The sequence below is a fragment of the Nerophis lumbriciformis genome, linkage group LG02 (genome assembly GCF_033978685.3).
Source record: "Nerophis lumbriciformis linkage group LG02, RoL_Nlum_v2.1, whole genome shotgun sequence".
In the NCBI taxonomy this organism is placed as follows: Eukaryota; Metazoa; Chordata; class Actinopteri; order Syngnathiformes; family Syngnathidae; genus Nerophis; species Nerophis lumbriciformis.
Window position 1 is genome coordinate 32,586,202 of NC_084549.2, and position 144,179 is coordinate 32,730,380.

Consider the following 144,179-nt stretch of genomic DNA (forward strand, 5'->3'; position numbering starts at 1 on the left):
CCTAGAAGTGCAAAACGTGTGTGACGTCACAGAGGCAACGAAAACTACATGCAAGCTCAAACCAAAATGCATGAACCTTATGATTTGACGCTTTGGCATTGTTTAACAAGAGTATGCAACATTCGTAAAGCAGAAAAGACCAAATTTAGCATAGGTCTCCTATAAAGTCTGATCTAGTTCAAAGAATAATGCTCTGACTGTGACAATTATAGCTGAGCATTAATACAAAAGCAGAAGTTTTGATACAGCTAGGTTGTCCTGGTTTTAACAAAAGGTCTCGATGTGTCTAATGAGGTAGTCTATTTTAAACCAGGGGGATATTCAGCATACAAAGTGGCAGAAACAATTCTCTATCATTATTGATTGATTGAGTGAAACTTTTATTAGTAGATTGCACAGTGAAGTACATATTCCGTACAATTGACCACTAAATGGTAACACCCGAATAAGTTTTTCAACTTGTTTAAGTCGGGGTCCACATAAATTGATTCATGATACAGATACATACTATCTTCATAATACAGTCATCACACAAGATAATCATCAGAGTATATACATTGAATTATTTACATTATTTACAATCCGGGGTGTGGGATATGGAGGGGGGTTAGGTTTGGTTGGTATCAACACTTCAGTCATCAACAATTACATCATCAGAGAAATGGACATTGGAACAGTGTAGGACTGACTTGGTGGGATATGTACAGCAAGTAGTGGACATAGAGAGAGAGATCAGAAAGTATAAGAAAAAGTGTCTACATTTGATTACCGTATATTACCAAATAGTAGCCCGGGCGTTTATTTCACAAAATCGATTTTGGAGACAGGCGTTTAAAAGAAGAAGGCGGTTATTTGCACAATGCTTTTATTTATTTTTGCACCAGCCTGCACCAGGCCATTATTTGGTTACAATGGTTACTGTTCAGTATTTTTTTTTTCGTACAAAAAACTTTAAATGTAAAAGCTATCGTAAACATACAAAACAAAAAAACAAGAGATCAACATGATGTAGGCTATCAAAAGACAAGATATCAACAATGTCTCAACATGGCAGTAGTGCAACAATTGTCAAATAGAATACCAATACTAAAAATAAATATACTTTTTAAATAAAGCAACCTACCGGGAAAAATAAATTATGGTACCAAACCCACCATCAAAACAGAACAATAATACTGTCACTTAAATAAAACAGCATACAGGAAAAATACAATTATGGTACCAAGTACTCTATAAAACCATCAAAACAATAATACTGCAGCAAACACAACCCCAGTAGCATTTTAATCTAAATTATGCAAATAACAGCCCATGGGCGGCTATTTGGACATAGGCGGTTATTAGGAAGAGGCGGTTAATTCACAAAATGGGTCAGACCCCGGGCGGCTATTAGGACATGGGCGGTTATTTGCCCAAGGGCGTTTATTTGGTAATATACGGTATTTACATTTGATTATTTACAATCCGAAGACGTATGATGTGGAAGGGAGGGTGTTAGTTTAGGGTTGAAGTTGCCTGGAGGTGTTCTTTTAGTGCGGTTTTGAAGGAGGATAGAAATGCCCTTTCTTTTACACCTGTTGGGAGTGCATTCCATATTGATGTGGCATAGAAAGAGAATGAGTTAAGACCTTTGTTAGATCGGAATCTGGGTTTAACGTGGTTAGTGGAGCTCTCTCTGGTGTTGTGGTTATGGCGTTGCCTCTGACAATCTTACATTTTCTGTTTTGGAAATGACATGAATGTTTTGTTTGTGCCACTGCTTAATAACTGTTTGATAAATACAGTTTTGGTAAATTGACTTAGTTGTGATTTCTCGCAGATTACGAATTTCAAGGCAACTATTCTCTTGAACGTGCCGTGATGGTACAGCATTTAGCGGCCACTACAACCAGCGTGCCGGACCAGCCACACGTTATATGGGGCTTCTGCTTGCTCACATAAGTGACAGCAATGCATACTTGGTCAACAACCACACAGGTTACACTTGACGGGGGCGGTATAAAAAACTTTAACACTCTTACTAATAATGCGCCACACTGTGAACCCACACTAAACAAGAATGACAAACACATTTTGGGAGAACATCTGCACCGTAACACAACATAAACACAACAGAACAAATACCCAGAATCCCATGCAGCCCTAACTCTTCCGGGCTACATTATACAGCCCCGCTACCAAACCCCGCCCACCTCAACCGACGCACAGGGGGGGGAGGGGGTTGATGTGTGAGGGATCAGGGTTGGGGTGGGGGCGGGGTTTGGTAGCAAAGGTGTATAATGTAGCCCGGAAGAGTCAGGGCTGCATGGGATTCTGGGTATTTGTTCTGTTGTGTTTATGTTGTGTTAAGGTGCAGATGTTCTCCCGAAATGTGTTTGTTAATCTTGTTTGGTTTTGGTTCAAAGTGTGGCGCATTATTAGTAAGAGTGTTAAAGTTGTTTTATATGGCCACCGTCAGTGTAACCTGTGTGGCTGTTGAGCAAGGATGCCTTGCTGTCACTAAGTGTGCAAGCAGAAGATGCATATAACAAGGGGCTGGGCTGGCACGCTGTTAATACAGAATGTAGAGGGCGCTAAATGCTGTACCATCATGGCACGCCCTTATAATTATTGTTAGGGTGAAAATCGGAGAATACTAATCCCGGAAGTTTTCTGCGAGAGGCACTGAAATCCGGAAGTCTCCCGGGAAAATCGGGGGGGTCGGCAAGTATGCTCCAAAGCCACGGGTTGCCGACCCCTGGTCTAGACCGTAGACTACCTTAGAAACTAGTGTTCTTCTTTCGAGCGCAATTTGACAATTATTCAAATGCTTGACTAAGTTCATGCTGCTGTGAGACATTTTTGTTATGAATAAATGCTATAGGTGTATTCACAGTGTGACTGTAGCTTTCTTTGTCATTTTTAAATGCGGTCTTCCACTCCCACTGTGCATTCTTTCATCTTAATGTGAAAGTGAAACTGAAATTTGTCTCTCACGTCACATGGTGTAATATTAGAACTTCAGGGTTGAGTTCCGAGGGTCCGTTGTACAGTATTTAAATGTTATAAAATGTGCATTTTCCCACTAGCAATCTCCTTTAATGACAATAAATTCTGAGGTGATGGCAATAGTGGATTTAGTGTCACTCAGGGATGCAATGTTTTGATGAACTGATTAAACTGCCCATTCTCCAAAGGCTTTTTGTTACCGGGAACTATTCTCTGCACTGCTCACTGGAATACATAGTAATGAAGTCTGTTGAGCCACTTAAATGGACTCAATGACACAAAGCAGGAAATACCCTTTCAATAAAACAAAGTTTTTTTTTATGTCGCTGTGAATCTCAGTCTGGCCAGTAGTGCCATATAGATAAACAACACTAAGCAAACTGGTGTGTTCAACTAGGCTCAGTATAACACAGTGATTTGTTTACTGCCTCATTAGATTTGGTGTCATTGATTAATTTTCTGTTTACGCAGGCCTCTGTGTGTTCGTCCGAGCTTGACTTGATCGAACGCAACGCAATGATGATGTGGCCATTTGCCAGTTTAAACGCATTTCAACGCTCTCTTGGGGTTTCTCATGTAAATACACTGCATTAATCAGACTGTCCGCAACCTAAATTAGAATTTACTTAAAAGATGTACCGTGAAAGAGACCCCAGCTGCACATTTGTCTCCTGTGTTGAAAGCTACCTTGCGTAGTTTGTTTGCTGGTTAAACTTCACTTTCTTTTTGGGCGAGAAAACCTAGGCTGTCTGATCTGTCTTTCCTACCAAATCAACAGTCAACACTACACGTCCATGATCAGTGTATCGTCCTGATAGAAATCCGAGTTATTTTCCCCTAATGGAACTGCTTGACACTCGCCTTGCTTATTTGGGAGCAAAGAACATTAGCAGCATGTGCCATCACGAGAGACAGCGCTCTGCAAATAGCTGCACTAATGTTGCGCCGTGACTGACAGTAGCTATTAATCACTCAATGTGTGCACGATGGGTTGTTTGATACTCATTGAAGCTTTCACATATATAATTCTAAAATCCATACTCTGTTAAAATGACCTGAATTGGATGAGGAAGGTTGGCGGGGTTGTGATCAAGAACGTTATTTTAATGAAATACGAGTGGACAAATTTAGCATGGCTTAATGTTAGATACTAGGGTTGTACGGTATACCGATACTACTATAGTATCGCGGTACTAATGGATCAAAAACTGTACTATACTGTGTTTGAAAAGTACCGCATAAAGAGCGGATGCATTTCGGCCTAAACACTAAAGATAAAGGTGAAGCTATAACACTGAAACGTCCTCAGGTGAAGCTATAACACTGAAACGTCCTCAGGAAGAAGTGCTTTAAGACATGGCTATCTAGCTAGCAGCTAACATCCATTCGCAGTCAGCAGATGGAGGATACAATAGCCCAGTGGTTCTCAACCTTTTTTCAGTGATGTACCCCCTGTGAATTTTTTTTAATTCAAGTACCCCCTAATCAGAGCAAAGCATTTTTGGTTGAAAAAAAGAGATAAAGAAGTAAAATACAGCACTATGTCATCAGTTTCTGATTTATTAAATTGTATAACAGTGCAAAATATTGCTCATTTGTAGTGGTTTTTCTTGAACTATTTGGAAAAAAGATAGCTTTTTATTTATATTTATAAAGGATTTTTGAATTGTTGCTATTTTTAGAATATTAAAAAAAAAAATAACACGTACCCCTTGGCATACCTTCAAGTACCCCCAGGGGTACGCGTACCCACATTTGAGAACCACTGCAATAGCCCATCAGCGTCACCGCTAACAAAAGATAGCGCTCCTGAATGTAAACAAAGGCCATGGGTGGATATACACCTAACATCCACTGTAATGATACCAAGTACAATAGTGTATCTAGTCGATACTACTATGATTACATCTATATTTTTTATCGTCACAAAATCTTTTTACCTTTTTTAAAAATGTATATTATGTTTATAAACTCAGGAAATAAGTCCCTGGACACACTTTGAATATGACCAATGTATGATCCTGTAACTACTTAGTATTGGATCGATTCCTAAATTTCTGGTATCATTCAAAACTAATGTAAAGCATCCAAACAACAGAAGAATACGTGATTATTAAATTTTAACAGAAGTGTAGATAGAACATGTTGAAACGGAAAATAACCAAATGTTAACAGTAAATGAACAAGTGGATTAATAATCCATTTTTACAGCTTGTCCCTCATAATGTTGACAAAATAATACAATGAGAAATGACACAATATGTTACTGCATTCGTCAGCAGACAAATTAGGAGCCTTTGTTTGCTTACTTACAACTAAAAGACAAGTTGTGTAGTATGTTCACTAATTTATTTAAGGACAAAATTGTTCTTCGATTGCAGTAAGAAACATATGTTTAATGTACCATAAGATTTTTTTTGTTAAAATAAAGTCAATAATGCAATTTTTTGTGGTTCCCTTTGTTTAGAAAAGTATCGAAATACATTTTGGTACCGGTACCAAAATATTGGTATCGGGAAAACCCTATTAAATATATTATAATATTTCATTAACATTTCAGTAAATATGAGAATTAGCTCAGCTGTAGTAGAAGCAGAACACATAATACAAAATTATATGCTAATTTTTTAATAGGCTTTTTAGACACATGAGCCAAGAGCATGGGAATGAGTTATAACATTGGGGTAGAGATACTGTATGTGGAGAAATATGTAATAAATTAAATACAGTGGAACCTCGATTAACCCTTCATTGTATGAACATTTCGATTTACGAACCACAGACCGAATGGAAATATGCTTTTGATGTACAAACCTAGTCTTCACGTACTAACGTCTCATCCACCCGTTGTGTGCCTGCAGCGCAGACATTTTGTGCACCACAGCCACGGTTATGGTGGTGTTAGTTTATTTTGACCATGCATACAATTACAATATGACACATTACATATTTCCAGTTTCTCATTTCAGCATGTCCAAAAAAGAAGTAGGAGGAAGCAGAGTTTAATTATATCATAGGAGTTTTTAACACGTGTTGGTACTCAATTTGTAACACAACAGTGAATAAATACATAAATGAGTAAATGAATAGATAAATAGACAAATGAGTAAGTATATAATCATAAAATACATAAATGAACAATAAATAAAGTTCTCATGAATAAATAGCTAGGTTATTTATGGTCTACATTATGACATAAATGAGATTATCTGTTTTTTAATAAGGTTCATGGTGTACCTTCAATACTGCCTCCTTCATCCAATCTAAATGGGTCTAACCTGATGGGTAACAGGTTGATTGTCTGAAACTATGGTAGGTTATTGGCAAAAAATATATAATAAAATAAAAATGTAAAGTAGACTTTTACCTACACTACAGTTTTGGTGCGCCAACATTATTTTTTATAGAAAAATGCTACAACTGTGCTATCCTACATCATTAAGAAGGAGAATAGCAAGCTATACTCGGGGCAGGTGGCAGAGGTTAGTACTTTAATATCCCAATAGGAACACAGATCTGTATTTAAAAAAATTAAATTATTTAGGGTGAAATCAAAAAAACTGAGGGACCTGGCTGAGTGCTCACAATGCATGAATAGTTATTTACACTGATCAATGTCAACAGTATTCAGAACACTACTCAGGTCAATCATATGTGACAAAAACAGTTGCATGATGCATGACTGACCACCTGTATCAATCTCACTTGTATCCTGTCAGAGAGGTCTGGTGAGAGAAATGAAAATAACAAGTTGGAAGTGTGATTACAATATATATCCAGTGGCTTCATCACTAATAATACTAATACATGTGTGCCTGAAGCTATTTTGGTTCTGGGAGAGAAGCTCCTGAGCTTCAGCATGAGGTTTGCATTGCTGCTTCACAAACGGGGCATGCACAAGAGAAGTATGTTACCAGGGCATTGTTTCAACACCTCCTTTATGCCTTGCGCAAACGGCGAGTTGTTTGCAAAGGAGGATTGCCCCACATTTTTGCTTTTCTAATGCTGAAAATGATGAAGAAAACACCATGCGTTCTGGATATAAAACATTTCCCTTCCTCATGAACCCTCTGAATGCTAGAAAAAACTTCCTTTCGTTTCAAAAGTGCATTCTGAGATATCCGACTTTGCCTCAGACAGTTTTTCATGGCGGTATTTCCAGAAATACTTAAGAGGCGTCCTCAATACAAGTTTCCCCAGGACACTGTTCCACTCACTGACCCTTATGGAGCTTTGTGTTGAATCAACTGGCTTCAAGGAGAGAAAAAAACGCTCTCTCTCAGCCTTGCAGTGAAGAAGGAAGCTATTTGGCGGAGCAAAAAGTCCAAACAGAAAGCTCCATTCTCTGCCGTTATCTAAGCTCTCTGAGTGGTGTATGTTTATGGCAGTCGACAGAACAAAACCACTGCTCTTGTTGTCTCATCTTCATATTATATATTGATAATATTTTAACCTTTCCTTTCAACAATTTTGCATGCTTATAATACAGCTAAAATAATTTCTTGAGTAGGTTTTACCAAAGGAAAGCAGCATCTCTTTGTGACTTGGAAAGATAAGCTGATTAAAACCTTTGAGGCTGTACCTTCAGAAAGGTTTCAATACTGCTCGATCTCTCTTGGGTTATCACCAATAAAAGTGGTGCATGTACTGGAATAACATTTTAACTCACACAATGACTTATGAATTTGAATGTATGATTGTTTCTTTTACCGACCTGTCATAACCAACTGCATTTTGGATTCATCCTAAACAGTTACGCGAAAGATGTGAGAACTTATCAAGAGGCACACATTTTTAAGTCCGGGGTACTTTTTCATCATACAAGAGCAATCATATCTTGCCCTGGTTAAACTGCACATTGCCTTTAATTAATTGGAATAATTGAGCAACACATTTGCATGCAGTGCCATAGGTGCTGCCTACACTCACTGACAATCAACGTGGTTTAAAGGGGAACTGTACTATTTTTTAAATGTTGCCTTTCATTCACAATACTTATATAAGACAACCACACATAATGTTTTTTTAAGCATTTTAAATAGTAAATCCATGCGATCAGAAGTCAGCTTACAGTGGAGCCTGTAGGAGTTGCAGCTGCCTAGAAATCTTTTTTTTTTTTAAACATCAAAAAACCTCCATTAGATTTTATGTACACACTGTAAGTATATATGTAATGTAGTAACAGGCACAATTATATTAATATTTTATATCTACGTATTATTAAGCATACGCAACGCATTCATTTCACAAACGCATCACAGCGTTTGCTTTTTTTCTTCAACATCACTGATTACCAGTGTTCGTAATAAGAGCATTAGTAAAGCTGTTACTTTTTCTAGTAACGAGTAATCTTATTAATTACTTTTAGGTCCGTTACAACGCCGTTAGCGATAGCTTGATGTAACGTGGCATGCTACTTTTGATGTGGTTTTATGTCAACAACTAGACATGATCATAAGTACAGCCAGTTCAATGCAGGGAATATCTTTTTACCAGTTAAAGCAACAACACCACATTAAAATGAACTTGAACTGCAACAAATTGTCATTATTGGCTTTATTTTAACAGAAAATGTTATGATTCAATAAAAATGTGTTTTCTATTGCAATAAAAAAAAAGGGGGGCATAAAATAAGATGGTGAACATTCTAGACAACTTCTCTTATAGCAGCAAGTAAGCAAACAGATTACAAAGGCTCTTAATTTGGCTGCTGGATCTCGTTACGTTCTGTTTTAAAATGTTTACACTTCTGGTAAAATGTAATGAGCACTTTTAATTCAGTTATTTGGCTACTTTACATTGGTTTTAGATGATACTACACATTTTGGTATCAATCTACTACCAAGTACTTACAGGGTCATACATTAGTCATATTTAAAGTCCTATTGTGTCCAGGAACGTATATACTGTGTTTATAAACAATAAAGTATTGACAAAAGATTTTGTGATATTAACAATATCAGCCTTTTGAGACACTTGTGATTAAGTGCTATATAAATAAACATTGATTGATTGATATCATTATAATCATTGTAGTATCGACTATATGCGGCTCTTGTACTTGATATCGTTACAATCGATTTCTGTGTAGATCCACTTCTGGCATTTGTTTACATTTTGGAGTGCCAGCTTGCTGCTAGCAGTTAGCTTTTGTATTCTCGTACAGTGAGTAGTGAAGCATGTTTAGCTATTCCTCATCCTGCAGGTATAATACTTGTAGTAAACATAGTTTATTTGTTGCCATAGATGCAATAATTTGTGATTTAGAAGTAGCTAGAACACTGCCAACAACAGATTGGCATTAGTTGCTAGCTAGCTATGTTTTAAAGCACCGCTTGCAGAACAGCGCCTCAATTTTTATAGCTTTTTAAGCGAAAATATGTTCATTCCACTTCTTCTGTAGCCACAATGTGTCTGCTTGTATGTGTCTGCTTGCAAGTGCTCTGTGCGTGTGCTTTGACTACCATGGGACTTTGCTCGTATTACAAGCAATGTAACAACGTGACGACGCTGCACCGTCATGTCTGAAAAATGACCGGTATTTTTTAGAGGTATAGTACCTAATTTGATTCATTAGTACCACTGTATTTTTTTAGTACCGGTACACCGATCAACCCCAGTGAGAGGCATTATTTATGATCGATAATACATTTCCACGAGTTCCGACGAAAAGAAAGCAGCTCACCAGCCGATGACGTCAACAGAGCCACACAAGCTAGTGATTACGGCGCTGCTATAAATACAGTAGTTTGTCTGCATTAGCACTTATAATAACAATATTGATTGATTAATATTCACGTCGCGAAATGTAAATGGAGTACAGTTGGCAGTTTTTGCATGGTTAGTAATTGGGTTTTATGGGCATAATAAAGGACTTCCCATTGGCTTCATTATAAGCAGACTCTTATTTACATTTATTTACAAGTTAGAATGCATTAATAAAAAATACATCCGTTTTGCCTGTCATAATGATTGTAATCGATAGGCACAATTCCAACACCAACCACCACGCTTCTGTTGAATGAAAGGATGTACTAGTGTAGTTCCGGCACATGCAAAGCTGATCTACTAAATGTGTGCACAGAAGATTGTCTCTTTAGTGAGTAAAATAAGGAGCGCAATACATTTAGCGTGTGTGTCATGAATATGCAGAATATATGCTGATCATCAGAGCTTCCACAATATTTGATTTAGCAAGAATAACATTCAACTGAGAGCACTATTTAGCGTCTTTTCATTTTGCACGTCTGATATGTGTGTGCAAACTGACACAGTTACACATACAGCTGTGAGAAAGAAGGCGATTGCGGAGCAGCTTCATCCTACATATGCTTGTCAACATATATGGATTGTCAAAAATAAAAATATCGGACGTTGTTCAACCACCAATATTATTTTATTATGACCTGAGGGGCTGATTAAAACTGATTTAATCAATTGTGTCTGCTGTTTTTTTAATGACATTAGTTTTTTCACATAGAAGATATATTATTGACATACCTACTGAGTGAAAAAAAACTTGCAATATGCAGTTCCTTGCATATGCTTCATATTTGCAGCAGTGTTAATCATGACAGCAGTTTTTAATTAAGTCATAGTCTTTCGACGAAAATATTTTTAATTCTATGTATGTATGTATATATGTATTTTTAGTCAAATTTTTGTAATTTAAATTAATTTAGTTTTAGTCTACGAAATTACACAGTTAGCTAAGATTACAGTAAATTTAGTCAACTAAAATATTAAGTTTAAAGGTTAGGGCCTCTTTAAAGTTTATTTGAAAGCACCTTGAGCTTTTCATTTGGAACCGCTGCGTCTACTTCCTCTTTTTGCTGCGCGTGTGACGTTAGCGCATTGGACCACGTTAAAAGTGGTCATGCTTTTTACCATTAAATAAACCATTTAACCATTGTTTTATAAAGAAGTAATAGGTACAATTACCTTTAAAGGGGAACTGCAGTTTTTTGGGAATGTTGCCTATCGTTCCCAATCACTATGAAAGACAAGACAACATTTTATTTTTTTGCTTTCTAACATAAAAATTGTCTGTTTGGTTCACCTGGCCGAGGACGTTTTTTTCCAGTTGATGTGGGTTAAGCACTCCATTTCTGTTGGCATAACTTGGCTCCAAGCTCTACGTTTACCCTCAAGTCACGACGGTCCGGACTCTCTCGGCCTCCGTCTGCTCCAACGTTTCACCCTATATCTTTGTGATTACTAAGCTTATATTACTAACAGTTCATCCTCCGTATATCCAGGTTCAAAAAGATATTTAGTCCAAAAATATTCATCTTCGTCATCTTTTATAAGGTCTACCATGATTAGAAAACACATGCATTTGTTTCCGGGATTAGAAACACACATTTGTTACAGGAAGTAGGAAGTGGGTTGCTATAGGCACGGGAATAAATGCACCAAGTAAATACGTTTCTGTAATGCTTAAAATGACCAAAATATGGTAAATATTGTATACATTACATACTGTTATGAACGTGCCTGTTACTCCATTATATATATACTTGCAGTGTGTATATAAAACGTTGATGGAGGGATTTTAAGTTATTTTAGAGGGCTTTGAAGGCTACAAAGGTGACTCCCATTAGCCACATCTTGCAAACATTTTTTTGTCTTCAGCGTCTTAAAAAATAAAAAGGCTCATAAGGATTGTGGATGATAGGTGATAGATAAAATGGCTAAATTCCTACAAAAAAGTGCACTTACCCTTTAATATCCAATTTTTGTAGATGTAAAGGTGACTCGCGTGCTGATGGCATCATGGCGTCAAAAATGAAATGTGTCTTCTTCACTTTTTCCCAGATGTACACATATTACGATGTGGAACATGTTAAATCCATACATTTTTGTTTTGGTGATTGGATATCAAACTTTTACCTCACAAGGAAAGGCATCTGATTGGCTCTCCTGCTTAGGTAACTCCCGGCTGCTCTTTCATATGTACGCTACTAAAGAGCTGTGATTTAATATATTCCCAACCTGTCCCACCCATCAACAAAACAAAATAAAATATGATTGTATTTCGTTTCTATCGACATTTTGGTTTCATTTTTATTCTTTGACTTGTCAGTTTTTTCATAGTTTGACTGTAATGGAGGCCAGCCAGTGTGGCTGGGCCATGTGTAAGTTAGTAAACCTCACTCCCTGACAATCTCAAGAGCAGTACCGGCTATCAGGTTTATAGCTTGTCTAATGTTCTCATCTCAGTGTGGGAACTGGAGACTAAACATCACGCTACACTCTATCCATAATGAACACATGAGCCGTCGCTGTGGAGTCGGGAACTTTACTGGGTTCATTCACCATGGCACAGAGTGAAAACTGTCAAAAAAGACAGAAAAAATAAAGAATAAAGTGCCTGTTGGCTTTTTAACATGACAATGCATGACTTAATGCAGTCTGAATTAGCATAACCTGCGATTAGCCTAGCGTTTTCTTAACATCGTTTTTCAACATAAATTATAAAGTATTTGCATGAAATAATGACTGATATCTGTACACAAAGAACTGATCAATGCACCACCACTACTTACGACATTGATTTGTCAGTCCTGTGTTGAGGATGCGAACAGATTGCTGCTGCTGCTGCTGCTCAAACCTGATTGCTTCCCTCTCTGTCTTTGCTTTGATGAAAACAGGAAGTGATGTAACTGTGCATCTAACTAAATTGTCCCACCAGAAACAAACTAAAATGACATGGCCTGACAATGTAAGATAGTTAACATTTAAGAAATATTTTTATAAACATCACATTAATACTTGGTTGATATTCAAATCACAAAATGTAAATGGAGTATTGTTAGCGGTTTTTAAATAGTTATTTATTGGATTGTATGAGTGAAGTAGTGCATCTCCCATTGGCTCCACTGTAAGCAGACTTTTATTTACGTTTATTTACTGTTTAGAATGCTTTTTTTTTTAAATCCATCCATCATCATGTCTTTCATAATGATTGAAAGCAACAGGCAAAAGTCCAAAATAAAGTGCAGTTCCCCTTTAAGGAACAGCCAGGCAGGACATTGAGTTATCTAGTAATAGTTGGATGAAAACAACTGTTTAAATTCAATACAAAACGCTAACAAACAATGTATTCTAAACCCTATTTTTGTAATTACATGTTCCAGTGTCCTACTTGCTACATGCTAGTCAATGTTCAGGAGGATGTTACAAGGTAATGTATCATTAGCATTGTGTCACAATGCCAATCTGCTGTTATTGGACTTACTGTTTCATTGTATCCGCCGTTGCCATACATTGTAGGAACTGTCACCGCTGTTAGTAATTGTTGTGTAACTACATTACCCACAAGGTTTAGCGTGAGAGCAGACCGTAAGCCAGGGTTACAAGCTAGTAGAGGTGTTTGTGTGCTCAGTGAGTAATAAACAGTTGCTGTGTTGCTGAAATATGTTTCAGTCTCCTTGTAACAAACAAGAAACATAACAATGTGTCGGAAGACGGATAATCGCCACAAAAAAAAACAAAGTTCCACATGCCGTAAATATTAGCATCTGAGGCCAACAAGGGAAACACGTGGATCTCATCAAAGAAAAATAAAGGGACGAGTAACAAACATGTATAAGATAAGTCCACCAACACCTATGCGTTAACGGGAAACCTGGCTAATAACTGGAAAAGGTTTAAGCAGAGATTCAACATGGCTGTGGCAGTGTTTGCTCTTAACAGAACGATAAGGTAAACACGTCACTTTTCCCACACGTCTTAGGTGAGGATGCCCTGGCTATACAAAGCAGTTTCCAAGTTGATGAAGATGCAACGTTGGAAGTGGTAATGGAAAGGTTTGAGGACTGTTTTGTGCCAAGACAAAACATTACATATGAGGGATACAGTTTTTTCTCACATGATTAAAACTAAGGAGAATTTTTTGATCAGTATTTAGCTGAGCTGCACACACTGAGCAATACGTGTGACTTTGGAACTTTGAGAGGCTTGCTAATCAGAGACAAAATTGTCTATGGTATACCTAATAATAACTGGACAAAGACTAGTGAGAGGGCAATACCTGACATTTCACCAAACTGAACATGTATAGAGCAGCAGAAACACCCCATACTCAAGCCAAGTGGCTGCGCAAAGAGGAGACAGCAGTGCATGCCATAAAGACAGAAAACAGCACTTTAAACACCCAAATAAACACAAGTAAAAAAAGAGGGGGCCAAAACAGAGTTTAAACTGCCCAAAGATAGGTGTGCCAAGCTTTTGGCATCGTATTCAAAGACTAGAGACTGTAATTGCTGCCAAAAGGTGCATCAACCAATTAATGAGCAAAAGCTGTGAATACTCAGGTACATTGGATCACTTAAATGTTTTGTTTTTAATACATTTGCTAATTAAAAAAAAAAAAAAAGTTCACATTATGAGTTACTGTCTGTAGAATTTTAGGGAAAAACCTTATTTTTTTCCATTTTGAAATTAGGCTGTAACATTACAGAGTGTGGAAAAAGTGTAGCACTTTGAGTATTTCCAGATGCACTGGATTCCTGGTTAACACAACCAATAACAGAGCATTTTAGCTAATGGGCTTTACAGACTCATACAAAGATACAAGGAAAACATTACCATGTATGGAGCTATCTACTGACTAACTTAACTACAGTATGTCACGACTAATGGCCAATTTTAAACTGCTCATTTGGAAAAAGGCAATTTTTTTATATTAACATTTCCACAATGCCTCCATGGTTTAAATTCAAATTTGCTGCACTTATGAGACGCACCTAGGGATAGGTTGATTGTCAATACTAAATTGGCTCTAGTGTGTGAATGTGAGTGTGAATGTTGTCTGTCTATCTGTGCTGGCCCTGCGATGAGGTGGCGACTTGTCCAGGTTGTACCCCGCCTTCCGCCCGAATGCAACTAGGATATGCTCCAGCACCCCCGCGACCCCAAAAGGGACAAGCGGTAGAAAATAGATGGATGGATGGATGGATTCGGAAAAAGGCAATTTTTTTATATTACTATTTCTACTATGCCTCCATGGTTTAAATTCAAATTTGCTGCACTTATGAGACGCACCTAGGGATAGGATGATTGGCAACACTAAATTGGCCCTAGTGTGTGAATATTGTCTGTCTATCTCTGTTGGCCCTGCGATGAGGTGGCGACTTGTTCAGGTTGTACCCCGCCTTCCGCCCGAATGCAGCTGGGATATGCTCCAGCACCCCTGCGACCCCGAGAGGGACAAGCGGTAGAAAATGCGTAAATGGATGGATGGATTATGAGGACAAAAAATACACAAAAACCAAGAAAAGAGGGTCTTAATTAGGATGACCCCTTTCAAGTACCAGTAGAGTGGAAAAACAGGTTGAATTGATATGCTTAATTGTGTTTCATTGTATCCATTTAACGATATCCAATTGTATTTACAATCCGCAAAGTATGTGTAAATACCGTTTAAACATCACAAAATGCCACAAAATATAGTCAGCCATTTTGAATATTCCTCTCTGAATATTTATTATTTCCGGAGATTGACATCACAGTAGTAACACTTCTGCACTCTGACCATGTTATCAGATCAGTCATACTGGAAATTCGCAAACATTTGAAAGAGATGTGGTGTTAATCATTCACATTCCTTAGGTAAGACATGAACACATATGTTTTTCTTTTTTTTATGCATTCCAAGTTGTAAATAGATTAATTAATAAAAAGTCAGCTGACAATGGAGCCTATAGGGCAGGGGTCGGCAACCCGCGGCTCTTTGATCACTCTGATGCGGCACAGCTGCATACTTGCCGACCCCTCCGATTTTTCCGGGAGGTTTCCGGATTTCAGTGCCTCTCCCGGAAATCTCCCGGGGTAAACATTCTATGATTTTCACCCGGACAACAATATTGAGGGTGTGCCGTGATGGCGCTGCCTTCATCATCCTCTACTACCTGTCATCGCGTCCGCATTTACACCATGCTATCTGCGTGCCGGCCCGGTTACATGTAGTATGCAGCTTCTGCTTACAAACGTAAGTGACTGCAAGGCAGACTTGGTTAACAGCCGTACAGGTTACACTGAGGATTGTGATATAAACAACTTCAACACTCTTACTAATATGCGCCACACTGTGAACCCACACCAAACAAGAATGACAAACACATTTCGGGAAAAGATCCGCACTGTAACACAACAGAACAAATACCCAGAATCCCATGCATCCCAAACTCTTCTGGGCTACATTATACACCCCCGCTACCACCAAACCCCGCCCCCCCAACCCCACCCACCTCAACCGACGCACGGAGGTTTATGATGCACTGGACTCAAGGAAAGACTTAAATGAAGCTGAAGATAGCAGTAATGCAACATATATTTCTGTAAAAAAGAAAAGGACGATTGTGCACCACTGGCCGGCAGTATATTGAGCCGGTGTGCTGCTTCTGCTACCACTGCATCACGTTCGGCTCGTCAAAGTTATTCTAGATTATAAATCATTACCCTCATCTGGGTAATAGGAGAATTTAGCCATGAATCTAAAAGCTGTTCATCTGTGACATTCAGTTGATACGTGAAAATGGAGACAAACACACACAACCAAAGACAGTGTGACTGTTAGCAGCAACTCTTTTACCCAACTCAGGGCATTCAATCGATTGCAACTGGACTGCTTGGTTTGTCTTGGAAGACGTTTTGCCGCTCATCCGAGTAGGCTTCTTCATTTCTTGCTCATAGACTTAGATTGATCAGATTTACTTTTTCGCCTTCATTCTACAAAGAAAGGCCACAGGACAGACAATCTTGTTGAAAGCGCAAAAACAACTTTTGAATGAGAGAATAAGACAAGTAAATTTTACAGTTGAAAGTCTCAGAGTAAAATATGATGAATTACTCCTCAAATTGCAAAATATCTTGCCTGAAGAGGTCTGGGAAAAGGTGACACATTTTTCAATGGAACCCCAATTTGGACAACACAACAGAAACAAAGCAAGACAAAACAAGTAAGTTTCAAAACTTACAACTTAGTAAGAACATCTCCACACGGCAAGCACTCATTTGGAGGCAAAGAACTGGGAACTCAACTCATAATGAATCACACAATAGATGGGTAAAGAATTGGTCTAGAAAAAATCTTACCCAACCAGAAAAAAATGTATTGGTGAAAGTGTTGAACTTTGCCATGACTCCACATCAGATTCCTACAGTTGATTTTATCATAGTGACAGAATCAGCCACTAGGAAAAACAGCCTAACAGAAACCGAAGGGGACCAAATACGGCTGAAAGTGACAGCAGCTGTTTCTAATGCCAAGCTCCCACCCTCAAACCTCTCCTTGGAGGAGAGGAAGGCAGTAACATCACTGAGCAAGGATGAAAACATTACAATGCTGCCAGCTGAAAAGGGGAGATGCAGAGTCATTCTCAACACAACTGTCTACAAAACCAGTTGCCTACACTCCTCAAATACACATGAAATACCCAAAAGGGAGCCCACAAGTGGGTACAAGGAAAACCATTGAGTGCTTACCAACTCTAGAAAAGTCAGAAGCCATCAACCGGGCATTGTATTACCGCGTATACCCACAAGAAATCATTCCTGGTATTTATGGCCTTCCAAAAATACACAAGGATGTGGCACCCCTCAGTCCCATTGTCAGCAGCTTTACCTGTGACATACAAAAGTACAATATTGCAAAGTATGTGGCCAACATCTTAGCACCTTTGGTTGTCAAAACCCCACATAATGTCCAAAACTCAATTGACTTTGTAGCGAAGATCAGAGATCTAAAACTGGACAAAAATGAAATTATAGTTTCATCCGACGTCACTTCACTGTCCACCTGTATTCCAACCCAGGATTCAGTAGAGACAGTGAGGTAACGTCTACTAGGTGATCACACCCTACAGGATAGATACACACTAAACCCAGAACAAATTTGTCTTTTGCTGGAACTTTGCCTTAACACTACATACTTTCAATTTGTGGGAACGTTTTACCGACAAAAACATGGTTGTGCCATGCACCTGTATCCCCAATAGTAGCAAACCTTATCCCCAATAGTAGCAAACCTTTACATGGAGGACATGGAAAAGAGAGCTTTAAACTATTTTAAAGTAATAGTACCAAGTCATTGTTACAGATATGTGGATGACACGTGGGTGAAAATCTGAAAACAAAAAGTGCAAGCCTTCAATGAAATTTTCTTCTGGACTAGATCTGACCAATCTAAGTCTATGAGCACTAACTGATGAAGCATACTCGGATGAGCAGCGAAAAGTTTTCTAAGACAAACCAAACAGTCCAGTTGCGATCGATTGAATGCACTGAGATGACAATGACTTGTATGAATGAGAACCTTCCTCGATAACTTTTTTAACCCTTCCTCTGTATTAAAATGAATTCTTCATCTGAACGGGAATATACGGACATCCTATCAGCCGTCATCGAGGTAAGAGCAGACATTGTACAGTAAGCTATTATTTCGATATGTTTGTAGTTTGTACTTTTTGGTTAGCACTTAGCAATACTGCTACATAATACTTAGTGTTTCAATAAAGCTGCATCTGTTTAGAACACAGCTTCTAAAACTTGTAGCTCCCCCCTTCTTATATTCAGGATCAAAATTATAAGGTTCTGCATCATCATTTGTCCCAAAGTCGTCGCTATTGGCTCCCACAAAGTCTGCTTAATTTGCATTGTTGTTGGTAGGGAAGGGATCTGCGGTTCCTACCTCTACGTCATGCGATCAAGTGTCTGGCAAACTCATCATCTCTCAAAATGGCTCGAGAATCTTCGTGAGATTGATACTATTTTGATCATATTCATTTACTCGCAAACTTTGTAAGTCTTTCGATCTCATACATCAGTATACAGGTATATGATAATAGCTTCAATACAGAGGCAACTTGTTTTTCCACTCTACTGGTAGTTTGAACATTTTATAATTACTCGTTACTTTCCCAAAAAAGTGATTGCATTAATCCTTTATAGATGTAATTAGTTACCATGGAAAGTAATGAACATGCTACCTTTTTGAAAAACCTTCAAAAAAGTGCATTTACTGTACAGTATTTCCATCCTGAAAATTACTACTGACAGTTTTAACTGGATGTCTGTGAATTCATCTTGCATTAGTGATGCTGGTGGGGAATGAGGAAAGTGTGTAAGTTGGATAAATACAGCACTGATGTTGAGGTTTTAAGTTCAGAATTAAGTTTTAAAAAATATATATCCATAATGAAACCAGTGCAAAGTTCCACCATAGTAATCACACTGAAAAAAGAGGAAGCTTTCAGTGCCTTATTTCATTGCTAAATAAATGCAGACTCAGCCATATCTGCAACAAATGCTTGGTAATGATATAGTACATGTAATGTCTTTGAAGTAATGTAGTGTCCCGACAGAGTCCCAAAGAGTCTGATGCTCTTTTTTTGTCGACCTGAACACAATGAAACAGCAGCCCTAATAACTAGGTAGCCAGTTGCTACAACAACACAGTGACATGTCTTCCTCAAAATATGTTTACGGTGAGAGACCTCGCATTCACGAACCCCCGGAATTATGAGTATGAGTCATATTTTCATGTTCTTTATCTCTGAAATAATAATGACAATTTGTTGTGGATTCTAGTTCTTTTTTTTTTTTTAAGTATAACTTAGTTAATAATTGTATTTAATTAATTAGGTTACTAGTTACTATCACCCGATCTCTGTCTCTCCACCCCTCCCGCATGCTAAGCTAACGAAGCTAGCGCGGAGAAAGGCGTCGCCGGGCGCCGGTCAGAAGGAGTCTACTCCTGCACACCGTGACCAGGACTTCTCGGAAGACAGCAGGAACTTCACTCGGTGACAGAAAACACCGTGAGTATGGCTTCCTGCGCGTCTTGCACCTTACTCACGGAGAGGCTGGCTCTGCTAGAGGGCCGTGTCCGCCAGTTAGAGCAGAGTAATCTCGTAACTTTAGATGTTGCGGACACATCTGCTAGCGTTAGCTGTAGCGAGCTAACTAGCCCAGCCTGTAGCAGTCCTAAGCGGCCTACAAGCTACGGTGTACCGGTTGAGACGCATAATAGATTTAGCTCTTTAGCTAGTCCTACACCCCAGTCTACCGGGCACCACACCTTAGTCATAGGGGACTCCATCACCCGAAACATAAAGCTTAGCAAACCAGCCACAATTAAGTGCATCCCGGGGGCCCGAGCACCTGACATTGAGGCTAATCTTAGGGAGCTAACTCGCAACAGGCCTAGTAAACACGTACGACAGGCTAATCGCACCACTAGTTATGCGAATATAGTTGTACACGTTGGCTCCAATGACACTAGAATGAGACAGTCAGAGATTACAAAGAGAAACATAGCCAGGACTTGTGATCTCGCTAGAAAGATGTCCAGGCATCGAGTAATTGTCTCTGGCCCCCTGCCTGCGAGAGGCAATGATGAGAGATATAGCAGATTAGTCTCGCTTAACAAGTGGCTGGCTAGCTTCTGTAGACAACAGGGACTAACGTTTATTGATAATTGGCCCTCTTTCTGGGGCAAACCAGGCTTGCTGATGAGGGACGGCCTTCACCCTAACCAGGAAGGCGCCATCATCCTGTCTAAGAATATAGACTACTGTTTAAGTCACATTTGACTAACTACACTAGAGCAAGCCCGGTCACAGGCAATTACAGAGCCTGCTAGTCCGGGTGAGGAGTCAGTTAAACTAGAACTAGCCAGCGCCAGGCTGGATAATTCCTGTACGCATAGCAATTTTCTTAGAATAACACACAACTCACATAATGTGTTTTCTGTTGTGAATGTGTCCGGGGTAGATATGCATTCTACTGAGGTGGCAAATCATGATGCGTTCAGTCGATCGCAGCATCAAGCAAACAATCTGAAAATTCCCGTCGTATCAATTCCTAGATATGGTCGAAACTATTTAAAGTGCACTACGTATAATAAACGCAACATTATTAATATTTCTACTACGGATAATTTAAACAAAAACTCGTCAAAACAGCCCAATACTTATAATATGGGCTTTTTAAACATAAGATCATTGTCTCCCAAAACGTTATTAGTTAATGAGGTCATTAGAGACAACAATCTTAACGTCATTGGTCTTAGCGAAACCTGGCTCAAACCAGACGAATTTTTTGCGCTAAATGAGGCATCTCCTCCTAACTATACGAATGCGCATATTGCCCGTCCCCTTAAAAGGGGTGGGGGGGTCGCACTAATATACAATGAAAACTTTAACCTTACCCCTAACCTAAATAATAAATACAAATCGTTTGAGGTGCTTACTATGAGGTCTGTCGCACCGCTGCCTCTCGATATGGCTGTTATCTACCGCCCCCCAGGGCCCTACTCGGACTTTATTAATGAATTCTCAGAGTTCGTTGCTGATCTAGTGACGTACGCAGACAATATAATCATAATGGGGGACTTTAATATCCATATGAATACCCCATCGGACCCTCAGTGCGTGGCGCTCCAGACTATAATTGATAGCTGTGGTCTTACACAAATAATAAATGAACCTACGCATCGCAACGGCAATACGATAGATCTAGTGCTGGTCAGGGGTGTCACCACCTCCAAAGTTATGGTACTCCCGTATACTAAAGTAATGTCCGATCATTACCTTATAAAATTCGAAGTTCTGACTCATTGTCAACAAACTAATAATAATAATAACTGCTATAGCAGCCGCAACATTAATGCCGCCACAACGATGACTCTTGCTGACCTACTGCCTTCGGTAATGGCACCATTCCCAAATTATGTCGGCTCTATTGATAACCTCACTAACAACTTTGACAATGCCCTGCGCAAAACCATTGATAGTATAGCACCGCTAAAACAAAAAAGGGCCCCTAAAAGGCGCACCCCATGGTTTACAGAGGAAACCAGAGCTCATAAATTATCATGTAGAAAGTTGGAACGCAAATGGCGCGCGACCAAGCTTGAGGTTTTCCATCAAGCATGGAGTGATAGTTTAATATCGTATAAACGCATGCTTACCTTAGCTAAAGCTAAATATTACTCAAATCTCATCCGCCTCAACAAAAACGACCCTAAATTTTTGTTTAGTACAGTAGCATCGCTAACCCAACAAGGGACTCCTCCCAATAGCTCCACCCACTCGGCAGATGACTTTATGAATTTCTTTAATAAGAAAATTGAACTCATTAGAAAGGAGATTAAAGACAACGCATCCCAGCTACAACTGGGTTCTATGAACACAGATACAACTGTATCTACGACGGATACTGCAATACAAAATAGTCTCTCTCTTTTTGATGAAATAACATTAGAGGAACTATTACAGCGTGTAAGTGGGATAAAACAAACAACATGTTTACTTGACCCACTTCCTGGGAAACTTATCAAGGAGCTTTTTGTATTATTAGGTCCATCAGTGCTAAATATTATAAACTTATCACTTTCCTCTGGCACTGTTCCCCTAGCATTCAAGAAAGCGGTTATTCATCCTCTGCTCAAAAGACCTAACCTTGATCCTGACCTCATGGTAAACTACCGACCGGTGTCCCACCTTCCCTTTATTTCGAAAATCCTCGAAAAAATTGTCGCACAGCAGCTAAATGAACACTTAGTGTCTAACAATCTCTGTGAACCTTTTCAATCCGGTTTCAGGGCAAATCACTCTACGGAGACAGCCCTCGCAAAAATGACTAATGATCTACTGCTAACGATGGATTCTGATGCGTCATCTATGTTGCTGCTTCTTGATCTTAGCGCTGCTTTCGATACCGTCGATCATAATATTTTATTAGAGCGTATCAAAACACGTATTGGTATGTCAGACTTAGCTTTGTCGTGGTTTAACTCTTATCTTACTGACAGGATGCAATGCGTCTCCCATAATAATGTGACCTCGGACTATGTTAAGGTAACGTGCGGAGTTCCTCAGGGTTCGGTTCTTGGCCCTGCACTCTTTAGTATTTACATGCTGCCGCTAGGCGACATCATACGCAAATACGGTGTTAGCTTTCATTGTTATGCTGATGACACCCAACTCTACATGCCCCTAAAGCTGACCAACACGCCGGATTGTAGTCAGCTGGAGGCGTGTCTTAATGAAATTAAACAATGGATGTCCGCTAACTTCTTGCAACTCAACGCCAAGAAAACGGAAATGCTGATTATCGGTCCTGCTAAACACCGACATTTATTTAATAATACCACCTTAACATTTGACAACCAAACAATTACACAAGGCGAATCAGTAAAGAATCTGGGTATTATCTTCGACCCAACTCTCTCGTTTGAGTCACACATTAAGAGTGTTACTAAAACGGCCTTCTTTCATCTCCGTAATATCGCTAAAATTTGTTCTATTTTATCCACTAGCGACGCTGAGATCATTATTCATGCGTTCGTTACGTCTCGTCTCGACTATTGTAACGTATTATTTTCGGGGCTCCCTATGTCTAGCATTAAAAAATTACAGTTGGTACAAAATGCGGCTGCTAGACTTTTGACAAGAACAAGAAAGTTTGATCATATTACGCCTATACTGGCTCACCTGCACTGGCTTCCTGTGCACTTAAGATGTGACTTTAAGGTTTTACTACTTACGTATAAAATACTGCACGGTCTAGCTCCGTCCTATCTTGTCGATTGCATTGTACCATATGTCCCGGCAAGAAATCTGCGTTCAAAGAACTCCGGCTTATTAGTGATTCCCAGAGCCCAAAAAAAGTCTGCGGGCTATAGAGCGTTTTCTATTCGGGCTCCAGTACTATGGAATGCCCTCCCGGTAACAATTAGAGATGCTACCTCAGTAGAAGCATTTAAGTCCCATCTTAAAACTCATTTGTATACTCTAGCCTTTAAATAGCCCCCCTGTTAGACCAGTTGATCTGCCGTTTCTTTTCTTTTCTCCTCTGCTCCCCTTTTCCTTGAGGGGCGGGGGTGCACAGGTCCGGTGGCCATGGATGAAGTGCTGGCTGTCCAGAGTCGGGACCCGGGGTGGACCGCTCGCCTGTGCATCGGCAGGGAACATCTCTGCGCTGCTGACCCGTCTCCGCTCGGGATGGTGTCCTGCTGGCCCCACTATGGACTGGACTCTTACTATTATGTTGGATCCACTATGGACTGGACTCTCACAATATTATGTCAGACCCACTCGACATCCATTGCTTTCGGTCTCCCCTAGAGGGGGGGGGTTACCCACATATGCGGTCCTCTCCAAGGTTTCTCATAGTCATTCACATCGACGTCCCACTGGGGTGAGTTTTTCCTTGCCCGTATGTGGGCTTTGTACCGAGGATGTCGTTGTGGCTTGTGCAGCCCTTTGAGACACTTGTGATTTAGGGCTATATAAATAAAGATTGATTGATTGATTGATTGATTGATTGATAGTCTGTTCAACTTGACTGTCACAAAATTCAATAACATTAAAAAGTAAAAATTGCATGTTTAAAAATGTTTAAGTATCGGTTCGGGCACTGTTTAAGTACTGGCAAAACATCTCTAGGAAAGAAGCTTAGTATATAACAATGTGCTCTGGATGTTAGACTCTCATTAGATTATGAATATTTTGATGAATGTCATGACTTGGACTATGGCTTGGTTTGTTCTCCCGAGGTGCAAGTGAATTGGACTGGTCATGGCGTGAAGGTAAATACATGATTTATTTAACACTATAACTACAAAGAAAAGGATCTGAACAAAAGGCGCGCACAGGGGCGGAGGTACAAACTATGAAACCAAAAGACTTGCACGTGGGCAGAAACTATGAACAATTAAACAAAACACTAACTGTGGCATGAATCGAAACAAAACTTACTTGACATGGCATGAAGTGCGCAGAGGTACATAGAGTGTGACAGGGGTAAGAATGCGGGGATGTCGTCAGGACGAACAACAGAAAATGAAAAGCTTAAATAACACAGACATGATTAACAAAAACAGGTGCGTGACTCAAAACGTGAAACAGGTGCGTGACGTGACAGGTGAAAACTTATGGTTGCTATGGTGACAAACAAGAGTGCACAATGAGTCCAAACGTGGAACAAGTGAAACTAATGGGTAATCATGCAAACAAGACAAGGGAGTGAAAAGCCAGAAACTAAACAAAACATGACTTAAAACAAAACATGATTACACAGACATGACAATGAAGCTTCTTCATTAGAGCTGAAAGTCTACAATTCAATATTTATCTATTGAATATATTTAAAGTTCAAAGTGCAAAAACGTGTCGCCAATACTTTTGGACCTATGTTAACATTTATTGGCAAATATATATATATTTTTTAAGTTCCTGATAATGCCCTGGAAAGTTTGTGGCTGCATGGGTACAATCTCTAATTGAATTTAGAAAGGTGAACAGTTTATCGCGCATGTTTGACTCACGCATAAGCAATGAGGTGAAAACCTAATTACTCAAACATCAGCAGGAGGTTATACTCAAGAGTAATTAATCAAGTCATTCTGACTCACAAGAGTTCCATTTTGAGTTATAGATTATACGTATTCTATAACTAAATCTCCAAGGAGAAACACTGAGAAGGCTTTCAGTCTGAAAGCACAATTTATGTTCGTCCCCGCTTACTCTTTGACTGCAGCTCTCTTTTTTTGCACCAACATGTCAGACAGCGCTGAATCAATTTCTCCATTGGTGGCTCAGGTCCGTTTGCATTTTTCAATTCATTTATACTCATCACCTGGAAATAGCCAGAGGCAGAAGCAATCTGAGCATCTGTATTATGAAGATCCTCAAAATCATTTCTTGTCACACTGTTTTGGTTCTGAAAGGACGTTGTCGGCAATGAGGAGAAGGGTGCTCTTTGCTTACAAGCAAACATGGAATAATGGCTTGTCAGGAATAATACTCCTGTATGATTCTTTATTTCACCAAATTCAAACACTTTATTTTGAAGGTTGCAAATATTGTACATATAAGATCATTTTTTGCCTTTGAGTGGGGTCAAAACCTTTATTAATCCATTCATTAGAGGGCAGCCTGGAGTCTTTGCCGGCTGATTTTGGGCAAAATGTGGGTTACACCCTGGACTGGTCGCCGGTCAGTCTGGGGGCTCATATAAACAACCAACAATTTGCATTCATACCTATGGACAATTTAGAGTCTCCCAGTAATAACATGCATGTTTCTGGAATGTAAGACAAAGTACAATCTGACAAAAATCCATGCAAGCATGATTAAAATAGAGCAGCATATAGTAATCCTAGAAATAATACGAATACGTACGCTCAAGACAGACAGAGAGCAATCTGATTGTATGTTGGCTTGCTATGGTAACGGTTACATGCCTTCAAAATAAGATGCAGATACAACATTAAAAACGAATATAAAGAACATGAGAATTTCAACTCACCGTAACGCTGTAGATTTGTCAACCTGGAGTGCGTACCACGGTGATTTATCAATCCTCTAACAATTGTGTCTCAATGTCTTCGGCTATTTCCTCAATGCGCTGAGTCACGGTGCTAGCCTACAGAGGCACCTGTGATATCTTTTTAACAGCAGCCTCTCCTAGAAGTTGACGGCAAATGTCTTTAGCGGCAGGAAGGATCAATTCTTCACCAATAGTGAATGGCTTTTTAGCCTTAGCAATACGATCAGCCACTACGATGCTCCCAGTGCATTCTCATTTACTGATGTGGTGTCCCTCAGTAGTAATTTCTTCTGTTTTTTATGTTTATGTTTTTTTCTTTCAAAATACTCCGGGTGCGTGTCTTTTAATCCAAGGTGCTTGGTCTCTAAGTGGCGAAGCAGTTTTGTAGGCTTCATTTCCTCAATAGAGAGCTGGCCGCCACATATTATGCAAAACGGGCTCGGTGCGTGGGAAACACCTGTTGCGATAAATCCATATTTCAAGTAGGACTCCTGGTATTGTCTGTTAAAAGCTTTCTTTTTGTTGGAAGTCGTAGGCTGTTCTTCTCTTTCTTCCCGGTGCCGTTTACCCTTCACAAATAAACTTTCCAAAGACGTCTGTTTTTTACTCATTTTCCTAGCTGGGTTAAATTTTGCTGCTCAAGTGACCGATATATAACTGAGAGAATCCGGTCATTTTTCAAAATAAAATGCTAAAAAAAAAAAAAAAAAATGGTGGTTGGGGACAACTGCTCTACACAACACCCCCAGCACAAACCCACTAACACACTGATCTGATCTGATCTGTTAAAGTTTTCTTGTGTAATAGCGACAGCCAGGTACAAATAGATACTGTGTAGGACTCAGTGTGGGAAAGTTGATTGGTTCCTTGATCCCGGTTTACAGTCTTAGGGGCCCGCTTCCTGATATTAGCCGCCTCTTTGATCCACCGGTGGAACGTGTTGCTTTCTGTTCTGAGAAAGTTGGCTGCATCCCAGTCTATAAGGTGGTTCTCTCTTTCTTGCAGTGGTTGTATTGGTGAGCGTTCCAGCTGTTGCCTTTTCACATTCTTTCTGGTGGTCCTTTTGTCGTGTGATGAACTGTCTCTCCTATGTATGTTTTATTGCAGGTTAGTCAAGGAATCTCATACATCACATCACACTTTTTGCCAGGGAGAACTGATCCTTAGAGTGTACTAGGATTTGGTGAAGCTTGATGTGCGCGCCGATGTGGTGTTTTCTAGAGAACCTTTTTTATTTTTCTCCTCCTTGTTGTTCTTTAGGACCTCTCTCCTGCCTTTGTTTATTGCCCAGTTGGGGTAGTTGCAGGCTTGAGCACCTGCCTTACCTAGTTCTCTTCCTCCTCTTGACCCTGTTTTCTGTGATGACTTTGGCGCGGTCATACACGTTATGGACTACTGATTGCTTGTGTGCTGTGTGGTGCTGTGATGTCCATAGTAAGTATCAGTCTGTGTGTTGGCATTCGGTATATTTTGATATTGATGCTACCATTCTTAATGTGGTAACATTAAAGGGGAACATTATCGCCAGACCTATGTAAGCGTCAATAGATACCTTGATGTTGCAGAAAAAAGACCATATATTTTTTTAACCGATTTCCGAACTCTAAATGGGTGAATTTTGGCGAATTAAACGCCTTTCTATTATTCGATCTCGGAGCGATGACGTCACAATGTGACGTCACATCAGGAAGCAATCCGCCATTTTCTCACTTTCGTCGGTGTGTTGTCGGAGGGTGTAACAACACGAACAGGGACGGATTCAAGTTGCACCAGTGGCCCAAAGATGCGAAAGTGGCAAGAAATTGTACGAAATTTGTTCAAAATACGAGGGTGTGGGGAAAGCCGACGAAATGGTCAGTCGTTTGTTCCGCACACTTTACCGACGAAAGCTATGCTACGACAGAGATGGCAAGAATGTGTGGATATCCTGCGACACTCAAGGCAGATGCATTTCCAACGATAAAGTCAAAGAAATCTGCCGCCAGACCCCCATTGAATCTGCCGGAGTGTGTGAGCTATTCAGGGACAAAGGACCTCGGTAGCACGGCAAGCAATGGCGATAGTTTGTTCCCGCAGACGAGCGAGCTAAACCCCTGGATGTCTTGGCTCACACCGCTTCTGCCGTCCCTTATGCCACCGAAGATGATCAAGAGAAGAATATCGACCCTAGCTTCCCTGGCCTGCTGACATCAACTCCAAAACTGGACAGATCAGCTTTCAGGAAAAGAGAGCGGATGAGGGTATTTCTACAGAATATATTAATTGATGAAAACTTTATTCATTACTTGCGGTTTTACGTAAATTATTATACATAAACTGTGTTTACCAATAATTTAGCTTAAAAACATTTATTTTTTTCAATCATTCGAGTACATTCGGGTAGTCTTGTGTAATGCAGTATTTTGTGTCTATTTAGGTATGGTTAACCTGAGTGAAGTCTCCCCATTATTTTGTTACAGGTGTTACAGGTTGTTAGTTGTTAGTTTCCTTTAATGCCAAACAAACACATACCAATCGTTGGTTAGAAGGCGATCACCGAATTCGTCCTCGCTTTCTCCCGTGTCGCTGGCTTTCATGTCGTTTTCGTCGGTTTCGCTTGCATACGGTTCAAACCGATATGGCTCAATAGCTTCAGTTTCTTCTTTAATTTCGTTTTCGCTACCTGCCTCCACACTACAACCATCCGTTTCAATACATGCGTAATCTGTTGAATCGCTTAAGCCGCTGAAATCCGAGTCTGAATCCGAGCTAATGTCGCTATCCCTTGCTGTTCTATCCGCCATGTTTGTTTGTATTGGCATCACTATGTGACGTCACAGGAAAATGGACGGGTGTATATAACGATGGTTAAAACCAGGCACTTTGAAGCTTTTTTTAGGGATATTGCGTGATGGGTAAAATTTTGAAAAAAACTTCGAAAAATAAAATAAGCCACTGGGAACTGATTTTTAATGGTTTTTACCCCTTCTGAGATTGTGATAATGTTCCCCTTTAAGATGTAGTCTATATAACATTTCTAGAGAGACAGCCTACATTCCTTTAGAGTGGTGGCAATGGCTTTGGCCTTCAAGTCTTCTATGAAGAAACCACTCATGATGGCTGAGAGGGTCACCCATGGCAAATTCCTCATTTTGTCTGTAAACAAAACAAAAAAATATGTGGACTTCGCTACAAACTTTGGCAACTGGACTGTGTCCTCAACTCTCAAAACCTCTTTTTTTGTTGACAGAGTGTTAGGTCTGCTTGCAGGCAGTTCTGTACTATGCTTATTGTGACATCCACTGGTGTTTTAGTGAACAGAGCAACTAGATCATGTGATATGAGTATCTCATCTGAGTCCAGCCCAGGAAAGGTTTAATTATCTCAACCCGGGCTTTCGAAAGGTTGTATGTGACTGATCCTTTGCTGTCAACAATAGGGCAGAGTGGAACAGGTTTTTTGTGGTTTTGGGGTTCCCATATATTCTGGCTGTTGATGCTAAATAGTTGTAATTGTCCTCAGTTTTTTCTTTTTCTCCTCTGTAGGGCTTTTTTAATACCTCATATGTGTCTTTATCCTCCAGCAGGGCTATCATTTGTTTTTCCTATTGCTTTGTGTCCATGATGACTGTAGTCCTACCTCTGTCTTTCTTTCACACTAATTCATCCACAACTTCTACATTATATAGTGAAGCGGTTCATTTGGTCTACTGATAATACATTTATATAAACAAGGTTTGTCTATAAAAGCCTTTGTAATAAAACTGTTTGTAGCTGACAAGTTTCAGCGACCTTGCCTCTGCAGCCTTCATCAAATGTGTCACGTGATGAGTTGTAGAACCGGGATAAAGGAGCCTACCAAATTTCCCACACCTGGGACACAGTCCCGCTGTCTGACTAACGATTAGACCGCATAGGGCGGCCAATGCTGAGGGACACCGCCATCCCACTACCTCAGGTGGGATGGTACGACCCATGTAACATTACAGACGACGTCACAACAACATCATGTGACATTCTGATAAAGGCTGCATAAGCAAGGTAGCCGAAACTTGTTAGGTACAAACTATTTTATTATTCAAGCTTTTGTAGACAAACTTCCATCCATTTTCTACCATTTGTCTCTTTCGGGGTCGTGGGGGGTGCTGGAGCCTATCTCAGCTGCATTCGGGTGGAAGGCGGGGTGGACAAGTCACCACCTCATCGCAGGACCAACACAGATAGACAGACAACATTCACACTCACATTCACACACTAGGGCCAATTTTAGTGTTGCCAATCAACCTATCCCCAGGTGCATGTCTTTGGAGGTGGGAGGAAGCCGGAGTACCCAAAGGGAATCCACGCAGTCACAGGGAGAACATGCAAACTCCACACAGAAAGATCCCGAGCCCGGGATTGAATTGATTTTTTTTGTATTGTGAGGCACTGTCCCACCGTGCTGCCCAAGGTTTGTAGACAAACCTTGTTTATATATACTTAATGCTTATAATTAGATGCGTCAAATTATCACATTATAGTGATTGTAATTACAGTCATATTTAGCACCTTATATATTTGTAATCACGTTTATCAAATGTTTTCTCTCTAACGTCACTGTTTCCGCTTACGAGTTGCATCATCTTATGCTTGACTAGCAGTATGTGGCACGAAGATAGTATTGAACCACTGTGAAAAATAGGTCTCACTCTGTCTGAATGACCCCTGTAGAGCCCATCAAGATCCAGGGCCGGGAGGTGGCAGTAGTGGGGCAGTACAAGTACCTGGGAGTCCACTTGAACAGCAGACTGGACTGGTAGGACAACTGCAAAGCTGTTTACAAGAAGGGCATGAGCAGACTCTTTTTCCTGAGGAAGCTTAGGTCCTTTAATGTGTGCAGCAAGCTGCTGGAGATCTTTTATCAGTCTGTTGTGGCCAGTGCCCTGTACTTTGCAGTGGTTTGTTGGGGGAGCAGCACCAGCAAAATGGACTCAAACCGAATTGACAAACTGATCCGGAAAGCCGGCCAAACCATTGGCACACAGTTTGAGGTGTTTGTGTCAGTGAGGGACAAACTGCTGGCCATCATGGACAATCCTGACCACCCACTCCACCAGACAATTGAGGGACAGCGGAGTTCATTCTCCAACAGGCTCCTTCAGCTTTGTTCCCACAGTGTTCGATTCAAGAACTCCTTCATTCCGCACTCCATCCAGCTGTATAATCACTCGCCATACAGCAATAGATGATATCTGTCTATTACCTGACACCTTCTATGCAGAGGTGGGTAGAGTAGCCAGAAATTGTACTCAAGTAAGAGTACTGTTACTTTAGAGATGTATTACTCAAGTAAAAGTAAGGAGTAGTCACCCAAATATTTACTTGAGTAAAAGTAAAAAGTATGTTGTGAAAAAAACTACTCAAGTACTGAGTAACTGATGAGTAACCTGTTCGTTTAATGATGACGGGCACAAATAATGCACAAAAACATAAAAATAGCAATGAACAAATTCAGAGCCAGGAATATCTACACTGTAAAAACTCTTTCAGTGGTATTGTCCATTCTACTTTATTTTTAAAAGTATATTTATTCCAATAAATCAATTTATTTTTATTTTTAGAGTTTTTGAGTTATCTATAAGTAAAAAGTGTGAATATTTTCGTAACTTACTTTTTTATGTGATAAAATTAATTTTATTGGACTTCCAACATAAATTGATTTAGCAGAACTCAGTTCAAAGGTTTATATCAGACCTAAAACGTCAGGACCCGCCCACCTGCATGCTGCTGTGGAAGAACAAGCCCAGACACGTTTCTTCACGGAGCCCAAGGAAAACACTTTACCGAACTCATGTAAGTAACAATTTATATTGTTAAAAGTCAGTATTTGCCAGGATTTAAATGTATACATTTTCAAAAGCATGGTTCAATGTTATATTTAGTTTACTACTTTTCCCGCCGACCGCCATTTCGAATGTGCTCTTACCTCCAACAGCTCATTAACTTCAACCAAACATTGTTTATAGCTGTGAAGTTTATAATTAGCGTTTACTTTGCGTGGTAGTTTAATATTTTATTCTTCAGTTTATAAGCAGCCACATTAAAGCTGCTTAACTAGCTTGCATTAAAAGTTTCTAGCAGCTAGCTAGGTAAACTTGACAGAGCTATCTGAAGCCCCCTCAGACCTGCTGCCCATGCACACTCCTAGGCAAAACGCTACTCTTGTAAGAATAACACTCATTGTGTAAGTCTCAATCTCAACATTCCCCCCCCCCCCCCCCAAAAAAATCTCACCAGTAGTCACCATTTAAAGGGTAAATTTTTAAATTTTTCTTCCGTGGGGGCATGCTCCCGGACCCCCCTACTGTTATAGGTTACCAACTTAGACCACCGTGGCTACAAAAAAATCTAGAGGAAATACTGCAAAAGAGTATATTAGGGTGTAAAAAAACCAGATATAAAGGGCTCTCATCAGGCTTATACATCCAAGAGGTTAGACATGAACCATAACTTGTCTTTTTTGTTATCTCTCTCCAATGACAGATGGGATGGCCCTGTAAGTTGTGCAGCACTGTTGTACCAACCAAGAGTGACATTTTAAAGCATTACAGACTGCACCATGGGACCTTTGGACACAGCCATTCCTTGCCTTGCATTCATGTAGGTTGCCCATGCTCTTATACATCCCTTTGCTCTCATCTGTCAAGATGCTAGACTTCTCCTCTCTGACACCACCGCCAGAGAGTCGAGCTCCACTCCCACCACGTTACTGGCCTTCTCTACCAACTTGTCCAGTCTGTTTGCGTCCCTCGCTCTCAGCCCGCTGCCCCAGCAGGCCACGGCGTACAAGAAGGCGCCTGCCACCACCAACTCGTAGAATATCTTCTCTTCTATTCTATTCTATTATCATTCTATTTTTCCTGACCAAGTTTCCATTGTGACTTGGACATGACATACTAGACTCACATTTTGCCTGAAAATGTATACTAATACCCTTAATATCAGTAACGGTCAACATTTGCTGTCTTACAGATTAATGAAGCGTTCCGAAGGTGCACTGCTGTTCCACTGGAATCAACATTTATGTCCCAACTGGACAGGTACACTCCAAAACTCCTGGAGCTCTTCAGTGCAAAAGGAGGAGTGACTGCAGCGCATCAAGAACTTGTTGATGGAACTGACACAGGTGGGTTAAAAGTGGTTTAAAAGTTTAAACTGAATCTGTAATCATGCTCTAATAACGGTATCACAGATTTGGAGTAAAATTGCCTACAAAATTCATTTATTTATTATTCTTCTCTTAACTCTAGGACCCAAGTGCCTCTGCAGTGAAGAAGAGAGATGTGACTGTGAGATGCCTCATAGAGTACGTGGGAGATAGTGGACAGGAGCTAATCTCTGACTACTGTAAGTATTGTTTAAAAGCAGGTTTGGATCAGTCTGATGTACAAGCTTAAATTGGGTTTACTTTTATGTGAACTGACTGAACCAGCAGTTGTCAGGTGGAGGTCGAGCATGCAGCTAGTTGGCAAGAGCCCCAGGATAGCCAATTAGCACAGCACCACAGAGTGATGCCTTTCTGTCTTGTGTTTCTGTTTGCCCTAAAAAAACAATGCAAACAAAAAATACTCCCCTTAAACAAGCATTAAAACATTTACTCTCTCTCTCTCTCTCTCTCTCTCTCTCTCTCTCTCTATATATATATATATATAACATATTACTGTTTGTTTGTTTGTTTTAATTTCCGGTGGTTCTATTCAGGTTTTTTATATGCAAATTAGAAATGCCAATAAAAAACATGTGGCTGGAAATGCATCTATTATACCAAGTTTAATGTGCAAGATCTCAAATTAGAATTCAAAAGTTTTCAAAATGGTCATCACAAAAGTAATCATTATCTGAATTAAATCACACAACTTATATTACTGTAAATATAAAATTAGATGTTTGTTTTTTTAATTACTGTTTTTGTATCTCAAAGGGAACTGCAGAGACCGCTGTTCTTGAGGACCTGGAAATGAAGAATATGAGCATCTACATCTGTTGTGAGACAAATGCAGTAGGAATCATCATTGAGGGAGTACCAGTCCTTACTCATCTTGGAAACCTGGTCAAAGCATGCTGCCTACTTCTGGGGTTGACGTATGCACTTAATCTTGAGTATCCATCCAAACTTTCCAAAACATTTGAGGTGTTTCAAAGACTTTTTGTGGGACTTGACACACTGCGCCCAAAACCAACCCCCAAATTCATGACTCTCAAAAACAAGCTTCTAGCTTAGGCAGTGAGCCATGACTGTCAGCTTACACTTTTGAACAGCTATTTTCTTGTGTCTGTTCAAAATCATTATACATTGTTCATTGAGTGGAATTCTTCAGAATGTTGTAACGGTTTGTCCTGTTCAGGTTTTATACAAAGCTCCAGGTCATCGTTTCTGGTGTGTAAATTAAGTTTTTTTATGTTTTATACACACTAAATTGCCCCACTGTGAAGCTCCAGCTGGTCAGAAGGAGGGATCTGTGAGTTGTTTAAGTTAAAATGTTTCAAAATATACACACTGAAAGACACTACAGTGAAGGTGTTCTGCTTGTGAATTGTTACAGAAGTACAGATAATCTTAATGTTAAATTGTTTTAGCAAGAAACTGTACTGTGAATGTTCTAAGTAAAACTTGAGATGCTGAGGTCATGCATTATTTTACGCACTAAATACTGATGTTCTTGACTGTTAATACTGTCCAGCTTATTGACAGGTTTGGATATGGCTTGTGAAAATGTTTTAATATGTATACGGTTAAAAAAAGAAAACTACTGTGAAGGTGTTCTATACAGCACTTTAAAAAGTTGAGGTCATGCATTCTTGTATAATATGGATGTTGACTGTTCATACTGTCCAGCTCATTGCCACTGTTTTTATATGGTAATGATTTAATAAAGGTTGGAATTTGATATGTTTTGATTTTTTTATTATTCTAAGTAATTATTTTAAGCAGTTTCCATTTTCAAAACAAAGAAAGGGTAAGTTGGTCAAAATTAATAAAATTGAGTACAAAAAATATTTTTTCATTTAAATGTTACTTATTTTAATTAAGTCTTGTGTGTTTAATATGCTGATGTTTTTTTCATTGATTTTACTCAATTTCTTGGCTTTTTCTGTAAACGCAACTTAATCTTTTTGCATAAATCGAAATGCATATTATTAAGTTCTACTTACTCAAAATACCAATTAGTTGACTAAACTAACAAAAATTGCTTGGAAAATGTTGCCTTATTTTTATTGAGTTAGATCTAGGCAACAGTTTTTACAGTGTATTAAGCAACTAAAACAACAATATATATTAAATAATAATACATTAACATGAAAAAAATTAAGGCAAATTGAGCCACAATAACTTAACAGCACCATAGGCTCAGTAGGCAGAGATTACAAAGGAAAATAACAAGTTAGCCTTTACGCAAACCATAAACTGATAGGTGTGGGCTGCACCTGAGAACACACTGTGCACTTCTGATTGGTGTTTGTATGCATGCGTGAGTGTGTGTGCGACTGTGCGTGTCTATGAGGCTGCAGTGCGTTAATAAAGGTCCCCACACGATGTACATTTGACAGTGATTCATAGCAGGGAAGCCAACATCAGCCTACTGAGACAGCCAAAATATCTACTAACGTTACTTACCGCGATGTGCTTCCTCAAATTTGACGTTGAGTTCATGTAAGCTTAAGCTTGTTGTTGTTTTGCGGCTAAAACATTCATGTGACCGCCTGGCTCTGTTTGATTGGTGAAACGGAGTCAAACGTCAGCAGTGACTGCATTTGATTGATGAAACGGAGTCAAACGTCATCAGTGACTGTATTTGATTGGTGAAACGCAGGCATGCGATAGATCCTACTTTTAAGGTCTGTCTGACAAACCAAAACAAACAAAGCGTGCATTAACAGATCGATAAAAATCAGTAGTAGCGAGCTGAATGTAGATAAATGTAGCGGAGTAAAAGTAGCGTTTCTTCTCTATAAATATACTCAAGTAAAAGTAAAAGTATGTTGCATCAAAACTACTCTTAGAAGTACAATTTATCCCAAAGGTTACTCAAGTAGATGTAACAGAGTAAATGTAGCGCGTTACTACCCACCTTTGCTTCTATGTTAGCTACTTCTCTTTATTTTTAATGTCTATTTTCTATTTTCTGCTGGATTTATTCTCTATTTTATGCTGCTGCTGTCACATATACCGTATTTTTCGGACTATAAGTCGCAGTTTTTTTCATAGTTTGGCCGGGCTCCAGTGCGACTTATATATGTTTTTTTCCTTTTTTATTATGCATTTTCGGCAGGTGCGACTTAAACTCCGAAAAATACGGTACTGTAATATTGTACATGGTAATTGTTATGTATTGTATATATGATATAGACATAATATAATATATCAGTATATATAATATTCTGTGCATATATTATGTATATATTACGTATATATGTTATAATTTATATCGCTATATTTAGTCTATTTATACCTGCATTGTCCTTTCCATCCTTACACTTTCCATCGTTGTAACTGAGCTACCGTGTGGAACAATTTCCCTTGTGGATCATTAAAGTTTGTCTAAGTCTAAGTTGTCTAAATCTAAGTCACAAGACTTGGTCGGATGAAGAGTGTGATATTAGCGGCTTTGAAAAGTGGGGATAGGAAGAATTGTGTCATGATCCGTTTCCCGGGTCATGTTTTGTTTCGTTTCGTATTTCCTTAGTTGTTGGTTAGTTCCGTTTGTGCACCCTTGTTTGTTTACTTGGTTGTCATGAGTGCTGATTTTTGTCATCTGCCTCTGATAAGTGGTCGGGACGCTCACCTGCTCCTGGTCAGTAATCAGAGAGCTATTTATTTCTGCCACGCGCCAGACTCTGTGTGTTAGTCTTGATGGCTCTGGATCCTGATTTCACCACGCGTTTGTATTTTTCTCATGTAAGATTTTTTCGCTGTTCGCCCCTGGTAATTATCTTGTTTTTTTGCTCCACACTTGACAATTGTAGCCGAGTGAAAAAGTGCTTTTACAAATTAGATTTTTTTGTTTGTTTGTGTGTGAACCTTCTCAAAGCCTGCTTGTTTTGTTTTGGCGAAAAATATATATGTATATATATTTTTTGGTTTCGTCCGGTTGTTGCAAGGGGGACTTTTGATAGCAACGCACACTGGGAGGTGCGCGTGTTTGTTGGCAGAATGTGACTGCTCGTGAAGCAGGTAAGACGTGCCACAGTCTCTCTGCTTGTCACGGCGAATTGCAGCTTGCTGCAAGGTTCGTTCCCCCGGGATGCAAACGGAACACTCCGGACAGGGTTTGCAGGTAAGAACATGAGTTAATCTGGACAAAAACCAAAGCAACACCAAGGACAGAAAACAAGTCGAAAGAAAACACGTGCCAATCGTACTCGAAGCTAACTTAGCATAGGCTAGGAGACAAGCCAAATTTACGTGACGAGAGCATGAAGCAAACAAAGAAGCCAGGCTGACTGACTGGCAAAGGCAGGCTTAAATAATGCCTCTGATGAGAAACAGGTGAGCGTCCCGAACACCAGAGGCAGGTGAAATTAATAAGTAGCCATGGTAACTAAACAAACTCCCAAGGGTGCACAACAACAGGAACTCAGGGAGTCCAAAACCAGCAGAAAATAACAAAAACATGATCCGGGCTACGTATCATGACACCGCTCCTTTATTGAGCTAACTGTATTTGGAGGCTTTTAATTTCGCCTTGTACTGATGGTGAACTTATTTAGAGCTATTGTTGTGATGTGTGGGGGCTCTTTTTTTAAGTTTGGTTGGAGGGAAATTTGCCTTTGTCCCATTTTGTTAAGTTGATGTTCTCCCCCCCACATATGCGGTCCTCTCCAAGGTTTCTCATAGTTATTCACACCGACGTCCCACTGGGGTGAGTTTTCCTTGCCCTTTCCTTGTCATGTGGTTTGCTTTGTGTGTGCGTGAATTGACTGTCTTCCTTGCCACCTTTTTTCCATTCATAGGTATGGGACAAGCGGTAGAAAATGGATGGATGGATGGGTATGTTAATCAAAATAATTGTGTCATAGAATTTTTGTCTTTGACGAGGGACTGCATCATTTGTATTACTTTTACTGTGTCATGATGCACTATATAAAGCGCTTAAAGGGGAACATTATCACAATTTCAGAAGGGTTAAAACCATTAAAAATCAGTTCCCAGTGGCTTATTTTATTTTTCGAAGTTTTTTTCAAAATTTTACCCATCACGCAATATCCCTAAAAAAAGCTTCAAAGCGCCTGATTTTAACCATCGCTATATACACCCGTCCATTTTCCTTTGACGTCACATAGTGATGCCAACACAAACAAACATGGCGCATAGAACAGCAAGCTATAGCGACATTAGCTCGGATTCAGACTCGGATTCAGACTCGGATTTCAGCGGCTTAAGCGATTCAACAGATTACGCATGTATTGAAACGGATGGTTGTAGTGTGGAGGCAGGTAGCGAAAACGAAATTGAAGAAGAAACTGAAGCTATTGAGCCATATCGGTTTGAACCGTATGCAAGCAAAACCAACGAAAACGACACGACAGCCAGCGACACGGGAGAAAGCGAGGACGAATTCGGCGATCGCCTTCTAACCAACGATTGGTATGTGTTTGTTTGGCATTAAAGGAAACTAACAACTATGAACTAGGTTTACAGCATATGAAATACATTTGGCAACAACATGCACTTTGAGAGTGCAGACAGCCCAGTTTTCATCAATTAATATATTCTGTAGACATACCCTCATCCGCTATCTTTTCCTGAAAGCTGATCTGTCCAGTTTTGGAGTTGATGTCAGCAGGCCAGGGAAGCTAGGGTCGATATTATTCTCTTGATCATCTTTGGTGGCATAAGGGACGGTGTGAGCCAAGACATCCAGGGAGTTTATCTCGCTCGTCTGCGGGTACAAACTGCCGCCATTGCTTGCCGTGCTACCGAGGATTTTTGTCCCTGAATTGCTCACACACTCCGGCGGCTTCAATGGGGTCTGGCGGCAGATTTCTTTGACTTTATCGTTGGAAATGCATCTGCTTTGAGTGTCGCAGGATATCCACACATTCTTTCGTCGGTAAAGTGTGCGGAACAAACGTCCAATTTCTTGCCACTTTGGCATCTTTGGGCCACTGGTACAACTTGAATCCGTCCCTGTTCGTGTTGTTACACGCTCCGACAACACACCGACGAGGCATGATGTCTCCAAGGTACGGAAAACAGTCGAAAAAACGGAAAATAACATAGCTGATTTGACTCGGTGTTTGTGATGTGTTTGAGAAAATGGCGGATTGCTTCCCGATGTGACATCATGTTGTGACGTCATCGCTCCGAGAGCGAATAATAAAAAGGCGTTTAATTCGCCAAAATTCACCCATTTAGAGTTCGGAAATCGGTTAAAAAAATATATGGTCTTTTTTCTGCAACATCAAGGTATATATTGACGCTTACATAGGTCTGGTGATAATGTTCGCCTTTAAGAATATTTTGCCCTGTTTTGAGGTAAAATTCCCTGCAAAGCTGTTGTCATAAGGAATGTATTTCATTTTTAAGTATACATGTCATTATAGTAAAGAAAATACTAAAATGTGGATTTTTGTAAATAGGTAAGCCAACTTTTGATGTTTTGTATAAATACTTCCCCTTCATAATATTGTACTGTATGTAAAACACACATATATATATATGCATGAGGATGTGACTGCTCGTGAAGCAGAGTGGTACTGCTGCTGCTGATGTGTGTGCGTGAATTGACTGTCCTCCTTGCCACCCTTTTTCCATTAATAGGAAAAATAAATTTGCAGAACCTCAGAAGTGGAGTGTCGAAGTTTTTCGTCAAAGAGACCATTCAAAGTCTGCTACACGAGTGTCTGAGTTTGCGTACTTGTTGTCCTGCTTATTGGTATAAATCACCTCCTTACCTGCACACTGCTTCCGGACGTCCTTCTGCATCTTAGAGAAACAACCACAGCAAAACCATGCGACCCCGACGTAACAAATTATATCTAACAAATACAGTCAAATGTTCATTTACTTAAAGACCTGCCAGAAGTGTGTTTATGGTTTCTATACAATTAATTGATGTCTTGTTTTTAGCGTTGACAATGCTTCTTTTTTTTTTCTTTTTTAGAGTAACGTGAATCTATTACACGAGCTACAAAGAAATGGTGTCACTTCCAAGTGTGTTTTGATTCCTAATTACTAACGAAAGAATAAAACCATTTATTTTGTCTTATATTGTATTTTCATTACACGTCCACAAGAAAATAATCTGAACTGATTGTTTAACTTTTGAGACTCCAAGGAAAGCTGGTCATGAAGACTGTCCCACTCTGCAAACATTTAATAAAAAGATCATGTCATGTATTAGCTGTGACACTGCTCACTTAGGATGATATCATTTCAGGGGCAGCAGATGCGCTGGAAATGTGCTGAAACCGAAAAGATGTGCAAGGTTATGTGTTCACAATTAGAATAGCAATGGAACAGAAAACAAGTTAAAATGTTGCTCAAGTTGTTACTTGAAGGAAAAAGAATAGCAGATAAAAGACACGCTGGCTTTTATGATTGCTTTCCTGCTGCATGTGCCTATGCTGCCTGACGACACAGACTATGACAGCCAGATATGCCAATTATGTCAGTCTTTGGTATCCCTTAGGCTTGAGTTTTCGCATGTTTCTTCATCTGTAACCAAGACAGATCCTCTTTTCCTTTCCCTGCAGTTCTGTCTGCTGCCACAACCCTTAATATTTGTTTGCTCTTCGACGGTGCCCTGGACGCTTATTTCCCCCAGTCAACTTACTCTTCTCAACAACCTTATGCTTCAAACTTCTACAACCTACAACCTACAATCCTACAACCCAAAAACACTGCATTGAGCTTTTTGGAAATGCATTCGATGCCAGAATATATTTATTTAATTTAACACTAAAGATTAACGAATAAAGCAATCAGTTCAGATCAACTAATTAATAGTAAACTAACAAAATACTGATGCAAAATCGGTACCAGGACTATGGTGGACCTCGAGTTTGTTTACGTCATTCATTGTAAAATTAGTTATTGTGTAAAAATAAGTTAACCACTGTAAAAACAATACACATTGATAACAAGAGATGTGTATGTTGATGCAGCAATCTAACTGCTTTGTATACAGATACAAACTGTTCCAAAGTCAAAATGCTTAGTTTGCGTGTGTGCATGTGTGTTTGCATGTGCCTGTGTGTTTGTGTGCGTGTACCTGTGCATTTGAGAGACAATATGACTACAAAATATGCACAATTTACAGTCACACATTACGTTATTACATGGCTAATGTTAGCATCTGTGCAGCTAAACATTAAAAATAAAACTTACAGAGGAGTTATTGTAGCTAAAATATAAACATTTCTACTGATACAGGTGCCAGCACGATAGCTGTCTTTTTCCTAGTTTGTTTGTAAGCAAATGTTGAGGAGTTGTGCTGCCTCGACTGACGCCAAGTCACTTATTAGAGTGTTTAGTATGAGTGCGGTCCTGTGACTGCCAGGCTCCGATTGGTGAAATAGAGTCAACAGTCCTAGTGCTTATGCTGGATTGGTGAAACAGAGTAATGTGGCAGTGCCCGCCAGAAGAAGTCCCTCTAACAAGCCAAAAGTAGGTCTTGCAAGCAGTAAACAATACATTATGAATAAATATAAAGCTATAAATAAATGCAGCGATTGCAGCTGAGAAAGGCTTCCACACCCCCCGTGACACCGAAAGGGACAAGTAGTAGAAAATGGATGGATGGATGGATTGGATTAAAACTTAATGTAACAGAGACTAAGTAGTGTTCCTCTTCTCAGAAGTACTGAAGTTAAACGAGTGTTGCATTAAAACTTCTCTGACAAGTACAATTTATCCAAAAAGTTACTTAAGTTAAAGTTATGCGTTACTATGTAGGTATAAAACTAAAAGTAGGGATATTTTGACTTTGTGGTATATTGCTAGCATGCTATCAGCTCCTCTGCTAATTAGCATTTTAGCCAATTTTGTAGGTGAAAGAAATCTAAAGTCATGAGTATTGTTGCATTCAAATTATGGAAAACTTCCAACCAAGGCTGAATTGTATAATATATAACTAGAACATTTTTTGATGGGCCTGCTATCTGTGCCCTGGACCTCTGGCCGTGGGTCGCCAGAAGCCGCCGTACTTAGAAGATGGTGCCGAGTGTCTGAATCCGTGAGTATTAGGTGTAACTGTACAAAATGAGCCACACTTAGCATGTGTGCTAACGATAGCATGATAACAGTCAGCATGTTTCAAATACCAAGTTATATGACTCAAAGGTGTATGGCTGCCGAAATGGAGAAAAAAAAGTGTGAAATTAGATGAAAATGTTAGCAAGCTTAAGTTGGCTTGCTAGCATGCTATCGTGTGCAGCAGTTAACAAATGTCACATACCATGTTTTATGACTAAGGTGTATGGCTGGGGAATTAGAAGAAAGAAAGAGTACAATTAGCTAAAAAAGTTAACACTTTAATGCTAGCAGTTAACAAGTGTCAAATGCCAAGTTATATGACTCTAAGGTAAACGGTTGCAAAATTAGCTAAAAAAGCTAGCATTTTAATGTTGGCAAAAAGTGTAAAATTTGAAAAAAGTTAGCACATTAGTGTTAGCATGCTAATGTTAGCACACTAACGGTTAGCGTGTGTCACATACCAAGTTATATGACTGTAAGGTGTATGGCTGTGTGATTAGAGAAAAAAAACAAAGTTAGCTAAAAAGTTAGCACTTTAATGTTAGCGTGCTAGCATCCTAAAGTTAGCACGCCAACAGTTAACATGTGTCACATTCCAAGTTATATGACTTGAAGGTGAATGGCTGCGGAATTAGACAAAAAAGTTTAATATTAGCTGGAAATGTTGCCATGCTAACGTTAAGAAGCTAGCACATGACTGGGTAAGAAGAAATAGCAAAATAAACGTAGACTTAGACTTAGACAAACTTTAATGATTCACAAGGGAAATTGTTCAACACAGTAGCTCAGTTACAATGATGGAAAGTGTAAGGATGGAAAGGACAATGCAGGTATAAATAGACTAATATAGCGATAAAAAATCTAACATATATACGAATATATATATACATGTATAAATGCAGTATTTGTTGGTGTAGACATAGAAAGTAGCAAAAAAGCTAGCAAAAAGAAAAGCTAGCATGTTAACGTTCTCACTCGTATGCTAACTTGCTCGACACCAACCCAGATAGAAAAAAAACATAATTTTGTTGTCTGTCTATGTTGTGTGCCTATTGAACTATAAGTTACGGCCCTGTACAAACACCAGACTCAGACACCTGAGAGAAGGGGCTGTTACGTGACTTCAAAGGACTTAATTTTTTCACTTCGACTTCTAACATTGGAGTCATTGAGAGATTTAGCTGACTTTCTTGGCTTTGAGGGCCAACAGAAGCGAAATGGGACACATGACCTCCATAAAAGTGACATTTTATGAGTGAGGACATGTGTGTCAACGTTTTCACCGAAACACATGACAGTGGGGTAAAAGATGTGGCCGTGAGGACAGGTTGTTCAACAAAAAAAAGCACATTTTCAGGGCTTCCACGCTCTAGTAAATTAGAGTGAACACCATCCGCTTTAATGGAGGAAGGCCGATGGCGCTCGCCTCCTTCCGATGGCCATCCAGCCAAAACCAAACATTGGTCGTCAAAACTTTTTAGCCAGGTAGAAAGTAGACAAGTGTGTGAACAAAATGAGATGTTAAGCACCGACCTAAGTGAAAGTATGGCTGAGCTACAAGAGGAGGTAATTTGGCAGGTTGGAGCGTTTTGCTGGAATTATCGGCCATTATAAAGGTGCATACTCATTAAATAGGCCCATTTTCATGGTAACACGAAATGTTTCTAATTTAGAGTACCCTAGTCGAGCGGCACCACACCGACGGTATAACATATGTGGGGGTTCAATACGTATTAAGCGTAAGAGAAAAAATGTGGGAAATAATAAAAAGAAAAAATAATAATAAACGGTGAAGTATGAGCAATAATAATATGGGCTGCTTGCAATGCCAGCGCCCATTCACTGCTGTGTGAATGGGAAATGAATGGGCGCTGGCATTGGAGCAGGCCCATAATGAATAATGAAGTTCCAATTCAGCCCATTTATCCAGGTTAAACTAGTTCATGGATTCTTCCTTTGACCATGTGCTTCCTGGTGGAAACAGGTTTTATTTTTTAAGCACAATCCTGCTGGATGTGTCTGTGCTTCTATTCACAGTACTGTTCATTATGTCAAAGTGAGGGCTGTTTGGAAATACATTTAAAAGTTTGGATTGTATGAAATGTCACTGTTAGAATAAGTATGTATAAGTTATCACACAACTCGTATGCTTAAAGGCCGTTGCTATAGTTATTATTTATTGTGCTCAAGTTGTACTTTTCTATCTGTGTAAAGGCACACAACTTGTTATCTTCCACTGCAAGTTGCCTCGCAGCAGCAGTTTCTGTCTTCCAGCCTGCTAAACAGCCAAGGACGGACTTCAAGTACCTCAACGAAGATAAGACGACAACACGCAGACAAAGCAGAGCCAGGGCGAAACCTCGAGCTCAGCACATTTGCATTCTGAATAATCACATATTGTGTCTATTGGGGCTGCTTGTGTAATATGTGTCCCCTCCCCCTAGAAGTAGCCTCAGTGATGTTAACTAGGGAACTCCTGAATAAATAGAGGGCGGCAATGGAACTGTCCCTCAGAGCGTGGTGGGAGACTGTAACTGAGTGTGCAGCACTAAATTGTACTGTCTCTGCCTGATTCCTAGCTTCTTGTTCTGTTTAATAGATAGTTCGGTGCATAAACCTGACAGTGTCTGAGGTTGTTGTTGCCAGTCTTGTGAAAGAGATTCTTATAAAGAGCTGTCTATCGATTCATTCCATACTTGCCAACCTTAAAACCTCCGATTTCGGGAGGTGGGGGGAGGGGTGGGGTGGGCGTGGTCGGGGGTGGAGCGGGGGGCGTGGTTGGGGCGGGGGCGTGGTTAAGAGGGGAGGAGTATATTTACAGCTAGAATTCACCAAGTATTTCATATATATATATATATATATATATATATATATATATATATGAAATACTTGACTTAGTATTTTGTATTTTAGCATGGCCCAAAACCGGTCAATCTTTGCTTCCTGAGGAAGATCTTCAGTGCCAAGCACTTAGTAGTCCACTACTTCTTCCCGGAGGCTATCCAGGTCCAATCGCAGCTGCGGCTTGGAACTTACAAGCTGTTATGAGAGTAGCATATGTGTGTGTGTGGCCCTTTAATAGGTGAGCATGTGAGGTGAGTGACGTCAGTGAGTGTGTGGGCGAGAGAAGAGAGGGAGCGGTAGCGTGAGTGCGGGCGGGGACTAGTTTGTTTTGTGTTGGATTGGCTGTGTGCAAGCAATCAATAAAGCAATATTTGCAACTAATCGCCGGACTCAGGCAGGAAAGGTGCAACAAAGCGTATTTCTTCATCTTACTCGTCGTCGGCGTCGCCATGGCTGTATCTTCCTCGTTCTTCTGCTTCGTCTCCTTGTTGTGTGCGCAGTTGTGCACTGCACTCTCTAAAAGCCGTATATGTTATTGATGTTATAGATGGCAGTATTGTCCTGTTTAAGAGTGTCACAACATTGCTGTTTACGGCAGACGAACTGCTTTACGGTAGACAAAAACATGACTGCTGTTGTTGTGTGTTGTTACCGCGCTGGGAGGACGTTAATGAAACTGCCTAACAATAAACCCACATAAGAAACCAAGAACTCGCCCTCGATCATTCTAAAGTTATAATGTGTTTGGGCAGGCACACTGTTTATATGTGGGAAAGCGGACTCAGGTCCGCATGGAGCTGGAGGGGGCGTGGCCTCCAGCTCCGCCTGAATTTCGGGAGAAAATTTGTGCCGGGAGGTTTTCGGGAGAGGCGCTGAATTTCGGGAGTCTCCTGGAAAATCCAGGAGGGTTGGCAAGTATGATTCATTCTCTAAACCAGTGGTATCAAATGTATGGCCCGCGGGCTATCCGGCGCGTGAGACGAGTTTGCTAAATATAAAAATGAGCTGAAATTTTTGAATTAAATAAACTGCTGTTCTAGATGTGTCCACTGGTTGTCGCTATAGCAATTATTTGTATCCCTGCGCTAGAGCGTGCATGACTTCAGAGGGGGCGGAGCTATGTGCCGTGTAGAAGATGGAGGCAAAACTTTCGTGTTAGGACACTATGTACTTAGGCTGATTATTAGTGATAGTATACAAAATGTGAATTGTTACATTCATGTGTTGTAGTTATGACTGTGGACACATTTTTTTGGTGCACTTAAATAGGCTAAAATATTATGTATCCCCTTCTAAATTCATGTGTGATTAATGAAATGAGTCCAAACGCACAAGTTTTGTTGTAGATAATGCTACATATGTACAGAATAAACCATATGATGCTAGTATACTAGGTGAGTAAAATTAGTAAATTACATTAATAACATCCCGTAATTGGATTATAATATTCATTGCATCTTCTGACAGAATAAAAATTAACACCAATGGGAGCATTTGAAAACTATACTAGACTCAATTCCACCTATTTGACTGATACATATTATCACTTCACTTATTTACAGTTTAAATACCGACAAAAGAAAATAGAATATTATAAAGCGCAACATTAAAGTGTAAAAAAAAAAAAACATTACGACTGGTACATTAGCTGTGGTCTATTTTTAAACAAAAAAAACAATCTGAAGTTGTCTTAATTATTAAGTTACCATGCAATGATTTTATCAGTACGGCCCACTTGGGAACAGATTTTCCTCCATGTGTCCCCTAAACTAAAATGAGTTTGACACCCTTGCTCTATACTGTTAATCCTGTTGAGCCTAACAGGAGACTGGAGCCTATCCCAGATGATTTGGAGTGAAAGGCGGTTTACACACTGGATTGGTTGCCAGTCAAATGCAGAACAAACGCAATTAATTAGTTGCACAAAGATCAGTGTGATGTGAACCACTACACCACTGTTTTTCAACCACTGTGCCGCGGCACACTAGGCCGTGAGATATTGTCTGGTGTGCCGTGGGAAATTATGCAACTTCACCTAATTGGTCCAAAAAATATTTTTTGCAAATCAATAATTATAATCTGCAAATAATGTGCCGTTGCTTAGTGTCTGTGCTGTGTAAAACTCGGCAGGGTAACCACGTAATACGCCATGTCAGTAGGTGGCAGCAGGTAGTTAATTGCTTTGTAAAAGTCGGAATGTGTCGGGGTGAGTGAATGGTGTCCTGACCAGATATCTAGATCCCTGGATTAATTGATGTAAAATGTTATTTATCACATTGTGTACCTTCACGTGTCCAATAAAGATTTGATTAATTTATGATGGCTCACGTGTGATTCACTACAATAGGGCCCCACAGCACACAGGATTCCAGTTGAAATGCCACAACACTGGATATTGTTCAGATAAGTTACATTTAAGAACTTGCACACAAAGCAACACATGGAGGTGACTATGACGTGCGCATTTTCCGCGCATGCGTACTAGGTCGCGTTGCGCCAGATGGCGGGGAGGGGGTCTAAAACGAACATTGTGTGTGTGTGTGTGTGTGGACAAGGATAAGGTTAGGTGGGATTTACCCTGGATAACCTTAGCCGGTTTAGTGTAGAAGGGGTTTTAGGATTAAAGGTCTTGCAAGTATGGTGTTGGTTTGGCCTCCACTTACCAGACAGCCTCTTGACAATACACGATTATACTGATGTTATCTGTTATTTTCCTAATTACTCGTGGTCTCAATTAAATGGGTTTGCCAGATTAAATCTATCATTTGCACATTAATGTAGGTTGTTACCCACAGCCAGTCAATACTCTCTTTCAGTGATAAATGCAGTAAAAGCACCGAGCACAATATTTTTCTAACCGCCAAAGCATTTTTAGATGATTTGATGGCCCTTAATGTCTTGCAGCAGCGGGAAGGATGTGGCCCCCACAGTCAACATTGCAATCACATGCATTTGTTACCCTAGCAACACACTCTCTACTAACTGCAATATTAAAGACAATGTTTTTCTGGGAAAAATTGTGCAACATCTCTCAAAATTACCATAAACTTGTTGCAGTATACCTACTTTTCACACACTTTGTGTTTGGCATGGGACATAGATTAGCATATTTGGAAGCTGTTTTTCTTTTGAAAGAGACTTGCTAGTTGAGCCTATAATCCCTGAGCATGAGTCTTCTTGAATAAACTTGGAGTGCACATACATGACACACAGTCTACTCCAGCAGGAAAAGGATGCTTTTTGCGAGGCTGCTGTAGTGTATCTAAGCCTCTTTTAAGATCTCCTATATCCTCCCGCCACAGTAAAAACAGGCCGAAGGCGTTATCCGGCCTGCTATGGTGTCGTGCTCACTGCGCTGTAATTTCAACTAATCTCAATCCCCGCAATGATCCACTTCTCCACTTTGTTATTTATAGATGCCTACTGGGAAATGCAAGAATTCACAGTCATTCTTTGGAGTTTGATTACTTTTAACTAATGTAGGGCACCCTGCAATGACTCGATGGTAGAACAAATTTGTTTGTAGATGACGAAGTAGTTAAACTTTAAATAAGTACTAAATCAAACAATATTCTTTTTTTTATTCGGATTAATCACAATTTTGAATAATCAGTATTACTGCAGTAAATTAATTTCTTGCAAAATTTAAATAAACATGACATAATTAAAATGATCACATTTATCAGTACTTGCACTTTGCCAACCTTCTCTGCATCCTGTGATTCCACCAACAATGCACAATCGTCACAATAAGTTTTGTACAGGTACATTAATTTACAACATCTCATGTTTTACACCTTAATTAACGACAGACTACAATATTTTGACACAAATACAATTTTATTTTCAGAATGTCATACAATAACCTTTTTTAAATGTTATACCTGAATGCATGCCACTTATTTGGTTATAATTGCGTTGTTTCAGAAATGTTAACTCGGTTACATTAAGGAGCCTCATGTGGTGCATTTGCATAAATCAGCATATCTGAAAAAAGTAGGAAGAAGCACAGTTTATGTCAAGACTTGGACTATGGGTTGTTTGTTTTCCCGAGATGCAAGTAAAGCTGGATCGGACATGGCTTGGAGGTGAGAACATATTTATTTAAACACTAACAAACTACAAAAAAGGAAGCAAACAAAAGGCGCGCACAATGGCGGAGAACAAACTTGACTAATGAAACCAAAAGACTAGCACAAAGGCAATTAACTATGAACATGAAACAAAAACACTTACTGTGGCATGGCATGAAGCATGAACTATAATAAACAGGAATCTCATGGGTAGCAGAGGTAGTATGGATAATGTCACCAGGACGATCAACAGAAACAGACAGGCTTAAATAGCAGTGACATGATTGCACCAAATGATAATATAAATACGTGACATGAGGACAGGTGAAAACTAATGGGTAGTCATGGAAACAAAAACAATGGAGCGTAAACAGAAACTAAAGAGTCCAATAACTAAACTAAACAAAACATGACTAAAATAAAACATGATCACACAGACATGACAGTTTATATTTCAGTTCATATTATAAGCACCCTTTATCCATGTCTTTACTGAAAATTCATTCACACCATAACTTTTACAGTAGATTGGAACAACAAGTTGACTTTATATGCTTGTGTGTGTTTCATTGTATCCATTAAACCATATCCAATTGTATTTACAGTCCACAAAGTGTGTGAAAACACAATTTAAACATCACAAAATGCTACAAATTCAGTCAGCTATTTTGAATATTCTGCTTCGAATACCTTCGGCTATTTTCGGAGAGGGACATCACAGTAGTAACATTTCTGCAATCTGGCAATGTTATTAGATCAGACATTCTGGAAATATGCAGGAATTGGAAAGAGATGTGCTGTTTATCATTCACAACCCTTATGTAAGTCAAGAACACATATGCTTGGCTATTTTAATGCATTCAAAATCATAAATAAATAGCTAACAAATGAGTCAACAGATGGAGGGTCCTCTGTTGTGCTCTTTACACTCTCTAAAAACACCCAGAAAGTGACAACAATACTTCATTTACATGTCATGACCTGAAAATTAACCAAATATGAGTGATATTGTTATTATAAGCGCCATTACAGACAGACTATTTTAGCGGCACATTGATAGCAGTGAGCTGATTAGACTTAGACTTAGACTTCCTTGTTAGTGTCATTCAAATTTGAACTTTACAGTACAGATAAGAAACTCAATTTTGTTGCATTAGCTCATTGTAGTGCAGGATAAAAGAGCAATAAGGTGCCGATATAAATAGATTACTGTACAGATAAATATATTGCACTTTTGCATATGCATCCACGTTTATGTATGTATGTTATATTGTCTTTATATTCCAACTAGTTAATCCCTTTTTGGGGGGAATTGAGGGGATTATTATGATGCGTTCAAGAGTCTTACGGCCTGAGGGAAGAAACTGTTACAGAACCTAGAGGTTCTGCTACGGAGGCTACGGAACCTCTTTCTAGAGTCCAGCAGAGAAAACAGTCTTTGGTGGGGGTGGGATGAGTCTCTGCAGATTTTCTGAGCCCTGGTCAGGCAGCGACTTTTTGCGACCTCCTGGATAGGAGGAAGATGAGTCCTAATGATCTTTTCCGCCGTCCTCACCACTCTCTGCAGAGACTTCCAGTTTGAGGCACTGCAGGCTCCAGTCCAGACAGTTACGCTGCTATTCTTGACACACTGAGCTGACAGCTGCTTTTGCTTGGTCTCAAAATTCTAGATTATAACTCATTCATCTCTCACCAGGCTGATAGGAGACAAACGTAGCCATGGTCTGACAGGCTGGTCGACTTTCACGTATGCGAAATAGACCCCAAAAGACGCTTCCTGCAGGAACTTTTTTTAAACCCTTTTTGAGGATTGTGATTAAAACGGAATTATGTGAGTGTCCCGTCGGTCGTCATCCCAGCTAGAGTGGAAATATTACAAGTGCAGCTGCGATAGGCTCCAGTACCCCCGCCACCCTGAAAGGGACAAGCAGTTGAAAATAGATGGATATAATATTTAGAGTCAACATTTAATTTAAACTCAAATGTTATTAGCGAAATCTAAGAAAAGTGAGTTCAATCTGAGAAATATATCTGGTAAAAAAGTGTGACTGTGACGACCTGGTCGCATGGTGATGCGGGGTTTCGTTCTCCCAGGAATGCAGACGGGCGTCAGACACAGCGCGCAGGTAGGAAAAATGATTTATTAAGAATTAAATCAAAAAAGGGAACAAACAAAAACGTGCTCATAGCACTTAAGGCAAAAAACTAAATGGGCTAGTGTGGGAGCTAGCAAGTAACAAGAGTAGGAAACAAAAGTCGTCAACTGTTGTACGAGAACAAACTAGGAAGCAAGACAGAATGACAGGGAAGGCAGGCTTAAATAATAATGTCAGTGATGACCAACAGGTGCGCGTCGGGAACACACGCAGCAGGTGAAAACAATAAGCAGCCATGGCAACAAACTCAGGTGTACAAACAGGCACTCAAGGAGTCCAAAACTAACAAAAAACACAAGTGCCTCAAAAACGTAAACAAAAATATGATCCGGGCAGCGAATCATAACAGTACCCCCCCCCCCTTAAGGGACAGATTCCAGATGTCCCCTGGAAAAACTAAAACCCCCCAACTATAACAAAGTTCAAGAGTCAAGGGAGGGTGGAGGGAAGATTTGGCGGAGGGTCGCCAGGCCACGTGTCCCCGAATCCACCGGGGACGAGTCAGGTGGTGGCGGCGAATGGAACGGCGAGGCGGGTGACCACGGAACGGCAACATTCGTGGCCGCCGAGAAGGCGGGCGTGAGTGGCGCCAGAAGTTCAGCAGCCGGAGAGTTATATGACGACGTCCTGGGCGTCGCTGCTGTTTGCGCCACTGGCGTCCATTCACTGACCTTTGAGAGAGCTGCTTGCGCAGCCGGACCACTCGAGGTCGCTGAGACGACGATGAGGGCGAGGAAGGTGGCGGCGCTCTGGGAAGGCCCACCGGAGACGAGGAGAAAGCAGACGTCGCCGTGGGAGCAGGAGGAGTCGACGTCGCCGTGGGAGCAGGAGGAGTGGACGTCGCCGTGCGAACAGGAGGAGTCAACGTCGCCCTGAGAGGAGTCGACGTCGCCGTGGGCGGCGTCGACGGCTCGTCTGCCGGCGTGGGCGGAGCAGGCGGCTCGTCTGCCGGCGTGGGCGGAGCAGGCGGCTCGTCTGCCGGCGTGGGCGGAGCAGGCGGCGGCTCGCCTGCCGGCGTGGGTGGAGTCTGAGGCGGCTCGTCTGCCGGCGTGGGCGGAGCAGGCGGCTTGTCTGCCGGCGTGGGCGGAGCAGGCGGCTCGTCTGCCGGCGTGGGCGGAGCAGGCGGCGGCTTGTCTGCCGGCGTGGGCGGAGCAGGCGGCGGCTCGTCTGCCGGCGTGGGCGGAGTCTGAGGCGGCTCGTCTGCCGGCGTGGGCGGAGTCCGAGGCGGCTCGTCTGCCGGCGTGGGCGGAGTCTGAGGCGCAGGCGTCCAGGCTGTCGTCGTTGGCGTGGAAGCAGTTGCTTGTGCGGAAACCAGCCTTGGAACAGGTGCTGGTGCGGGAACCAGCCTTGGAGCAGGTGCTGGTGCGGAAACCAGCCTTGGAGCAGGTGCTGGTGCAGAAACCAGCCTTGGAGCAGGTGCTGGTGCGGAAACCAGCCTTGGAGCAGGTGCTGGTGCGGAAACCAGACTTGGAGCAGGTGCTGGTGCGGAAACCAGACTTGGAGCAGGTGCTGGTGCAGAAACCAGACTTGGAGCAGGTGCTGGGTGTGACTTTGGCGGAGGTGGCCTGGACGGGGGTTGCAGCTTAGCACGTCGAAGGACTGGTGGTGGCAGCTGGGCCAGTGGTTGCGGCTTAGCAGGCTGAAAAACCGGTAATGGCGGCCGGGCAGGAGGTTGCGGCTTAGCATGTCGAAAAACCGGTGGTGGTGGCCGGGCAGGGGGTTGCGGCTAAGCATGCCGGAGGACTGGTGGTGGTGGCCGGGCAGGAGGTTGCGGCTTAGCACGCCGAACGACTGGTGGCGGTGGCCGGGCAGGAGGTTGCGGCTTAGCTAAACGCAGTTGTGCCACCCCATTAGCACAGCTCCCAGCACTAGCTGACGCGGATACCAGACGCGCTCGTTGCTGTTTGAAACCGTCTTCAGGCGTGGGTGGAGGGAGGTCAGGAGGAGGGCAGAATCCTCCCCTTTAAATTGTCCACATTGTCTGTTCATCTACCCAATACCATGGGACTGTAGGGACGACCAGGAGGGAGAAAACAGAGTGGGCGGAGCTTGAGCCATAGGGGGTGGGGCCAAAGTAATTAGGGGCTGAGCTTGAAAGTCAGAAGGTGACTGGGACTGACTAGACTTATATTTAACAAAAATGTCCTGATAGTGTTTTATTGTAGAATTAAAGTCATTAGGAAGTGGCTGACAGAAAGAATTGACTGGATGTAAAAAAATTTCTTTGTCTATGACGTCATCACCAGTGGACGGGATGACGTCATCCGCGCGTGTCTCCAGCTGACTGACAGCCCAATCATTGAACTGCTTGGCAAAATGAGTGAAGGGATTACCAAACATCGGCGGAGGGGAATCCTGGGCTGCTTGGCTGTGTTCCGGAGGGAGAGATTGCGGGAGTGGCGCGTCTCTGTCGCGAGCCGAAGCCGTCTTGTGCGACTTCCGCCTTCGCTGACGCGTGCGAGCGGGCTGAGAGCGGACCTCCCCGGGCCAGATGGAGTCGATCGGGACCAGAACACCTCCAGGTCCCCATATCATCTCCTCATCTGGAGAACAGCGGAGCGTCTCTGCTTCCATCGCTCGGAGGACCATCCACGCACCTTCATCTACCTCCGTCATGCCCGCAGCGAGAGAGCTTCTTCTTGCTTGCTTCCTACTGTGACGACCTGGTCGCATGGTGATGCGGGGTTCGTTCTCCCAGGAATGCAGACGGGCGTCAGACACAGCGTGCAGGTAGGAAAAATGATTTATTAAGAATTAAATCAAAAAAGGGAACAAACAAAAACGTGCTCATAGCACTTAAGGCAAAAAACTAAATGGGCTAGCGTGGGAGCTAGCAAGTGACAAGAGTAGGAAACAAAAGTCGTCAACTGTTGTATGAGAACAAACTATGAAGCAAGACAGAATGACAGGGGAGGCAGGCTTAAATAATAATGTCAGTGATGACCAAAAGGTGCGCGTCGGGAACACACGCAGCAGGTGAAAACATTTAGCAGCCATGGCAACAAACTCAGGTGTACAAACAGGCACTCAAGGAGTCCAAAACTAACAAAAAACACAAGTGCCTCGAAAACGTAAACAAAAATATGATCCGGGCAGCGGATCATAACAGTGACTGAACTTTTACATTCAGCGCCCCATACCATTCGAGGGATGTTGCGGGTGATCTAATAACACTGCGTGTACAATTGGAAAGTGGTGCAGACCGCCTTATTTAATGAAGATTTTGCGTGTACGGTGTACCAGTATTATTATAGTACCGCGATACTAATGAATTATATTCAGTACTATACAGCGTCTGAAAAGTACCGGTCCACCGTGCCCCTGTCGTCGTCACGTCGTGTCATTGCTGGTTTACAAGGAGACGAGCATGTTCGGTAGCGCACAATCACAGATTACTTACAAACAGACAATGTGTGTAGACATAAAAGGGAGAACAGACGTATTTTGACTTAAAAACTAACGATAAAGGTGAAGTTTTAACACTGAAACGCCCACCAGAAGAGGTGCTTTAAGACATGGCTAGCTAGCTAGCGGCGAACGTCCATTCACAGTCGGCAATGTTTTAGCTACTTCTAAATCACTAATCCTCACCTCCATGGCGACAAATAAAGTACGTTTCTTACAAGTATCGTCCCTGCAGGACGAGGAATAGCTAAACATGCTTCACTACACACCGTAACTCACTGGCGTCAAAATTTAAATAAACGCCATTGGTGGGTCTATCTACACCTGACATCCACTGTAATAATACCAAGTACAGGAGCGTATCTAGTCGATACTACTATGATTACGTCAATATTTTTTGGCATCACAACATCTTTTTTTGGTTTTTTTAAATGTATATTATATTTATAAACTCAGGAAATATGTCCTTGGACACATGATGACTTTAAATATGACCAATGAATGATCCTGTAACTATTTGGTATCGGATTGATAACCAAATTTGTGGTATCATCCAAAACCAATGTAAAGTATCAAACAACAGAATAATAAGTGATTATTACATGTTAACAGAAGTGTAAATAGAACATGTTAAAAGAGAAAGTAAGCAGATATTAACAGTAAATGAACAAGTAGATTCATTAATTGTCTACCACTTGTCCTTCATAATTTTGACAAAATAATAGAATGATAAAGGACACAATATGTTACTGCATATGTCAGCAGACTAATTAGGAGCCTTTGTTTGCTTACTTACTACTAAAAGACAAGTTGTCTTGTCTGTTCACTATTTTATTCAAGGACAAATTTGCAATCAACATATTTTTAATTTACTGTCAGATTTTTTGTTACAATAAAGCCAATAATGGAATTTTTTGTGGTCCCCTTTATTTAGAAAAGTATCGAAATAATATTGGTACCGGTACCAAAATATTGGTATCGGGACAACACTAGTACAATGCGGCTTTCACCATGGAGACATTCAATCATTTACTGCACATACATGTTATCATGCTATTTTTTTGGTTAGTTATTGGTTTATAATCCATGATATTTTAATAGGCACTCCTGTATGTGGGACATTATTTCATTAATTTCAAGTGGAAAAATATTTATTTCGCTAAAACATATCCCCCCTTCCCCCCAATCTATTTTCAGCTGCACACCTGCCCATCGAGTAACAATTATATTCTATTGATTCAGTTGTCACCCACTCCAAGCATCGTCTTTAAATTGTCTTCAATAGACTAGGAAATTCTTAACGAAGTCTAAACTCATCATTTAGTCTTTAACATGCCTTGTAAAACACTTGTCTTTATGGTACTATAACGCTCCAATCACACAAAATTCAACTTGAAGTCTTGAAAGCGTCTTCACTCGGTTCATGTTACACCATTTCCATATCTTTTCATCTTTTGGAGAGCAGCATACCTCGCTTCCTCTCACTCGCGTGAATCAAACATGTACCAATCATCTGCACTGTTGGCTTGGTGACTGATGTTCGCGTCTGACAAACTGCAAAGCTCCCAAAGCATTTTTACTTTTAAATCTATTATATATCCATTGCTCTACAGTAGAGTGGAACCTGCTTATGTCAGACTGGCTGCCCGATGTCAACATAAGCCGTTGCGTTTAATAACATAGCTAAAGTTGAAACTATTGCATGCATATTTACTTGTGACTTTGTCCAGAGGCAAAAGAAGAATGGTAGATTAAAGTTTTTTTCAACCTAAAGCAGTTTGTTGACATAGTTTTCATCCATTTGTCTATATTTTAATTTTGATCTGTCTGTTTTCATATGATATTGCAGCATTGAGAGTATTGTGTATAGTTCTGAGCTGTGAGTTTAGGGTTGGGCTATAGGAGTCAGTGACTCAGTGGTGTTTGCTTACTAGTTAGAGCCAGCCCAAGAGAGAGGAAGAGTTGCCATGCTGCATTGGCCACATTGAAGGGTCGATTGAATGTGTCTTTCTGCGAAATATTGATTGATTGGCTGATATCAGGCTGATTTGTGCATCTTACTCATTCTGCCAACATTACAATAATTGATACTAGGTAATAATAAACACCTAGTTTACAATTATTCAAAGTGTGTATACATTTTTTTGGGACACCATGTAGATATATATATATATATATATATATATATATAGATATATATCTATTAGAGATGCGCGGTTTGCGGGCACAACCGCGGAGTCCGCGGATTATCCGCGGATCGGGCGGATGAAATTTAAAAAAATTAGATTTTATCCGCAGGTCGGGTCGGGTCGGGTGGTTGAAATAAAAAAAAATTAGATTTTAAATAGATTCAGGCGGGTGGCAGTTAAACCAATTCGGAAATATATATACATAGTTAAATGTTGTTACCCACATACGAAAAACGAGCAGGCACCTGCAGCATATGCCACAACAGAAGAAAAAAAAAAAAGAGATGGACACTTTTACGGAGCGGAGAAGGGACGCCTCGCCGGGGTCCGGGACCGAGGCCCCTTCCCCCGAGAGGGCCCCACCGGGAGCCGTAGCTGAGGCGATCCGCGAGAAGGGCCCGACGCACGTCCAGGGTCACCACCGCGCCCACCGCACCGACACCCCGCCTCGTCCGCCTTCGCCGCGGCCGGCGTCATGCGCAGCAGGTAAGCAGCTTACCTGCCCGCCACCCCCGTGGCCGGGTGCTCGTAACAGGGGTCACTCCGCGCGCTCCGCCCGCGCAGCTTACCTGCCCGCCACCCCTGTTGCCGGGGGCGCGTAACAGGGGTCACTCCGCGTGCAGTGCGCTCACGAAAGGGGTGGGGCTCACGCTGGTTGATATAGACAGCAGCAAGAAGCGCTTGGAGGTGCGCTCAGCGCGGCTCCCATATGATTGCGCACTGGTGTGCGTCTGGGTCGTGACAGCGTGGCACGCGAATGTCTGAACTGCATTGGATCAGTCTCCTTTCTTTAACAGGCAAAAGCTTTATAACCTCACTAATGCCTTGCATCGTCTATATTAGATATATAACAACGGGCGGGTGCGGGCGGGTGCGGGCGGGTGCGGTTCTGATCAAATGTTACATCGGGTGGATGGCGGATGGTTGACGACTTTCTGATGCGGTTGCGGATGAAATAATTGCCTATCCGCGCATCTCTAATATCTATATATACTTGTCTGGGGTGTACCCGCCCTCCACCCAAATGCAGCTGGGATAGGCTCCAGCACCCCCGCGACCCTGAGAGTGAAAAGCATATATATACTCATATATATGTCTTTATATTTATCTCCCGGCTGGCCTAGGAATGCCTCGGGATACCCCGGGAGGAGCTGAACGACAGCTAATGTTAACATAAGTACAGTTAAAGTAAAATAAAACAAACAACATCTACAACTTATCTTAACGTGTTCTCTCGTTGGAAGTGTAATTCTTGTAGGTTGAAATGTAAACATTTGTACTGATGCAGATGACAGCGCATGATATAATTTTATTTTTCCTAGTTTATAAATCACTTTGAAGCGTTTTGCCGACTGAAATCTTGTCATTTTTTACAGTGTGGGGCTGCTGAACTTGAGTGTGGTCATGTGACTACCAGGCTCCATGTAATTGGTGAAATGGAGTCAAACGTCGCTATTTTACATTTGAAAAACAAAACTCCCTTTCTTCATGAAAATTTCAAATGCCTGTCACTTGTATAGACACCTTATCACACCTCATCACACCTTAAAAATGTAAGGTAGAAAATTCCCGCGAAAATTTTGATGGGCCTGCATCTGTGCTGTGAACCTCTGGCCCGGGGTTCGAGTGAAGGTTACATCATACTTCTAAAATGGCACAAAGTATCTTAACCCCTGATTTTTAGGTTTAATAGCATAACATTAGCGATAATTATAGCATAAAAGGTTAGCATGCCAATGTTAGCATGCTAACATAGGATGACGAGTGTAAGAGGGACCAGCCATTGCGGCTGTGCCAGATGTATGTTGGTAAACCTCACTCCCAGACAACTTCATGAGTAGTGCTAGCTGCTGGGATGCCAGCTCGGGCTTTTACTCTAGTGGTTAGCACACTCACCTCTCAATATGAACAACCAGGGTTAGATTCCGTAACAAGGCATGGGGGTGCCAGCTGGATTACATTAGCATACTTTTAAGATGGTGGAAAGTATCAATAAACATGATTTGTTTGGTTTAAAAGAAAAAAATAGCAATAAAGATAGCATAAAACGTTAGCATGCTAACGTTAGTAGCATTTGGCATTATCAATCAATCAATGTTTATTTATATAGCCCTAAATCACAAGTGTCTCAAAGGGCTGCACAAGCCACAACGACATCCTCGGTACAAAGCCCAAATAAGGGCAAGGAAAAACTCACCCCAGTGGGACGTCAATGTGAATGACTATGAGAAACCTTGGAGAGGACCGCATATGTGGGTAACCCCCCCTGTGGGTAACCACCTGTCTCGATCGGAATTAAACTTTGATCAGAATGTGTGTGATCGGGTCAGAATATTCCGAATGGCGTTTTTACATGGAGCCTTTTTATTCCGGTTAGGCTTTTTATCCGATTAATTGTGTCCATGTGCACATAGCTTTAGTTTAACAGCAACTGGACAGACATTTAGCCTTAGAGAAACCTGAGGGGAAGGGCTGTCATGTGACTTCAAACAAGATCTAATAGGTTTCAGTTGGTGAAGGCCATTTTAAAATGACGATGCATTTTTAAAAAAAGATTTTTGAAAAATTACAGCTTGAAAAAAGTCAGATTCTAAACAACACCGTCAGTGCCTGAAGGCTTTGAGGAATGTTCTGGTGTTCTCAGATTTGAAGTAAGTGGAGAAATGGCTGAATTTGAGCGAGTTAGAAAGTTAGTATTTTTCATATTTTATGGTGACGACAGGGAATTATTTTAATACTAAGGAGGAAAGTGATGAAAGGAGTGTGATCTTAGGTCTTAACAGAATAGGAGGACGTGAGAGAACGCAGACGCCGCTGTCGGCGCTTCTCCGTCACTGAATCTGTGAACTTCAGCTCTAATGTTTTAGCCTCAATCGTTTCAGTTTCAGTGTTTGTCTCGCTTTGTTTTTTTTTTGTCATTTTAGCCTACTGCTGTGACTTTGAGCACCTTTTTTTTAAAAGCTACACAACTGCAAAACCATTTTACCTGCTATCGTGCTACCACCTGTCCGTCGCTAAAATAACTTGTCGGCGTGATCGGTGTGTCTTTCCCACCTTCTCTTGCCGCTTGTCTGGCGGTGGTGGCCTATCGACTGGACTGCTCATACAGCCTGACTACCTGTTGCTGTGTGGTTTAAATCCGGGCAGCCCAGCCTTGGACTACCGGCGGCTAATGTCGGATCCCGGACAAAAATTTTCCCTCCGCCTGCCACTATGCTGAAATACTTCTCGAAGCTGCTGGAGCTTAACAAAAGCGCCATTCCAGCATTCATCTCAATAATTCAACAACTTGGACTCCTATGCCGATCCCGCTACAAACACAGAGGCTCCCGACGACAATTTGTTTACAGGCAGTCGTCTATCCCTTCCATCTACTCAACACAACGCCACGTCGCACCCAATTCGCATCATCATAACGCTGGTAACATGGGACCATGTGTCAACCCCGGAAATGACACGAGACCGCGCAACTACAAGCTACGCGGAAAACATGGAGAGGATCACACTGTGAAGCTTCCATTCACTGGAGATGATTCCACTGCTCACACTGTGAGGCATCCACTTACCAGGCTGCAAAATAAACGTGGAGTGGATCTCAATCTACTTCGCCCTCTCCAGAGATTTACTCCCTCACTAATACTCAAAATTGAACTTTTCAATGTTCAATCTCTCACTGACAAAACAGCACTCATTCATGCTCACATCCTCGACAAGGGAGTAGACCTAATGTGTCTCACCGAAACTTGGCATAAACCAGAGGAATACATCAACCTAAACCGTGCATGCCCTCCTGGCTATAAATACCCGGGGAAGGCCCGCAGCACGGTGGCATGGCCATTCTCCACAAGAACCACCTGGAACTGTCCCCTGTCCCCCTGCCACCACTGTCCACTTTCGAATGCTTTGCATTCAACTGTAAACCCCCCTTTTCCATGACCCTGCTCCTCATTTACCGACCACCCTAACAAAACACAACTTTCATCTCCGAAGTTTCTGACCTCCTCATCACCCTCTGCTGAACATCCACAAATGTCAGAATTCTGGGAGACATAAACATCTTTGTGGACAACCCATCTTGCCAATTTGCATCTGATTTCCTACAACTCCTGGACTCTCTGGACCTCACACAACATGTGGATACCCGCACACACAGCAGGGGACACACTCTTGACCTGGTCATCACAGACTCCATTCCCATCAACAATTTGGTCGCCTACTCACTGGGCGTGTCTGACCACAAGGTCATATCTATGGAGCTACCGATCCCTACCTCTCATACCAAGCCCAAACGCCAAATCAATTTCCGTAATTTTAATAACATAAACCTAGCCACTTTCACCTCCGACCTGGAACTCCTCTCTGCTGCAACCCCCCCATCCTTGAGCGATGCAGTCGACCACTACAACACCAATATGAAAAACCTCCTCGACCTCCACGCCCCTGTTAAAACCTGTACGGTCACCTTCTCACACTCAGTACCCTGGTTCACACCGAGCTGAGGAAAATGAAGACGGCCGGCGGGCTCTGGAGCGGCGGCGAAACTCCACTGGGCTAACTGTCCACAGACAGGCCTATACGGAACATCAAAAGGCCTACGCAAGATCTCTCGGGGAGGCACAGTCACAATTTTACTCCAACATAATCAACAAAAACCCCGGCAACTCTAAAACACTCTTCTCCACCGTCAACCACTTTTTGCAACCACAAACCTCCAAACAACATAACACAACAGCTGATCAATGCAACACCTACCTTGAGTTTTTCAGAACTAAGGTAGACAACCTCCGCTCCCTCCTTTCTGGCCCCGTCACTCAAATTGTCCCAACCATCGTCCCACTGCCTCTGATCCCTAACGCCCTCTCATCTTTCACCAGCACTACACAGCAAGAGATTGAGGACATTGTTAGAGGAATGAAGCCCTCTACCTATGCCCTGGACCCTCTTCCCACCACCCTAGTCAAAACCAACATCTGTACAATAAGCCCCCTGATCACAAACATAATCAACCTCTCCTTTCAGACCGGCCACATTCCATCAGCTCTTAAGACCGCCATCCTCATCCCTCTTCTTAAAAAAATCCTCCCTCGACCCAGACACCCTCTCCAACTACAGGCCCATCTCAAACCTACCATTCCTCTCTAAAATACTGGAGAAAGTAGTCTCCTCACAGCTTCAAACTCATCTCAAACTCAACAACATCAGCGAAAAATTTCAATCTGGTTTCCTTTCTGCCCATAGTACAGAAACTGCCCTGGTCAGGGTCACTAACGACCTCCTGATGGCGGCGGACGCCGGCTTAATCCTACTGGATCTTACAGCCGCATTTGACACTGTCGACCACAACATCCTAATCAGTCGCCTCCAATCCACCATCAGTCTCAACAATACAGCACTACAGTGGTTCAAGTCCTACATCTCCGGTCGGTCAGAATATGTCTCCCTGGGAGGTTCACATTCGCGCACCCTGCCTGTCACCTGTGGTGTACCCCAGGGATCTGTCCTCGGCCCCACCCTGTTCACCTTGTACCTGCTACTCCTTGGTCGTATCATCAGCAAGCATGGAATATCCTTCCATTGCTATGCTGATGATACGCAGCTGTATCTGCAAACAATGCAAACCTCACCCTCATCTCTAACGCCCCTCTCCATTCTCACCACCTGCCTGGAGGAGATAAAAGGCATGGATGAGCATCAACTTCCTGCAGCTCAATAGCTCAAAAACAGTGGTCCTGAAAATAGGCACCCCATACCAGATCAACACATGCCCCATAACCAGCATGACCTTCTCTGGACAGGACCTGCCACTCTCCCCAGTTGTGACCAACCTGGGAGTGAAAATGGACCCCCACCTGAACTTTGAAGCCCACATCAACCATCTGTGCAAAACCTCTTTCTTTCACCTCTGCAACATCTCAAGACTCCGCCCCTCACTCACCCGAGCCGACACTGAAAGACTTGTCCATGCCTTCATCTCCTCCAGACTTGATTACTGCAACGCACTTCTCAACAGGGTCCCCAAAAAGAGCATCAAAAAGCTCCAGTACATTCAAAACAGCGCAGCGAGGATCCTGACGAAAGTGCGCAAGCGTGATCATATCACACCCATCCTCAAATCACTCCACTGGCTCCCTATTGCATCCCGGACCCTATTTAAGATTAAACTGCTAACTCACCAATGCATCTACGGCAAGGACCAAGTTTCCCCTCAACCTCCAACCACAACCTCCGCTCCTCAAACACTAACCTCCTCAAACCCATCAGGACAAAGTTACAATGTATGGGCCGCCGGGCTTTCTGCTCGACTGCTCCCGAACTCTGGAACGCTCTCCCCGACCATCTTAGAGCACCACAGTCGGTCGACCGTTTTAAGAAGGGACTAAAAACCCACCTTTTTAGCACAGCTTTTTTTCAAATTTCTCTGCCTTCTTGTTTTTAAATACACTGCTTGCCTATCTGTTTTATCCAGTGCTTTCATGCTTTTATTTATATTTGTATCTCTTTTTCTCTTTTTTATTTAGTGGTTATCTAGTGTGTGTCATGATTTAACTTCTATTTTAATGTTTTATTATGTATTCTAACTTTCTATTTTTATTTATATATTATTTTTTTTTTATACTTTGTAGCACTTTGACATTTTAACAAATGTAAAGTGTGTTACAAATGTAGTTCATTATTATTATTATTATTATTTAAGTGCTGTGTTTGAGTCGCATGGTAGCGAAGGTCATGTTTCCAAGATGCAGAAGTAAACGGCAGGAGGCATCTTGAATGTAAGATGATGATTTAATCCACTTGCATAAGACAAAATTCAAACTAGCGCACCGTTGGGAACATACAAGATGCTCGAGACTTGCTTCAGCTTAGCATACACAGCAGATTTTGCATACAAAACCAAACCGGAAACTAGGGAGTAGCGTAAAGCCAAACATAAGCTGTCGCGTGTAGCAAACAAGACTGCCAGGCTGAGTGAACGATGAGGCAGGTTTAAATCGCTCTCTGATTAGTGATCAGGAGCAGGTGAGCGTCCTGACCACTAACCAGAGGTAGATTGCAACAAAAGGAGCGCTGAACCAAAAATGAGCACCAAACTAAGGAGAAATAATAACAAATATAAAACAGATTATGACCTAAGGTGATAGGTCATAACAAAAAGGCTGAGTTTTCTGGCTATAAGGGCCAACAAAAGCAAAATGGAACACATGTCCATCATAAAAGTGACGTTTTCTGAGAGAAGACAAGTATATCTACATTTTTATTGAAACACATGATGCTGGGATGAAAGATTTGGCCGGCAGGATGTTTTGTTCGCAAAGAGAAAAGCGTGTTTTGCAGCTCTCCCACCCTAGGAAATTAGAATGGATGTCATTCACTTGTACCGGTACCGTTACCAAAATATTGGTATCGGGACAACACTACTTCCTGGTTTTGACAACCCACCCTATCTGGCCTCTGATTGGTCAGCTATCAATGTTTTGCCCTAACCTTAGCCAATCGTGACTCATCACATGAATCAACCAATCATTATGGATTTTCTCTGTATTCCCTCCTGCCCACTGAGTTTTGCAGTCCATTTTCTCTCTTTCTCTTCTCTATGTATCTATTGTAGCGTGTAGTTTGATGAGCGCCACTACGCTAAATGGGTCTAAAAATAGCTAAGCTACAGGAATCGCTACTGGTTCAAAAAGCAGCGACGCTACTGGCACACGTAGTTAAGCTACGTAGCGTCGCCGCTTGTAGCGAGTTACTGGCTGTGACATAGTAACCAGCAATATAGTTCTGAATTCATTTCTTTCTTTGGTATTTGTTACGGTCTCCATGCCGTTGTCTAGTTCAAAGGGGATGCATTACATAAAAGATGGACACTTTTTACTTGTTCTTCTTGAACAGTTTATTTCGCAAAATAATGTTAGTACAAATGATATTGACGGAGTGTGCGGTGATCAGCGAGCAAGAGAGAAAGAGCTGCCGGCTCCACTTCTGAGCATTAACTCCTAGGCACCTGTCTGCTGTCCAATCATAATCTATAAACAAGGGAACAACAATCAGCAATTGACACACAGGTGAGGGCGTACGTAAAGTGCACGTAACAGTATTTTAACCCAATCTCACCAGACTCACAATTTGCAGTTTTCCTTCAACTTTGTTAACTAATTAGAATTGCCGGATTATAAAGTTATTCGCTTTCCAGTCTTGTACTGATGCCGGTTTTCTGTATGAATAATCATCATCATCACCTTGCTGCACACAATCATTTCTTTTTTTCTTTTTTGATGGACTTTTATAGCAAAACCTAACTTACCCAAGGTCACCACTCAGAACTACTTGAAAGACATCCCTTTAGAAGCGCTGTGTTCTGACATAACTACCAATAATTTGCTAATCCTCTTTTACCCGCACTCTTTTTTTCTTGCAGTGAAATAAATCATTTTGTCAAGTGCGCACACATTTCTGTTATCAATGTTCAGACTGAGAGTTCTTGTCTGGTGATTTGACAGACGTACAGTATCTGCTCCTCGACTGCCTTTGTAACAAAAATGACCTTTTAATAAGCCTTGCATGTGAATGTTTAATTAGGAGTGAGAATCTTAAATATACTAAAGTAATATTTTTGGACTTGTTTTTTTTCTTCCAAATGGTCAAGCTGAGTTCAATTATATATACATATAAATGAGCAATATGTAGTGCAATATTTGGTATTACTGTTTTTTTTTCATAACGCTTCATAAAAGTCTTTCCTATTCTATCCTAATACAAATACTTTTCACCTTCATAAAATAATGTTTTATTTTAATTGACTGTATTGGAGGAATGTAAATAGAATTTGTTGTGATTGTCATTTACAGTGGTATGAAAGTGAACAGTATCTGCTTTGTGTTACGCTGTGGTGATGAGTGGATCGTTCTCCCAAGATGCAGACGGAACTCCGGAGGCAAAGTGAAGGTAAGGAAATTATTTTTTCATCCATCCATTTTCTACCGCTTGTCTCTTTCGAGATCGCAGGGGGTGATGGAGTCTATCTCAGCTGCATTCGGGCGGAAAGCGGGGTACACCTTGGACAAGTCGCTCCATAAATAAGTAAAAATACAAAAATACAGCGTGCTGATAGCACGGGCAGCTAATGGAATAGCTAACAAGAAAACAAACGGCAAAGCTTTTCTCAGGAATCAAATAACTAGATGTCGTAACTGTTGCGTGGAAGCAAATAAGACAGTGTGTCGCGAAAACATTTGCATTTCAAAATATGGGAAATCCATCCATTTATTTTCTTCCACTTATGCAAGGTTGGTTCGCGGGGGCAGCATCCTGAGCAAAGAAGCCCAGACTTCCCTCTCTCCAGATAGTTCCTCCTGGGGGATCCCGAGGCCTCCTATTGGTCGGACGTGCACTAAACACCTCCCCAGGGCAGCGACCGGGGTGCATCCTGATCAGATGCCAAAACCAACTCATCTGGCTCCTCTCGATGTGGAGGAGCAGTGGCTTTACTTTGAGCTCCTCTCGAATGACAGAGCTTCTCACCCTTTCTCTAAGGGAGAGCCCTATCACCCGACGGATGAAACTCATTCCGGCTGCTTGTTATCTTGATCTTGTCCTTTAAGCCATTACCCGAAACTTATGACCATGGGTGAGGATGTTAACGTAGATCGACCAGTAAATTGAGAGCTCTGCTTTCCGGCTCAGCTTCTTCACCACAACGGATCGATACAAGATCCGCATCACTGCAGACGCCGCACTGATCCGCCTGTCAACCTCATGATCCCCTCTTCCCTTACTCGTCAACAAGATTCCGAGGTACTTGAACCCCTCCACATGGGGTAAGATCTCCTCCCCAACCTGGAGATGGCACTCCACCCTTTTACGGGCGAGAACCATGGACTCAGAGTTAGAGGGGCTCATCCCAGTCACTTCACACTTGGCTGTGATCCGATTCAGTGAGAGCTGTAGATCCTGGCATGATAAAGCCAGCAGGACCACATCATCTGCAAAAAGCAGAGACTTAATCTTAAAGCCACCAGACTGGATCCTCTCAACGGTCTGACTGCGCCAAGAAATTCTGTTCATAAAATTTATGAACAGAATTAGTGACAAAGGACAGCCCTGGCAGAGTCCAACCCTCACTGGAAACGGTCATGACTTGGTCCTGGAGTTTAGTTTTTCTAGAAGGCAACGGAAAGTTGGCTCGGGCGAGACGGGAATGTGAGAACATATTTATTTAATTTTATCCAAAAAAAAGTACAAACGAAAAGCGCGCACAGTGGCGGAGAAACAACTTGGCTATGAAAACAAATACTTGCACAAAGGCAGAAACTATGAACAACAAAAAAACACTAACAGTGGCATTAATAAACAAAACTTACTTGGCATGGACAAAAGGAGCAGCGTGAACGATGGACATGAAAAAAGTGTCAGAAATGTACAGAGCATAAATGTGGGATGTCACCAGAAAGACAAACTGAAAACAATGAACTTAAATACTACAGACATGATTAACGAAAACAGGTGCGTGACTCAAAACGTGAAACAGGTGCGTGATGTGACAGGTGAAAACTAATGGGTTGCTATGGTGACAAGCAAGAGTGCACAATGAGTCCAAACGTGGAACAGGTGAAACTAATGGGTAATCATGGAAACAAGACAAAGGAGTGAAAAGCCAGAAACTAAAGAGTCCAATAACTAAACAAAACATGACTAAAACAAAACATAATTACACAGACATGACAGAATCCCCCCTTACGGACAGATCCCAGATGTCCAAAAGAAATAAAATTAACAAGAGTCATGGGAGGGCGGGAGGGGGACATGGCGGTGGGTCGCCAGACCAAGTGGCCCCGAATCCACCGAGGCATAGTCATGTGGCGGCGGCGAGTGGAACGCCGCTGCAGCAGGCGAGGTGGGCGACCCGGGATGGGCCACATCCGTGGCCGACGAAGAGGTGGGCGCACTTGGCGTGGCGGACGACCAGGTAGCGGCCATATCCGTGGCCGACGAGGAGGCAGGCGCGTCGTCATCGTGGCAGGCGTGGAAGCTCGGCGTGGTGAGTCAGGCGGCGAAGCTCGGCGTGGCGCGTCAGGCGGCGAAGCTCGGGGTGGCGCGTCAGGCGACAAAGCTCGCACAGTGGCGGAGAAACAACTTGGCTATGAAAACAAATACTTGCACAAAGGCAGAAACTATGAACAACAAAAAAACACTAACAGTGGCATTAATAAACAAAACTTACTTGGCATGGACAAAAGGAGCAGCGTGAACGATGGACATGAAAAAAGTGTCAGAAATGTACAGAGCATAAATGTGGGATGTCACCAGAAAGACAAACTGAAAACAATGAACTTAAATACTACAGACATGATTGACGAAAACAGGTGCGTGACTCAAAACGTGAAACAGGTGCGTGATGTGACAGGTGAAAACTAATGGGTTGCTATGGTGACAAGCAAGAGTGCACAATGAGTCCAAACGTGGAACAGGTGAAACTAATGGGTAATCATGGAAACAAGACAAAGGAGTGAAAAGCCAGAAACTAAAGAGTCCAATAACTAAACAAAACATGACTAAAACAAAACATAATTACACAGACATGACAGAATCCCCCCTTACGGACAGATCCCAGATGTCCAAAAGAAATAAAATTAACAAGAGTCATGGGAGGGCGGGAGGGGGACATGGCGGTGGGTCGCCAGACCAAGTGGCCCCGAATCCACCGAGGCATAGTCATGTGGCGGCGGCGAGTGGAACGCCGCTGCAGCAGGCGAGGTGGGCGACCCGGGATGGGCCACATCCGTGGCCGACGAAGAGGTGGGCGCACTTGGCGTGGCGGACGACCAGGTAGCGGCCATATCCGTGGCCGACGAGGAGGCAGGCGCGTCGTCATCGTGGCAGGCGTGGAAGCTCGGCGTGGTGAGTCAGGCGGCGAAGCTCGGCGTGGCGCGTCAGGCGGCGAAGCTCGGGGTGGCGCGTCAGGCGACAAAGCTCGGCGTGGCGCGTCAGGCGGAGAAGCTCGGCGTGGCGCGTTAGGCGGCGGGTCTTGGTCTTGGCGTGGGTCTTGGTCTTGGTCTTGGCATGGCGGGTCTTGGTCTTGGCCTTGGCATGGGTCTTGGTCTAGGCGTGGGTCTTGGTCTTGGTCTAGGCGTGGGTCTTGGTCTTGGTCTTGGCATGGCGGGTCTTGGTCTTGGCATGGCGGGTCTTGGTCTTGGTCTTGACATGGCGGGTCTTGGTCTTGGCATGGCGGGTCTTGACATGGCGGGTCGTGGCATGGCGGGTATTGGTCTTGGTCTTGGCTTAAATCTTGGACTTGGCTTAAATCTTGGTCTTGGCTTGACGGTGCTTGGTCTTGGCTTGACGGTGCTTGGTCTTGGCTTGGCGGTGCTTGGTCTTGGCTTGGCGGTGCTTGGTCTTGGCTTGGCGGTGCTTGGTCTTGGCTTGGCAGTGCTTGGTCTTGGCTTGGCAGTGCTTGGCGGCGTGGAACTGCGACTGGCGGTGCTTGGCGGCGTGGAGCTGGTACCGGAGCTTGGCATGATGCGGCTAGGCGTGGTGCGGGTACTGGAGCCTGCCGTGGAACTTGGCGTAGTGGAGCTGGTGGTAGCCTTGGTGCGGCAACAGGTGCTAGCCGTGGTGCTGCGACAGGTGCTAACAGTGGTGCTGCGACAGGTGCTAGCCGTGGAGCAGCTACAGGTGCTAGCTTCGGAGCAGCGAGCCGTGGTGCCAGCCTCGGAGCAGCTAGCCGTGGTGCTAGCCGTGGAGCAGCTACAGGCGCTAGCCTCGGAGCAACTAGCCGTGGTGCAGCTACAGGTGCTAGCCTTGGAGCAGCTAGCCGTGGTGCTGCTACTGGTGCTATCCTTGGTGCAGGTGGAGGTGGCCTAGCTGGGGGTTGCGGCTTGGCAGGCTGAAAGACCGGTGGTGGTGGCCGAACCGGAGGTTGCGGCTTAGCAGGTCGTAAGACCGGTGGCGGCGGCCGTGCTGGTGGCTGTGGCTTGGCTTGGTGATGCTGAGCCACCCCACCAGCACAGCTCCCGACCCCAGCCCCCCCCCCCCCCCCTCAAGGGGCGGATACCAGACGCGCTCCCTGCGGTCTGGAACTCTCTCTAGGCGTGTGGGGAGGGAGGTCAGGAGGGGGGCAGAAACTTCCCCTTTAAATTGTCCAAAACGTCTTTTTTGTATCTGTGATTTTGTAGGTGAAAAAAAAAAAATGTGTGACTTGGGTGTGGCTTGAGTCCTGGGGGGCGGGGAATCAAAAGAAAAAGAATTCAGAAAAAAAAAATCCTGGTCTTTGACGTCATCAGGGCCGGGCTGGCTGCTGCTTGCTTCCGCCCGGAGGGGGAGGGGCTTGTGGAAGCGGCGTGTCCTGCCGGCTCGCGGAAGTTCTTCCTGACGTCCTTCGCCGGGAGCAGCGCTTCCGGCAATGCGCTGCGTCCCCGCATTCCTGGGACCAAATGGAGTCTCTGTACTCCACGGAGGAGTAGCGCAGAGTTTCCTCTTTCATGGCGCGGAGGACCTCCCACGCTGCCTCGTCCAAACTGTTCAACTTTAGTGCAGAAAAACTGTTCTGCTGGTGACATACTGTCATGACTTGGTCCTGGGGTTTAGTTTTTCTAGAAGGCAACGGAAAGTTGGCTCGGGCGAGACGGGAATGTGAGAACATATTTATTTAATTTTATCCAAAAAAAAGTACAAACGAAAAGCGCGCACAGTGGCGGAGAAACAACTTGGCTATGAAAACAAATACTTGCACAAAGGCAGAAACTATGAAAAACAAAAAAACACTAACTGTGGCATTAATAAAGAAAACTTACTTGGCATGGACAAAAAGAGCAGCGTGAATGATGGATATGAAAAAAGTGTCAGAAATGTACAGAGCATAAATGTGGGATGTCACCAGAAAGACAAACTGAAAACAATGTACTTAAATACTACAGACATGATTAACGAAAACAGGTGCGTGACTCAAAACGTGAAACAGGTGCGTGACGTGACAGATGAAAACTAATGGGTTGCTATGGTGACAAACAAGAGTGCACAATGAGTCCAAAAGTGGAACAGGTGAAACTAACGGGTAATCATGGAAACAAGACAAGGGAGTGAAAAGCCAGAAACTAAAGAGTCCAATAACTAAACAAAACATGATTACACAGACATGACAGAAACGAGTCTGACTTACTGCGGACCAAGCTCTGACACAGGGAGCAGACCGGCACAATCAGACGGTCCAGTACCCCATACTCTCTTAGCACTCCCCACAGACTTCCCGAGGGACACGGTCTAAGGTTTTCTCCAAGTCCACAAATCACATGTAGACTGGTTGGGCAAACTACAATGCATCCTTAAGGGCCCTGCCGAGAGTATAGAGCTGGTCCACAGTTCCATGACCAGGATGAAAACCACACTGCTCCTCCTGAATCCCAGGTTTGACTATCTGGGGTAGCTTCCTCTCCACTACACCTGAATAGACCTCACTTGGAAGGCTGATGCGCGTGATCCCACGATAGTAGTCTTAAAGAGAGGAACCAACCCCCGGTCTGCCAATCCAGAGTTACCGCCTCCGATGTCCACAAGTCAAACAAGACAGCCCTACATCATGCAGAGCCTTAAGGAACTCTGGACAGATCTCATCAAACCCCGGGGCCCTGCCACCAGGAAGCTTATTGACTACCTCGGCAACCTCACCCCCAGAAGTAGGAGAACCCACTGCAGATTCCCCAGGTACTGCTTCCTCATAGGAAGATGTGTAGGTGAGATTGAGGAGGTCTTTCAAGTATTCCCTCAACCGACCCACAACATCCTGAGTCCATGTCAGCAGCACACCATCCCCACCATACACGGTGTTGACAGTGTACTGCTTCCCACTCCTGATGTGGCGGATGGTGCTCCAGAATCAGAAGTTGTTTTTCTTGGCTTCCCCAAACTCCTCCCATTTTCAAATTTATGCCTCTATGACCGCCAAAGCCTGTAAGTACCTGTCCACTTCCTCCGGGGTCCCATGAGCTAAAAGGTCCCGATAGGACTCCTTCAGTTTGACAGGATCCCTTGACACCATGACAGGCACCAAACGCCTTGCGGCCATAGCTCCAATTGGCCACCTCGAGAATAGAGGTAGAGAACATGGTCCACTCGGACTCAATGTCCAGTGCCTCCCTCGTGACATGTTCAAAGTTCTTTTTAGGAGGTGGGAATTGAAACTCTCTCTGACGGGAGACTCTGCTAGACGTTCCCAGCAGACCTTCACAATGCGTTTGGGCCTGCCAGGTCTGACCGGCATCCTCCCCCACCATCGGAGCTAACTCATCACAAGGTGGTGATCAGTAGAAAGCTGCGCCCCTCTCTTCACCCGAGTGTCCAAAACATGAGACAGCAAATTTGATGACACAACCACAAAATCGATCGTTGACTGTGGCCAATGGTGTCCTTGTGCCAAGTGCACTAATAGACACCCTTATATTTGAACATAGTGTCCGTTATGGACAATCTGTGACGAGCACAAAAGTCAGATAACAAAACACTACTCGGATTCAGATCCGGGCGGCGGTTCCTCCAAATCACGCCTGTCCAGGTTTCACTGTCTTTGCCTATGTGAGCGTTGAAGTCAGTCAGCAGAACAAGGGAATCACCTGGGGGAGCACTCTCCAGTACTCCCTCAAGGGAATTAAAAAAGGGCGGGTACTATGAACTGCTGTTTAGTGCGTAAGCGTAAACAACAGTCAGGACCTTTCCGCCCACCCGAAGGCGCAGGGAAGCTATCCTCTCGTCTACCGGGTTAAACTCCAAAGTACAGACTCTAAGCCGAGGGGCAACAAGAATTGGCCCCAGCCCATCGCTTGCAACGCCAGAAAGGAAGAGAGTCCAGCCCCTCTCAAGCTGACTGGTTCCAGAGCCTCTGCTGTGCGTCGAAGTGAATCTGACTCAATCCAGCCGGAACTTCTCCACCTCGCGCGCCAGCTCAGGCTCCTCGCCACCCACAATAACAATTGTATAGCAATTTATGAATTGAATACATTGTAACGTTTCCCCGTGAGGAACCATTATTGGTTGGTTGATTTATTTCAAACATGTATACAGCTTCAATATGATACATCACATATTTTACATATTGCCATTTCTCATTGGCTAAAGAACAGCTTCTTCCCCAGGGCCATAACCACCCTGAACGGACTGCCCCATTGTACCTCATATCTGCCTTCTCTTCGTTGCAATAACCCATTCCACCAACCGCCCTGTTTTTTTCATGTAGATATTCATGTATATATTAGTTTCACCCACTGTATAGTGTGTACAGGGTCACATTTGTGCGCCATACCTTTCTTTGCACTTCTATATTTTTTATATTTTTATATATTTACACATTGTTATCTTGCATGCACACATCGCACTGTATGGAATGCCCTCAATCTCGTTACTCTGCGTAATGACAATAAAGCTGATTCTGATTCTGATTCTGATTGCAACATGTGCGAAAAGGAGTAGGATGAACTACCCCTTGTCCATTTCATAGCAATAAATAACACATACAATAGGAAGGGGATTCATATGGCCCCATTTGTCACGGTTTACCTGACACAAAAAACGTGACTAATTGGAGGGGTGCACTATCTAATTGACTATCTTAAAATGTGTTTTTTGGCAATTCCAACTTTGACCACAACATCAGTTGCAATGTAGAGTGGCACTTTCCATCATTTTCAGCAAACACACTACAGCTAACCACACACATAGCCTCACACACACACATTCTTGGATTTTGTCACACACACCATTCTATAGTGTATTTGTAAGTATTGTTTGATTATTATATATATATATTGTCTATATATATAATAAATCATATAGCTTTACTGTCCCCTTGTGTCTGTGCCGTCAATTCCCTTCAGTAAACATAACAGATATACTGTGTACATTGGAAAGTTGGCACACTCTAGGCATCTGTGTAAACATTGCAGTCCCTTCAATATCCAATTATATTAATTATATATCTATACATCCGGTGGATTAAGTTTGCCGTCATACTTTGATTCTAGTGGCATATTACAAACTACTTTTATCCTCTTTCCAGATTTTGAATTCGGAATGTTCATCATGGTTCCTCTTCTTTGTACTTACGTAAACACTTTGAGTTTGAAAAGTTTCTTAAATTTGATCATATTAGTATACTGTTTGAGTTCTTTACTTATTCCATTCCATAATTTGATTCCACATACAGATAAACTAAAGGTTTTAAGCGGAAAAAGGGAACCAGTATTTTTCAGAGGGAGTATTGTATTGTTTTTAGTTCATTAGTACCGCGGTACTTTATAGTACTGGTAATATATATATATATATATATATATATATATATATATATATAACATATATATATATATACAGTGTTGGGACTAACGCGTTACAAAGTAACGCGTTACTGTAACGCCATTAGTTTCGGCGGTAACTAGTAATCTAACGCGTTATTTTTTTATATTCAGTAACTCCGTTACCGTTACTACATGATGCGTTACTGCGTTATTTTACGTTACTTTTTATGTAGTATAAAGTGTGTTTTATCGGAGTTCTGATTCTTCTTGTGTCACAAGCCGGAGAAGAGAGAGAGACATGCGCTCTGTGTGGGTGTGTCTGAGTGTGAGTGTGGGGAGCGAGGGGGGGGGCGTGTCTGATCATGGCGGAGCCAGAAGTCGAGTTTGCTAACATGGAGATATTTTCACTACTTTTCTTTTGTCGAGCACAAAGAAAATAACATTTTAGTTAAATGTAAATTGTGCTTTGGATCAAAGATGCCATCTACTGCCCAAAACAGCAATTCAAATCTGCTGAAACAAGCTACATAGCAACATGCTTCGACGAAGCTAGTAAAGAGAGACAGAGACTCTGATGCCACTTTACCTCCACTGAAGGTACACACTCTGTCAATCAATGTTCCCTCTAATTGTTGATGTGTGTGAGCAAATGCAAAAAGTCCCTGAGCATTGAGTGGAGTCCATGTGAGCAACTTTAGACGTGCACACTGTGGCTACACCAGCAGCACACCTGTCCCAAACCTCACTAAATAACAACTTACATCTCCATCCATCCATCCATTTTCTACCGCTTGTCCCTTTCGGGGTCGCTGGAGCCTATCTCAGCTGCATTCGGGCGGAAGGCAGGGTACACCCTGGACAAGTCCCCACCTCATCACAGGGCCAACACAGATAGACAGACAACATTCTCTTATTATTATAATCAAATGACAGCAGTCATTTCCATTTCTAATATAAGTGTTTAGGCCCACTTATAATGACAATAACAAAAAATATTGTTTTTCATGAACTGTGTACTTGTATTGTTTGTCTGGGTGGAGGTCCTGCTTTGGAAATAATTTGTACCCCTTTCAGACATTGCATTTAGTTCCCATTAAAACATTCACATGTTGCACAATGAGATGTAAGCAGGGGATCATGTGTACATTCCTGCAACTTCCTGTTTGTAAAAAATATATTTTTATCAGTATTTATTTAATATACTAACAGCATTTAATGATTAATATTTATAAATTAAGATTCCTAATAAATGACACTAGAATAAGCACACATTTGATTGGTAAATCATAGTGTAACGACCTGGAATGACACTTTATGTGTGGTGTTGGAGTTGTCCGACTTTTTGTGTGGCTGTAAACGCATCACTGGCTAAGTACCATATGTGCAAGTGTTGGCGCACGTGAGAGAGCGAGCGGCTGCTGTTGATATAACAAAGTTGCTTTTGGTCTGGTTTGTACTGCAGAAAATGACCAGTTTTGCTAGATATCATTTTTTTTACTAATGTTTTGGTGATGTGTTTATGGCCGACAGTAAAGAGTTTTGCTCAGTAAAGTGATGGATGGAATTCATGTCCTCAAAGCGTCTCGACAGACGTTACAATATTTGAACAATGATGACGAAAACGGTTTTCTCTGTCGTGTCCGTGTCGTGTCGAAAATTGTTATGCGCTTATTTTTTTATTTGATTTTGTGCATGGCATAGATTTGCCGTGCGCAGAGGACGCTTGAGCAGTGCGCAATTGCACATGCGCGCTCCTGAGAGGGAACGTTGCTGTCAATTCTCTTATATACTCTTTCATTCTAGACTTCTAGAGTGTTTGATTATCACATCACTCTAAATGTATAGACTATAAAGTTCACAAACATAAAGAGGGATCCTAGTGGGCCAAGCCAATCTTTCCTTATCTCTAAACTAAAACTGGGGAAATGTGTAGAGTGTTCTGGGTTTCAGACATGATTTTGTATAAGAATTACTTGAGGAAGAAAATGCCTGGTTAGACTTTGTGTATGTAGTGTGTGCCTTTCTTGGTTTACATCTATGCTGTTATTATGCTGTTTGTTACTTATGTATGTTATGTTGCAGCTATTTAAAATAGTTTTGTCAATTTGTTCTGGCCAGAAACAAATTGGCCTTTGTAACATATCTTTGTCTTTGTGTGTTGTATGTAGACCACATTGCTTAGCAGAGTTGAGTGATGCAAATGCATGTCAAGTTGATCAACAGATTGTATTATTCTCCAGTGCAATAACAGTACTGAAATGAAGGCTAAAAGGGCATTAATTGGAGCTTTAAAAAGAAAAGAAAAAAGAAGTAACTAAATAGTTACTTTTCACAGTAACGCATTACTTTTTGGTGTAAGTAACTGAGTTAGTAACTGAGTTACTTTTGAAATGAAGTAACTAGTAACTGTAACTAGTTACTGCTTTTCAGTAACTAACCCAACACTGTATATATATATATATATATATATATATATATATATATATATATATATATATATATATATATATATATATATTTATAGTACTGGTATTATATATGTTATATATGGTATATATATATTTCATATACAATATATATATTGTTTATAAATAAAAATATATTATGCTTGTTATTGTTACATTGTTTATTTATGCAGGCATAACTAGGGAAAAAAAGCATGCATAATTAATATTGAGTTAAAAGCTTTGAGCCACATACAGCATTCCAACTCTTGTAAATGCATAAATTAACATTTAAATGAAGTGTCAGTCATCTGCTTCATTAAGCAGCTGCTCGGTCAATATCTTCTTTATCACACGAGATGATCAAGGAGAAGAGGATTTTTTTCACCTTGAATAAATTGAGCTTTATACAACTATCCTATGTTTCCACAAAGCCAAAATAACTTTCATTTATATTTATAAAATACACTGACCTCCTGTTTCTGCTTTGATAAGACAAACTGCAATGTTGATCCAGGGAAAAATAGATTTTCTTGGCCTTCCTTTTATGTACACACAACACACACAAACACGCACTGAGTGGACATTAGCTCTAAATATAGGGAGCGTTTGTCTACTCATAATATGAGTTCAGGTAACATTTCAATAAAGAAGACACAACCCCAGCTTCACTATGCGAGTCATCACTAGTTGACAGAGGTAATGAAACGTTCCATTGTTTTAATGTTTCACAGTTGTTAACTTCTCTTGTATAACTGGTTGTGTGTTTTATTGTTTTTATATTTTATGATGGACTGTGGTTAATTATTGCCACTCTTGACTGTAAAGAATGTTATTTAAAACACTGCAGTTATATAAAAGACTAAATAATGGGAGTTACACGCATCCAAACCAGGAGTGAAACACCAAAATCTAGGCCCCGATCCCAACCTAACCCCAACGTCGCCACCTCATACACACACACCTGGTATGATTACACGCACTAAAAAAACAAAAACCTAATTAGGTTTCTGATTTATTTTTAAAGATGGGCTTAAAATATTTACAACATATCTAGATAAACCCCCCTGAATAATAAAAAAGTTCAATCAATCAAAGTTGACTTATATAGTCCTTAATCACAAACATCTCAAAGGGCTGCACAAGCCACAACGACATCCTCGGCTCAGATCCACATCAGAGCAAGAAAAACTCAACCCAATGAGAACAACAAGAAACCGTGGAAGGGACCGCTGATGTGGAGATCCCCCTTGGGTGACCGGTGCAATGCCGAGTGGATACGGTTAATAATGTTGAATTTGTTGCCTATATGACTATATTTCTATTTTTATCACAACTCCTTGGGGTTAAGTCTCCCGTTGTCTTTGAAAACTAGTGACACCTCTGTTTCTAACTTTGAGGTTCTTTGAGCGCACCACAGTTATGTGAAATGAGAGGCGAAAGTGAAACTCATACATGACTTTCTCCTATGCAGCAACAGAATGTTGAATGGGTTATACTTGTATAGCGCTTTTCTACCTTCAAGGTACTCAAAGCGCTTTGACACTATTTCCACATTCACCCATTCACACACTAATGGCGGGAGCTGCCAACAGAAAGATGTTTATACCTTTCTTCTATCACCTCGTCCTTGTTTCAACATGCTGGTGCTGTGTGTGAATGCCTAAAGGTGAGCTTTGATGACATTATGACGTCTGTGTTGAGGGAAGTGTTTGAAGTTACTGTTAAGATTGCTGCTATCCAGGTGGAACAAACTATTTTGTATTTTTTATAAAGGGTGTTGGTAGTTTTAGGAATTTTTTATGTGATTCAAGCAACCTTATTAGTGGACTTTCACTGTTATTTTTAGTTTATGTCAACATCAGTGGCGTAGTTTTTGTATGATTTACATATTTAAATGACAGAGGGGGAAAAAATCCTTCAAACTTCACAAAAGCACCTGCTCCAAGCACCGGAATTGAGAAAATTAGTGAGAAGGACGACACCCGCCGAATCAGCAAAACAAATCATCAAAAGCATGACCAACTGTGTAGGCCATACGACCACAGCGTCGTCAGTCTGCAACGCTCCAAAACAGAATCCATAATTAGCGCGTGGTATTTAGATCTTAGTAGATCAGGCCCAGAGTATTTTTCCTTTGATACTTGATTGGTTTTAAAACCTTTTTTTGACACACTCTGCTTGCCTGATCCTCTGCATCGGGGTCCAGCCAAAGACAGCTCATAACATTCAAGCACAGATTAATGGATATGGGCTGACTTGAGATTCGGGTGTTTTCAATCAATCAATCAATCAATCAAAGTTTATTTATATAGCCCTTAATCACAAATGTCTCAAAGGGCTGCACAAGCTACAACGACAAAGAAACCTTGGATGGGACTGCATATTGTGGTCACCTGATAACCTCTCGCAGGAGAGAGGGGCAGAGAAGAAAAGAGAGACAGCAAATCAACTGGTCTAAAAAGGGGTCTATTTAAAGGCTAGAGTACACAAATGAGTTTTAAGATGGGATTTAAATGCTTCTACTGAGGTAGCATCTCTAAATGTTACCGGTAGGGCATTCCAGTGTACTGGAGCCCGAATAGAAAACGCTCTAAAGCCCGCAGACTTTTTTTGGGCTCTGGGAATCACTAATAAACCGGAGTTCTTTGAATGCAGATTTCTTGCTGGGACATATGGTACGATACAATCAGCAAGATAGGATGGAGCTAGACCGTTTAGTATTTTATACATAAGTAGTAAAACCTTAAAGTAGCATCTTAAGTGCACAGGAAGCCAGTGCAGGTGAGCCAGTATAGGCGTAATATGATCAAACTTTCTTGTTCTTGTCAAAAGTCTAGCAGCCGCATTTTGTACCAACAGTAATCTTTTAATGCTAGACATAGGGATACCCAAAAATAACACGTTACAGTAATCGAGACGAGACGTAACAAACGCATGAATAATGATCTCAGTGTTGGTGGTGGACAAAATGGGATGAATTTTAGCGATATTATGGGAATGAAAGAAGGCTGTTTTAGTAACACTCTTAATGTGTGACTCAAATGAGAGAGTTGAGTCGAAGATAATACCCCGATTCTTTACCGAGTCACTGTGTGTAATTGTTTGGTTGTCAAATGTTAAGGTGGTATTATTAAATAGTGTCTAGCAGGACCAATATCAGCATTTCTGTTTTCTTGGCGTTAAGAAGCAACAAGTTGCTGGACATCAATTGTTTAATTTAATTTAAAAAAAACATTTTAGTTACAAGCTTGGTCGTGTAACAAATTGAGCTTGTAAACTGAGGTTCTATTGTTCTTTACTTTTCATTGCAATATTTTGGGGGTTCGAGCAATTACACTTCAGTCAAACACAATGGTGTAAGTCAATCACTGCCAAGAAGGTCAAGAGTTTGGGGATGACTGTCACCACGGATAAGTCATCGGGTTGCTGTGCATACCCAAATGTAGATTTTCACTTTACTGACTGACAGTGTAAAGGGAGGAAGAGGGCAGCCACTCTGACACGAAGACCAGCCCAGAATTCTACAGCCTCAATTTAATAAACATGATTTAATATAGTGTGTGTGTGCGCACGTGTTAGTTTCCTTCAAACTGCTGAGATATATGAGTCACAGGGGACAATCCTGCCCGGCCTTGGCCTTTATGTCAAACTTATTGGGAGAAAAGAAATCGTAAAATGCTTAGTAAAGTCGTCATCACTCCTCTTGATAAATTCTACACTTTTAAAACTTGAAATAGACCATTTACACACAACCTGCTTAGGTGGATTGATTTGAAATCTCAAAAGGCACAGTGGCTTCTGAGCTCTCAGCCTCTTTATGTTTTATAAGGGCCTAAATATTTTAGAGGATTGTGAACACCCGACAGGCAGTAAACCATTGATTTATTAGACCGGCAAAAGTAGTCCTAAAGGTACAAAAAGCTAACTAAAGAAGCAATAGAAGTTGATGACTCATTTACACTCCTTTAATAATCTCAAACAAGGACTAAATGAGTCACCATTGAACAGCCCATTAAACATTAATAAAGAATCATCAGGTAATGGTTAGCTCATTATGTGTGTATCGATCCTTGGCCTCTTTTTCCATCAATCATATCTCATTAACAATGAAGCAGCTGACAAGAAGGGAAACTCGTAAAACACATATTCACTTTAACATTACTCTCAGGGTTTGCCCAAGATTGCAGATACCTGTGGCAGTGGGGGCGTGGCTGGGGGTGTGGTCAATATGACGTAATCACAATATTCGCTATGATGCATATATTTTCTTTAAAAAGGCAACAAAACAAATGTATACATCAGTGTTTTTTATCTGTCATTTAAAAATAATTTGAGAGTGAAGAGTGATTCCTGTAAGTATTTAAACTCTTGTCCCACCTCAATTGTTTTATTTTGTTCAAAGCCAAAAGGGAATAAGCGGTAGAAAATGGATGGATGGATGGATAAACATTGGGATCACAGTCAGTGTTTGCTTTTTTTAAGATATTCATTCACACAGTCTTGGATATGTTTAGGTATGGTTGGGATTTCTCAAGTCAGTTATACACACTTGTCATTACATCTGTCAGTTCTTGTGCAGCTTTTGCCTGGACATACAGAGCAACATCATCGGCATACATTTGGCAGGTGACATTCAAAGGACAACAATTTGGCAGATAATTTATAAACTGACTGAAAATCAGTGGACCCAGCACTGCGGTACCCCAAGATTGTTGTCTCCACAAGCTGGATAGTGTGTACCACGGGGCACTGAGATTCATCACCAACTGCGCTCCCCTTACTCACCATTGTGTGTTATACTCAATGGTTAACTGGACATCTTTATGTGCTCGACGCCTCGATCATTGGAATGTTTTCATCTACAAAACCATTCTGGGTATCACTCCATCTTATCTGTCTTGTCTTAACAAAGAAACAAGGAAGTCACAATCTTCGTTTAATGAATGTTCTGCAATTTGTCGTCCCCAAAGTAAGAACTGAACTGGGCAAGAAAGCATTTAGGTTTTCAGCACCAAAGGCTTGGAATAACCTACAATCGAATATTAAACTTCAAACCCTAGTTACGTTGAATGAGTTTAAAGCTTCTGTGAAAAGACTGCAGTCTACCTTGTCTGTATGCACATGTGTCATGTGAGCAAGTTTTAATGTTGTAAATGTGATGTTTTATGTATTTGTTTACTGTTTTTAATGTAACCTTGCTGCTGCCCTCTTGCCCAGGTCTCCCTTGGAAAAGAGATCTTTGATCTCAATGGGATTTTACCTGGTTAAATAAAGGCTAATAAATAAAAAATTTACTTAATGTTCTGTATCCTAACACACTGATCTTGCAGATATGTATGATTCAATCCAATTCAAAGTACATGGGGAATAGTTCAAACTAGACAGATTAGTCAGCAGTTTCTGGTGGTTAATCTAGACTGACCGTACGTCCTCTTTTCCCCGGAAATGTCCTCTTTTGCGGGGTTGTCCGGGCGGAGTTTCTTAAATGCCTCAAATGTCCGGCATTTTGAGTTAGGGTTGCGTGTATTTTCAATGTGCGTTGAGGGTTAAGAAGGGGTTAAAAACAAAACAAATTGTGAAGGTGCGCCACACAGCAGCATTCGTGAGGGAGGGGCAGAGACAGAGAGAGCGAGGGAGTGGTTTTTGATTGATTGATTGAAACTTTTATTAGTAGATTGCACAGTACAGTACATATTCTGTACAATTGACCACTAAATGGTAACACCCGAATAAGTTGTTCAACTTGTTGTTAATCAATTCATGGAGAGACAGACAAGACACCCGGTTTGCTTGTTTTTTTTATTGTATCGATTATCGCTTTCCGCCAGTGTTTTGTTTTGTTTATATTTGCCGGGTCAAATTTCCGTCCCCGTTTATTGCGTTTTTATTTTGATTCGCCAAAAGTTTTATCAATGACAACTACTGCCTCAGTTTGCACTCAGACAAGTTTACCGCGAGGGGCTGTCAAAATAAAGACTTCATGGTAAACACTAAGGTGAGTGTAAAGTCAACATTTTTAACTCCAGTAAATTAGTTATTTTAGTCTTTGTGAGTCCATGGAAACTTCACTTTTATCTCCCGCTGGATCCACATCGTTCGAGGATGGAGACAGGTTAGCTGTTAGCTTCAAGCTGACCAGCACCCGAGCAGACTCCTCCACCCCAAAAACCTACTTTGCAGGTCAAAAAACGGGGCAATTGTTTGCTTTTTGAAGTGTTAATGTGCGAGGAGTGTTCAAAAGGAGTCTCTTGGAGAAGTGGCTGACAAGTTAGTATCGCTGACATTGACGTCATCACTGTCATTGTTTACTGAAGCAGAGACGGTGACTGTGCGTTATGATAAACGCGCATGTGTCGCCAGGCTCTGCTTTTTATCGATAGATTTATCAGATTTAATTTTTTATTATCTATAGCAGGGGTGTCAAAAGTGTGCCCCGGAGGCCATTTGTGGCCCACAGCTAATGTTTTAAAGGCCCACGGCACATTCTAAAAATACTATTAAAATAAGCAAAAACATAACAAAAGTGAAATAAAAAAGCTTAAAGGTGAAATGTAATTTAGAAAAAGTTGCAATATTGACAAATAAAACAAAGTTGTTGTTTTTTTCTTTCAAACTGTCATTGCTCAAAACATAATATTGAATCAAAATCAATGTTATTATGAATTATTGACCTATCCAAGGTTCCGATTACTTCACATTAAATATTCCACTTTGAAAAATATTTTTGTGGAAGAGTTTGCATATTTTGTGTGTTTGCCATTAAAAACATAGTTTTGTTTGACAAAAAAGGGCGGAAAACAAACAAACAAAAAAACAACATAAAAAAAACCTAAAACATTTTGAAATGAGGAATAGATCTGAAGTTGATGTAGACTCCACAGATTTAAGCGTTAAATATAAAATGCATGTATGCCCTGGCACACCATTATCATCATTTAATGACCAAAGCAAAACACTTTTTACACTTTTGTACTGAAATAAATACACCTACAACTTATTACATAAAAACATAGAAAACACTACCAGCAGCGGTAAAGTTCAGATCCATGAAGGAAAGAAGAAAGTGAATGAATGTTTATAACTGAATACATTTACATATGCATACACATTTGTTTTATTTTATTTATTTATTTTTTTAATGAATTAAGTAACGTTTATGACAACCTTTTTCCAAAACACAATATAGAATGTGAGATATAACAGGATAATGCATACGTTTATAATTTTATTTCAAAACGCTTATAAAAAAGTGGGACCCCAAAAATTTACTGTGGGACCCCCTTTTTATGACTTGATGGCCATTTTGAAAATTCCTGGCGCCAACACTGCTGTCAACAGAGGAGAAAAAATGCTTTATTTAAATAAATATATTATTTATAAAGCAAGTTCGAGTATCATTGGCAAATTTTCATAGTCCCGGCTTTGGCGTGCTGCCCGCCTTGGCACGCATAAATGTGTCCTCTTTTTGGGATTCCAGAATATGGTCAGCCTATGTTAATCTAAGTCTTATGAGCACGAACTGAAGAAGCCTACTCGGATGAGCGGTGAAACATCTTCCAATACAAACCAAGCAGTCCAGTTGCGATCGATTGAACGCCCTGAGATGACAATGATCTGGATGAATGAGAACCTTCATAGACATGTCTGTCTATCACTCACCCTTTTTGTTTTTTTTGTATTTATTTATGTCCTGTCCAGACACTCAGGCAAATCATATTGTTGATGTAGATGCCCATAACTGCTTTACTTTACAGTAGAGAAGTTTGGGATACTTCTTTTGTTGCCTATTTGTATTTGACTTTATTAAATGGATGTATTTAATGTTTGGCACAGCCAGACCGAAGCAGGAAGGGATGAAAAGAAGAAAAGAACAGGGTTCGTACGGGTGCTTAAAAACCTTGAAAATGCTTGGATTTTAATGTTGTGTTTTCAAGGTTTGAAAAATGCTTCAATTTTGGGTAAAGTGCTTGTCAATGCTTGGAAATGTTCATCATATTTCTCGGCAGTCTGACTCAATAGGCTATTTATAAAATGAAAAAATAAAGTTTCTTTAAAAATTAATGTAGCAGCGAAAAGCTGTCTCGTCAGCAGTGTTGGAACTAACGCATTACTTTTGTAACGCGTTAGTCCCAACACTAACACTAGGAGACACGTTTGCAAACACCAATTACTTTGAATAGTCTACAGAAACACTGCTTCATTTTCTATGCCCCATTCATTAATGATAACTGCTGGTTCAATGTTAGTCTTAGGTTTTAGCAGATGTTCCCTATTTTTCCTACAGACAGCATTTGGTGACCTCAAACAACAAGACTATGGATTGATTCACACTGGTTTTCGCCTTTTGAAAGGTACTGGAAAAACTGGAAAATTGATCTTGAAAGTCATTAAAAAGTGCTGAATTTGGCCATAGAAAAGGTGTACGAACCCTGAAAGAAGAAGACAGAGGGGGAAATTGCAGTCAGAAAAGGTGGATAAGACAGAAAGACAACAACAATAACAACAACAGAACAACATCAGTAAATGCAATATACACAAATATGATAGGAAAAATAGTAGCAAAGAAGCAGCCAGTGAAGTAGATAGTAATAACACAGAAATGACAATGAACATTACTGCACTACAAATAGAGCAATAAAAATACCACTAGAAATAACACTATGGATAATAAATACAAATAATTACCTCTATTATCAACATTCCAATCGATTCAAAAGCGACAATTCATGAATGTAATGACTACTTCAATTACAAAAGAAAGCAGATAAATGGGGAAAAGAAAGAGGAGCGGACTATAATAACTTCACAGATTGTTACGGTAAAAGTAGGTTAAGCTTTATCAGTGTGCCGTGTTTTACCCAATTTACCTCGGGGCCGACAACGTTAATATATGTTTGATAAAACAGAATTTTATGCATGAGTGTATGCATGTACTGTATATGTGCATGTGTAAGTACCGTATGTGTGTATGTTTGTGTATGTGAAAGTGCGTGTGGATGTATGTGCCATGTGTGTGTTTATGTGTTTGTGTATCTACGTGCGTGCGTATGTAACTATGTGTAAGAGCGGGGAGTCCCGTCTTTGTGCCCACGTGTGGTGTGGTTTCTCGCTGGCTGTCTCATGCTTCTTCTGTGTCTTGTCCTCTGCTGGGCCTCTATGGCCTACTGTTGGCCTGCCGGGCGGCACAGTGGTCTGGGGGTCCTGGGGTAGATAGCCGGATGTCCCTTGTTCCCTGGTTACTGCATCTGCTGTTTTGGTTGGGCTCTCTGATTGATGTAATTATTATTATTATTATTAATAATTATCAATAGTGTTATTTCTATTGGTATTTTTATTGCTCCATTTGAAGCGCAATAATGTTCATTGTCATTTCTGTGTTATGATCTACTTCAGAAACTGATTCTTTGATATAATTTTTTGTATCATACTTGTACATTTCTGATTTGCTGATGTTGTTGTTGTTGTCTTATCCCCCTCTTATCCTCGCAATTTCCCCCCTCTGTCTTCCTTTTTTTCTTCTTTCTATCCTCTCCTGCTCCGGTTTGTCTGCAGAAAACATGAAATAGATCCATTTAATAAAGTCAAATACAAACAAGGCAACATGAGAAGTATCCCACACTTCTTTTTTGTAAAGTAAATCTGTACAACAGATAATGGCATCTACATCAACAATATGATTTGCCTGGGTAGTTGAACAGGACAAAAAAAGTATATACCTATGTATGAGCGTAAGTACCTATGTGTGCGTGTATGCATGTTTGAATAATCGTGTATATGTGCATATGTATGTGAGCTTACATGTACAATATATTTATCTCCCGGTTTGTGCTGTAGCCAAAGTACATCCCCAGCCACCCACAGAGCCCAACTCAGAACAGCAGGTGCGGTACCCAAAGAACAAGGGACCACAGGCCCCATGCAGGCAACCTGGCCAGCGACAGGACCCCCAGAACCGGGCTCATAGTTCCGCCGGGCAGGCCAGCGGCAGGCTGTAGACAAACGCACCCAGCAGAGGACAAATCACGGGAGAAGCAGGAGACAACCAGCCCCCAAGCCAGTGAGATACCACACCCCACTTGTGCAAAAAAAACGGGTCGCCCCACCCAGAGGGGCCAAAAGACTGCCGAGGGGAAGACTGCCATGCCTCACAAGGTGACTGCGCCCACACCATCAGTGAGGTCCCAGCACTGGATTGACAGGTCACCAAACCACAGTCTATGGAGCCTCTGCCGGTTGAAGAGGCAATGAGGGTGCGCCAGACCGCCGACTCCATCCAAGGGCATGGTGGGTCCTTCCTATGCCAAGCCCCACAAACCCTAAGTGTCTTAACATGCAGTTGAAATTGAGGGATGGACAAGCAGGGGAGCAGTAGGGAGGACTGAAGCCCCATAGAGGCATCCTCATCCCACCCGCCATGCCTCCCCGCTAGCCAATCCTTCAAAGTCCTATAGTGAGGTGAAGTTAATTATATTTGTACAGCACTTTTTCTCTAGTGACTCAAAATGCTTTACATAGTATGCAAACCTTACATAGTAATACTGGCTCTAGGAGCAGGTGGGTATAGTATCTTTCCCAAAGACATGCACCTGGGGATAGGTTGATTGGCAACACTAAATTGGCTCTAGTGTGTGGATGTGAGTGTGAATGTTGTTTGTCTATCTGTGTTGGCCCTGTGATGAGGTGGCGACTTGTCCAGGGTGTACCCCGCCTTCCGCCCGATTGTAGCTGAGATAGGCTCCAGCGCCCCCCGCGACCCCAAAGGGAATAAGCGGTAGAAAATGGATGGATAATGGCTGTGACTAGGATGGCTGAAGCAGGAATCGAACCTGGAACCCTCAAGTTGCTGGTGCGGCCGCTCTACCAACCAAGCCATGCCGCCCCAGTTCCTCCACTAAGTAGGAGCAGCGGGGAGCCCAGACACAGCACCCAAAGCACCCCAGCCTATACAGGAAGCAACCAAGACATACGATCAGGAAGCCGACCTCCAGAACCCAGAACCCCACAGTCGCCTGGAGGCAAGCAGAATCCAGTATTCAAACAAAAATCACAACCAAAGGCAACAAAACAGGGCGGGGGACCCCCAAATACACGCAACTAAAACAAAAAGCAAAACGGCCAAAGTCACTGTGACCGAAACAATCATGGCCATCACCATCACTGCGGAATTGCTCAATGCGCCCAAAAATTACCCATACACACAATACTCCAACCAAGCTGCACCTCTCCTAACAACCAAAACAAACACACTGAGGAAAACACCAAACACTGTCCTGTTCCCACAAGAGCCACACCATTCCCATTCGCGCATCCGAACATGTATATCCTTCCCCTCTACAATTCACAAATGCTCCAGTACATTCCTGAACAAAACTGTGTGGACAGCTGATTCCCCCCTTTCCCCCACTGTTTCCCACAAATTCATTTATTTGTGGCGGCCCGCCATGAAAGAATTACGTCCGCCACAAATAGATTTTTCGGCTTTTGACTCGCTCGACGGCTCATAAAAGCAATGGGACTCTGTTTGTGAATGTAGCTTGTAGTTACAATTCCGGTGCAGTAGGTGGCGGTACCCTGCTATGCATTTTAACTCCGCCAATAGCACTTAATTCACCTGGTGGGCCAGAAGAAGAAGAAGAAGACGACGACGACGAAGTAAAAGAAGAACGGACCGACTGGATCAAAATACGAGGGTAAGACGTCTTGGCAAACAAGTTCAAAAGTGGTCCGAACCTGTGCAGTGTGCAGCACCGACTCGGATTTTCTTAATTTTTATTTTCGGGATTTGAATGCATTTATTTTGAAAGGACAGCTGGAGAGAGACGGGGGAGGGGGGAGAGAGGGTGAGAGGGGGGATTGACGCGGAGCAAAGCGACTGTCAGGTGGGTTCGAACTGGGTTGCCGCAGCGGGTGCTCTACCAGGTGAGATAGGTTATAGCTGCATCGCTCGCGGCTCGTCATATATTTAACGTTAATCCGCGATTTCACCGAGCGTTTCACTGACGGTGAGCAGCCTGACACTGCTTCATTAACACCGCCGCTGTTTGACTCGGGGGCCGGGGCAGACGCACGCAGTAACAGTCACCTGTTACCATACCGACGAGCTAACGTGTCTAGGTTATAACCCTGTTGTCAATAAACACACGTGGAGACGGTGCTTCAGATACTGCATTAATACTGAAGCTAAATTGTCCACTGTCCACTGCAGCATGTGAATGCAATGAAAATAATAAAATCTGAGCCATCCAGCTGTTAAAATGTTGTCCAGGTTAATGTTTTGGCCATTAAAGGCCCTTCATTTCAAGATTTCAACTGTGATCGGGCTTTAAACAGGTGGCTGACCTGTTCAGATGGGTGTAACTGCTACTGGTCAATAATGTGAAACAGCATTTAATTTTACATGTATGCAATGCCATTTAAATGTAATTATAGATAATAATAATAATAATAAATACTGTATAGTGTTGTAAATAGTCAACGGGAAGGATTTTAGTAAGATATATAAAATAAAATTAGTCTTTACATTAATAAATAAGAATTACAAAACAAATGTTCTCTTTTTCCTAATGTCAAGATTGACCAGCACAATAACTACAGATCTCATCGCATTATCGATGAAATGCTGGAGATCTTGGGAGAGGTTATTGAGGAACCAGTCCTCTCTGAAATCCAATCTTCAAAGGCAATTACCCTGGAGGTTGATGAAAGTACAGACGTCTCCACAGCCAGGCAACTCGATGTGCATGTCCGGTATGGAAGTAGAATTTCATCAAAATCTTACATATCCTTCGTCATATATGTGAATACTTTCTCTCAGATACCTGGATAAAGAGGGGCATGTTTTCAACCAGTTCCTGGACCTGGTTGAACTTGCTGATGGCAAAGCACACACTATTGTGACAGCCATAAAGACTGCAATCTGTAAGAAAGTCCTGCCAACAGAAAGACTTTATGGAGTGGGGACTGATGGAGCAGCTGTTACGACAGGTATTATTATACATATCATGTAAAATTGTTTGTTATAACCTATGTTTGTGACTGATTAATTTTACTTTAAAAAACTTTTTTTTTTAAATTCAGGGCGTGTGAATGGTGTTGTGAAGCAACTTACTGACAGCTATCCAAAGATCGTGGGTGTGGCTTGTGCAGCCCATAGATTAGCCCTTGCCTGCAAGGACTCATCCAACCATGTTAAGTACAAGGCCACCTTCAGAGATCACCTGCAAGATCGCCACTTATTCTTCTGCAACAGTGCAAATCGCACTGCAACACTCAAGGCAGCATCCATCACCCTTGGTGTTAGTGACTTAAAAATGAAGGTAATTGTAATTTGATACTGTAGTAGTTATCTTTTGTGTATTCATAATGTAAAATGTGATAGCATAGTTATTTTCTGTCTATTACAATATTCTGTCTTTTTTGCAACATTTCCAGGAAGTAAAAGACACACGTTGGCTGTCTCAGCACAAGGCAATTGAGAACTTGCAGAGAAACCTGCCAGCAGTCCTGGCAGCCCTGGCAGAGGAGGCAGAAATGCGTAGATGTCCGTTGGCAAAGGGTCTCTACACTTTTTGTGCCACCTACAGATTTGTGGCTGCTGTTTACCTGCAAGCTGATGTTTTGCCCCACCTTGCAAGTCTCTCCAGAGTATTTCAGAAAGCAGACGTCAACTTCCTTCATATAAAGGAGATGGTATGCTGAATGTGCACATTTAATTAGTGTGATAAAAGTCAGTGTGTTTTGATACATTGAAATAGGGGTCCTTTCCATATCTGACCAGTAACAGCAGATATGTTTTTTTGTTTTGTTTTTTAATTTAGGTCCCTGTCACCATTAATACTCTGAGGAACATCAGAGAAGCTGGACAGACTCCACTCCCGGGATCATTTCTGTCTCGCCTCCACAAGGACCTGGATAATTCCCAAGGTCTTGGGGCCTTTAACATACAGCATGAGGAGGAGAGGGACAGGAGAGAACGGGGGCAAGGAGATGGCCAGGAAGCCACAAGGGAGGGGCAGTGGGCCAGATTCCAGCAAGAGGTAAATAATGATGGTCATCGTCTGAGTCCTGGCTAGCTGAGGTGGAGGCCCAGGCAGAAGGGGTGGAGGTTTAGCTAGATGAGGTGAATGTTGTGTTTACTGAGAGAGGTGACGGCTCAGACACCAGGGGGCAGTATATACAATAATTTATTATATATAATAAATATATATAATAATAAACATTTACAACTAAACTATAGAAATAGAGTGTGTGACTAAAATACAAGAGTGTGTGTGTAGTGTAAGACTATGTGTGTAGATATCTGAAGTGTGTTACCAAGTGTTGATGAGAAAAGGCAGACAAGTCCAAAGAGGGCAAGGCAAAAGGGGTCCAAGTTCAGCGAGGGGTCCGTGGGGCAGAGAGAGACGTCAGAGTCCAGGGGCGAGTGAGGAGTCGGGAAACGAAGAAGGCAGTCCAAAACACCGGGGAAACAACGGGAGATCTCGAGGAGGGAAGACTCGGGAAGGCACTGCGGAAAAGCAACAGACGTCAGAATCACGGAGGGAAAAACAACACAGTAAGAGCGCATAAGGCTTACGGTACACCATGAGAAAAACTAAGTTCCCGCGACGATCCTTGGGTCCACTGGTCCTTTATTGATCTCGCTCTGATCAGTCGCAGGTGTGCAGATTGCCAGCGAGTGATTGCAGCTGGTGGCTGCAGCTGGTGGCTGCAGCAGGGCGGAGACGCGCGCGGCGCGTCCCTGGATGTGCGCACCCGTGGGCGTGTCCCGAGGTGCGCACAGACGGATGAGCGGCGTTGGCAGGAGCCTGAGCCGTAACAGTGAATGCCTAGAAAGCAGAAGTGGAGGTAAAACTAGCTTAAGTGGGGGCCCAGGCAGAAAAGATGGAGGTCCAGGCAGCAGGGATGGAGGTCCAGGCAGCAGAGGTGGGGGTCCATCTAGCTGAGGTGGGGCCTAGGCAGCAAAGGTGAAGGCCCAGGCAGCAGAGATGTAGGTCTAGGCAGCAGAGGTGGGGGCCTGGGCAGCAAAGGCGGAGACCCAGGCAGCCGAGGTGGGTGTCCAGCTGGGAGTAATGGTAGCCCAGCTCGCAGAGGCGGAGGCACAGGCAAATAATAAATACAAATCGTTTGAGGTGCTTACTATGAGGTCTGTCACACCGCTGCCTCTCGACCTGGCTGTTATCTACCGCCCCCCAGGGCCCTACTCGGACTTTATCAATGAATTCTCAGAGTTCGTTGCTGATCTAGTGACGCACGCCGACAATATAATCATAATGGGGGACTTTAATATCCATATGAATACCCCATCGGACCCTCAGTGCGTGGCGCTCCAGACTATAATTGACAGCTGTGGTCTTACACAAATAATAAATGAACCTACGCATCGCAACGGTAATACGATAGATCTAGTGCTGGTCAGGGGTGTCACCACCTCCAAAGTTATGGTACTCCCGTATACTAAAGTAATGTCCGATCATTACCTTATAAAATTCGAAGTTCTGACTCATTGTCAAAAAGCTAATAATAATAATAACTGCTATAGCAGCCGCAACATTAATGCTGCCACAACGATGACTCTTGCTGACCTCCTGCCTTCGGTAATGGCACCATTCCCAAATTATGTCGGCTCTATTGATAACCTCACTAACAACTTTGACAATGCCCTGCGCGAAACCATTGATAGTATAGCACCGCTAAAACAAAAAAGGGCCCCTAAAAGGCGCACCCCATGGTTTACAGAAGAAACTAGAGCTCATAAATTATCATGTAGAAAGCTGGAACGCAAATGGCGCGCGACGAAGCTTGAGGTTTTCCATCAAGCATGGAGTGATAGTTTAATAACTTATAAACGCATGCTTACCTTAGCTAAAGCTAAATATTACTCAAATCTCATCGGCCTCAAAAAAACAACCCTAAATTTTTGTTTAGTACAGTAGCATCGCTAACCCAACAAGGGACTCTTCCCAATAGCTCCACCCACTCGGCAGATGACTTTATGAATTTCTTCAATAAGAAAATTGAACTCATTAGAAAGGAGATTAAAGACAACGCATCCCAGCTACAACTGGGTTCTATTAACACAGATACGACTGTATATATGACGGATACTGCCCTCCAAAATAGTCTCTGTCTTTTTGATGAAATAACATTACAGGAACTATTACGGCGTGTAAGTGGGATAAAACAAACAACATGTTTACTTGACCCACTTCCTGGGAAACTTATCAAGGAGCTTTTTGTATTACTAGGTCCATCAGTGCTAAATATTATAAACTTATCACTTTCCTCCGGCAATGTTCCCCTAGCATTCAAGAAAGTGGTTATTCATCCTCTGCTCAAAAGACCTAACCTCGATCCTGACCTCATGGTAAACTACCGACCGGTGTCCCACCTTCCGCGTATTTCGAAAATCCTTGAAAAAATTGTTGCACAGCAGCTAAATGAACACTTAGTGTCTAACAATCTCCGTGAACCTTTTCAATCCGGTTTCAGGGCAAATCACTCTACGGAGACAGCCCTCGCAAAAATGACTAATGATCTACTGCTAACGATGGATTCTGATGCGTCATCTATGTTGCTTCTTCTTGATCTTAGCGCTGCTTTCGATACTGTCGATCATAATATTTTATTAGAGCGTATTGTGATGTGCGGTCACAAACCAACCTCCCAGAGACAGTTCTGTTAGGGTTCAAACGCAGCAGCGTTGCTTTATTCAGTCACTTTTTTGGAATGCAGGTTAACTTAAATTCCTCCTGGTTGGGGCTTTCATTTAAACAAACAAATTATCACATTCCTCATGCCTTGATCAGGTCTCCTAAATTGCCTGGAACATATAGCAGAGAAATCTCTGATCAGTGCAAAGTTCAATAAAACACAGCTTTCAATGAATCAAACATCTTACACATTTAGCAGACTAATTTACAAACTATACTTCAGTGGAGCAACACACTTACCGCCCGATGGAAGCAGACCTTTCCCAGCAGGGAGCCAGCCACACAATGAGTCAAACACTGAGGTGCTATTTAAATCAAACACAGTGATTGCCAACCTGACACAGTTGCCTTGGGGCAGGTGGCCACATATCAGCCTGATTGAGGATAAAATTAGGGATGTACTTGCCTTCAATGACCACACCTAGAGGGTGGCGTAGTTTGACCGCCTGGTGCATGCTTTCACTGTGATGGCTGGCCCTCCGCCTAGTCTCACCTGTTCGGAGGTATTGTGATGCTCCACATATCCCCCCCCCTAAGCTCCTTGTTGGGACGAGGAGCTTCCTGTTCCTCATCTTCGTAGCGGCGGGACATAGCGTCGGCGTGGCGGATTTCCTTTCCAGGGCGGTGCTCGACGGTGAATTTATAATTTTGCAGTTCCAGGAACCAGCGTGTCACCCGAGCGTTGCTGTCCTTATTGGTGGCCATCCATTTGAGGGGGGCGTGGTCGGTCACCAGAGTGAAGCGTCTTCCCCATAGGTAATACCTGAGATGGTGGATGGCCCACTTCACAGCAAGACACTCTTTCTCCACGGTAGAGTAATTTTTCTCGTGCTTCAGCAATTTTCGGCTAATGAAAGTTACGGGGTGTTCATCGGCGCCAACCAATTGGGCTAGGACTGCCCCGATCCCAGTGCCAGAGGCATCTGTGTGGAGGACGAATGGCTTCGTGAAGTCAGGTGCAACAAGGATGGGTTCCTCACACAGAGCCTGCTTTAACTTCTCGAAGGCCCCTTCCGTTTCGGTGGTCCAAGATACTCGGTGGGTTGACCGTTGGCGAGTGAGGTCGTTGAGGGGGGCCGCTATTGTGGCAAAGTCTTTGATAAACTTCTGGTAGTAGCCGATCAGACCTAAGAAGGACTGCACCTGTTTTTTAGTGATGGGGCGGGGCCAGTTCCATATCTTCTCCACCTTCTGGGCTTGGGGTCGCACACACCCACGGCCTATCGTATACCCGAGGTAGTCGGTTTCGGTCCATCCTACCCGGCACTTCTTGCCGTTCGCTGTTAGACCAGCCTGACGAAGGGCCTTGAGGACAGCCTCCAGGTGTTCCAGATGGTGGGCCCAGGTGGCGCTGTGGACCACGATTTCATCAAGATAGGCGGCGGCATAGGCTTGGTGAGGACGGAGGATTCGGTCCATCATGCGCTGGAAGGTCGCAGGAGCCCCGTGGATGCCGAAGGGGAGGACAGTGTACTGGAACAAGCCGTCGGGAGTTGAGAAGGCCGTCTTGGGTTTGGCTCTCTGGGTCAGGGGTAATTGCCAATAACCTTTTGTCAAGTCCATGGTGCTGACGAAGCGGGCAGGTCCAAGGCGGTCAATCAGCTCATCGGCTCTAGGCATGGGATATGCATCGAAGGTGGATATGTCGTTTAGTTTTCGGAAGTCGTTGCAAAACCTCAAGGAGACATCTGGTTTAGGGACGATCACGATTGGACTGGACCAAGGGCTGTAGGACTCTTCAATGACGCCTTGGTCAAGCATCTTTTTTACCTCTTCTTTTATCGCTTCCCTCCGCGCTTCTGGGACCCTGTATGGTCGTTGCCTGACCACCTTCCCAGGCGGGGTCTCTATATCATGTTCTATGACATGGGTGCGCCCGGGCATCTCTGCAAAAATGTCCCGGTAGCGGTCCAAGAGCTCTTGGACATCTTGGATTTGTGTTGGGCCAAGGTCCACACCTACATTGACGGCAGGTTTCTGGGAAGAGAGGTCCGTTAGAAGGGCAGGGCTAGGCAAAGGTGCAGCAGTGTGCCATCTTTTCAATACATTTACATGGTACAGCTGCAAACCTTTCCTCCGGCCGGGTTGCTGTACACGGTAGTTGACGGCCCCCACTCGCTCAGCGATCTCGTACGGGCCGTGCCACTTAGCCAAGAATTTGCACTCTGCCGTCGGGACCAATACTAAGACAAGGTCACCCACCTTAAACTCACGGAGACGGGCGCCCTTGTTGTATGTTAGTGCCTGGGCGGCTTGAGCCTTCTCCATATGGTCCCGGACCAGTGGCCATACCCTTCTGGCTCTCTCCTGTAGGTATTCCACGTGGTCTATAACGTTCCGGTGGGGGGAGGGCTGACTTTCCCAGGCTTGCTTGGCGAGGTCTAGCAGACCCCGGGGATTCCGCCCGTAGAGCAGCTCAAAGGGAGAAAAACCTGTAGAGGCTTGTGGCATTTCACGAATAGCAAACAGTACATAAGGAATTAACCGGTCCCAGTCTTTCCCGTCAACTTCAACCAGTTTCCTTAACATTGTCTTCAAGGTTGAATTAAAGCGTTCCACTAGTCCGTTAGTTTGTGGGTGATAGACTGAGGTTCTGATCTGTTTTATCTTAAGCCATTTATACAATGTGGTCATTACACGGGCCATAAAACAGGTACCCTGGTCTGTCAAAACCTCGTCTGCTATTCCAACCCGGCTAAAAAGCATGAGTAGTTCATGGGCAACATTCTTGGCGGTAGCAACACGCAAGGGAATGGCCTCGGGGTATCGGGTTGCGTAATCGACGATGACAAGGATATAGCGGTGTCCACGAGACGATTTTGGCAATGGCCCCACAATGTCCATAGCTATTCGTGAAAATGGCGTCTCAATAATAGGGAGGGGTATGAGGGGATTCCGGAGAAAGGGCCGCAGTGCTGCTTTTTGACATTCCGGACAGGTGCGACAAAAGTCTTCGACGGCTCGCTTCACCCCGGGCCAATAAAAACGTGCGACCACTCGGTCATAGGTCTTCTGGGCTCCCAGATGAGCCCCTAATTGGTGGGAGTGAGCGAGGTACAATACCCGGGTGACGTAACTTTTTGGCACTAATAGTTGTTCGACAACTTCCCCACCCTTAGCTTTTGCACTTCGGTACAACAGACCCGCTTTTACCAAAAAATGAGGATAAGACATCACACTCACCCCAGAGACCAGTTGACCGTCTATGGTGGTGATGCTTTGGCGGACCATTTCCAGGTTGGGGTCAGCCCATTGGGCTGTGGCGTACACGCCTTGAGGTGGAGTCCCCTCGACCGGCATAAGCGGGAACTCAGAGAAGGGGTCTTCACTGGCTGGAGGGGTCTCTCCCCCACTGGCGTCTCTTTCAGATGCTCCACTTTCTGGTGAGGTTCCTCTACGTGCTCGGAAGGTGGGGAATGCGGTCCGCGGGGTCGAGGCTGCGGGGCGCCGGTCTCTGCGTCTTGTTTGTCGGGGAGGATGTGGGCGGCGGCGGCCTGGGTTCCAATACCGCTGGAAGAGGACACAATCCGTGTCTATCAGCAGAGGGACAGCTAGGTTGGGGACCACCCCAGCAGCCACAACGGCGTCTCCACGGGGGTCTGGACCCGGATATGGCTGACCGGGTAATGGCGGACATCACCATGGACGCAGATGACCGGGACGGTGTCTGCGCCGACAGGACCAGCGTAGTCAGCCCTCACCAAGGTGACGACGCTGCCAGAATCAATCAGGGCATGGCCGTCTGTACCTCCCACCCGCACCAACAGGGTGGCATGGGGTCGGCTGGTGTCCCCGGTGTGCAAGCAAGGTCGGTGGGCACCCGAGCTGGCGGCAGAGGGCATTGAAACGTCTCGGTCCCGCTCCGGACAGGCCCAGGAGATGTGGCCTTCTCGCCCGCAGACATAGCACCTTCTGGGGGGTCGGGCCAACCTTTCCGGTGGGTTACTATCCCTTGGGGAATTACGTGGAGGAGTACGGGGAGGAGATCGCCAGCGTTCACGACCCATCCTTTCAGCAGGGGTGGGGCGGCTTGGTTCAGCTCTGGTGGTTCGGAGCATCTCGTTGCTAACTTGGTAGTTCTCCAACAGAGCTACCAGAGAATCCAGGGAGGTGGGGCTCACCTGCGCAGCATACTTTCTGGCATCGGGCGGCAAAGCTCGAATACACCGATCAATCACCAATCTTTGGATCCAGGGTGTCTCCCCGCCACTCGTCAGTCAGCCCTGGGTAAGACGTAGTAGTTCTGCGAGCTGGGCCCTGGGCGGATGGCTGGTACAGTAAGCCCAGGCGTGGTATCGCTGAGCTCTAGCTGGTAGACTGTACCCATGGCTTGCTAATATGGCGGCCTTGAGCTTGGGGTAGTCTCGTGCGTCCTCTGCTCGCAGGTCGCGGCAGGCGTGCTGGGCCTCCCCAATGAGGAACGGGGCAATTATTCCTGCCCACTCACCGGGTGGCCATCGCTCCCTTGTAGCAATGCGCTCGAAGAGCTCCAAATAGGCTTCAACGTCGTCATCGGGGCCTTGTTTGGTGAGGACTCCCCCCGGGGCTCGAACCACTGCTTCGTCTTTGTCGACCTTCTTGAGCAGTTCCTTCATCGCATTCTGCAACTCCGCCTGGCTTTGCAGGAGCGCCCTTACTGCTTGCTCCATACTGTGTTTGGGGAGGGTCTAATATACCCGCATTCTCCACCAATTTGTGGTGTGCGGTCACAAACCAACCTCCCAGAGACAGTTCTGTTAGGGTTCAAACGCAGCAGCGTTGCTTTATTCAGTCACTTTTTTGGAATGCAGGTTAACTTAAATTCCTCCTGGTTGGGGCTTTCATTTAAACAAACAAATTATCACATTCCTCATGCCTTGATCAGGTCTCCTAAATTGCCTGGAACATATAGCAGAGAAATCTCTGATCAGTGCAAAGTTCAATAAAACACAGCTTTCAATGAATCAAACATCTTACACATTTAGCAGACTAATTTACAAACTATACTTCAGTGGAGCAACACACTTACCGCCCGATGGAAGCAGACCTTTCCCAGCAGGGAGCCAGCCACACAATGAGTCAAACACTGAGGTGCTATTTAAATCAAACACAGTGATTGCCAACCTGACACAGCTGCCTTGGGGCAGGTGGCCACATATCAGCCTGATTGAGGATAAAATTAGGGATGTACTTGCCTTCAATGACCACACCTAGAGGGTGGTGTAGTTTGACCGCCTGGTGCATGCTTTCACTGTGATGGCTGGCCCTCCGCCTAGTCTCACCTGTTCGGAGGTATTGTGATGCTCCACAGTATCAAAACACGTATTGGTATGTCAGACTTAGCCTTGTCGTGGTTTAACTCTTATCTTACTGACAGGATGCAGTGCGTGTCCCATAATAATGTGACCTCGGACTATGTTAAGGTAACGTGCAGAGTTCCTCAGGGTTCGGTTCTTAGCCCTCTACTCTTTAGTATTTACATGCTGCCGCTAGGCTACATCATACCCAAATACGGTGTTAGCTTTCACTGTTATGCTGATGACACCCAACTTTACATGCCCCTAAAGCTGACCAACACGCCGGATTGTAGTCAGCTGGAGGCGTGTCTTAATGAAATTAAACAATGGATGTCCGCTAACTTCTTGCAACTCAACGCCAAGAAAACCGAAATGCTGATTATCGGTCCTGCTAGACACCGACATTTATTTAATAATACCACCTTAACATTTGACAACCAAACAATTACACAAGGCGACTCGGTAAAGAATTTGGGTATTTTTGGGTATTTTATTCATTTATTATTGTTATATATATTTTTTTATTTTTAATGTATTTATTATTTTTATTTTTATTATTTACTTATTTTTATTTTATTTTATTTTTTAAATTTTATTTTTTATTTTATTTTATTTTTTTATTTTTTTTATTTTTTTATTTTAAAAAAAAAATCGTATTATTTATTTGTGTGTGGCGTCGCGCGGGTCTCACTTCCTGTTGGATGGGGTCCGTGCCCGTGTGGCCCGACCTTGCGCTGTGGGGTCTCTGTTGGTGACTTGGTGTGGTGGCGGCGCAGCCCCCGTGTCTGGTCTGGATGCTGTGTCTCGGTTGTTTGGGCGGTGGTGTGTTTGTGCGGGTTTGGGTTGGGGTGGGGGGCCTTTTGGTTGGGGGGGTTGTTGGTGTCTCTTGTTTGCGTGTTGGCGTTCGGGCTGACCGGCGGGCTGGCGCCGACTGGTCTCCGTGGCCCTGGTGGCGTGTGGTTGCTGGTCGCAGTTTTTTTTTTGATCGCTTTGATTTGATTGGCTGGTGCTGGCTGTCTGGGGTTATTGCGGCTGCTGTTTCTGCTGCCGTTTGTTTGTGGTGTGGGCACCCGTGGCTGCTGGGTCTGGTGCAGGGGTGTGGCTGATGTTGTGACTGATGGCAGCGCGCGCGCGTGATGGCTGTCGGGGCTGACGAACTATGTATATGTGTGTGTATGTATGTATGTTTATATATGTGTATGTGTACATATGTGTATGTATATGTATATATGTGTATGTGTGGGTATGTATACGTGTATGTGTGTATGTGTATGTATATATGCATGTATGTATGTATATTTCTGGGGGTACGCTCTGGGCCTGCCTGTCAGACGGGGGTCGACGCCTCAGGCTACTGCATCCGAACTGCGTGTCTGGAGCTCCTGGGTCCCGCTGTCCATCCCTTCCGGGTGCCCGTCTTGGTTGGGGCCTGTTGGGCCTAGTCCCTGCGTCTATTGTGGTAGCTTGGTGCTGCAAGGTATTCCGAGGTGCTGCGAGTCGGCCAGTTGCTGGGGTAGTGACCTTGTTTGTCAGCATGTCTGTGATCTTCTTTTAATTCTTTTTTTTTTTAATTAATTAATTAATTAATTTATTTATTTATTTATTTTTTAATATATTTTATTAATATTATTTTTTAATTTCCCCCTCCCTCAGGGGGGGGGGCTCGGCGGGGCGGTTGCTGGTTGTTCCATCTCCATCGTTGGGGTCCCTGCGGGTGGGGTGGGTGGTTCCCGTGGCCCTGTGCCTGGGTGGTCCTGCGGCGGCCGGTTTGGGTGGGGTGGCCGGGGGCTGGCCTCGCCGCGCTCTCCGGGGGTGGGGGGTGGGCTCGTGGGGGCCCGGTTGCCGGTGGGGCGGGGGCGGTCTTCCCGTCCGGTTGCGGGGAGTCTCTGGGTCCCTCGGGCGGGGCGTCTCGCCTTTCTGCCCGTGTGGGGTGTGGTCTCTCGCTGGCTTGGGGTCTGGCTGTCCCCTGCTTTTCTCGTGCCCTGTCCTCTGCCGGGTGCGTCTGTCTGCGGCCTGCTGCTGGCCCTTGTGGGCGGTACGGTGGGTCGGGCTCTGGGGTTCCTGTCGCTGGCCGGCTTGGCTGCGTGGGGGCGGTGGTCCCTGGTTCCCTGGGCACCACGCCTCCTGTTTGTGGGTTGGGCTCTCGGGGGTGATGGGGCCGTGCTCTGGCTCCCACGCACTCTGGGAGTCGAATGTATTGTACATGCAAATTCACATATGCTCACATACGTACATAGGTACCTACGCTCCCACATACATACACAAATACAGTACATATTTACCTACCTAATGTTCGTACATCCACACGCACATTCAATATACAAACATACACATACACATACTGTACATATACATTCACTGTACAAACACATATTCACATTCTGTACATATACATTCATTGTACAAACACATATACACATTCTGTACATATACAAGTACATATGCATACTTACACTCATGCACATAATCACGTTGCATCAAACATATATTAACGTTGTTGCCCTAGGGTAAACTGGGTGTAACACATGGCACACTGACAAAGCTTAACCTATTGTGACTATAACAATCTACAAGGTTAATGTAGGTTGCTTCTCTTTCTCCCCCTCCATTTTTCTGCATTCTTTTGTATCTCAAGTTATCATTACGTATATGTATTGTTGCATTTGAACAACTGTATTGTTGATAATAAAGGTAAATTATTGGTATTGTTCATTATCAATAGCGCTATTTCTATTGGTATTTGTATTGATCCATTTGTAGTGTAATAATGCTCATGGTTATTTCTGTATTATTTTTTATTTTTCGCTAACTGCTTATTTGCTATTACTTTTACCATCATATTTGTACATGTCATATTTGCTGATGTTGCTCTATTGTTGTTGTTGTTTGCTGTTGTTGTTTTTGTCTCTCTGTCTAATCCCCCTCTTGTCCCCACAATTTCCCCCTCTGTCTTCTTTTTTTTTCTCTTTCTATCCCCTCCTGCTCCGGCCCGGCTGCACTAAATGATAATATAAATACATTTAATAAAGTCAAATACAAATAAGGCAACAAGAGAAGTATCCTACACTTCTCTTTTGTAAAGTAAATCTGAACAGCCGACATGGGCATCTACATCAACTATATGATTTGCCTGAGAAGCTGGACAAAAAAAAAAAAAAAAGAATTTGGGTATTATCTTTGACCCAACTCTCTCGTTTGAGTCACACATTAAGAGTGTTACTAAAACGGCCTTCTTTCATCTCCGTAATATCGCTAAAATCCGTTCCATTTTGTCCACTAGCGACGCTGAGATCATTATTCATGCGTTCGTTACGTCTCGTCTCGATTACTGTAACGTATTATTTTCGGGTCTCCCTATGTCTAGCATTAAAAGATTACAGTTGGTACGAAATGCGGCTGCTAGACTTTTGACAAGAACAAGAAAGTTTGATCATATTACGCCTATACTGGCTCACCTGCACTGGCTTCCTGTGCACTTAAGATGTGACTTTAAGGTTTTACTACTTACTTATAAAATACTACATGGTCTAGCTCCATCCTATCTTGCCGATTGTATTGTGCCATATGTCCCGGCAAGAAATCTGCCTTCAAAGAACTCTGGCTTATTAGTGATTCCCAGAGCCCAAACAAAGTCTGCGGGCTATAGAGCGTTTTCTATTCGGGCTCCAGTACTATGGAATGCCCTCCCGGTAACAGTTAGAGATGCTACCTCAGTAGAAGCATTTAAGTGCCATCTTAAAACTCATTTGTATACTCTAGACTTTAAATAGCCCCCCTTTTTTAGACCAGTTGATCTGCCGTTTCTTTTCCTTTCTCCTTTGCTCCCCCCTATCCCTTGTGGTGGGGGGGACACACAGGTCCGGTGGCCATGGAGGAAGTGCTGGCTGTCCAGAGTCGGGACCCGGGTGGACCGCTCGCCTGTGTATCGGTTGGTAACATCTCTGCGCTGCTGACCCGTTTCCGCTCGGGATGGTTTCCTGCTGACCCCACTATGGACTGGACTCTTACTATTATGTTGGATCCACTATGGACTGGACTCTCACAATATTATGTCAGACCCACTCGACATCCATTGCAGTCGGTCTCCCCTAGAGGGGGCGGGGGTTACCCACATATGCGGTCCTCTCCAAGGTTTCTCATAGTCATTCATATCGACGTCCCACTGGGGTGAGTTTTTCCTTGTCCTTATGTGGGCTCTGTACCGAGGATGTCGTTGTGGCTTGTGCAGCCTTTTGAGACACTTGTGATTTAGGGCTATATAAATAAACATTGATTGATTGATTGATATCCATTACTCACAAACAAATTGATATTATTTGAAAATGCTGCCAAATTCTTTTTCAGGAGCCACAATACATAAAGACAACTTGTTATTAAAAATTTTAGTCATCTGGAGGCTATGGGTACTTATTTTCATGGCCACTGGTGAGCTGACTATGCGTGAGAGGCGGAGGACACCCTGAACACTAATCTATGTCCCATATAACACACGCATTAGTTTTGATTGCGATTTACCCACAAGTCTTTTCGTGTCGTTCTCGCCATTTCCGGGTTTAAATCAGCAGTCAAATTGTCCCAACGTGTCGTAATACGTCCCCAGCCTTCTTCTATCCAGGTGAGAGGCATTTTTTATGATCTACAATAAACTTCTAGGGAGCAAGGAAGCGAGGAAACATCTCACTCGTAGATAAGGTCGAAATTGCACACAAGCTTCTGATCACGGCACTGCTATAAATAGTTTACCTGCATTAATGATTAGAGTAACAAAATCACTAATACGAGGTTAATATTTAAATACGAAACTTAAATGGAGTATTGTTGGCGGTTTCTGGATGGTTATTTATTGGATTTTATTGCCGAAATAGAGGAACTGCCATTGGCTCAGTTGTAAGCAGACTTGTATTTACGTTAGTTAGAATGCATTTAAAAAAAATCTATCCATCATCATGTCTTTCATAATGACTGTGAACGATAGGCAACATTCCCAAAAAAGTGCAGTTTCCCTTTAAGAGTGCATGTGTTGTTTTGAGAGAAGAGATGTCTCTCTACTAATTGTTGTGTTTTAATGCAAAACCAACTTTTCCTACCTATTGGCATCTGTTTTTGTGTACGGTATTATTCGCACTATGAGGCGCACTTAAAATCCTTCCGTTTTCTCAAAAATCGACAGTGCGCCTTATAACCCAGTGCGCCTAATTTACGGAAAAATTCTGGTTGTTCTTACCGACCTTGAAGCTATTTTATTTGGTACATTGTGTAATGATGGGTGTGACCAGTAGATGGCATTCACACATAAGAGATACATGTAGACTGCCAGTAAACAATACCAAAACTTTAAATCTTTCATTGAGAATATAGAAAATTACACACGACGCTCAAAAATATGTCAAAACTTTGGTAAGTTATGAAGCCTCACTAGGGATGATGTTCAAAACCGGTTCTCCCGATTGTTCGATAAGAAAAGAACCGATTCTATGGATTCAAATCCCTTTTTGAGAAATGGTTCCCGATATCGAAGCCACTATAGTAAAGAAAAAGATTTGGTTCTTTATTCGAATCCCTGGGAACGAATCCCGTGTCACAGGAAATGTCCTGTGGGACGTCACAGGAAATGACGTAGCTCAGTCATTCGGCGGCAGATACAGAAACAGCAAAAATAATGGACCGGAAAAAACGCTCCAAGGCACGGCTTCATTTTACTAAAAAATACAACGAGAAAACGGCTATATGCAATTATTGCCAGGCTTTGCTCTCATGTAAGGGGGGAAGTACAACAAGCATGTTGAAACATGTTCAGGCCGTACATAACCGGAAAGTGAGAGAAACATGTCATGTCTTTCACACGTGGAGAAGCAGCTTTGAGTTTCAAAAGGTATGACATTAGCATACAGCAAGTCCAAGGTTTTATCATTAGTTCTGTGAATTATGTTGGGCGTAGCTCACAGGGTTAAAGAAACAATTTCGCCCTCTACATAACGTACAGCAGATTTTAATGCACAAAATGTGTAAATGTGGTCCCTCTAGCATTTTGTTTTTTATGTACATGGCTCTCGTGGAAAAAGTTTGGACCATCAGTTTAGATCAAAGTTGGGGATATACAACTATCCAAAATGTCATGTTTGGATGAATAAATATTTCAATGTTTTTGTAGGTGTTTCCTAAAAAAGTGTGTATGTAAACCATAATCGTATTACTTGTGCTATATGCTCATTAATGCATTGCACAATGTCATAATAAAACATTATTGATTGTCTAATTTGCATTTCCCACAGGGGACAGAAAGTTCTTCAGCATAAAATATCAAATGTATTGACAGTGTTCTTTTTCACAAACATAAGATCTGTTTTACCATATGAAATTTGCTGTAAGTTCTTCCTTTTGTCTCCTGCAATATCACCATAGCAACTGCTGCTAGGCAGGCATGAAATGAATTTGAGTTGAAGTGATGTTCCATTTCTTGTATTCTTGAAACCTTTCTTCAAGCCGAATAAAAAGAATGTTATTTACATAGAAATTTAATTTATTTTTCCAAAAAATGCAGAAGTAACAGGTGCGTGTGGTGTTATTTCCTAGCTGAAGAAAGCATGCAGTCAAAGTGCCGTACCTTGAGTTTGTTATACCTGAGCATCCTCCGCATTTCTTCTCATCTTCATTTTAATTTGAAGAAGCTGCTCTGATGATTTGTGTTGTAATGTAATCAAGTACACCACACTCCTTTTAGAGGCTGACTTAGCACTGGAATTAAACTCCACAGTCCTCTCGACTGACTCTGAACTTGTACAGGGAAAAAAAAGGAAGAGGGGGATAAATGTGTCATTGTCTATAAATTAACCACAGTACACAAACACTTCAGCTTAAATCTCCGGTGATGTGTTTTCTGGGAAATTGTCTGGTCCTAAGCTATTGTTTATCAAGTTTTATGGCTCATTTTGATGCTCTACGGCCCCCTATATGCCAAAACCACCTCAATCAATTGTCTTTGTCCGGCTGGCAGCCTGAGAATGAAACCTCGATGCAGCAAATCCCTTCCAATAGTGCAGCACATCCTGACAGCTTGTATTACAGCCGGATGGTGACAGCCATGTCTCCGACACGGCTCCAGAAGGAACGAGCCGTTGATTATCGCTGGTGAAAATGCTTTTCTTTTAACTTTCTTATCAGTGTGAAGGATGACCTTCAGAGCTGAGAGAAGGGAGGCATGGCGGAACCATCCAAATAAATTATAGGCCACTGCCCTTGTCAAATGCTTCCTGCGGTGGTGACAATGGATTGTGACTGTCTCTCACATGTACACGTTTTCTTGGAAATTAACAGCAGGAGAATTTGTCTATTGTGGGGATTTTAAATGCAAATTAATGGTGGTTCACCAAACACTTGCGATCACCACAAGTGACTTGATTCCTCATCATGTCACACGTTTGCACAGCAGTGTGTTGCTGCATGCAGATTGCACAGGTCTCAATCAGAACTGAAGAAATTGGCCAGTCATTGAAATTGTAAACCAACTGGTGATTTGCGTGTTTTCTCCTCTGTATGAAGTATGAAAATAATCTGATGGGACATTGCCCCCTTGCCTGTAATGAGCAGTCATCACTGAGAATGTTTTGATACCAGGACATAAGTGGGTATAAAGTAATATTGGATTTTAAACTACAGCGCTACCTCACACACGACGCAGACTCAAAGCCGAACTATTATTGTTGCAAAATTATTTGCAAATGTGTATCTCAATCTATGGGTCTGTAATCCAATTCACGTGTTCATGTACTATTGTGTGTGACTGTATCTCAATGTGTTTGTAATCGTGTGCATGTTTTAGGTTGTCTGTACGTATTTCGATATGTTTGTGTGTGTGTGTGTGTGTAAAAAAAGTGTGATTACGTATTTGGATTCGTGTGAAGCAGGAAACTTTGATTGACTGTCTTTTCACACATTACTTTTTGTTACGTTTCTACTGTGAAAGAGTTGTGTGCGTGTAATCATATTTGTGTGTGCATACTAAGGCCATGTCCACACGAACACAGATACTTAATAAACGCATACTTATCTCTGCGTTTAGGCCTCTTGTCCACACGCTGACGCATACTTTTGTCTTCAAAAACACAGACTTTTGCAAACGCTGGCCAAAGTGTAGAGTTCCAAAACTCTCCGCTTAGCGCACAAAAAGAGGCTTGTGATGACGTCAACGTTGTGCGCTGTCATTTCCAAGCTCACTGCCTTGCTGCCTTTAAACACACTATAAGAACATTTAATGTATGTTAGAACATAAACATGCCGCTCTTTTCACTCAACATTAATAAAAAAGACACATCAAAATGGGCTTTGTGACACTCCCGCTGGCGCTAATGCAGTGGTTCTCAAACTTTTTTTGTCATCCCCCACTTTGGACAAGGGGGAGTTTTCAAGCCCCACCTGCCCCCATCGCCCCAACAGAGCGCTAATGCCAAGCTTTAACATTTTCAAATTTATTGAACATCAAGTTGTATACATTCAAACTCAATAACATAAAATAACATCAAGTTCAATAATAAATAAAATAACTGTGCAGCTGTGGTATAACTTGCATCAAGTTCAATAATAAATAAAATAACTTCCATCAAGTTCAATAATAAATAAAACAAAAGTGTTATAACTTGCATCAAGTTCAATAATAAATCAAAAAAAGTGTTATAACTTGCATCACGTTCAATAATAAATCAAAAAAAGTGTTATAACTTGCATCAAGTTCAATAATAAATAAAAAAAAGTGTTATAACTTGCATCACGTTTAATAATAAATCAAAAAAAGTGTTATAGCTTGCATCAAGTTCAATAATAAATCAAATAAAAGTGTTATAACTTGCATCAAGTTCAATAATAAATCAAAAAAAGTGTTATAACTTGCATCAAGTTCAATAATAAATTAAAAAAAAGTGTTATAACTTGCATCACGTTCAATAATAAATCAAAAAAAGTGTTATAACTTGCATCAAGTTCAATCATAAATCAAATAACTTGCATCAAGTTCAATAATAAATCAAAAAAAGTGTTATAACTTGCATCAAGTTCAATAATAAATAAAACAAAAGTGTTATAACTTATAAATGATAAATGGGTTGTACTTGTATAGCGCTTTTCTACCTTCAAGGTACTCAAAGCGCTTTGACACTACTTCCACATTTACCCATTCACACACACATTCACACACTGATGGAGGGAGCTGCCATGCAAGGCGCTAACCAGCAGCCATCAGGAGCAAGGGTGAAGTGTCTTGCTCAGGACACAACGGACATGACGAGGTTGGTAGTAGGTGGGGATTGAACCAGGGACCCTCGGGTTGCGCACGGCCACTATGCCACTGCGCCATAATAAATAAATAAAAAAAGTGTTATAACTTGCATCAAGTTCAATAATAAATAAAATAACAGTGCCACTTTGCAATCTTTGCAAAAAAAAAGGAGGAGCTATGCATTTGGCAAGACAGGGCAAGTGACAGCACTTTTCCCCGGGAGAGCCACCTTGCTTCACTGTGAACAGCACGGCTGTATGATCAGCTCCCATTTCCTCACACAGTGCAGAGAACAGTCGCACTTTCAGTGGTCGTGTTTTGATCAAATTTACCGCGCTCACAACATCTGTTAAAACCTCATTGAGTTCGGGGCTGAGCTGCCTTGACGCGAGTGCTTCCCATATGACACAGTGTGTGCCCGTCAGATTTTTGTTTCTCTGCAGGCGCTGGCTCTGGCTCGACGACCTTTGAGGTGTGAGTCACAAATGTATATATTTGTGTAATTGTGGTCCACACATTAGCCTGCTACCCATCCGCGCGAAAGTTTGTTCCGCTTAGCCCCGCCCCCATTAGTTACTGTTGCTATGTCTGTCAAACTTTCGCTTCTACCGAGAAATTTAAAGCCTACAGTAAAAATAAGTACCGGTAATTTCCATTTATGTATATAGCGGATTTCATAGACAGAATCACAAAGTGATTTACAGTGTGTATAGAAAATGAAAGCATAGTAAAAAAAAAAAAAATCTAAGAATATAATAATAAAAAAAAAAATTCAAAGTGAAATTTCCTCCCCTTCCTCGCGCCCCACCTGTCATGTCTCTATTCCCCACCAGTGGGGCGCGCCCCACACTTTGAGAAACGCTGCGCTAATGACAGTCAGCTGTTTTGAATATAATCACTGTGAAACCTCCACCTGATGGAACAACTTCCACCAAGCAAGACTCTTTGCTCTGTGTCATAAGAAAGGTGCAACATCATCTTATGTTTTTAGTCCTTATTTAACAACAAATCATGAAGTTAACTTACGTGTCTTGCTTCCATTTTTGTAGTTGGAGCCGTGCTCGTGCGTAAAAAGCAACCAAGCATCTAAAAAAAACATGTACTGATGTTAAAGCCAATATACACTTTGTTGCACATGTACTATATCACTATATCCATGATTAAATGCTTTATAATTCCACAAGAATTTTGCAGCGGTGCACGCACGTCCGTGCGCTTTGTATAGACACTTAAACATGCAAAATGGTTTCATTAGTGCACGCTGAAATGGTTTCGTTAGTGCGCGCTGATTTTAGAAATAATGTACACTTCACTGCACATGGAATACATCACTACGTTGCTGAACACGTTATAATTCTATGAGTGTAGGGTTTCAGCAGCTTTCGCTCTTTAATAATGTTCCCAGGGCTCTGTGTACGTGCAGACTGGTTTTAAAGACAATGTACATGTCTAAAGTCTAACAAAATATACATAATAGTGGTGTAATGCTACCAAGTCAGATATTGCTGCTTTTTTCAGGCTTCTGATTGGACAAAATGTGCATAACGGGCAAGTGTATGCGTTTGTGTGTTGACATAGACAGTTCTGAAACTACACTTGTGTGGATGGAGATAGTTTTAACCCCAAATATGTGTTTTTGAAACTCTCTGTGTTCGTGTGGACATGGCTCAAGTGTGTGCGTAAAAACGTATGTGTCTGTAATCAGGTTCGTGCAAAGCAGGAAACTTGATTGGCTGTTTTTTAACACATGACTTTTGCGCCACTTCTGCCGTGTAAGAGTTGTCTGTGCAGCGATCCCAACTTAAATGATAAATGGGTTATACTTGTATAGTGCTTTTCTACCTTCAAGGTACTCAAAGTGCTTTGACAGTATTTCCACATTCACCCATTCACACACACATTCACACACTGATGGCGGCAGCTGCCATGCAAGGCGCTAACCAGCAACCATCAGGAGCAAGGGGTGAAGTGTCTTGCCCAAGGGCACAACGGACGTGACTAGGATGATAGAAGGTGGGGATTGAACCCCAGTAACCAGCAACCCTCCGATTGCTTGCACGGCCACTCTACCAACTTCGCCACGCCGCCCCTTGTAAAACTTGTAAAAAGACTGTCTGCAACTTCCCCTTTCCTTGTACTCACCACTAGTGCACCAACTCTCACCCGTGTTGGCGTTGAAGCCAAGAATAACTTTATGTAAATAAAAGTTCATGTTTTAGCAGTAACTTAATTGTAACTTTTGTAATCAATGATGTTATGACATATAGCGGCCAAAGTGATCGCGTTTCCTCCATCGGGAGGCGGGGCTCCCTTAGAGATAGGGTGAGTACATGAGAGAAGCGCTGTCATTCGGGAGGAGTTGAGAGTAAAGACGGTGCTCCTCCGCTTTGAGAAGAGCCAGATGTTGAGGTGGTTCGAGCATCTGGTCAGGATGCCCCCTGGATGCCTCCCTGGCAGGCCCGGCCCTAACCAATCTGGCGCCCTAGGCAAGATTTTAGGTGGCGCCCCCCCACATCTGCAGTGAAGTGTATATACTCACAAGAAACCGAATAGCTTTGTCTTTGACCATTTTTTTTTTACTTACAACTATACCTAATATATAAAGGGGTGGAAAAGTGACTATTACCTGCAGGGCAAACATTAGCTAACCAGAAGGCAATAACAATGTAAACAAAAAACACCTGCTTAAAAGATCTAATACAAATGTCCCTGAGGAATGTAAGGTGGGAGTACTGTAATTACCTAACGTTACATTATTATTTTCCATAACAATTTAGCCCCCTCCACAATATTAACCCGACGTTAAAACAGAACTAGCTATTTATTGATTAGCAATTGCCGAATCATGTAACATTAGCTTAATGCTAAAAAGCCAGGTTACTATCACATTCTGTAACAGACAAATAATTTCATGTAGGCATACCTGCTACCTCTGTCTTTTCTCGTTTCTCCTCCTCTTCTTTTCTCTTTTTTCTTCCCTGGGCACCTGACAGTTTTGGCCGTTTTGACATCTTGTGTTGATTTTTTGATGTGGTGACGTCCAAAAAGAGTCGTGATACGGGAAGGGAGGGGGCGTACCGTGCGGGGTGGGGAGGGGTTTGGGGGGGGGGGATTGGGGCGTAATGTTGTAACAAATAATATTTCTATTAAATAGGCTTTACTTTGCATTTTAATTAACGTGGGATTATTTTTTGTATTTAGAAATAATAGTACCAACTTTTTTATTTTTTTCTCCAACATTTGTGGAACTGGCGTGGCGCCCCCTGATGGACGGCGCCCTTAGCATTTGCCTATACGGCCTATGCCACGGGCCGGCCCTGCTCCCTGGCAAGGGGTTTCGGACACATCTGACCGGTAGGAGGCCACGGGGAAGACCATGGGTCTCAAAGTCACCCTATCAGCGACAGAGGAAACGCGATTCTCTGAAAATACTACTCGAGTATTGAATAACTTGTAACTTCTGATATTTTAGGCATCTTTTTTATGGTTCTTTGATTACAAAGGCCATGGATGAAGTGCTGGCTGTCCAGAGTCGGGACCCGGGGTGGACCGCTCGCCTGTGCATCGCTTGGGAACATCTCTGCGCTGCTGACCCGTCTCCGCTCGGGATGGTGTCCCGCTGGCCCCACTATGGACTGGACTCTTACTATTATGTTGGATCCACTATGGAATGGACTCTCACAATATTATGTCAGACCCACTCGACATCCATTGCATTCGGTCTCCCCTAGAGGGGGAGGTTACTCACATATGCGGTCCTCTCCAAGGTTTCTCATAGTCATTCACATCGACGTCCCACTGGGGTGAGTTTTTCCTTGCCCTTATGTGGGCTCTGTGCCGAGGATGTCGTTGTGGCTTGTGCAGCCCTTTGAGACACGTGTGATTCAGGGCTATATAAATAAACATTGATTGATTGATTGACAACTGTAGATAGTGTGTGCATGTGTAAAAAGCCAACAGAACATGTCTTTGCAAGCAGTAATCATTAGATTATAAATTAATATGATGATGATAAAAATAAATGTAGTGATCTCAATAAAATTCAATGTCAAAAGTAAATGTAGCGTTTGTTCTTCTCAAATATACTCAAGTAAAAGTAAAGAGTATTTTACAATTAAGTACAATTTACCCAAAAAGTTACTCAAGTCAATATAACGCGTTACTACCCACCTCTGGAAATCATTCACGTTGTAGCAATGAGTCACTGTTATCCACATAATTAAACATTTTTTTTGTCAAATGTAGTATTTTTATGTAGTCGTTCACATTACAAAAAAAATGCAATATTTTATATGAACGCAATCTGACCCACATGCCGACACGACGTCACACATGCTGCAGTGTTTACGGAAGTAAACAAGGCTTTAATTATTGGTTCTCATTTATGGCATTGTCAAGGATTTTGTGTCAACACTTTCTGAACCGAAATATTGCGTGTGGAAGATTAAGAAAGAAGAGGGCAAGCAGGCATTTTGGCTCTTGCAGTTTGTGGGACATTTGCTTCGACGTCTGGTCCGAAGAGCGTGTGACCAAGCAGTAGAAGCCATGTGAACATTGACATAAGTTGCTAAAATATATTTTTTGCGCATTTTCTGATCATTTGTCAAGGATTTATTTTGCAACTGTTATTTTTGGCAAATAATTATGCCGCTTATGATTATTTGTGTTATATATTGCTGAGTGGAGATGACGGCAAAGACACCAGGGAGCAGTATCGCTCTATGTATTTTATTATATATATTAATATATATATAATAATCTAACAACAATAATATTAACTACGGAAATGGAGTGTGAACTAATATCCAGAAGGGGCGTATGGTGGAAGACTATGTGTATGAATAATTAGCTGTTGAGTCTTACCAAATGTTGAAACGAGGAGAAGGAACAAGGCAGGAAGGCAGTCCATGGGGCAGGCAGAAGGTCCAGGGCAAGAGAGAGGCGGCAGAGTCCGTGTCCTGGCGAGGGTCGAAGATCAAGGAAGGCAGTCCAAAAACCACGGGGGAAACAACGGGAGATAACAAAGGGGGAGACTCAAGAAGGCAGGTAAGGAGGGGGCGTGGTCCACGCGTCTCCTGTGGGCAGGGCGTGTGCAGGAGCCGGCTACGAAGCAGCTGCAGGTGAGTGGAGAACCCAGCTGGAACAGGTTGTCTAATCACCTGTCTCTTTATTTAAAGCAGCGAGAGGAGCCCGGGGAGACAGAGGAGCCCAGAGAGACCGAGGAAGACGGAGAGTGAGCAGGAGGGAGAGAGACTCGACAGAGTATAAAAAAGAAAAAGTAAATAAAAAGAACTTAAAAGTCTGCTAAACCAGCCTGAGTCTTCCAAGTCACAGAGAACCTACAACCAGACGTGTTACAGCAGGTATCCAAAGAGGTAAACTAAGTTCCCGCATGGATCTTTGGGTCCACTGGTCCTTTATACAGCTCCCTCTCATCAGGTCCAGGTGCGCTGATTGCTGATTGCTCACAGCCTTGCTGGCATGTGGGCGTGACGCGGCTGTGGGCGCGTCCCGTTGTGCGGCAAGCAGAGCGCAAAGATGAGGGTGCATTGGAATGCGCCTTGGCCGTGACAATTTGATGATTGATCAAATGAACTCGACTGGAGTGTTTAGACTGCAGTCACATCGGATACATATCTGATTTATACCCGCATAGGAAAGAGGCCTGGGCATTGTTCAGATTGACATTAAAAAATCAGATAAAGGTCACAAGTTTGAAAAGGCCTCTGTCTAGCTGGACATCAGGAGGAACACGAGCGGGTTTTAAATTCCAGGCCGAACTCTAAGCAGATGTGGCTGCATGGTGCCAAACAGTGCCCTCTCAGTCAGCCTGCTGAAGGCACAAAATAATAAATCGTCAATTGGATTTTTAATAGTTTGTAGTGTGAAACATGCGACTAGACTGCTTAGTTTTTCTTGGAAGACGTTTCGCTGCTCGTGCTCATGGACTTAGATTAGTCAGGTATAGTCCTAGACTAGTACTAAGCGAAACAAAACGTCTTCCAAGACAAACTAAGCAGTCCAGTTGCGATCGATTAAACGCCCTGAGATGACGATGACCTGGATGAATGAGAACCTTCATAGACATTAAATACCATTTTAAAAATATTGCGTTGCGGGTGCATGAATTCCAATGGGGAGCAGGTCTTACAAAGATTGGTGCATACCGCCATTTTTAGCATTCTTGTGTTTTTAAATATGACCCTAAAAGGTCTACAGAAAAGTTTATATGTTAAATTGTGTTCACCTCAGTGTAAGGATGCACCTCAAGAAAGTTGACTGCGGACAGTGATGGGCAAGCTACTTGGAAAATGTAGGTACAAGCTAAGCTAAGCTACAAGTTACTCTCGATAAAATGTAGCTAAGCTACAGGGGAAGCTATCCCTAGAGAATTGTAGCAAGCTACACTACAAGCTACACGGCAAAGGTAGCTTACTACATCAAAGCTGCATGTACACACACACGCACACACATATATAAATATATATATATATATATATATATATATATATATATATATATATATATATATATATATACATGTCTCCCAGTATGACATGCATTAAGCTACGGACCCTCTATTTAACGGTATTTATGTATAAATGGGCCCACATGGTCCATACTATTTGTATTTATTTTAGTTTGCCTTTTCTTTGGCCCACTCCTATAATGTTATTCTTTTAGTAGTAAGAAGAAAAAAAACATCATCTATCTGTATCTTGACAAAAAAAACAATGACTTCTGTGTTGTTTGGCAACAGTTGGTAATGGTTATGTGCAGTAGAAATTTTCATAAACTCAACTCACCTTAATGTGTGTTCCTTACTTTGCGTTGGAGGTCTTAAATGAAGAGAGCAGTTATGATTTTGGTTTACAGAGTAAATAAACAACTAAAACCTAAGGTTTTGGGCATTGTTTTCACAGTCCATTTTCTCTCGTGGTAGCTTTTAGCTTTGATGTAAGCTACCTCGCTACATGGGTCTATAAATAGCTTAGCTACAGGAATCGCTACTCGTTCAAAAAGTAGTGAAGCTACCGGCAAGCTACTGGGAAATGTAGTTAAGCTATTTAGCTTCGCTACATGTAGTTTGTTACTGCCCATCACTGACTGCGGATTAAAAGCCATCATGCGAGAAGTTCCATGTTAAATTCTCTAGATCTATGCAGAGTTACGTTTCCTCACACTAGACGGAGATGTAATGACAAGCCTTTCAGACATCATTCTAACATGAATGTAAGCAAGCAATAGTAGATAGAGTCAAATACCAAAATAAAAAAAAATTGAAAATAGTTCAAGATAACTATAAATCCTTTTTTTTGTTACCTAACATTCATTGTGGAGAGCCACCACAAAGAAATAGATGTATGGAAAACTCTGGTGTCCTATAATAAAAGGTAATGGTAATAATAATTATTTCTCAAGGAGGTCCTATTATGATTTTTTTCTACCTTAAAACACTTCCTTGTGGTCTGCATAACATGTAATGTTTTTTTGGTAAAAATGTTGCATAGATTTTGTTTTACAGACCATCTTCAAGCCGCTTTGTGACCATCTCTTCAGTTTTGTGGGGCGGTCCTTATTATGCGCCCTTGACTGCGTCTTCTCCCTGTTATTCATGTTGTAATTTTACTATTTCATATGGAGTCTACTGGCAGATGTAAGTTCGAACTTGCCACTACTTTTTTTATTAGAAATGGCAACAGCAGAGAATGCATGTGCATGTACGAGCCAGTCTCCCCCACAAGAAGAGGATAGAGAAAAAGAAGGAGCTTATTGCCTACAGCAGGGGTCCCCAAACTTTTTGACTCGGGGGGCTGCATTGGTTTAAAAATTTTGGCCGGGGGGCCGGGCTGTATACATATATATATATATATATATATATATATATATATATATATATATATACATACATACATACATATATACTGTATATATTCCGAGCATGATGATGTCCCGTTATTGATGAGAAAATGCATTTTTAGACAATATGATTTGCATGAACGGCTCGGAGACACCGAGAGTAACAAGCGATAAAAAATGGATTAGAAAGGACAAATTTTTCAAAAATTGTAATTTGAAAAAAATAAAATAAAATGTATATACATATATATATATGTATGTATATATTTTTTTAACCGGATTTTCGACGCTGGCTGGCCGGATCCGAGCTGTAGTTTGGGGACCCCAGACTCCAGCATCGGACTACAATGACAGACTTGCACATAGCTCTTTTGGTGAATCTCGACCATATATAAAGCTATCTGCTGACGTCAGTCACACTTGTGGAAAAAAAAGACACAAATTGGCCAAATCCCAAACAGCTTGTTTGGAGGAAGTATTAAGAAAGGCAAGATTGTTTTATAAATACAGTATGTCCGCAATGCCGCCATGGTTTAATTAAAAATTTTTGTGACGTATGCAGATCCCAAATACATAAAGTTTTTTCAAAATAGGTCCCCTTTAAGTAAATCGTCATTCTTCATATCCCATATATGTAATTATTTTGTCGTAAACATATATATTTTACTATTATTTGTCAGAAACTTCAATGGCTGTAGCTGGCGTGACCCCAAGATGCAGAGACTGGAAGCGATTTGCAGGTAAAAAGGACCCAAAAAATGTCACAAAGATCAGAACAATTATTGTTTAGTATTAATATGAATATGTGTGCAAATAATGGTTGGCCCCACTAAATGCCTTAACCCTTAATAGATGCTTGGCCCTCTTTAGTGAATAATCAAACTTGGCCAAGATGTGAGAAAATATATGAACTCCTAAAGAAATAAAGAGCTGAGGATAGTATTAAGAAAAATGAAAATGGAATATATGTGGTGATTTATTAGAACAGAGCTGTAACAAGGGCAGAGTAAACAGGAAAACATCTGAGTTATTACTCCGCCCCGCCAGCCTCCTGACTCGCTGGGTCACAGTCCATCAAGGAGTGTTAGAGGAACCAAAATTTGCTCTCATAACGAATCTCACTGACTCTCCGTCACCTTCAGATCTTCCATCGATTCTCTGCAAAAATCTTTCTCACGACCTTTTTTTGAATCCAAGGGAAGATGGTCCTGTTTTAAAGAGCAATAACTAAGACTTTTAATGGCCACACCGCTCTAAATGACTGCCATCCATCCCAAGGGGAGCTGACAGTGTTGTTGATCAATACCGATGGCTTCAGGCTCACCTTGGCAGGTGCTGACATTTCTCACTTTGCAAATGTTATGCTCCATTTAGGAATCTAATCAGTGCTGTGTGGAAGCAATAGTTGAAAAAAAGCTTAAATGAGGGTTGCATTATGACTTTTACTCTTATTGGATGTTTTCATGGGAAGACAATAGTGAGGTCAAGTCAAACTCAAAGGAGCTGACATGTAATCATGTTGAGAGCCTCAAGGACGGCAACACTTTGATCGCAAATCTCTTAGATTTGAGGGAGCCGATATTAGATGTGAAGCTTGCTGATGTGCATGTCATCCTTCAAGAGAACAAACTGTGTAGTACCATATCGATGCCTCCCAAGATCAATGTGTTTTGGCTGACTGCGAAACATTCCATTGCCATAGACAAGGCCTACTGTACCCTTTTAAACTCAAGTAGCACTTTTTTCACCTAAATTGCCAACTATTCATTGTTATGAACTTTTCACTCTCCTTGTGAATGTGCTGACCCAAAGAGGGATTAAGAGGCTTCTTGGATTTACAGGCAATATCTGGCCATCTAAAGGCCGGTACTGGAGTTGGAAAGGGGAAATAAATATGACTAACCCACAGTCAATATTAACAACCCCAACTGCCAAACTCTTTAAGCTGTACATGGGCAAATATATTTTCCAAATAACACCGTATTTGGCACTAACCAGTTAATTTCCCCTCTGGTATTAATAAAGTACTTCAGATTCTACCTAATCACTCTAGTATTGACCATATACTGGAGCTTATCTCAGCTGCATCCGGGCGGTAGGCGGGGTACACCCTGGACAAGTCGCCAACTCATCACAGGGCCAACACAGATATATATATAAACTAGGGTTGTACGGTATACCGGTATTAGTATAGTACTGCGATACTAATGAATCATATTCGGTACTATACTGCCTCTAAAATGTACCGGTCCCCCCCGTCGTCCTCGAGACATTGCGGGTTTACGAGCAGACGAGCATGTTCCGCAGCACACAATCACAGAGTACTTACAAGCAGACACAGTGTTGCTACAGAAAAGGGAGAATGGACGCATTTTGGCTTAAAAACTAATGATAAAGGTGAAGTTATAACACTGAAACGCCCTCAGAAAGAGGTGCTTTAAGACATGGCTAGCTAGCTAGCGGCTAAAATCCAGCCGCGGTCTGCAATGTTTTAGCTACTTCTAAATAACTAATCCTCGCCTCCATGGCGACAAATAAAGTATGTTTCTTACAAGTATCATCCCTGCAGGACGAGGAATAGCTAAACATACTTCACTACACACCGTAGCTCGCCGGCGTCACAATGTATACAAATGCCATTGGTGGATCTACACCTAACATCCACTGTAATGGATACTACTATGATTACATCGATATTTTTTAGCATCACAAAATCTTCTTTCGTTTTTAAAAAATGTATGTTATGTTTATAAACTCAGGAAATATGTCCCTGGACACACAAGGACCTAAATTATGAACAATGTATGATCCTGTAACTACTTGGTATCGGATTGATACCTACATTTATGGTATCATCCAAAACTAATGTAAAGTGTCAAACAACAGAAGAATAAGTGATTATTACATTTTAACAGAAGTGTAGATAGAACATGTTGAAAGAGAAAGTAAGCAGATATTAACAGTAAATGAAGAAGTAGATTAATAATTAATTTTCTACCACTTGTCCTTAATACTTTTGACAAATAAATATCCATCCATCCATCCATTTTCTACCGCTTGTCCCTTTTGTTACTGCATATTTCAGCAGCTAAATTAGGAGCCTTTCTTTGCTTACTTACTAATAAAAGACAAGTTGTCTTGTATGTTAAATATTTTATTTAAGAACAAACTTGAATAAGAAACATATGTTTAATATACCGTAAGATGTTGTGTTAAAATAAAGCCAATAATGCAATTTTTTGTGGTCCCCTTTATTTACAAAAGTACCAAAATGTACCGAAAAGTATCGAAATACATTTTAGTACCGGTACCAAATTATTGGTATCGGGACAACACCAGTATAAACTGCTGTAAACTCTTACTAATGTACTTCTTACTTTCTGCTGTAACACGTTTCCAACTACACTTCTTAAACTTGACAATGGACACATTTCTTGGTTTTGTTTCAAGCTATGTTAGCAGCTAGCTGGCTTGGCGAGCATGCCTGCTCCTGCTTTCTCTCTGTGTTTAACATGTTTAGCATTGTGCTGATACTTGATAATTATAATTAAGAACTTAGAAATGCAGTTTATTTGCCGTAATGGAGGTGATTATTATTCACTCATACTGACAAGGTAGTGAACTAAGTAATTACTGAATATGATTAAAACCAAAGGGCGGCACGGTGGAGCAGGCGTTAGTTCATGTGCCTCACAATACGAAGGTCCTAAATTCAATCCCGGGCTCGGGATCTTTCTGTATGGAGTTTGCATGTTCTCCCCGTGACTGCGTGGATTCCCTTCGGGTTCCCTCCGGGTTCTCCGGCTTCCTCCCACCTTCAAAGACATGCACCTGGGGATAGGTTGATTGGCAACACTAAATTGGCCCTAGTGTGTGAATGTTGTCTGTCTATCTGTGTTGGCCCTGTGATGAGGTGGCAACTTGTCCAGGGTTTACCCCACCTTCCGCCCGAATGCAGCTGAGATAGGCTCCAGAACCCCCCGCAACCCCAAAAGGGACAAGCGGTAGGAAATGGATGGATGGGATGGATTAAAACTAAGAGTAAACTCACTGGTTAAGTGTTAATATTTGATCGCAGAGTTCCTCTGTATTGGAAAAATTGCGCCACAAGATCAAAAAGGTTAGAACCCTTGATCTCGACCATCATTGAACCATTATTGAATGACGTGACTATCAAATAGAATATTCATATATAATCTAGCGTCTATCCTATGATTTGATTAATTTTTTCGACAATTAATTTTAAACTGTCAGCTGTTACGCTCCTCCTCGCAAGCACACGCACGCAAAAACACACAAAGGCATCGACAGTTGTCTAAGCGCACCTGACGCATCACGGCTTCACACAGATTTGTGCTGAACAGAACTCTTAACATCACAAATAACATGATGGTGGTTATAATGACAAGTAAACAAAGCTTCATCTATCAATGATTATTCACATCCAGCCAGGAAGAAGAAGCTGTTGCAGCATGCATACACACACTACATCACAAGGGCGGCACGTGTATACAAGACTAGTAGGGGTGTGCATCTCTACCTTAAATGGCGATTCGATACTAATATTGATACATGGGTTACGATATGATTCACTAACAATACTTTGCAAAACATTACGATTCAATTTGTCGCAAATGGAAGCTTTGCATGGTGAAAAGAAAATGTAATGTATTATGTATCATGTGAGAACAATGTCATGTGTTTATTTTCTAAACAAACACATACAAAATCAATCAATCAATCCAAGTTAATTTATATAGCCCTGATTCACAAGTGTCTCATAGGGCTGCACAAGCCAGAACGACATCTTTGGCTCAGATACCACATCAGGGCAAGAAAAAACTCAACCCAAGGGGATACAATGAGAAACCTTGGAGGGGACCGCAGATGTGGGGCTTTTTTGGGGCTCTAGGAATCACTAATAAGCCAGAGATCTTAGCACGCAGATTTCTTGCCGGGACATATGGTACAATACAATCAGCAAGATAGGATGGAGCTAGACCGTTTAGTATTTTATACGTAAGTAGTAAAACCTTAAAGTCGCATCTTAAGTGCTCAGGAAGCCAGTGCAGGTGAGCCAGTATAGGCGTATTATGATCAAACTTTCTTGTTTTTGTCAAAAGTCTAGCAGCCGCATTTTGTACCAACTGTAACCTTTTAATGCTAGACATAGGGAGGCCCGAAAATAATATGTTACAGTAATCGAGACGAGACGTAACGAACGAATGCCTGCATTAATTATGAGCAAATAATAAAAGTGTCATCTTCAGGGCATTGCAATCTATTAACTTAAAGAAAAGAAGCTATAAACAAAAAACTTTTGGAAAAGCTACCAGGTGTTTACTGTTGTTTGCTCATGTAGCAACAAATAAATACAGAGAAAAGCAAGCTGTGCATCAGATAGAGGTGTTTGAACACCACAGTAACACAAGTGCAAGTACAATGAATCGTTTGAATCTGGTCGCCTCCTGCAAACACTCAACCAAGTTTCAATTTCACTCCTCTTGAAAAAAGGCAAAGACCCTTTGTTGTTCACTTCGTATCGTCTATTCGCCTGTTAAATGAGGACTTTAAATTATTATCCAAACTGCTGGCTTTTCGTCTCTGTAGTATTCTCCCTTCTATTAATAATAATACGGATCACACCAGGTTTTGAATAGGCACTCCTTTTCTAATCTTCGACTTATTTTCAATGTATTGTATTATGTGCCTGAAGAGGCAGTGATATCTATGGATGTTGAAAAGGCATTTGAACGAGTGGAGTAGAATTATCTATTTTATGTCCTGAAGAGATTCGGCTTTGGCAACAGTTTATATTTAATGGATTAAGCTCATGTATTCATCTCCTGAGGCCTCGGTCAGGACAAATAATATTCAATACAACTATTTTTGCCTTTACCATTCCATGCGGCAGGGTTGCCCTCTGAACCCATTGCTTTCTGCTCTTGCCATTGAGCCTCTGTCAATAGTCCTTCGTATTAACCCCTTATTATGCACAATGACCTCCTTCTATGTCTCGAACATCTTCGTCTTGGTCCCGGCAGCCTTAAGTACTCTCCCAGCTATTGGACATGTGTCTGGTTACAAATTGAACTTGGGAAAAAGTGAAGTATTTCCTATAAATTTCGCAGCTAAGAATTATCCTCTGCACAATTTTTCCTATAAAATTGCCTTGCTAAGTTCTACGTACTTGGCTGTCCTTTCACACATACACTTGCAGAGCTTTATAAAGCCAACTTTGTTCCACTGTTGTCCAGAATACAGGGAGATTTAGATTGCTGGTCCTTACTTAATTAATCTACAGTAGCCCATGACAACTCTGTTAAAATGAATGTACTTCCTCAATTTTCCCATTTGTTCAAGTGTATACAACTTTTTCTCCCTCAGTCCTTCTTCCATAAGTTAGTCAGATTTTACATTTCATTTGGAATAAAAAGACTCACAGGTTACGTACGCAATATTTACAGAGATCGTCAAGAAGATTAGCACTACCAAACTTTAGGTTTTACTACTGGGCCACTAACATTAGAATTCCTAAGTATTGGCTGCAACATGAAGCAATTGATCGTCCTTTGTTATGTTTGGTTATGGAGCAAACTCAACCAAACTAGTATCTCTTAGGGCCCAGGTTCACTCTCCCATTCACTCATCCACATTCACTTTTACGAAAAATCCAACCGTAAAAACATTATTTAGGATCTGGGTTCAGTTTAAGCGCTATTTTGGCTTGCAGACTATTTCTAGTCTTGTACCCACCACTGCTACCAATGCTTTTCCTCCATTTCTTGTCGATAATGTCTTTTTAAGATGGTAAATTTTGTGGATCAACAACATTAAAGATGTATAGATTGACAACTCTTTTGCCTCTTTCCAGCAACTTTGTAATAAATGGTCATTCCCTAATCATCACTTTTTTTTTTAGATATCTACAGATTCGCAATTTTGCTGGTAATACTTTCCCTAGGTTTCCAGATTTGCTAACAGTTTTAGATGTGTTTCTGACACTGCTTCCAACTTTAAAATAATCAATTCCACGTATTTATAACCACTTTTTTTTTACGCCTTGAGTCTCTAAATTCTATTAAGTCACTTTGGGAGGAGGATTTGGGAGTGACCCTATTTGAGGGATAGCTGGACAGAGATTTTAAGTAAAGTTCATAAGTCTTCTATTTGTGCAAGACACAGCCTTATGCAATGCAAGCTAACACATTGTACTTATTATACCAAGGTTCGATTAGCTGAGATGTACTGTATGACGGAATATCTGAATCAAATGATCGGTGCCAACAGTCTTCAGCTAACTTAATACATATGTTTTAGTTCTGCCCATCCTTGTGCGGTTATTGAACATAAATGTCTAATACTTTGTCTTTGGTAATTGGCGAAAGCATTGAACCTAATCCTCTAAGTGGACTATTCGGGGTAGCCCCTCTCTCATCTTCTCTCAGTAAATCCAAAAATAATCTGGTGGAATTCACTTTTATTGTTAGCCAGTAGGCTTATTGTGTTTAACTGGAAGGCTACAGTGCCTCACTGCCACACCCGCTGGATCAGAAATATTCTTTATTTCCTTAAATTGGAGAAAATTTGGCTGACATTGAATAGTTGTTCTGTAAAATTTCAAGAAGTACATGTAGCTTTCTTAAAATATGTAAAGGAGACTGATCTTCAGTTCGGCCCCGATTGAGACATGGCTAAATTGTGGATGATTGATGAGCCTTTTTGCTTTTGTGTATTGCTTCACCCTTTTGCGGCCATTCGGAAGTGCAGTTGTCTGTGGTTTTAGATCAAAATTTGCCTGTACTCAATTGACTAATATATAAATATATTTGTGTTTTTTTTCTTGGGGGGGGGAGGGGGGACATTTGATTTGTATTGTATTGTATTTCTGTTTACTCAGTGTCAAAAAAATTCAATAAATGTTTAAAAAAAAAAAAAAAATTTCACCAACTAGCCAACCACCTCAGAAAAAACTTGGCTCTCCAATTGCCACCTTTACCAACACTAAAATACAGCAACATAGTAAGCCTAAGTATTCATTTGTACATCTAATATTTTGGCCACTGTAACTTTACACACAGTTAGACAGCAACACTGGGTTTGAATATAGGAAAATACAACAATGTACTTTAATTAATTGATTGTTTGGCGTACCACAATGTGTATATTTTAGGCCATTGGTTCTTTGTTTTATTTTTGCATATATATATATATATATATATATTTATTTATTTATTTATTTTTTTTTATTGCTCTTTTTATCTTTGGTATGAACATTATTATGTAAACTCGAAGTTATTGGGTTTTTTTTTGGTTCTTTGTTGTTACTATTTTAGTATTACAACATTTTATTATTTGATCATGTTGTACTGCATTGTAATCTTTTGTTTTGGGATTGTGTGATGTTTTTTGCCTGGACCCCAGGAAGAACAGTCTCCACTGCGGTGTAGACTAATGGGCATCCTTAATAAAGTTAACTAAACTAAATCAAACCACTAGTGGTACACGTACCACAGTTTGAAAATCTCTGGCATAAGAAACAGCAGCAGCATGAGTTCCAGTAGCCAGCAGAGTATTGCAACCAAAAGCATGCACATGCAACAAAAGGTATCGAAAGTTAGGCACCGTTTAAAGGCCTACTGAAATGCGATTTCTTATTCAAACGGGGATAGCAGGTCCATTCTATGTGTCATACTTGATCATTTCGCGATATTGCCATATTTTTGCTGAAAGGATTTAGTAGAGAACATCGACGATAAAGTTCGCAACTTTTGGTCGCTGATAAAAAGCCTTGCCTGTACCAGAAGTAGCAGACGAGTAGCGTGACATCACAGGTTGTGGAGCTCCTCACATCTGCACATTGTTTACAATCATGGCCACCAGCAGCGAGAGCGATTCGGACCGAGAAAGCGACGATTTCCCCATTAATTTGAGCGAGGATGAAAGATTCGTGGATGAGGAAAGTGAGAGTGAAGGACTAGAGGGCAGTGGGAGCGATTCAGATAGGGAAGATGCTGTGAGAGGCGGGTGGGACCTGATGTTCAGCTGGGAATGACTAAAACAGTAAATAAACACAAGACATATATATACTCTATTAGCCACAACACAACCAGGCTTATATTTATTTATTTATTTATTTATTTATTTATTTTTTTTTTTGTCCTGTCCAGCTTCTCAGGCAAATCATATAGTTGATGTAGATGCCCATGTCGGCTGTTCAGATTTACTTTACAAAAGAGAAGTGTAGGATACTTCTCTTGTTGCCTTATTTGTATTTGACTTTATTAAATGTATTTATATTATCATTTAGTGCAGCCGGGCCGGAGCAGGAGGGGATAGAAAGAGAAAAAAAAGAAGACAGAGGGGGAAATTGTGGGGACAAGAGGGGGATTAGACAGAGAGACAAAAACAACAACAACAACAATAGAGCAACATCAGCAAATATGACATGTACAAATATGATGGTAAAAGTAATAGCAAATAAGCAGTTAGCGAAAAATAAAAAATAATACAGAAATGACAATGAGCATTATTACACTACAAATGGATCAATACAAATACCAATAGAAATAGCGCTATTGATAATGAACAATACCAATAATTTACCTTTATTATCAACAATACAGTTGTTTAAATGCAACAATACATATACGTAATGATAACTTGAGATACGAAAGAATGCAGAAAAATGGAGGGGGAGAAAGAGAAGCAACCTACATTAACCTTGTAGATTGTTATAGTCACAATAGGTTAAGCTTTGTCAGTGTGCCATGTGTTACACCCAGTTTACCCTAGGGCAACAACGTTAATATATGTTTGATGAAACGTGATTATGTGCATGAGTGTAAGTATGCATATGTACTTGTATATGTACAGAATGTGTATATGTGTTTGTACAATGAATGTATATGTACAGAATGTGTATATGTGTTTGTACAGTGAATGTATATGTACAGTATGTGTATGTGTATGTTTGTATATTGAATGTGCGTGTGGATGTACGAACATTAGGTAGGTAAATATGTACTGTATTTGTGTATGTATGTGGGAGCGTAGGTACCTATGTACGTATGTGAGCATATGTGAATTTGCATGTACAATACATTCGACTCCCAGAGTGCGTGGGAGCCAGAGCACGGCCCCATCACCCCCGAGAGCCCAACCCACAAACAGGAGGCGTGGTGCCCAGGGAACCAGGGACCACCGCCCCCACGCAGCCAAGCCGGCCAGCGACAGGAACCCCAGAGCCCGACCCACCGTACCGCCCACAAGGGCCAGCAGCAGGCCGCAGACAGACGCACCCGGCAGAGGACAGGGCACGAGAAAAGCAGGGGACAGCCAGACCCCAAGCCAGCGAGAGACCACACCCCACACGGGCAGAAAGGCGAGACGCCCCGCCCGAGGGACCCAGAGACTCCCCGCAACCGGACGGGAAGACCGCCCCCGCCCCACCGGCAACCGGGCCCCCACGAGCCCACCCCCCACCCCCCACCCCCGGAGAGCGCGGCGAGGCCAGCCCCCGGCCACCCCACCCAAACCGGCCGCCGCAGGACCACCCAGGCACAGGGCCACGGGAACCACCCACCCCACCCGCAGGGACCCCAACGATGGAGATGGAACAACCAGCAACCGCCCCGCCGAGCCCCCCCCCTGAGGGAGGGGAAAAATTAAAAAATAATATTAATAAAATATATTAAAAAAATAAATAAATAAATAAATTAACTAATTAATTAAAAAAAAAAAAAAAAATTTAAAGAAGATCACAGACATGCTGACAAACAAGGTCACTACCCCAGCAACTGGCCGACTCGCAGCACCTCGGAATACCTTGCAGCACCAAGCTACCACAATAGACGCAGGGACTAGGCCCAACAGGCCCCAACCAAGACGGGCACCCGGAAGGGATGGACAGCGGGACCCAGGAGCTCCAGACACGCAGTTCGGATGCAGTAGCCTGAGGCGTCGACCCCCGTCTGACAGGCAGGCCCAGAGCGTATCCCCAGAAATATACATACATACATACATATATACATACACATACACACATACATGTATACATACACACACATACACATATATACATATACATACACATATGTACACATACACATATATAAACATACATACATACACACACATATACATACATATACACAGTTCGTCAGCCCCGACAGCCATCACCCGCGCGCGCTGCCACCAGTCACAACATCAGCCACACCCCTGCACCAGACCCAGCAGCCACGCTTATATTTAATATGCCACAAATTAATCCCGCATAACAAACACCTCCCCTCTCTCGTCCATATAACCCGCCAATACAACTCAAACATCTGCACAACACACTCAATCCCACAGCCCAAAGTACCGTTCACCTTCCCAAAGTTCATACAGCACATATATTTCCCCAAAGTCCCCAAAGTTACGTACGTGACATGCACATAGCGGCACCCACGTACGGGCAAACGATCAAATGTTTGGAAGCCGCAGCTGCATGCATACTCACGGTACCGCGTCTGCGCATCCAACTCAAAGTCCTCCTGGTAAGAGTCTCTGTTGTCCCAGTTCTCCACAGGCCAATGGTAAAGCTTGACTGTCATCTTCTGGGAATGTAAACAATGAAACACTGGCTGTGTTTGTGTTGCTGCAGTCGGCCGCAATACACCGCTTCCCACCTACAGCTTTCTTCTTTGCTGTCTCCATTGTTCATTGAACAAATTGCAAAAGATTCACCAACACAGATGTCCAGAATACTGTGGAATTTTGCGATGAAAACAGACGACTTAATAGCTGGCCACCATGCTGTCCCAAAATGTCCTCCACAATCCGTGACGTCACGCACTGACGTCATCATACCGAGACGTTTTCAGCAGGATATTTCGCGCAAAATTTAAAATTGCCCTTTAGTAAGCTAACCCGGTCGTATTGGCATGTGTTGCAATGTTAAGATTTCATCATTGATATATAAACTATCAGACTGCGTGGTCGGTAGTAGTGGGTTTCAGTAGGCCTTTAATATTATGTGAATTGCTACCCGGTCAAATTCCAAATTCAGTGTACACTCACGGCTACTATATTGGGGGAAATTAGTGTAAAAGTGACTATAGTATATGGATGTTATTTGAGGTTTACAAGGCTCTAATGTTGTAAAAAAAAAACGTATTTAAAAGGTCGTTAACATTTGTATAAACACCCTTGAACCAATTGGACACGATAAACAAGGGGTGACTTTAAAACACAGCTAAATAGAAAATTATCCATTTTCTTTTGTGGCAGATGCCAGGACTTAATTCTCACACCCAGTTGGCCTGAGGAGGGGCCGTGGTTATTATATGCTCAGGCGCGCAATAGAGCTGCCTTAAGCAGCACTTGTTTAAGAGTTCTGAAGTAGGAATTGTTGATTAAAGACGTGTTACGTACGACAAGGGGGAAGGAGACGGCACGACAGCAGGAGGTCTAGCTCAACGGGTTTTATTTGAGCTTTTGATGATACGTAGGGTGTGTATGTTACTATGTGTGTGGATGCAAGGCTATGTGTGGAAGTTAACCAAATATAAATTACCAGAGGTTGTTGTAAGTGCGTGTTGGTTGTGGTAGCAAACAAGCCCAGAGGGCCGAAGCAAAAGAGGTCCGTGATCCGAGCGAGGTCCGTGGGGCAGGAGAGAGAGAGATAGAGAAGTCCACGTCCGAGCGCGGGGGTGGAGGATCGAGGAAGGCAGTCAGAGTCCAGGGGGAAATCAGCAGATGAGGCGCACGGCTCACTGCTGAGACACGGAGGTACTGTAGGAACAGGAGATGACAAGGACAGATAAGGACTAGGCGCGAGGGAGAAAAAGCGAGCGAGAGAGAGAGACACAGGAGAGAAGCCAGAGACATGAAGCTTACTGAACCAGGGCTACGTTCCGGCATGGAGTAGTCAGCGGAGTGAGCTTTTATGCTGCTGCCTCTCGTCAGGTCCAGGTGTGTAGATTGTAGATTGCCTCCGGCTGCGGAGGCGCGGTCTTTGTGGCACGTGCGGGGGCGTGTCTTGCGGTGCTCACCGCGAAGCCTCTAGGTGCTCCCGCCGAGGAGGGGTAAGCAGAGTGCACGTGCGCCGTAACAAGACGTGTTTGAAACAGCGACAGTGTGTTTCCTCCAGTTTTGCAACTGCCAAAATGTTGTTATTAGTTTTTATTTTTGCAGTGCTCTGCCTCCCCTGATTGCACGTCCATGCTCTGCATGTTTGGCTTACTTTTAAATACCAATTGAAGATTTATTACCGTATAAATTAGAGGATTTTAATAGTGTGCAAAACACTGAGGGCCTGATTTACTAAGATTCAAATACCACGTGCTAAACAGCTTGTGCAATCTATAAAGTAGCACATACAATTAGTGGTTGTGTTGCGTGCGATCTACAAACATAGCACGTGCTATTCATAACTGGTGCAGGCCGAGGTTTTTGCGTGTACTACGCAGCTTTCGCCATGGAGACACTCGATCTGTACTGCACAATTGTTTTATCATGCTCCTGCCGACCTGTGGCGTTTTGCTATTGAAGTGTATTTCTGGTCTTGTCATCCTCGTCCGGACAGAAGCATGTCATGGCGGTGTGGCTGGATCAAAAGAGACGTCAGAGACTCTTTACTGAACAAAAAGTTGCTTTATTACAAGCGAGTGTCATTATACAGGTCTGCCGTCCCCGGAGGAACCTAGGTTAAAAAAATGAAGCACTCCTCACTTGGAGAAGCCAAATCACCAGTCTTATATTCCTACCTTCTGTCTGTGTGTGTGCGCTGTGTCAGGAGAGCACATCCTGACCATAAATGGAGATGTTCATGGGTAAGTGTCTGGAAGACAATTTCTTTAACTCATAACTTAAATGTTGGCGTTGAGCTAGACAGGTAGTCTCCTCTCAAAAATATATAGTTATCACTTTTGCATTCCGAGTCCCAATTAGGGCCTCTTTCCTACGAGAAGTGATCCAATCCACCTGCGAATATCAAACTAAGTGGCCTTATTGGTGTCTGTGCTCAAACTGAAATACCACTATTTAATTTAACTTGGAGGTTTGCTTTCTCCAAGATAAACATTCACCATATACACAACATAATATGTATTAATTAATTCACTTCACTATCAAACAAGCAGCTGACATGTTTCATTTTCTATGGGCATTTTAGAAGCATCCACAATGAAACCTACTTTTTTTGTGCGCTGCAGATGTGCTTGAAGAGACACTGCACTTCCTTGGATAAAAACGCCAAAAATATAATACTTCAAAGTGGTTTTACCATATAGATATGTTAATAATATAAATTCTAAATGAAAAAACTAACACTATTAAAAATTACACCAGCAAACACCAAAACGCATCAATTGAAATCTTTTTAATCAGTCCCTTCGTAACCGGTGGTCTTTTCCTCTGCGTTGTGTGGATTTTATGAAACACGACCGACACCATGGATTGCTCAGCTGCACTTTACTGATAATACACTGAATACAATTGTCGTCAATAACTTTTTGCCCTCGTCGAGCCCCTCTCTCGTTATCGTAGACAAAAGGGCAGTTACGTACAACAGTGAAATAAAAACATACCTCATAATACACAGAATACAATTGTCGTCAATAACTTTTTGCCGTTGTCGAGCCCCTACACAAATATAATAATGAACAAGAAAGTGAAGTTCTTAACATGATAATACATTTTCTGTCGTCGCATGGACGCCTACCTCTCCCGTTACCGTAGACAAAAGGGAAGTTGGAAGGCGTGTCCAACGCATATAAAAAGACAGGTGTCACAGTAATTATTGCAGTAGGAGGGACAACGAGACAATGTTCCACATTGACAAAACATCGAACAATTCAGGTATTTACATGTAACTTACACATTTTGTGTAACTATAACAATAATAAAACATTATAAAATACATTATTTACAAGACATAATTGACCCTGTTACACCTTGACTTATCTAGCATGCAGGTATAACATCATACAAGGATGTTGTTGTATAGACTTGTGATTTCAAACTGTGGGGCTCCATCTCGTGGTATGCCAAAGAATCACTTGATTAAAGTACAGTGTTTTATTTTCCTATATCAAAACACAGTGTTACTGTATATGTTACAGTGGCCAAAAATATTATATATACTTGTTAACTAAAACCTCTGCATTGTTTTTAATGAACACTTGGTTAAAAAAAGTTTGAAAACTACTGGTATTGACAATATGTGTAATATTTTTTTATATTTGCCATACCATGCAAATATGGTGACACGCACACACATTTTGTGTTCCTCGGCTGTCTTCGCGGCACAAGCACCGATTCTGCAGTCGTGTGTGTAACTGTCGGTTTGCACGTACTTTTCAGAAATTAAAAAAAACGCAAAATAGTGCTCCCAAAACGGTGATGAGGGTTGATAAATCACATGGCGCGTGCTAAATTATATTTACATTGTCTCCTCCCAGTATTGTAGGTGATTTGCACTTTGCACACGTTTAGAACAGTGGTTCTTAACCCTGTTGGTGGTACCGAACCCCACCAGTTTCATATGCGCATTCACCGAACCCTTCTTTAGTGAAAAATAAAATGTTTGTTTTTTTCAAATTCAAGACAGAGTTATATGTTTTTGGTAACACTTTAGTATGGGGAACATATTCTAAGTAACAAAGACTTAATTTAGAGTTATTTGGACACTAGGGGAACATATTCTAAGTAATAAAGACTTAATTTAGAGTTATTTGGTTAGGGTCAGGGTTTGAGGGTTAGGGTTATAATAAGGCCATGCCGAATAAGGCATTAATAAGTACTTAATAATGACTAGTTAAGAGCCAATATGTTACTAATTTGCATGTTAATAAGAAACTAATTAATGGTGAATATGTTCCCCATACTAAAGTGTTACCATGTTTTTTTACTGGTGTATAAAATGAACCGTGAATGAACATCACCTTGTTCAAACAACAAAACCAACACAGTGCATAAACTCACAACAAATTACACACCTGCAAACCAGTCAGCTGTTGCCGTATCCGTAATAAGCCGATAGGGAGAAGTTTGTATTTACATGATGAGTCGGGTGTGTTTTGACCTCCGCCGAACCCATGAGGCCGACTCACCGAACCCTTAGGGTTCGATCGAACCCAGGTTAAGAACCACTGGTTTAGAAGATCAGCTTTGCGTGTGCTATCAAGTTTGTGCGTGTTTAAGTGCACACAAATCTTTAGCAAATCAGGTCTCTGTTCTGATCAGGTGAGGAACCAGCAGTGGTATATTGTTGCTAATTTACACAGTAAATAGTCCATGTTTAGCAGTATTTAACATCAGTTTCTGCAGATTATTTGTTACCTTAAAAAGCAATTTAAAAAAAAATCACTTTCCCTGTACCCTTTGTTGTTCTTTTGGATGTTTTTTTTTATCCAGGGTATGCATCTTTGTACAGAAAGCTATGGAGTTCTGAGTGTGTTTGTGTGAGTCATGGTGTGTCTGACCAAGAGCAGCACAGGTAAAGAGCCATTTGATGAATGAATGATAAGCGATTGTGTGTGCTTTCACATTCAAGCAGGAACCAAACGGAACATCAAAACATAGCCTGTCAAGCTCAGAGATAAATATCTACAATTGTTCTCACAGGAGGTTTCCTTACAGGCGGGGTGAAAAATATATGAGTGCAGTGATGAGATGTTTGATGTTCACATCTTTGGATCATTAAAAAGGCAGCTTTTGGAACACATTGTTTTTTTGTCGTGGTGTAGCTGCAGCTTTGTCTCACTGCAACAAAACTTAAAAGCTCACTTGAATAATTGAACCATCTGGGTGCTGCTTTTTTTTTCTGCGTAATGAGGCGTGTAGTATGTGGGCATATGCCAGCGGTCAGGGCGAAGACTTGCACTAAGCAACAGGATTTTACACCATGTCTTTCCTTTAACTACAGTGTTTGAGAGGACGCTCCCTCCTTATAGATGAATAACCGATAGATCTTGTGATGAAAATAGGACGTATGGCACTTAGTTGGTTTCCATATGGCAGCAATGCCGGATAATGACTCTGTAATTACCTCCAATGTTTGCATGCTGGACCATTTACTTTGCCAGCTGTCATTGCTGAAGCATCTGCTGGGCATCAAGCACGCCTTTTGGCCACCCGCGGGCACGAAGCTATCTTACAGAAAGGAAGGGCAGCGATGCCTCTACCTGCACTCCTAGAGTATTTATTTATTTACCCGTTGATCTTTTCATGAAATGCCATCTCTTCATGACTTAATCGACTTCTCAGTCGCATTGGAATGAAGTGAGTTCATCTTTAATAAAAAAGAGGTGACTTGTCGTCTGCGGCTGCAGGAATCAAAGTCCCACAGCAAATCATATTTGGCCATAAATCATCATTAATAAGTATACTATGTGGTATTAGTACTGTAGGGTGACCTTAAAGGAATTGTGTAGGATTAAGGTGTCCGACAAAAATCATTTGGATGGATATGAAACCCCCCAACCCGGATTTGGCACTCCACCCTTTTCCGGGCGAGAACCATGGACTCGGACTTGGAGGTGCTGATTCCCATCCCAGTCGCTTCACATTCGGCTGCGAACCGACCCAGTGAGAGCTGAAGATCTTGGCCAGATGAAGCCATCAGGACCACATCATCCGCAAAAAGCAGAGACCTAATCCTGCACCCACCAAACCAGATACCCTCAACGCCCTGACTGCGCCTAGAAATTCTGTCCATAAAAGTTATGAACAGAATCGGTGACAAAGGGCAGCCTTGGCGGAGTCCAACCCTCACTGGAAACGTGTCCGACTTATTGCCGGCAATGCGGACCAACCTCTGACACTGATCATACAAGGAGCGGACCGCCACAATAAGACAGTCCGTTAACCCATACTCTCTGAGCACTCCCCACAGGACTTCCCGGGGTACATGGTCGAATGCCTTCTCCAAGTCCACAAAGCACATGTAGACTGGTTGGGCAAACTCCCATGCACCCTCAAGGACCCTGCCGAGAGTATAGAGCTGGTCCACAGTTCCACGACCAGGACGAAAACCACAATGTTCCTCCTGAATCCGAGGTTCGACTATCCGGCGTAGCCTCCTCTCCAGTACACCTGAATAGACCTTACTGGGAAGGCTGAGGAGTGTGATCCCAGGATAGTTGGAACACACCCTCCGGTTCCTCTTCTTAAAGAGAGGAACCACCACCCCGGTCTGCCAATCCAGAGGTACCGCCCCCGATGTCCACGCGATGTTGCAGAGTCTTGCCAACCAAGACAGCCCCACAGCATCCAGAGCCTTAAGGAACTCCGGGTGAATCTCATCCACCCCCGGGGCCTTGCCACCGAGGAGCTTTTTAACTACCTCGGCAACCTCAGCCCCAGAAATAGGAGAGCCAACCACAGATTCCCCAAGCACTGCTTTCTCATAGGAAGATGTGTTGATGGGATTGGGGAGGTCTTCGAAGTATTCCCTCCACCGATCAACAACATCCACAGTCGAGGTCAGCAGAACACCATCCCCACCATACACGGTGTTGACATTGCCCTGCTTCTCCTTCCTGAGGCGGCGGATGGTGGTCCAGAATCGCTTCGAAGACATCCGGAAGTCGTTTTCCATGGTTTCCCCGAACTCCTACCATGTCCGAGTTTTTGCCTCCACGACCACTGAAGCCGCACGCCTCCGGAGTCCTATGAGCCAAAAGAGCCCGATATGACTCTTTCTTCAGCTTGACGGCATCCGGGTTCTAGGATTACGAGCATAAAAATGTTTTAAATTAGATTTTCCTCTAAGGTTATATTCCTCCTCTTTTATTGAGAAGAATTGTTGTACATTTTTGGTTTGCAGGTTATAGTTTGCTTTGTACATCATTTTAGCTGTTTGCAAATGCACCAAATCGTTGGAATTTCAATATTTGAGATTCAATAAATAAAGTGTTCTCTATATCCAACATTATGTATTATTTTAATTGATCTTTTTTGTAACACAGTTAGTGAATGAAGCGCACATTTGTAGTTGTTTCCCCATATTTCTACACAATAACTCAGATATGGTACACTAGTGAGCAGTAGAGAATATGAAGTGATTTTTGGTCCAGAACATGTTTTGCTTTGTTCATTATTGACGTGTTTCTTGCTACTTTATGTTGTATATTTTTTACATGAGATTTCCAAATAATTTTTTCATCTATTATTACACCCAAAAATGTGTTTTCTTTTACCCTTTCAATATCTACTCTGTCTATTTGTATTTGTGTTTGACTTTCTCTTCTACTGTTACCAAATAGCATTATTTTATTTTTATTGAGATTCAAAGATAATATTCTCATGGACGTACAATAAAACTAATATTAATCCTGTAATATGGCGGTGATGTCACTGTAAAAAGAAACAATCTACCTTGGCTCGTAGGATTTGGTTTTCGACTGAAATTTTCATAGAAAAAATTTGCCCCGGTTTTCATATTCCGTCTCGGTTTTCTTACGATCAAACATCGCTTCTAACAAACTAGTCCATTTGCCCGTGAATCATCAAGCGCCCAAACAAAGAATCCCACCCAGGTGACTCGGTCTACATAGTAAATAAAGTTAAAGTATCAATGATTGTCACACACACAACAGTTGTGGTGAAATTTGTCCTCTGCATTTGACCCATCCCCTTGAGATGAGGGGAGCAGTGAGCAGCAGCGGTAAATAAGTCATCCTCAATAAAAATCCAAACAGTATTTATGTGTTTAAAAAAAATGCATTGTTTCTGGCATTGAGCTGTAAGGTCCTAAAAACATTCACAGATTTGCTTATTTACCAACTGAATACAATTCCATACATTAGTGTCCAGATGATCAAATGTATTTTTTGCTCCACAAAATTAATCTTACAGTAGTATCCCAAAATATCAATTCGTTTTTGAGTAATGGGTAGAAAACTAACTGTACTTGGAACGACCCTTTTCCATCGCCAGACTCGATATGTCGCCCCCCTCTTGGTGTGATGTCATCTACAGAAGTGGAGCCTTTTCAATAGACACCGTAGCCGGTGTGTCCTCATGCTCTTTCAGCATGTCCACAAGCATCTTGGAGAAAAGAACGCAAATGAGATTTCTAGCGACTCAACTTATTTTTCTCTCATTTATCGTTCTCTGCTCTTCTTTCTCCATTTTTCCGCTGGTTATGACTCAGTCTTTCTCCTCTCAAGGGTGCTCCTGATTTTCGGGATCGCATTTGCCTTGAGTCTTTTTTCAATCCAAACTCCGACCAAAACCTTTCTTCTTTAAAGTCAGAATCCTTCAAATGATTGCTGCAAATTACACTCCTCCTGCTTGGTCTATACCATTTTGCACGAGTCAATTTGACTGGAGAGGTCCATACCCAGCAGGCACAAGACATTAAAACAACTTTGAGAACTTGTTAAATTAGGTCCTGACGTTGAGCAACTCAAACATAACGTTGAAACACCATGCTTTTTGAGGACGTTTAATCAATGTTGGGTTCTGACATTGATTTTACCATTGAATTTTGGTCATTTTCCAACCAATATTTTACAACACAAACCTAATGTTGAAACAAAATGCATTTTGACAACATTTATTTATTTGGTTTGACCATTGAAATTTGGTAATTTCCCAACCAACAACGTGGATCCAACGTTAGACACCAACAATATCTCAATTTACAAATACAACTATTTTGCAACGTCGTTTCAAAGTCAGACCTAAAGGACATGTATGTATAATTAATGTTGTATCAATTTCTTGTGCCTGCTGGGTACTTTTCTCTTATATCTCATTAGGAAATGTATGCAGGGTGACCCCCTTCATTAGTTATATTTCTACAACCTCCAACAATGCATCTGGCAGCCATGTTTGATCATTCCTTCAGATTCTGCGTAAAAATATCATGAATCAGGATGAAGATGCTACCAAAACACATATATGTGGGATCTGAACCGAGGATGTTGTTGTGGCTTGTGCAGCCCTTTGAGACACTTGTGATTTAGGGCTCTATAAATAAACATTGATTGATTGATTGACTACACAACATGAAATTGCCCTGCAAATCCACATTTTGGAGCTAAAACTAGGCATTTCCAAACGTGCTGAAATTCATTAAAAACAAGCCTAAAATCATGATGGAGTCTATTTTGGGGGAAGTTGTGTGTTGTAATTTGCTGGGGAACGACACTGTATTGTTTTTGAGAGCTGTTTCTGTTCCACGCCTACTCTAATGCAGCAGAATAATAATAAGGTAGCTTTCAGAATGATGCACCACTATTTGAATGATGTTGTACACCACTGCAAACTACATCCATAATAATGAAAATATTGTGGATTTAATGACACAAAAGTGCAGCCTTTGTATTAGACCTTAGTAAATGAAGCTGGTGGGCAGTAAGTTATTTCCTAAGACATAATAACATCGTATGTATTATTGTATATAGAGTACAGACCAAAAGTTTGGACACACCTTCTCCTCATTCAAGGCGTTTTCTTTATTTTCATGACTATTTACATTGTAGATTGTCACTGAAGGCATCAAAACTATGAATGAACACGTGGAGTTATGTACAAAAAGGTGAAATTACTGAAAACATGTTTTATATTCTAGTTTCTTCAAAATAGCCACCCTTTGCTCTAATTACTGCTTTGCACACTCTTAGCATTCTCTCGATGAGCTTTAAACACACCTGTGAAGTAAAAACCATTTCATGTGACTACCTCTTGAAGCTCATCGAGAGAACGCCAAGAGTGTGCAAATAAGTAATCAGAGCAATGGGTAGCTATTTTGAAGAAACTAGGATATAAAACATGTTTTCAGTTATTTCACCTTTTTTCGTTAAGTACAAAACTCCACATGTGTTCATTCATAGTTGTGATGCCTTCAGTGACAATCTACAATGTAAAAAGTCATAAAAATAAAGAAAATACATTGAATGAGAAGGTGTGTCCAAACTTTTGGCCTGTACTGTATGCAGTGTTGGGACTAACATGTTACAACGTAACGCGTTACTGTAACGCCGTTATTTTCGGCGGTATCTAGTAGTCTAACGCGTAATTTTTTATATTCAGTAACTCACTTACCGTTATCACATAATGCGTTACTGCGTTATTTTACGTATTTTTTTATGTAGTATCGGCTAGAAACAGAAGATCTGAGTGTGTTTTATTGGAGACTTGCAGTGTCGTTCTTCTGAATCTTCTTGTGTCACAACGGGGAGAAAAGAAGAGGCCCGCTCTGTGTTTGGGTGTAGGGAGGGGCGAGGGGAGGGGGGCGTGTCTGTGTTTACTAACAAGACATCATTGCGGAGCCGCAGTCGAGTTTCTTAACATGGAGATAGTCTCACTACTTTTCTTTTGTCGAACACAAAGAAAATAACATTTTAGTTAAATGTAAGTTGTGTCTTGGATCAAAGATCCTATCTACTGCCCAAAACAGCAATTCAAATCTGCTGAAACAGCTACAAAACCAACATGCTTCGACAAAGCTAGTTAAGAGAGACACAGACTCCGATGCCATTTCACCTCCACCTCCACATAAGGATTTTAACGGAGGGACTGATAGCCAGGACAACGTTGATAGAGCCACTGCAGCGTATGTGCTAGAAGAAATGCAGGCTATTTCTACAGTGGAGTCACCCGCTTTCAGGCAGCTAATTAGCATGATACCGGCGTCAAACAGCAAATGGCACGGAAAACATATTCACGTACCTGGACAGTGATGACATAAAAATGGAAAGCGAGCTAAAGAAAACACTCCAAACTTTTCATTCAGCCCTGAAGGTATACACACTTTGTCAATTCTCTTATATACTGTTGCTCTTTCATTCTAGACTTCTAGAATGTTTGATTGTCACATCACTCTAAATGTATAGACTATAAAGTTCACAAACATAAAGAGGGATCTAGTGGGCCAGGCCAATCTTTCCTTATCTCTAAACTAAAACTGGGGAAATGGGTAAGGTGTTCTGGGCTTCAGTACAGTGTTGATCTCCTGAAGACATTATTTTATTTCAGCATTCCTTGAGAGAAAAAAATGCCTGGTTAGGCTTTGTGTATGTCATGTGTGCCTTCCTTGGTTAAAGCCAGGTTTACAGCTATGTTGTGACATGTTGTTATTATGCTGTTTGTTACTTATGTATGTTATGTTGCAGCTGTTTAAAATAGTTTTGTCTATTTGTTCTAGCCTGAAATAAATTGGCCCTTTGAAACATATCTTTGTCTTTGTGTGTTGTATGTAGACCACATTACTTAGCAGAGTTCAGTGATGCAAATGCATGTCAACTTGATCAACAGATTGTATTATTCTCCAGTGCAATAACAGTACTGAAATGAAGGCTAAAGGGCATTAATGGGAGCTTTAAAAAAAAAAGAAGAAAGAAGTAACTAAATAGTTACTTTTCATAGTAACGCATTATTTTTTGGTGTAAGTAACTGATTTACTTTTGAAGTAACTAGTAACTGTAACAAGTTACTGGTTTTCAGGTAACTGACCCAACACTGATTGTATGTAAGTAAATATGTAAAAACATGTGTTTTATCTTTGTATGGAATGGATTTTTTTTTCGCGAGAGACAAACACAAATCTTCAACATTCTTTTTCTTAGAAGATCTGAGAGGTCTTTCTGACTCCCTTTTGACATGCTTATCTGATTGGAATGTGCGAGATGGTGCAGGAGTCTGGGATCAGGTGTAATCTGCACACTTTTCTTCTCGTTTTACACAGGCTGCAGCTGCATTGATGCATATTTCATATGCTTTTTGTCATTTTAAAGAGAGAGATTAGTCTGATGGCCTTATCCATTAAATTTGCATGCGGCTAAATTTTTGATAGATTTTGCTTTTTTGACATTTTTAAGAGAACAATTAGCCTGATTGTCAGATCAAATTTGCATCAAAAAATTCACATTCTCTTTGGAAAAAAGAACAATTAATATTACGCAGTCATCACATTATGCATATATATTAAATGAGACTATAACTCACATTATTCCCCTACTTGCAGCAGTCAATGTGTGTGCTGTAAAAGATACCCGAAGTTCATGTGTTCAAGAAGACTACTGGTACAATGCAAACACCAACTTCGTATTTATTCTATTCACTACACATTTGTGAGGCTTTAAATCAGGGGTAAAGAACCTTGCTCTCGGGCCAGATGTGGCTCTTTTGATGACTGCATCTGGCTCTCAGATAAACCTTAGCTGATATTGCTTAACACGATAAGTAATGAATAATTCTGCTGGTAATCACAGTGCTAAAAATAACGTTCAAAATATAAAACATTGTCATGCATTTTAATCCATTCATCCATTTTCTACCGCACCTGTTCAAGACGTTGCATTAATGGTAAGAAGTATTGTATATATTATTGGTTAGCTTCAGAATAACAATGTTAATTAATGTTATTAAATGTTGGTCTTACTTAAAAATGCACACATTTAGTTGTATTCAGTGTTAAAAAATATTATATGGCTCTCACGGAAATAAGTTTTAAAATATTTGGCTTTCATGGCTCTCTCAGCCAGAAAGGTTCCCGACCCCTGCTTTAAATATTTGTGCATCGTGTGTGACAACCCATAACAAAATAGGTTAGCCAGATGGAATTTCTTAAGAGAGATAGTTAATAACGTACAGTAAATTCATAAAATTATGAATAACATGCTAACTGACATACAGGTTTTAAAATATGTCAATCATTGCTATCATTACAATTAGTGCTGTCAAAGTTAACGTGTTAAAAATGAAATTAATGACAATAAAATAATCACATAACTGACGTACAAACGCAGATTGAGATTTTTTTTGAGCGATCAGCAATTTCATCTAAGAATATCAATAAGGCTGTTTACCTTAGCAACTGGTTAAAGGAAGAATAATTGCAGACATAAGTGCAATGAGTTATTATTATGGATGTGTTTGACACATTATGTATTCAACACCTTATTATTTGCAATATTACTGTAGAATTAGTGGTATCCCCATGCAATATTAAAATCGGACATAGGTCGGATATCAGCAAAAAAAACCAGTATCTGTCACGGCCTGTAGGCATGTGTGTGATGTTAGGAAGAGCTTTATTATTTGGGTTTAGGGGGCCCCATCTGCCTGCCTCTGACTTGTTACACCACTGTGCTCCAGAATTCTGTTTTTGTTGTGTTGTAGCCTGTTCAGTTTAGTTGTGTGTGCATCGCCTTCCTTATGCTTCAGTGTGTGACGATCTGTCATTTCCGGTGGTGGGTCCTTGTTTGGTGTTTGTTTACTGTCGGCGCTCTTATTCTTGTTCTCCTTCCTGCTTGTCTCCCTGAGCGCTCGTTTCCCCTCACCTGTCCCTGATTGGCAGCCTGGCACACCTGGTTGCAGTTGCTAATCAGGCAGCTATTTATGCCTGCCTCGCCTGTTCCTCAGTCCTCGAGGATTGATTATGTTAAGGACCTCTGCATGCATGATTGCTTCTCCCTATTTTGAGTTTATTAAAAGACTCTTACCTGCACGTCGTTCTCCTGTTTCCTGCATCTTGGGGTCACAACTACCGGAGCCATACGAGTTCGTGACACAGTGCCTCTTTGTCTCTACATTAAATACTTTTTACCTGCACGTTGCCTTTCTGCATCTTGGGAACACGCCAGTTATTGCCGTCACGCGGCCCATGCGTCACAGTATCAGTTTATATCCGTTTGCATCTAAAATCTTTGATATAAGCAATCCTGTTTACGTGTACAAAGCTCGGCAGTCAGTTGACATCTAAATGTCCTCCAAATAGCACACAATGTTTGTCTTTTCTTGTGTTTTAAAGAAGAAATGCAAATAAAGAAACGGTATTGTTATATATTTGGTAAAATTTAATCTGTTAATTAACTGTTAAAGCTGGCGTACTGTCACGGCACGGGCGCATGCCAATGCCCATTCCTCAAGGAGCCCTGTGGAGCGCACCTCGGGCCACGCCCACGGCCGCTCCTCTCCTGCACGCGTCACGCAGCCGGCAGCTGCATTTAATATGCAATCAGCGCACCTGTTGGTGATCAGCTGGCTGGGCTTCTTAATCCAATGCAGATCTGCGTTCCTAGCCAGAACGTAACCATCCGTTCGCGTACAGCAAGCCACGTTTAGCTCTATGCAACCCTGCTCTCTCTCTCTCTCTCTCTCTGTGTTTTTTCCCCTCCGTGTCTCATTGTGTCTTCCTTGACGTCCTCCCAGCAGTCTGCCATTGTTCCCGCGTCGACGAGCTGTGCGTCTCATCAGTTCTTGGTTCTCTGCTTCCCGGACTGCCTCCTCGATCCTTGACCCCCGCTTGGACACAGACCTTCTTCGCCCCCGCTATCGCCCCCTGACTTCCTGCTTGCCTCACGGACATCCCCCTGATCTTCCGCCTCTCGCCCAACATTTCCGGTAACAAACTCATTAAATCCTACACATAGTCTCACACCATACACACTCTTGGATTCTTGTCACACTCCATTTCCTTTGTTTATATTATTATTGTTTGAATATTATATATATTGTCTATATATATATAATAAATCATATAGATATTTACTGCCCCCTTGTGTCTTTGCCGTCTCAACTCCTCCTGCAAGACATAACAGTACGTTCTGGCCAAATTAATTACAAGGACCTGACGGCACAGTTTTTTCCTTAGCCCCTCTTCCCAGTGACTTTAGTCCCACCCCCAGTGACTTTTTCTTTCTTTTTGCCCCACTCACCATGTCTTTTTCTTTTCACTCCACCCTGGAGAATTATTCTAGCCCTTCTCATTCTTTTAAGGGAATGTTTAGCTCCGATATGCGGATGGAGGAATTTACCAGTCGCCTGACCGCACGCCACCCACCCTTAGTGACTGTTCCTCAGTGTGCAGGAAGCGTCTGGCATCCACTGTCAAAGGGGGGATGGTGCTGACGGCTGTGCTGGTGGGGTAGCACAGCTGCGGCCAGCAAGACCGCTACCACCGGTCTTTTGGTTTGCCTGGCCGCACCCACCAACTAAACTACCAGCACACGCTCCAAAACTAATACCTGACCCAGCACATGCTCCAGAACTGGTCCCTGTACCAGCACCAGCTCCCAGGCTGGTCCCTGTACCAGCACCAGCTCCCAGGCTGGTCCCTGTACCCTGTACCAGCACCAGCTCCCAGGCTGGACCCTGTACCAGCACCAGCTCCCAGGCTGGTCCCTGTACCAACACCAGCTCCCAGGCTGGTCGCAGTACCAGCACCAGCTCCCAGGCTGGTCCCAGTACCAGCACCAGCTCCCAGGCTGGTCCCAGTACCAGCACCAGCTCCCAGGCTGGTCCCAGTACCAGCACCAGCTCCCAGGCTATTACTATTACATTCTATGTAGACCACAATTAAGTATTTTAATGTAGAACAAAAATCATATGACCCATTTAATGCGCCTAATAATCCAGTGCACCTTGTGTATGAAAACAGAACCGTTCATCGACAGTGCTCCCTATAGTCTGGAAAATACGATAAATAAAAGTGAAAGACTACTGAAACAGTGTCCAAAGTTTGCCAATATGTCCTCTAAATTGTTTCCACAAAGTGTTATTGTCAAGATGACAAGCCTCCAGGAGGTCAGTGCAGACAAACATTGCATTTCTTTGCAGCCACAGCCAAAAGTCATGAAAAGGAAATGAACTGTTGTTGCTGTCAGACATCTTTCAGAATGTTTAACAGAGATAATACAATAACAATGGTTCTGCGTGTGGTCATTAAGAGAAAGGTTGGAGTAATATTGTGCTGTTTCAAGCATAATTGATAAAAAAACAAAACAAACACAATATTTACTCTGGTTCTTTACATAAGAGCCAGAATGAAATGCTTGGATTAGATTTGTAAGCTACCAGAAAATTGAAAGGCATGAAGAAGATGAAAGGTAATCATTGTTCACCAGAAAATGTGCTTTTGGAGCAGAACTCGGACATTTCCTTTAATATGAAAACTACATGTCATCGAACCAGTCTGACCTGCTCTGTCAATAATAGCGCTCGTTCGTTTTTCACGCTGGTTGAGCCACTGCATAACTGCAATGTATGATGTTAAACCTCTTTGCGGAAGTAGCCATTAATATAGCAGGAACATTTTTTTCATACCTCATCTTGCTAAGTATCAAGGCACTAATTATTATGGAGAGAAACATTTCATTTTGACATACATTTATGGATGTCAAAAACTATAAATCTCC

The 144,179-nt window shown here is 42.0% G+C and overlaps 1 long non-coding RNA gene across 1 annotated transcript; it reads left to right on the forward strand.

Moving 5' to 3' along the window:
• Positions 1-32,072: 32,072 nt before the first annotated feature.
• LOC133607729 (uncharacterized) lies at positions 32,073-35,233 on the forward strand. Its single transcript, XR_009815439.1, has 5 exons — positions 32,073-32,138; positions 32,829-32,945; positions 33,318-33,471; positions 33,596-33,692; positions 34,267-35,233. It is a non-coding gene; the product is annotated as an uncharacterized lncRNA (long non-coding RNA).
• Positions 35,234-144,179: the final 108,946 nt, after the last annotated feature.